The sequence below is a fragment of the Equus asinus genome, chromosome 11, assembly GCF_041296235.1.
Source record: "Equus asinus isolate D_3611 breed Donkey chromosome 11, EquAss-T2T_v2, whole genome shotgun sequence".
Taxonomy (NCBI): domain Eukaryota; kingdom Metazoa; phylum Chordata; class Mammalia; order Perissodactyla; family Equidae; genus Equus; species Equus asinus.
In genome coordinates, this window is record NC_091800.1 from 31,854,792 (window position 1) to 31,976,687 (window position 121,896).

Consider the following 121,896-nt stretch of genomic DNA (forward strand, 5'->3'; position numbering starts at 1 on the left):
GAGGCTGGGAGCAGGAGACGGGGGAGGATGCTGACGCGCCACAGACAGAGCTCGGAGTTTTTCTTGGTTAGGAACACAAAGTGTGCACACACCTCAGCCGCCAGCCCTTGAAAAGGGGCATCTGACGGAGGGGCTTAAAGGGCACGGCAAAGCCAGAAGGGTGAGGGCAGAAACCACATCTGTCCCTGTGCTGTTTTGTCCTGGCACTGAGCTGGCTCACAGCACGTAGGTGCTGAATGAATGATACACAGCTGAGTTTGTGGACTAAAAGCCAGGGAGGCTGAGGAAACGGACTGTACACTATAGCGAGACAGACAGCGGGTAGCGGTCTCCCAGCAGGAGGTGTCTAGACAGAGGAGGTAGCCATGTTCCCGTATTCTCTGTGTGTTCTTTCCTGTTTAAATGTCAGTCGTGGCTAGGACGGCTCAGTGCAGGAAGACCTCCTTGTGGTAGGAAAATTCACACTTTCTCAGCAGGTTTCCTCTAATCCCAGCCCTCCGCGCTCTGCCTGTGTCAGGACCTACGGTCTAGGGTCCCCCTAGAAGCCCAGCATTCCATGCCCTCCTTACACACCTGGAGGGCAGCTGCTGGCTAAGAAACAGTCTTCACTCACCTTTCATCCTCCTACAAAACCACTTCCTCCCCTGTCCCATCCTCCTGAGAATCCCCCATGCTTTGCCCGTCAATGACAGTTTCAATGGTTCTGTTCTGATCCATATTAGGATTTAGGAGTCCCTTCATAATATGACACACAGAAAGAAAGAACAAGATTCCAATCACAGGTCAGTCCTCCCCCTCACATCTGCTTTGCCTTATACACTCATTTCTGGGCCTTCCCCCCCTGCCACTCCTCCCACCCCACACAGCCCCACTACAGTCACATTCCCTAAGTCAGAAGCGCCACAACTTTTGCCAGGAGGTGGCAAGCTCAGAGTTTCCCTCCCCTGTCCTCCTTCTCTTGAACTTCTAGAAAGCCCACCTGTTCTGCAGAGGCTCCTAGTTACACAGACCACGTACATTGGTTTATTTATCTATGGGACATGTTCCCCTGCTGTTTGTAGAATCTTGTGCCCACTTGTGCTTTCTAACTGATGCTAACTTCTTCCCCAAGGCAGGAAGGAAGTGTGGTCTGACAAATGGGGAACTTGCCTGGTAATTGGGAGACCTGTGCTCTGAACCTGATGCACTGTGCGGCCTGGGGAAAATTACTTTGACTCTCTGCATAAGTTGACATTTCAGGAGCCTTGGGTGAGTGAACAGAAAGCAGCTCAAGTGTCGAGAGAGGGGCATGCTCGGTTGCTGGCCCTTCCTGCAGTTAGGAACACAGTAGCTCCAGTTCCTATAGCTCCTAGGATAAGCAAGTGCCCTGCTTCACGGTCTTATTCCTCCACTTCCTTCCCCCAACTTTGACTCTTTGGCTCCTCCAGCATCAGTTGATCAAAGAAAACTTAGACATCCAAAAAGTCAATGCCCGCCCATTAAGCTTCATGTACAGCTACCCTTGATGTGCCCAAGGGCCAGGCATGCATCAAAACTAGCTTGGGCCTGGGGTGGGTGAATATATACATAAAGCTTGCTGTCAAGAATTTCGATGAATGAGTCCTCACTCCTAACTCCTACACATAAGGATTAGGACATCTCCAATCTCAAGTGACAGAAATTCAACTCAAATTAGCTAAAGCCAAGAAAGAAATCCATGGGCTTACATACGAGGGTTCATTTGACTTCAGGCAAAGCTGGATATAAGGTCTCAAACAATGTCATCAGAGGCTATTATCAAAAAGATAAAAGGTAAGCGTTGGAGAGGATGTGGAGAAAAGGGAACCCTTGTATGCTGTTGGTGAGATTGTAAACTGGTCCAGCTACTATGGAAGATAGTATGGAGGTTCCCCCCAAAATTAAAAATAGAGCTACACTATGATCAGCAATCCCTCTTCTGGGTAAATACCCAAAGGAAATGAAATCAGTATCTCGAAGAGATATCTGCACCCCCACGTTGCAGCATTATTCACAATGGCCAAGATATGGAAACAACCTAAGTATACATTGACTGATGAATGGGTAAAGAAATTGTGGTATGTATATACAATGGAATACTATACAGCCTTAAAAAAAGGAGATCCTGCTATTTGTGACAATGTGGATGAACCTGGAGGACATTATGCTAAGTGAAATAAGCCAGGTACAGAAAGAAAAATAATGCATGATCTCACTTATATGTGGAATCTAAAAAATTTGAATACATAGAAGCAGAGAGTAGCATACTGGTTAGCAGGGGAAGGGAGAGGGGGGAAATGGGGAGAGGTTGGTCAAACGTTACAAAGTTGCAGTTATGTAGGAGGAATAATTCTAGAGATCTAAGATACAGCATGATGATTATAGTTAATAATATGGTATTTAATACTGGAAACTTGCTAAGAAAGTAGATTTCAGGGGCTCTCACCACACACACACACAAAATGGTAACAATGCGAGGAGATGGATATGTTAATTAGCTTGACTGTAGTAATCGGTTTACTATGTATATCAAATCATGGTGTAGTACACCTTAAATATGTACAATTTTTATTACAAATAAATCAACAATAAATTTTAAAATGTCTTCAGAGCTCCATCTCTGTCTCCACTTGCTGTACAGGTGCTCTCCAAAAGGTTGGAAGATGATTGCCAGCTCAAACCCCAGCGGAGTGAAAGTATTTTCCAATATTCCAGCAGAAATGTCCCATGAAGACTCTGCTTGGGTCATGTGTCCATTCCTAAACTATTCATGAGTCAGGTGGCCTCCTCTGTGGCAGGGTGGACCTGGCTCAGATTGTTGAATATGTTCTCCACAAAAGAAAGCCATTCAGTTTCTAGAAGGATGAAAACAGATGCTGAACAGGCAAAACATCCATGTCTCCTACACCATCATGAGCCAGCTAGGGGCCAAAATTGCAGCAAACTGGGATGCTCAATGCACCCAGGGCTCAGTCTTCCAAATCTCATACATTTCTAATAAAAGGCAAAGAAAGAGCTTAGGCCATGTTCGAGATACATAGAGCATAGCCATGTGGCACTCTATTTGCTCGTATAGTTGGATAAGGCTCTTCCAGCATGGTGAAGTTACATACAAATAGCCATAGACTTTGCTGCAATCATCAAAATATTTCCATGACTCACAAGATAAATGAGAAAAATACACAGAAGAGTCAAAGTTGCATTGAAGTTAGATTGCAATCACACTGTTGCGTTCTGACAACCCACTGACAAAATTTCCTGCTGAGAGTACATTACTGACTTATTTTTCTCCACAGAGAGTACTTGATTAGCCTAAAAGAGATTATGTCCTCTATAGATTATCTGAGATCAGCTTTTCACATAGGTTGGTACCCCATCAGCAATCAGCACAGTTCCTGCTTCTACCACTGAGTCAGCCTGCTGAGGATACACATTGACTACTGGTCCAAGAACCCAATTTGAGGCTATCAGATAGTCTGATGAGCCACAAATCAGCTTAAAGGACATCACCTTTTCTTTGAACACTGATACTGAAGGCTCTTAAGTGGATGAGGATGCTTTTCTACACTGAGAGGATCAGTACCCTCTCTAGTACTAAGGACACTCTAACACTCTGATGGTCTGCCAGGAAGTAGGGATTTCTGAAGTAGGCTTTGTCATCAGAGAACAAAGGCCTCAGATGCCCAGGGGAGTATGTAAAGCCCAGATGAACATGCAGATCTTTTCCTGACTTTTTTGTAACTTGCGTTTTCTCACCCTCAAGCCTCTGCATCTCCAACAGGCCCATGTGTCAGTAACAGCAAAACACCAAAATTCATAGAGCGCCTGCTGTGTGACAGGCATAGGAGCACAAAGAGAAATTGGAAGAGGCACTTCTACGCAAGGTGCCATTGTGAGCTCAAGTTCTACACCAAGCACAGCAAGGATATGTGGAATGTTCTTTTGTACATGTGTAAAACAAAATCACACTGAAATATTATAAATATTCCCATGCAAGAGAACACACACTAGTTAACAGGTCAAAGCCATGGCTACTTGGTCTCCTGGTCAAGAAGGTAGAGATTGCCAAAGTTTGATTCCTCTGGAGTAACAGGGAATAAAACCTTCCAGTCACAGCAGAGGACCTGAGTCAGGATCACTTGAGTCAACCTAAAGCCACAGGTGGTGCTGAACTCTCTTATTTATAAAAAGAGGTAGAAAAGCTGTAGCTGCTGGCGTAAACCTCCAGGCTTTTCATAAAAGCCAGGAAGTGCTGGGAGGAAGCAGGCACAGCCCTGGAGCCCCATTCTGAGTGAAGCCACCTGCCAGCTTAGGGGCTGCATGTATGTATCCCCAGTACATGGGAGGAAGAACTGAGCCACAAATATTCAACCTGGTTCTGGAACAGAGTCCCTGAGAGCCAGCTGGGGACAACGTCAAAACTGCTAAACAGGGAGGAAAATAACCCAGAGCTATGGAGAGGGGCAAGCCATTCAAGATGAGCATATAAACCTAAATTTTAAAGGAAATCTATCATAAGAAAGTCAGACAACCATCTCAAAAAGTGCAGAAATTTATTCCCTCAAAAATGGAACTCCCTGAACAATCTCAAAAATTCTTCAAAATAAACATGTTTAACCCCCTCAAAGAGATAAAGAAAGTTAATTGCATGCATGAAAAACAAAAACATAAACAAGTAAAAGAAGCAGATATGAATGAAGTACATACGGTTCTGAAAAATAACCAATTACAAGTCCTGAAAATAAAAAAATACAGTCATTGGAATTAAAAGTTCATAGACTGGATAAATAGTGAACACAATTGATGAGAGAATTAAACATTGGAAGACAGTACTGAGGAATTCACCCGGAATACAGCACAAGAGAGGAAAAGATGCAAGACATGAAAAGAAAGATGAGAGGCATGGAGGATAGATTGAAAGGCCTCAACAAAAGACTAATAGCAGCTCCAAAATGAAAGAATAGAGAGATCAGTGAAGGAAAAATACAAAAAGAACTAATGATTGGTAAGTTTCTAGCATTGAAGAAAACCAAAATTACAGATTTATAGCAAGCACAGGATGCCAAATACAATATATTAGACCTAGACACATTGTGGTGAAACTAAAGAACATCACTATCGAGAAAAAATCTTAAACCTACCAGGAAGAAAAGATAGGTAACCCACAAAGGAATAACAATGAGACCAACAGCAGACTTCCCATCATCAACAAGAAAAATCAGAAGACAAAGAAGTGATGTTCAAAGTCTAAGGGAAAATAACTGTCCATTATGAATTCTTTACCTAGTTAAACTACCACTCAGAAGAAGGTGAAATAAACAAGCTAAGTATCCATCAATGGATGAATGGGTAAAGAAAATGTAGTGTATATATACAGTATATACATGTCCATATATATATATATATATATATATCTCACAATGGACTATTATTCAGCCATAAAAAAGGATAAAATCTTTCCATTTGCAACATGAGTGGACCTTGAGGGCATTAGGCTAAGTGAAACAAGTCAGACAGAGAAAGACAAATACCATATGATCTCACTTATACGTGGAATCTAAAACACAAAACAGGGGCCAGCCTGGTGACATAGTGGTTAAGTTCACATGCTCTGCTTTGGTGGCCAGGAGTTTCTAGGTTCAGATCCCAAGCACAGACCTAGCACCACTCGTCAAGCCACGCTGTGGTGGCATCCCACATAAAATAGAGGAAGATTGGCACAGATGTTAGCTCAGCAACAATCTTCCTCAAGGAAAGAGGGGAAGATTGGCAACAGATGTAAGTTCGGGTCAGATCTTACTCATAAAAAATTAGTAAATAATTAAAAAATAAAAAACAAAACAAAACCAAGTCCGTAGATAGAACAGGTTGGTAGTTGCCAGAGATGAGGTGGGCAAAATGGGTGACAGGGGTCAAAAGCTACAAACTTCCAGTTATAGAACAAATAAGTCCTGGGGGTGTAATATACAGCTGGCGACTATAGTTAATAATACTGTACTGCATATTTGAAAATTGCTAAGAGAGTAAATCTCAAAAGTCTTCCTCACAAGAAAAAAATTTTTTATAATTATGTAAGGTGACGCATGTTAACTAGTCTTATTGCAGTGATCGTTTTGCAATATATACAAATATCAAATCACTATGTTGTACACCTGAAACTAATATAATGTTATATGTCCAATATACCTCAATAAAATAATTTTTTAAAAATTTTGAAAATAAAAAAGGAAGTGAAAGACATTTTTTAGACATGCAAAGTCTAAGAGCTTTTAACTCTACAGACACTCAGTAAAAGAAATATTAAATAGTTCCACAAGAGGAAAAAGGAATATATGGAAGGAGTAGAAAGCTTTTAAAAATGGTGAGCAAAGAAACTGGTAAATTATGTTGTTAATTTAACTATTAGCTCTTGAAAAATAACTGTTTGTATTTAAAATTCTAGATGACAGGGGTTGGCCCCGTGGCCGAGTGGTTAAGTTCACGCGCTCCGCTGCAGGCGCCCCAGTGTTTCATTGGTTCGAATCCTGGGCATGGACATGGCACTGCTCATCAAACCACGCTGAGGCAGCGTCCCACATGCCACAACTAGAAGGACCCACAACAAAGAATATACAACTATGTACTGGGGGGCTTTGGGGAGAAAAAGGAAAAAATAAAATCTTAAAAAAAAATTCTAGATGACAAAAACAAACAAGAGAGAAGAAGGGGGACACAGGAGAGTTGAAACGTGCTGAGGACCCTGTCTTGTTTAGGAGGAGGGGAGAGATGTCAGATAATTTTAGATGTTATTAAAATATACTTGTATACTAAAAATTTATGGATGATCTACCAAAAAGTTTAATGTACAGTTTCCAAAGCGATGGAAAGAAAGGGACAGTTTGGGAGAAATAAAAAATATATATATTTTTAAGATATTAGCAATAAGTCCAAATATGAAAATAAGCACAATAAATATCAATACATTAAACTTACATATTAAAAAACAATCTACCAGATTCTTTTAAAGTTCACATGTTTTAGAAAGTGAACTTTCTTGGAAAAGGGGTGGGGAGAACAAAACTAGATGTCAGGGCATCAGATAAGGAGCCATAGGTCTTCTAGACAACAGAGGGTGGGGCTTCGCCTAAGGCAGCCCTGGGATGGGGCTGGAGAGAAGAGGGGGTGCAAGGACATGCAAGAGGGAGAACTGAGGGCCTGCCAACCAACTGCAGCAAGCTGAGTTAGGATGACCGCCTGAAGAAGATCAACAGTTTTACGCTGGGCATCATCTACAAATAGGTGGTGGTTAAACTGATCAAATTGTCTAAAAGGATGGGAGAAAGATAAGCACCAAATCCTTGGCCACACCAACTCTTGAAGGGCACACGGAGAAAGAGAAACCAACAAGTGACTCCAAGACAGGTAAGATCAATTTCGTCATATAGCCACTGAAAAAAGAGACTTTGGAGGAAGATAGTCACCAATATCAGATACTCCCCAGAGGTCAAGTAAAGCAAGAACCAAAAAGCACATGTTGGATTTGACAATAGGGAGGTCACTGGGGAGTTTCAGCCTCATTAACCTAATAGGTCTTGATTGAAGTGCCAGATTGAACGCAAACATGAATCCTTGCTGGTCCACCCGCTGGTCTCCTCAGGTGACCTTGGGTGTTGACCAGTTTAACGCCCATAAGAAAATGCCACCTTCCAATATCCAGAATTTTCCTTGACTTCTCTCAAGGCATCTTCAAAATCCAAGAGCTTCCCAATACCCATATTTCAACCTTAAAGCAGCTGGCTCAGAGGACAGATCTTGAGTTCCATTTTCTGACTTCTCTGCCCCTTTTTCAGGATTTTCTCACTCTTTCTCTTTCAAGGAAGGAACGAGTCGTCTTTTGTTTTGGAAGGTAGAATGGATCAGCCATCCTGCTCTTATATTCAGAGTAACCAGTTTTTACCAAACAGCTTCTATGTGCCAGACACTCAGCTAGGAGCGTTCACATATGTAATTTACTCCTTACAAGTGTGTGGTGAGGCAGGCACTGTCATCCTATTTTGCAGAAGAAGAAATTCTCCTCTACAGATGCTGTCTCTTCTCAGGTAAGGGTAAACAAGAATGCTCATTCCTGGTTCAAAGAAGTTCTACTGTAGCCATGTTGAACATAAATAGCATCCCATCCAATGCCATGAGCCAAATGTTGGAAATATGAATAATTTTTTAAACATTTTGGGTATAGTGCAGTGAGTGGAACTGCTCAAGGAAGTAGACTTGGGAAGGGAAGTCTGCTAAGGCTGCTGTAACAAAATACCATAGACTGGATGGCTTATACGACAAAATTTACTTCTCCAAATCCTGGAGGCTGGATGTCTAAGATCAGGGTACCCTCAGGCCAGCATGGTCAGGTTCTAGTGAGGACCCAATCCTTGGCTTGGAAACAGCACCTCCTCACTGTATCCTCACATGGCCAAGGGAGAGCTCTGGTCTCTTCAACCTTTATACGGGCACCAATGCCATCATGGGGGCTCCACCATCCAAATCCAATTACCTACCAAAGACCCCACCTCCAAATGCCACCACATGGTGATTAGGACCTCAACTATGAACTTTGGGGTGGCACAAACATTCAGTCCATAGCAGGAGGGAAGAGTAAGAGGGAAAGAAAGAGGAGGAAAAAGGGAGTAAGAGCAAAAAGAGATTGTGGGAGCAGCGAGAAAGACTGGTGCACCAGGGACTTGGGCCAGAAAGGCACAACCACCACAGGAAATTCTCCTCAGGACCCAAACAGCCTCCCAGCCAGGAAAAGGAGACAGCTCACACCTGGCTTCAATAAAGAGCCCCTTCTGCAAACCCTGCCTCGGTCTTGCAATGGTCATGAAATACTGGGTTTTTAAAAACCCAAAAGGCAACTTGCCTGGCACTCTGCCACTTGAACTACAATCTCTGTATTTTTTGGAAGCAATGGATTTATTTATGCTCTGCTCATAAAAATGCTATTTGAGAAAAAACTATCTGCTATTTAAGATATCCAAATTGAAATGCCCTTTTCCAAAAAGGAAATGAAGGTAGAAAACCCCATTGATCATTCCTTTCTCCATGCTAGCCAATGCGTTAATTTTTCAGTGGATGTTCAAGTCAGACAAACTTAATGCCCACCCTCTTACATTCTGCTGACACAGGCACTTGGGGACAATGTTTTAACAGCATTCCTACGGCCTCCCTCCTAGCAGCTCTGTCATCAATAACATTTGAATAGTCTCCATTTTATTGTCTGGACTTGAGCAAAAGCCATTTTCAGTCTGGCCATTTATGGTTTTCTTAACTTTGTGATTAAGTTATCATCAATACCATTTAAATATTCTCTATTTCATTGTCCATTTTACTTTTATGGACTTGAGCAAAAGCCATTTTCATATTGGTCACTTAGGGTTTCCTTAACTTTGTGATTAAGCCAGAAAAATTCTGTTTGAAACTGCATTTAATTTAAGGCTTCAAGATCCAACTATGTATTTCCACTTGCCTGTGGTCCCAGTATTTCTACTTGTCTTAGAGGCTCCACGAATCAGCAGATATGACCTCCCACCGCCCCACAGCAGCAACGTAAGGAAACGGGTGAAGGATTTTTTCCACCTAAGACCACAATTTCTGAAACCACTTCCTTTCCTCACTCTCCTTGACCTCTCTTCAGTTTTTGGCCCTATTAACCATAGCCTCCTTGAAACCCTCTTTGTGTGTGTGTGCGTGTGTGTGTGTGTGTGTGTGGAGAGCAAAGATTTGGCATCAACAAACCTGGATATGAATTGCAGTCTGACACTTTCTGACTGCAAGACATTGGGGAAGTTGCTTAAAAACTCTGAGCCTCTGTTCCCACATCTATAAAAAAGGAATGATAATCCCTACTTCATGAGAGTTGTGGTAAAGACTAAATTAGCTGCTTGTAAAGTATTTAGAAAGGTTCACAGTCTCCATGAGATGACAGTAGACTGATTTTCCCCACTTCACATTTTTATCTCCTTTGCTGGCTCCTTGGCCCAAGCTGCTTCAGTCTTTAGCTGCCTGCCCACCTCTCTCTACCCTTTGCATATGTCTCCCCAACCTCCCTCCCAGACCTCACCCGGGAGCCAGAGGACGAGCCTACCAGTCTTACATTCACAAAATGACCCTTAGAGAAACGGCTTCGCTTCCAGGTCTCAAGTCTGTAAAACAAGATGCTGAGTGGATGAATGATAAGACAAGATTCCTGTTGCCCCTTCCTAAACAGAGGAAGTAATTTCCCCTGCCTCTTTCCCCATTCTTCCCTCCTCCCCTCCTTCTTCCTCCCTTCCTCTTCTCCCCCATTTCTGAGGCCTGGAATAGAACATGGATAGTTTACCAGATTACAATAGTCTAGGCTGGAAAACGCTAGTATAGGATTCTGTCTCTTAGTTCCCATCACTTAGCACAGTGATGACTTGGAGATGTGAAGTAACTTGCATACTTCCGATAGAAATAGTTTTGAGAACTTTCTTAAGAAATTTAGATCAGCTTAGTGAAGGGCATAAGATTCATGAGGATATTGAGATGCTTCCTCCCTCACTAAGCTGAGCTACATATGTTAATAAATCATTTCCATGAGCGAGTAGCTTTGTGCAGCCATTCTGGAAAGCAATTTGGCACTACTTAAACAAATTGACTACTCAGTTACACTCTGCTATCCAGAAGTTCCACTGCGGGTACAAGGGTCTTAAGCTGTATGAGAATGGTCACCGTGGCAGAGATTTGGAGGCAGTCTTGGTGTCCACTGGGTGAACAGCTGGAAAAAACAGGTGATACACACCCTGGAATACTATTCAACAAGTAGAAGCTAAGAACTAGACTTAAATACAACAGTATGAATAGATCTTTAAAACAGTACTAAACTTCTGAAAAAAGAATAAACAGAATGCAATATTTAGCACAATGCCATTTCCATACAACACACTCCCACATAATTAGTCACCATTGGAGAATGCAAGGGAATCAACTCATTCGTTTTGAAAACCGGTAAATGAAGGAAAGAATCAAGCATTTGTTCTGACATTCCTCTATGAATCATACTATGGCTGAGCAAATAACATATAAGGGGAAGTTTCTTTTATAGAAGTATCCTAGCTAATAAAAAGAAGGAATGCTAGAACTAGAATATCACCATTTTGCAACATCTATTGTGGCAGACTCTAAGATGGTCCCCAATTATCCCTGGTATTCATGCCCTTGGGTTATCCTCCCCTTGAGTATGGATAGGACCTGTGACTTGCTTCTAAACAATGGAATATGGTAAAGGTGATGGGCTTTCTCCTTCTTGATTAAGTTACATTAAGATTGCACTTCCATCTTGCTAGCAGACTCTCTCTATTGACTGTCTCTTGCTGGCTTTGATGAAGTAAGCTACTATATGGAGAGGCCTACGTGGAGAGACCCAGGGTGGCCTCTAACCCACAGTCAGCAAAGAAATGAGAACTTCTGTCAAACAACCTAAGGATCTGAATCCTGCCAACAGCCATGTAAGCTTGGAAGCAGATCCCTCGCCAGGGAAGCCTCAGATGAGACCCCAGCCCTGGACAATACCTTATTTATAGACTTCTGAAAGACCCTGAAGCTGAGGCCTCAGCTAACTCATGCATGGATTTCTGACTGTGAGATCATTAATGCATTTTGTTGCAAGCCACAAAGTTTGTGGCAATAGTGTTGCACACTGATGGATAACTAATACACTAATGAACTAACAGGATCCTAGACTTTGGTCATCACTGGCTGCTAATATCACACACAAAAAAGAGACAATCAAATATTATGTGCCTCCTGATGGAAGAACACAAGACAAATCATGAAACAGTCTTCTCAAAAAAATTAAACATGAATCTGATTAAGTCCTTAGATTCAGCTGCCAACATAAAGGAACCAACAGAGGACAGAGGAACTTGTTAATCCACACCACAGAGATGCAATCAGCAAAATCACACTGTGGTAAATTCTATGGGACGAACAACCTAGGTTTTTCAACAAATAAATCACAAGGAAAAAAAAGCAGATTCAGTGGGAAAACTGTTGGTTAAAAAAGACTTAAAGAAATATCAACCAATCACTATGTATGGGCCTTATTTGAATGCCAATTCATATACACAAATTGTGAAAAGAAATACCATTTACAAGAGAACTGGAAATTTGAGCAATGGCTATTCATGGATATTAAGGAAGTATTGTTCTTTTTAAGCTATTGATAAGGATATTGTGGTTATGTTATCTTGTAGATATAACACACTGAACTATCTGTGAATGAAATGATCCAGTGTCTGAAAGGAGGGAAGTGGATGGGGGTCTGGAGGGGGTAGGATTGGCAATGGGCTGACGGTAGTTGAAGCTGAATGATGGACACAGCGAGTTCATTATACTAGTCCATCTCTTTTTCACAAGTTCAAAATTCCCCATAATAAAAATTTTTTTAAATTATACTCAGACATTTTGTAAGAACACTTACAAACAAAAGGATACAAATATTAGAATGGTTGCATATGAAGGAAACAAGACTGAAGAAGGGGGATAAAAAAGAAATGAGTGAAGCGATCCCTCTCCGAGGGAAATATCAGAAGGAAATGAAATCGGGATTTTGAAGCGATATCTGCACCTCCATATTCACTGCACCGTTATTCACAAAAGCCAAGACACAGAAACAACCTAAGGGTCTGTTGATGGATGAATGGATAAAGATGTGGTATATTATTCAGCCAGAGAAAAGAGGAAATCCTACCATTCGTGACAACGTGGATGAACCTCAAGGGCATTATGCTAAGTGAAATAAGTCAGACAAAGAAACACAAATACTGTACATTCTCACTAAAAATTCTAAAAAAAGCCAAACTCATAGAAGCAGAGAGTAGACTGGTCGTTACCAGGAGCTGGTGAGGTGGGGGGAATGGGGAGACATTAGTCAAAGAGGACAAACTTTCAGCTATAAGATGAACAAGTTCTGGAGATCTAACATACAGCACAGTGATTATAGTTAATGATACTATATTGTACACTTGAAAGTTGCTAAGAGAGTAAATCTTAAATCTCACCACACACAAAAAAGTAACTATGTGGGGTGATGGATGTGTTAACTACCTTATTGTGGTCATCAGTGCATAACATATACCTATATCAAAGCATCATGATGTACACCTTAACCTTACACAATGTTATATGTCAATTGTACCTCAATAAAGCAGGGGTGGCAGTGGGGGGTTGGAATGATTAAATAAGTAAATGAACAAATAACATAAGTCAAGGCCCTATAAGAACCAATGATGACAGTGGGTTATAAGCAGAGGCTATGATTAACTCAATTCTCCACTCATTGAGGTCCAAAAGGAAAAAAGTTTTCCCAGGGCTTTTCCTGTCAGAAGTTTCCAATCCTGCCCTTCTCTGGAGCCTGACTCTAGGACTCTACTTCTCTGAGTCCCATCAAGCTTCCTTCAGCATCTCTCCAATCCATGGTTCCTTTCCACTGCCTGCTCCCACATCCTAGTCACCGAGCATCACCAGAGTCCTTCAAGGGTCTCCTGCCCTCTCTCCGCTCCTTTCTCCCCCTGTAATCCTCCTCGGCACTCACCACCCATCGACTATAGAGTCTTCATCAAATACAACTGCATCATTGCTCTGCTCAAAATCCACCAATGGTTTTCCAGTAACCTACAAGATACTGGTGAAATTCTCTTCCCAATATTGAAGGCCTTCAACCATCAGCTGCAACTCCTTTTCCCACCTTATCCCCCATCACTTCTCAATATGAACTCAATCCCACTTCACCTCCTAGCCTAGTACGCCCCTTCCCCAGCTCAGCCACACCAAGCCAACCAACCCACATGCGCCAAAGCACATACGGTACTTCCACCTTCACTTTGCTTCTAACCCTTTCTTTAGTGAGGACACAAACTCCCTTTGGCTCCGCCCCAAGAGGCAGAGTTGCTACTCTGATTGGGTCACATCCCCACTGCCAGTACTAGGGGGCGTGATCTAGGGCCCTGTGCCCTGTTCTCTGGTGCAGCGGCCTCGCCTTGGCCAAAGCCATAAGCAGAATACGGAGCTGCTTCCCCAGGGTACCCGCTTCAACTCGCTCGCTATCTTGGACTTGGCTCATCTCTCACCTCCGAAGCAGCGAGGGTAAACTGAGCTAGGCCTGCCCCGCCCTGGGCACACCCAACCATCTCTCCTCATCCTCTCTCCTATGTAGGGGGAGGGACAGCTTCACTTAGGCTGTGAGCCTGAGCGGCTTGTTGCTCCCGCGACCGGAGACCCCCGCAGGTAAACGAAACAGTGTGGTTTCAGCTGACGCCCAGTAGGAGTAAAGCCTAAGTCAGCACTACAGCGAAAATCTTCAATAGTCAAAATTACCCTTGAAAATTCCTGAAACTGCCCCTGGAATAGTGCCTAGAGCAAAAGGCTCTGTGCATGTAATCCTGGGTCCGTTCTCTCAGTTCTTTGTGTTGTAGGTCGGTGCCTTTCTATGACTTTCGATTAATTCTTCAATTTATTCCTCCAGGGTGCCAAGCCCTCTGTCAAACCTCAGCCAAGCCTCCTGAGCAAAGTGCTTCCCTTCTTGGTCGGTGGCTGGAAAATCATCAAAAATCGTTTACAGGAGAGAAGGGGAAACTGCAGTGGGATGGGGAGGGTCGGTGCACAGGGGAGCCCCTGAGGTTCTCGTAATGCTCTACTTCTTGACCTGGGCGGTGTTACACAGGTGTATTCACTCTCTCGTAATTCATCAAGCTGAACACTTGTGACTGGTGCATAATGTCCTATGTGCATATTATCCTTCAGGTTTTTTACAGTTTATTTTGTAAATACGCATTCTTTCCTTGGATTTTCCAGCAAATCCTGACTGTTTAGGCCTCATGCTCAGGACCCATCACATTCAGCAGAACAGGTGGAGCTTTTTCTCTCTCTGCTCCCCTCTCTCTCTCTGCCTTTCTCTCTCTGTCTTCTTTTACCCAATGGTTGAATTCTAGCCAAGTAGTTGAAGACAGGATGAGAGTCACTTAGAAAGTAGCTCCATCACTGACTTGCTGTGACTTCTAGAAAAAATTGCTTAACCTCCCTTCACATCAGTTTCTTGTCTGTAAAGTGAGGGTATTAATAGTACCTACCACATATTACTTCCCAGGGCTGTTAAAAGAGGAATCAATGGCATGTGTGTAAATTGCTTAGAAGAGTGCCTGACACATAGTTAGCACTCAGTGCATCTTAAGTTGTTTTTTTTTTTTTTTGATTTCTCATTTGTCCTTTTTCCCCAAGCATATGTTTCCATTGGGAACCTCATCAGGAGGAAGAATGCAGCATCCAAACAAGAGTCGTGACTCTGGCTCCCTTGAGCCAAGACCGTCAAATAGGACCCAAACCTTAAGAACTCTTCTAACACCCTTCTCCTATCCATGCCTCCTGGGCCTCCAGGCCCTGCTGCCATCCACCCTGTAGGAGATTTCCTAAACACTGCCCCCCTTGGGCCCTCTCCTTGGAATGCTTCCTCAATCACTTGGAACCAAACTTCTGTGGCCCACACCAGCTCTGTTGGAGAAGTCTTCGTAAATCCCTGAGGCAGCAGTGGCTCCACCTGCAGCTGCATGAACAGAAGGTCTGTGTCCTGCAGGACCCGAAGACTGTGAGTGGAAGATCTGAAATTGGCAGTGTGCCTCTGGTCCCCAGCTTCTTTCCCGAATCCCTCCTCCTCAGCTTCCCATTTCTCCCTTCCTGGTGAGGTAGGTACCCAGGGACGTTTTACTTCCTTCTCCATCTCCCTCCAACCAGACCAGCAAGATTCTGTAACCAGTCATTCACAGCTGATGATGGTCTGTTCACACCTTTACTGAAGTTTCTTCTCACTTCAGGGTATGGGTATTTATATTTGAAGCCATTGCTATTTGTAGTTGAAGTCATTTAACTCTACTTGTAGAACCATAGGTTTCTTCCCCTCTAAGAAATTTCAACCATCAGTAGACAGATGATGAATTATTTGGAAGAAGATCCTGAAAGCGATCTATTGCATGGTGGACATTCTCATCTAAAACTAAGAATTATTTTATTGAGGACTTATTATTTGCCATTCCTATGACACTGCATATGCATTAACTAACTTAATCCTCAATCAATGAGATGATTGCTATTCCAGTTTTACAGATGAGAAAACTGAGACTTGGGGAATTAGTTACAGTGACCAGGACCACCAGTTGTAGTTTGTATGTGACTGATGGATTGAGAACTCAGGGCTCTTTAACTCCTACAACTACCCTTTTCGAGTGACTTGTGAGCAGGGAAGCATAGGGCCTGTGCTTCCCATCCTACTCCTAGATATCTCCTCTCCCCCTGGAAAGCTTCCTGGGGTCCTGGAATTGGGAAACCCTGTGTCCTTTGACTTCTCCTATGGCCCGAGCAGCCCTAGCACATGGCCCAAACTTCCTCTCCAAACCCTCCTCCTGCCACTTTTCACCATTCTCCAAATGTACTGTGCCCTGTCATTTGTTTACTTATTCAATCAACATTTATTGAAAACTTTTTATGGGTCAGATGGTAGCACTGAGGACATAGTGCTTAGCCAGACAGATGTAGTTCTGGACCTCATGTTGCCCACAGTCTGGTCCTTTTCATGACTCCATGGTGTTCCCTCTGTTCATAATTCTCTGCGTTTCCTCCCCACCCCTCTCCCCAGCCAGGCAAACTCTTATTGACCCACGAGATCCAGCTCACAATCTTACCTCCTCTTCCACCTTCCCCAACTCCCCAGGGATCACGTTCAAAATATTTAGCGATCAGTTTAGCAACCATAATGGATGCCAGCTGTGAACTACCAATCTGCCATACATCCAAGCTGAATTCCTGTGCTGCCATGACCCTGGTCAGAGTTAGTCACTCTGCCCATGGGGGTTCTCAGCACCTGGTCCATACGAATATTGGAGTACTGTCCTTTATCTCTTCCTGTGAGGGATCTCCTGCCTTGTCCTCCACCAACTCTCCCCACTGCACTCACCATTACAGACACACGCAAATGTGCCTGTGAGCTTCAGGAAGGCAAGACTCTTTTCTTTATTCATCCAGGAGATGAGCACAACCCAGGTGCATAGCAGGAGCTCAGTAAATCTATACTAAATAAGTGAGTCAGGATAGGAGGTAAGTAGGCCTTCATCCTGGAGAATTTCCTAAATACCGTCCCAGTGCAGATCAACATTTCCTACTTCAAGATTCAAAAAACATTTTATTGTGTGTTGGGCCTACTTTCCTTTTTTTGTTGTTAGCATTTAAATATTTTTATTAGTGTAACAGTCCTTATGTAATACCTCGGGATACATTTCTATGCTTCTCATATTCCTACCTCTGGTTATCAAGTTATAACAAAAAGAATACTGTTATAGGCTGAATTGTGTCCCCTCCCAGATTGACATGTTGAGATCCTAACCCCCAGTACATGAGAAAGTGACTGTATTTGAAGATAGGGTCTCTAAAGAGTCATTACATTAAAATGAGGTCATTCGGTGGGCCCTTATCCAATAGGACTGGTGCCCTTATAAGAAGAGGAGAATAGGACACAGACAATTCCAGAGGGAAGACGATGTGAAGACACAAGGAAACACCAGCCATCTGCAAGGCAAAGAGAGATGCCCCCGAAGAAATTGGCCCTGCTGACACTTTGATCTAGGACTTTGAGCCTCCAAAACTGTGAGAAAATAAATATCTATTGTTTAAGCCAGCCAGGCTGTGGTACTTCGTTACAGCAGCCCTAGCAAGCTAATGTAAGCACCAATCTCCCTTGCAAGTGAACTATTGCCGTAATAAACAACGCAAGTTTTCACTGTGTATGCAGTATTTCCAAGTAAATTGGAAACTTCTTGATGTTAGTGAATATGACGTTTATTTCTTAGGATCTCTCATAAAGCATAGCACCATTTACATACACTGTAGATGCTCAGTAAAAATTTAGAACCCATTTCCCAAACTACGGAATATATGAGAATATTTCTTTGTGTTCATCTATTCCAGGACTTCTCAACCTCAGCATTATTGACATTTGGGACTGGATAATTCTTTGTTGTGGAGGCTGTCCTGTGCATTGTGGATATTTAGCAGCATCCCTGGACTCTGCCTGCTAGATGCCAGTAACACACACACCATCCCACTCTCCCCATGTTGTAACAACCAAAAATGTCTCCAGACAATGTTAAATGTCCCCTAAGATTCAGGACACTCCTGATCTATTGTGACACTATCTTTTTCTCCTCTTCTTGAGTATTTTGTTCAAGGATGACAAGAAATGGGACCAAATTTATCGACGGGAAGGGGAGTAGCTGGTGTACCTCAGAATATGATCTGGTGGAGATATTTGGTCAAATTTGGCCTGTGAGAAGAATAGTCTCTACACTAGGACAGGACCAAAGAAGAGGCTAAAATTGTCAGACAGTGGTTTCTGCTGAGTCAGAAGCCCAGGCCTCTATTCCCAAGATTTCACCTCCTGGTCACTGGTCAACAGCTAGGATCAACATAGGCAAGGAGTTATTTCTATCTCCAGTAGGATTGACTATTTTAAATGAATTTGCGGTCCCAGGCCATTTCTTAGTGGACAAATCCCCACATCACAAAAACCACCAGAGAAATTGCCACTAATTAGCATGCTCGTTAACGACCTTAGGAAAGAAGGCAGCGGCTGAAAGGGCTGGGGCCCCCGAACTGTGGTCTCCCCTCTGAAGCTGGCCTGGCATACTGGGGCTGAGGCTGGGAGCGAGCAGACCTAAACCACCTCCTTCTTGGAGAACCGACTCTGGGTCTCAAGATTGTCCTCTGGATCCCATCAGCTAGAGCCAAAGACTCTCATGGGTGTAAAAATAAAACTATGGTGGGGAAGGTCATGGGGTCAGTCTTATTTTCTAAGAATCTGAAGGAATGACGGGTCATGCTTTGGGGCCAAAAACTGCAATCTAATCTGACAGTTCCAGTACTTTCACCATCTGAGATCATGTCACGTGGAGGTGGAAGGCAAAGGCTGGAAATAAGCAGCCTGGAGCCAGGCTATGAAGGACTTCTCATGCCAAAAATAAGGAATTTGGATTATTTCTGGACTCATTGAATTTCCCGTGCTATGAAGTCATTTTCTCTGGTGTTTCTGGGGGAATCATGGATGGCAGTTAAGACACTGGCGACTTGTTAAAGCACAGGAAATCTCTGAAATCCCTGTGCTACTAGAATTCCCAGCGATACATTTATTTAAGTAACTGTAACATGAGACAATAAAAAGCTACCTGAAGAGGAGAAGGAAGGATAATACTCTCCAAACTTCTCTAGATGCACTGTTTTTGATGCAAAGCCCAACAGCAGACTCAGCAACACTTTCCGTTTCCACTTTCTGAATGACTCACTGCACTATTTACCATCCCAGATGCACTGAGGGTACCAGCGAGATGAAATATACCCATTCTTGGACTTAAAAGGAAGTCTGTGTTATCTTCTTTCTGTGGCCTGTCACACCTGCTCCCTTTCCCTCAGCTCTGCCCTGGGTGACAGATGCAAAACTCCTTCCGATTTGACTAAAGGGCACCCACGCTTCTGGTGTTTGAGTGAACACCCATAGCCTCAGACTGCATATGTCAGAGAGAGTTTCATGGGGTCCCCACAGCCTTCCCATTTCCTTTCAGCTAAGCGGCATGATGCACAGGGTTCTGCTTGTGGGATGCAGCTTGGGGACTTGATAAATGCAAGAGGATGCATCTCTTCAGAGAAGGGTAAGGTTAGCTGCCATCAGCCATAAGGCTCAATATACATCACCCCTTATTCGCATTATCACCCTTTACATTATCTTTTCTACCATTTTTTGTGGCACATTGAATTCCCCAAGCAAAAGTCATTCTTCCCATAGAGTTATTTCTTGTTGTCCTACTTATCCAGAAAAAGAGATCAATAATGGTGATTTTACTTAGAGCTTACAATAGCTTTACAACTTTTATACTAGGTTATAATAGCAGTAGCACAATCATTTTAATTTCTTTTAATAAACAACAGAAAAACTAAAATGGAAGGAAAACTGATACAAATGCTGAGGATGTCTAATTAGCTAAAAATGCCTGTAATGTGAAGTTGAACTTTGTCCACCACGTTGGAAAAGAGTGTTAGAAAAGTCATTTTTCTCTTTCTTTTTAACGTGTACTGTGTCTCACAAGCCCTTCATCCGATGGGAAATTAGCAAGTGTGGAAAATTTAGAGCACCGCTAGTAGTTAGGGCATAGCCCAAGCTGCTATGGCACGGTTAGCCCCAAACACAGTGCCTCAAGCAGAATGGAAGCCTGTCTCCTTTTGACAGAGGAGTGCGGGCGTTGTGGGCAGGGTAGGACGAGTAACTGACTCTGCTCCATGAGGTCCTTCAGGAACCCAGGCTCTTCTATATTTTTTTCTATTTTTTTGTTAAGGTCTAATTTATGTAGAGTCAGATTCATTTTTTATGTGTATCCTTCTGCCTTGTGGCTCCACTGTTCCCCAGGCTGTCCTCATCTGCATCACCTCTTCTCCACTCCACCCCACAAGAAGGGTGAAAGAGAATATGGACAACAAGCTCCTTTTTAAAGGGCAGCTCACTTCCCATTGACAAGAATTTAATCACAGACCTAGCTTCAAGGGGGCCTTAGAAATGGGGTCTGTGTGCCCAACTAGAATGTGAGAGATTCTATTACTGAAAGGGTGGAGGGAAGAATGAATACAGTTGGGGATTACACCACAACATCAAACTCTTTACGAAACTTAAAAATTGGATTATTTTCCAATGTCTTTTAACAAATGATAATATAGTACTAGAACGCAATTTGCAAATAATCAACAAAGCAAAGGTTTCATGCAGCAATATCCACCTCTGGCATCCTTTTTTGTTGTTATTTTTTGTCTATCACTTACTTCCATTTTTCCCAAAGATCTCAATTAAAAGCATGAAATTTTCTGTCAAACACAAGAGACTAATGCCACATAGTATCTTCGTTATCTTCCTTTAGCACAATTCAAAATTTACTTCCAATGACTCTGGCAATCATAAAAAAAAGAAGTCTGTGGAGCACGAACTCTTTCAGCCGAAAGCAGTTCTGCAATGCTTAGCAAATGTGTGCAGTTCAGAGTTATCTGGCAACAACAAGCAAAATATCCTGTACCATTTTCCGAATCGTGTATTTCCTGTGCTATAGGCTATGACTCCAATCTGATCTTAATTTCCCATGACAACTATGAAAACGCAAGAAGGATGAGGTTCCGTGGAACATCAGTATTCTTTTAGGTAGTCATTGCTTTTGATGAAAACATGACTAATTGTTGGCAGAGAAGACTCTTGATTGAGTGAAGGAAAATAAAAGATGCTATCAGTGTGTTGATAAAGAGACTTTTATGGTGCACCTAAAAGAAAGAGATAATGATGTCAGTTCCCAATTATCAAAACAGCAGTTGATAAGATGTTTTATCTGTTTAGAAAATGTTGATGCCTAAGAGCAGCATTGTTATAATCTATTGGCATGATGTGTCTTTCTGAGTGGATGGCCTAGCAGAGGTAGATATCCTTCCAGCCTCAACAGTAATAATAACAGTGGTGACAACATCAATAATAATAGCAGGTGTAATTTCTTTAGTTCTACTGTTTATTGGCCACTATGCTAATTACTTTTAATGTAATCTTTCTTATAATTTTCACAATAATATTGCAATGTAAATATAATGGACATTATTCTCACTGTAGGCTCAGACAATAATTACCGGAGCTCAGCTCGTGGCTGTAGTGGTGGAGGTAGTAACTAACACATATGGAGTGCTTCCTCTGTGCCAAACCATGTGCTAAGCACAGTAAAGCCAGTTCAAATCTGTGGCATCCTTGCATGGTGCCTCATAAAATGAGACCTCTGTTAACACCGAGAGAAGGCAGATTTGTCACAAGCCATAGTCTTCATCCTCATATATGCAGCTGCTCAAGTTGCCTCAGAAAGTGTAGGTTCTAAGCACACCAAGTCTAGCAGTGATGTGGGATTCTAAAATAAATCTGAACCATCGTGCACCCACCTTCTCCTGCCACACATTACACGTGGCGGAAGTGAGTGATGGCCAGGCTATAGCTGCAGAAATGCTGGGATGAAACTTGTTGCTATCAACAGTTGTGCTTTAATTCGAATCTGGCAAATCTGTCTGAAGCTGATAAATATAATGTTGATCAGAATGATATACTCTACGTCCTCAAATACTCGAAAGTGAAACAACATTTAAAGGAAGCAAATATGAACCAAGTGCCATGAGGAGAGATTCCATGTCACTTTTTTTTTTCTTTTAATTGAAGAAACATTGGTTTATAACAGTATGTAAATTTCAGGTGTACATCATTATATTTCAATTTCTGTGTAGATTACATCATGTTCACCATGCAAAGACTAATTACAATCCATCACTGTACACAAGTGCCCTTTTACTCCTTTTGCCCTCCCGTCTTCCCACTTACCCTCTGGTAACCACCAATCTAATCTCTATATCTGTGTGTTTATTTGTTGTTGTTGTTTTTATCTCCCACTTATGAGTGAAATCATATGATGTTTGCCTTTCTCCATCTGACTTATTTCATTTAGCATAATACCCTCAAGATCCATCTAAGTTGTCACAAATGGCAAGATTTCACCTTTTTTATGACTGAGTAGTATTCCATTGCGTATATATACCACATCTTTTTTTATCTATTCATCCACTGATGGGCACTTAGGTTGTTTCCAAGTCTTGTCTATTGTGAATAGTGCTGCAATGAACATAGGGGTGCAAATATCTCTTTGAATTAGTGTTTTCATGTTCTTTGGATAAATACCCAGCAGTGGAATAACTGGATCATTATGGTAGTTCTTAATTTTTTGAAGAATCTCCATACTGTTTTCCATGGTGTCTGCACCAGTTTACATTTTCACCAGCAGTATATGAGAGTTCCCATTTCTCCACATCCTCTCCAACACTTGTTCTTTCTTGTCTTGTTAATTACAGCCATTCTGATGGATGTGAAGTGATATCTCATTATAGTGTTGCTGGTTTTTTTAAAGATTGGCACCTGAGCTAACATCTGTTGCCAATCTTCTTTTATTCATTTATTTTTTCTTCTTCTTCTCCCCAAAGTCCCCCAGTACACAGTTGTATATTCTAGTTGTAGATCCTTCTGGTTGTTCTATGTGGGACACCGCCTCAGCATGGCCTGATGAGCAATGCCATGTCTGTGCCCAAGATCCTAACCAGGAAAACCCTGGACTGCCGAAGCAGAGCGCACAGACTTAACCACTTGGTCACAGGGCCAGCCCCTCATTGTAGTTTTGATTTACATTTCCCTAATAATCAGTGATGTAGAACATCTGCCATGTCACTTTTGAATCCCTTCCAGGACTTAGCACGGTGCCTTTTCTATGGTAGCACTCAATAATGCTCATTAAATAGCTGTGACTGGTTTTTAAGGAGAAAAACTCTTTTGACTAAGTTGGTCACTTAAGGGTCTTTCTTTGCTTCCTGGATTTTAAACAGTGGTATTTACGACTAGTTAACAATTAACTAGTTAATTAAGTAACAATTAACTAGTTAACTGACTAGTAGACAATTAACAGAGAGATTTGGTTGTCTGATTAAAGAACTGAGAGGATGGTGCCTAGAAAGGTTAAATGGCAGATTTCTCTGTGGTGACACTCTTCCATAAAATAGATAGAAATAAGAGCCCTCTTGCTGATACATTGTTTTTATTGCAAAAGCCTGCATTCACTCATCTAAATATAAATTTCTGTCTGTAAACCATGTTTTAATAGTTTTTAGAAAGTCACCACATGTGGCTAGGGGAAGACATAAGGATAGCCACAAATTATACTTATAGTTAATTATTTGGGGTATAACTGAATTTAAAATAAATGTGCCAAGTTGTGTGGCTGTTATTATTATAATTAGCAATAGTTGTTGTATTTACTTGAATCCTACCATTCTGTATTTTTTCTAAAACAATTTCTTTAAACCCAAAGAAGTTTTTAGTTGTTGAGATGGCTGTTAAAATTTTGTCTCCCTCCTGCAGAAGCTCACAATAACAAGTATTAATCAAATCATAGTGCTTTTGACAGCATCTAACTCTGAAAGTTTATCCTTCAACACACATTTCTCATTGTACTTGTGTCTCCCCACCCAAGCAAGGAGATTTTGGAGGGTAGGGTCTTCATCTTATAAGACAATGTACTGAATCCACTTTGCCACAGCCCCAGTAAATTCCCATAAATCTTTCTAAAAAAGAATAATCACCTTAATTTGTAAATTCCTGGAAGGGAATTTCTTTTTTTTTTTTCCAGGAATGACTGTTAAGCTTCTTCTTCAGGTAGAATGTTTGATCATTAACTTTGATGAAAAGAAACAGAAACCAAAGTGAACATGTCCATCATCACGTCAATTGATAAGCAAATTGCAGATGACTTGAAGCAATAAATACCAACAAGGCAAATAGTTAGATGTTTTACATGTTTAGTCATGGTTTGCAAGAACACATCTACTGACCTGGTGAGTCACACCTGTGTACTCAGGGTCCATTGTTGCCATGAAGGCCACAACCACAGCAGCACAGCTTCTAAAGCTGGTGAAGAAGTTCACATTGATTCTGTTCATATTTATTGAGCACCCACTAAGCCCAGCACCACCCGGGGCACTGTGAGAAATACAAAAAAGCAATGAGACTCTATGAAGAAGAGATTACTAATAATTCAACATAAAACATGTTTTAATAGTTGTGAGAAAGTCGTGACAGACAGGTCAGGGCAGGACATAATGATAATCAAAAAATATACTGCGAAGAACACACTATTGTTACAGTTTGGTACCACTTCCTAGACTGGTGCTAAAGTATGAGCAATTGTATCCACCATCAGTGAAAATGTCAACCTAGTGAAATGGGCAGATCATGTCTTTAAAGTATTATGAAGCGGTTTTTCCCTTTCAGCCCAGCTGAAAGGGTATCAGGACCCCATCCTGAAAACTGCTGAGATATGAAAAACCTACTACACCCAGCCTCATTTGAGGATTTAGAGTTTTAGCATCCCTTGACTTCATTGGCTGCACTAGTGACTATTAGCTCAAGGATACAGTGATGTATTTAATATCTCCTGATTATATAGTGATGCTTCTGTACCATTAAAATCACAGGGGTTTCTTTTGCAACTGGCCACAGCAACTATTGTTAGGTGCCAAAATAAAATAAAAATTCCGTGACCAACTCTCTTCTGTTCTTAAAGGCAAAAGCATTTCTGACCTTCTTTCTCTCAATTACTCCTGATGGATAGCTAGCAAGATGAATTAGCCTTTCTTATTTCAGCAAGCTCAGCAGAGGCAATCAAAAGAGAAGAAGAGGGTTAAAAGTCACCAACCCCACTTAATAAGATCGAAAGGTCCAGAGCCCCAGCAGTTCAGAGCTTATTTTCAAAACCTTTTATCACATATGCCTGTGTGCTTGCCACAGACTTATTTAAAAGCGAGAGTGTTAGAAAGTGGATCAGAGATTTACAGCAAAGAATGCCAGAAAGAGATTCTGACTTGGTTTTTAGCCCTGTTACCTTTTCCCTTATATTGCAAAATATACCCAATACCGTAAATAGTTTTGGACATTTTATATAGAAAAGAAAGTGCATCCTATTACCAAATATTTTCTTGCCTAGAAACAAAAGAGCTTAAGCATTCTAATTGTAAAGACAAAAGTTTGACATATATGCTAAGAGGCTTATATGAAAGGGGCCCAGAACACAGCAGGATGAGGGAGTTCATCCTTTCTGCTGCCCCTTCAGCCCAGTCTGTGTCTTCCTACACCCTGTTATGTATTTAGAAGAGCAACATGTGCTCAGAAACAAGTGGGTCAAATTAATAGACTTTATTTTTTTTAAACAGTTTTAGATTCACAGAAAAATTGAGCAGATAATGCAGATAATTCCCATATTCTCTCCCCTACCTCCCCACCCCCATGCACAGTTTCTCCTATTATAAACATCTTGCATTAGTGCAGTATTTGCATTTGTTACAATTAATGATCCAATATTGATGCATTATAATTAACTAAAGTTCATAGTTTATATTGTTTCACTCTTTGTGTCATATAGTTCTATGGGTTTTGACAAATGCATAACGTAATATATTCACCACTATATTATCATACAGAATAATTTCACCACCCTAAAAATCCTTTGTTCTTCACCTAATCATCCCCCCCACTTCGAAGATTTAAAAAATGTCTTCTTGAAAATGAAAACATGATCTATAAACAACTCTTTGCTCAAAGGGAAACTAAAACTTCAGTTATACATTATCTAAGAATTAATGACAATATGAATACTCCATAGAAAACTCAAGAAATATAGCCAGTGTCAATTTCAATAGAAAACCCATTACCTAAGATATTGTTATTAATACATAAGAAAAATTTCAATTAAATCAAAAAAGCATTCCACTTAAGAAACTTAACAAATCATAATAAACCTGAAACAGTAAAAGTAAAAAATAAATAAATATAAAATCAGAAATAAATGATTTAGAAGGAAAAAATCATCAGAGTGAATAAGATTTATCAGTGAACAGATGCAAAAAGTAACCTGTGAGAACAGAAAGCACAACTACATAAATATTGGAAAATTTTTAAAAAGAGTTTATAAACCATATGTACAGATCAGATTTTTTGTAAAGGAATACTGTGTAAAAGCCTATAATTGTTATGACTGTTTTCTAGAGAAATTGAAATCAACAGAATTTACCCCCAAAAGAAAAGTTATTTTTTTTAATTGAAAATATAGTTAAAGATTTATCCCCTGAAAGTAGATAAGACCCGATAAATTTTATAGATAAGTTACAACAAACCTTCAAGGTATAGGTAATTCCTATGATATTTATTAGCTCCAAATGAACAAAAAGTCTGGAAGATTTCCATTTCTCTAGGCTTGTGTAGCCTTGATCCCAAAACCTGACCACGACTGCAAACAGAAGTAACTGAGGAAATCTGTTTATAAAAGTGTCTTAGTCCTTTCAGGCTGCTATAACAAAACATCATAGACTGGGCAGTTTATAAACAACAGAAATGTATTTCTCACAGTTCTGGAGGCTGGCAAGTCCAAGATCAAGGTGCCAATAGATTCAGTATCTGGTGAGAGCCTGCTTCCTGGATCATAGCTGTCTTCTTGCTGTGTTCTCACACGATGGAAGAGCCAAGGGGGTTCACTGGGGTCTCTGTTATAAGGACACTGATCCCAGTCTTGAGGGCAGAGCCTCCCAAAAGCCCCACCTCCAAATACCATCACATTGTGGGTTAGGATTTCAACAAATGCATTTTGGAGGAACACAAACATTCAGTCTATAGCAAAGAGTTACCATATAAATTGGTCATGGGAGAAAAAAATATCTGAGCATCTCTATCAATTCCAAAAAGGCTTTTGGTAAATGTTCCTACTGATCAAAATACTCAGTCAAGTAGAAATAGGTGGATACTTCCTTATCATGACACTTGTTTCTGTATGTGTGTGTGCATGTAATCTACAGTCCAATATAAGACATGCTCCAAGTTAGTTAGGAACTGGAAAGATGTCCTCTATCAATATTTATACAGTCATGTGTCATGTAATGATGGGCTAACGTTCTGAGAAATGTGTCAGGTGATTTCATTGTTGTGTGAACGTCACAGAGAGCACTCAGACAAACCTTGATGGCATAGCCTACTACACACCTAGGCTAGACGGCATAGCCTACTACTTCTAGGCTACAAGCCTGTACAGCATGTTACTGTACTGAATACTGTAGACAATTGTAACACAATGCTAAGTAGTTGTGTGTCTAAACATGCAAAAGGTACAGTAAAAATACGGTATAAAAAATAAAAGATGGCACACCTGTATAGGGCACTTACCATGAATGGAGCCTCAGGACTGGAAGCTGCTCTGGGTGAGTCAGTGAGTGAGTGGTGAGTGAATGTGAGGCTAGGACATCACTGCACACTACCATAGACTTTATCAACACTGTACCCTTAGGCTACACTACATTTATAAAAAATATTTTTCTTTCTTCAATAGTAAATTAACCTTCGTTTCCTATAACTTTCCTACTTTATGAACTTTTTAGTTTTTAAAAACTTTTTGATTATTTTGTAATAACACTTAGCTTTAAACACAAACACATTGTACAACTGTGCAAAAATATTTTCTTTCTTTATATCCTTATTCTATAAGTTTTTTCTATTTTTAAAATTTTCTATTTATTTTTCCTTTCTAAACTTTTTTGTTAAAAACTAAGACACAAGCACACACATTAGCCTAGGCCTACACAGGGTCAGGATCATCAATATCCCTGTCTTCCACCTCCACATCTTGTCCCACTACGAGATCTTCAGGGGCAATAACGTGCTTAGAGCTGCCATCTCCTATGATGACAAGGCCTTCTTCTGGAACCCCTCCTGAAGGACCTGCCTGGGGCTCTTCTTGAGGAGGTGTCACTCCTTTTGGAAACATGGCCATGGTTTGATGGTATTAATACCTAGAAACACCAAATTCTGGCATACCAGTACCCTGCTCTCTCTAAAATACTAACCCCAAAGCCTGGCTTTTAAGCACATCACAAGGCTAACTTGTTCCCAAAGTCTCTGGTATAGTTGGATTACACTTGCCTTAGCAAGTTTTTATTTGCTTTGGCAAATAAGATTTATTTGATTTGCTTGGTTTTTACTGTTTTCTGGGGGAGGGTTTGTTTTTTTTGTTTTTTGCTGAGGAAGATTAGCCCTGAGCTACCATCTGTTGCCAATCTTCCTCCACTTTATATGTGGGTTGCCACCACAGAGGGCTGGCTAGTGGTGTTAGGTCCACACCCAGGATCCAGACCCATGAAGCCGAGTGTGCTAAACTTAACCAGTATGCTACAGGGCCAGCCATAGTTTCTTTTTTCAATCAAAAATTTGCTTATAGGCAGATAATGCATCGTCAACATTCCTCTCTATTTATGAAACCTTTTGGTGTGGGGGTCCATGTTTTCAAACATTTTAGGGAGGTCGTTGAGGTCTGCAAAAGCTCCTGCTAAATCCTTCGCTGTGGATTTTCTTGGGTGCTCTTCTTTTTCTTCTCTAGAAGTTTCCTTGTCTCTTGCCTCTTCAGCTATGCTTTCCTGTTCCAGTTCCAGCAACTCCTCATTAGTCAGTTCCTCAGGAGCCAGCTCTGGAAGCTCCTCAGTGTCATCCTCATCCACCCCCAAGGTAAAGTTGTCTGCCGTCTCAACCACAGCCTTGTTGATTTTTGCAATCTCCTCATCCTTGGCAAGTTCTTCGAAGTCATGGACGAACTTCTTGAGTGTCTTCTTCCAGATGCCATTCATACACTCCTTAGTGACATCACCCCAAGCCCAAGCAAGGTTCTTGATGCAGACATAGATGTTGCAATCCTTCCAGAATTGCATCAGTGTCTTCTCAGTGTCTTCCTCAATTGTAGTAATAGCTTGGGCAAAGGTCTTTCTCAGCTAGTAAGCCTTCAAAGCTTCCTTCTTGGGCTTTGGTAGTCCAGGGTTTGCCAGTTTGGATTCCAGGTGCAGACCTATGCACCACTTGTCAAGTTATGCTGTAGGCATCCCACATATAAAGTAGAGGAAGATGGGCATGGATGTTAGCTCAGGGCCAGTCTTCCACAGCAAAAAGAGGAGGATTGGCAGCAGATGTTAGCTCAGGGTTAATCTTCTTCTTCAAAAAAGCTTCTTTCTTGATCTGTTGGTTGGATCAAAGAGGTGGTGTTTGGAGAGAGAAACATTGCTTAATATTGGGATGAAGATCACCAATAAAAGGAGGATGTCTAGGAGCATTCAACAATAAACAAAATCTTGAATGGTTATGTTATTCTCCAGACAGTACTTCCACATTGTGCTGGCACAGCAATTCAGGAGGGCATCTTGGAAGAGGAGCTGGGTCATTCATGACTTCTTACTGCTCCTGTAGTGCACTGGCAGTGTGTGCTTATTGATATGCTTGAAAGCCCTGGGGTTCTCACTGTGCCAGATCACAAAGGGTTTCCATTTGTTAGCTGCAACATTGCCCCTGAGCAAGACTGTTATCCTGTCCTTAAAAGCGTTGAAACCTGGCATTGACTTGGCCTCCTTACGGATGAAAGCCCTTTCAGGCATCCATCTCCAGAAGTAGGGAGGTTTCATCCACAATGAATATTTGCTCTGACAACTAATTTTCCTCCACAGTCAGCTTATCTAAAGTTTCCAAAAATTCTTCAGCTGCCTTCCCATCAGCACTCTCAGACCCACCACTCACTTTCATATTGTGTATGAATAATGATTCTTGAATTGTTTAAACTTACCAGAGCTAAGAGTAAATTCAACAGTGTAGTCAGGTCCAGCCTTTTCTTTAAACGTCACTAACTTTTTGCCTTGGTTATGATCATCCTGGTGCTGAGAGGGATGTGCTTCTGTGTCTGGTCTTCAATCTATGTCATTACAAGTTACTCCACGTCTGACATAGGCCCTTCTAGAATTTTTCTTAGTCTCATTGCCTTCAATGAAGCAGATCCTTTAACAACTTCCGTCACTTTGTTCTTGTTCTACAAGATCGTAGCTATGGTGGAACAGGACGTTCCTGACTGGCAAGCAATAACCATCACTGATTTTCAAACTTCATAGTCCTTAATCACTTTTAGTTTCATTTCCAGGTCAATCACTTGACATGGCATTTTAGTGGCAACACTAACAGTGGATTTTGTATGCCTAGGTGTCGTGATGAACAAAACAACATGAGATTAAATCAAGCACAAGAGAAAATGGTGAAATCAAGAGACACAGTGAACACAAGAAGTATGAGGCGGCTGCCAGCGTAATATGGCATACTGTTTTACAGTAAACTTTTTTCTTATAAGTATTAAGAACACACTCTAAGGTAATGATAAAAAGTATAGTATAGTAAATACAGAAATCAGTAATCTAGTTGTTTATTATCATTATCAAGTATCACGTACTGTACATAATTTATAATTGTATGTGCCATACTTTTATACAACTGGCGGCATAGCAGGTTTGTTTACACCAGCATCACCACAAACACCTGAGTAATGTGATGCAATGCGCTATGACATTACAACAGCCATGACATCACTAGGCGATAGAAATTTTTCAGCTCCATTATAATCTTGAGGAACCATCATTGCACATGTAGTCCATCATTGACTGAAATGTCCATTACATGGCACATGACTGTATTAAATATTGGCCATCTCCTTAACACTTCTCATACCAGCAAGGCTGTAACTTCGGTTGTAAAACTCAGGTCCTGCTACTTGATTAAATGATCCTGTTCTTCCCAACTCTTCTATGAATGATGAAAGCAGTGTAAGATTGGGGTCCCTCTCCTGGCGCTCAAACCCCGGTGCATCCTGTTCTTGCCTGCCTGTCTGTGCATCCTGCTGGCCCTGAGTCTGAAGCTTTCCTCACAGATCTGTGTGAGCCTGTCGCTTTGTAGCTTTCCCCACTCTTTGTGTACCAGTTAGGGTTTGATCAGGGAAGCAGAACTACTATGAGTATTCAGGAATGAGGAATTTATTATTGGAATTAGACCTTGGATAATTGTGAGAGCAATTAGGAAAGTAAAGTTCTGGAAAGGATCATAGAAAAGTCACTAACTAGCCCTGGGGTGGGTTAAATGAGTCAGCACTTGTAGGAAGTTAGCCACATCCAGCTGCAGGAGAGGAACTAAGAAGGGGCCTGGTGTAGAAGTCCATGGGAGGTTGGTGGCTCCTCATAGCTGCCACCTGTGTGAATTGTAGCAAAGAATCTGGTAGTGCATTGGAGTCACTGTTAGTCAGTCAGCAGTGAGAAAGAATATGTGGTGTTGGGAATGGCAAGGACAAACCGCAACCCACCAGCACCTCGGCATCCATCCTCACCATCTCTGACCAAAGATGATCTTCGGAGCACAATAGCTGCTCATTCATTTCTGATTCTCAAATCTCTTGCAAATTTCTCCCGGGGCCAGTCTTAGCCTGGGTCGACAGGGGAAAGAATTGTGGGAAACATCGATCCCGATTAGTTACCTTGACAAAGAACAAAACATCACCCTCTGCTGAATAAATAGAAATAAACTTCATCAGCAATACATAGGATTATTATGGAAAAAATGATAAAACATAAAACATTACTGAAAAATATAAAAGAGAAAATGAATAAGTAAGAAAAGTATTGATGGATAAAAAGAATCAATATTATGGAGATATCAATTTTCCTAAATTAATCTATAAATTTGGTGCAGTCCAAATCAAAATTACAGACAATCAAGGGTGCTTTTAAAAGATTGCTGGCAGAAAAACACAAAAAAGTACCCAATCTGAAAAATAAGAGAAATTGGAGGTATGGTTGGCAATAGGGAGCTTGCTGCATGAGATATTTAAAAAGACATAACAATAGTAAGTTCATAAATGAGTCACTAATCCAGGAATGGGTCAATGATAAACAGAATAGAAACAAGAAACAATCTCATAATAAGGCCAAATATGTATAGAAAATAAAGATCACTTTAAAAATCAGTAGAGAAAATATGATCTATTTAAGAAAGATATTAGAAAACTAGATAACTATTTGGAATGGGGAGAGAAATACAGCAGGATTCCTGCCTCTTCTCTTACATTAAAATAAATTCCAGATGTCTCAAAGACTTGAAGATTTGAAAAGTGAAATTATATGAAGTACTATAAAATAATTTGGTGGAATATTTCTATACCTGTGGGAAGAAAAGGAAGTAATTCACACACAAAAAAACAGAAATAAAAAGACTGATAAATTTAAATTTATAAGATTTGAAACGTATTTTTAAAACACACTATTAAAAGGATTGAAAAAATATTAGCCTAGAGAAAAATATTTGCATTACATACAAAAGACAATAGGGAATTTATATCCCCCACTAGGGTGTGGGAGACAGGCACTGAGCTGCCTTGCCAGACAGACCTGTGGGTGGAAAATCCTACAGAAATAGATTTTCTGATATGTGGCCTAACTCCCTCTTTCGGGGCTTTGTCCTGAGTCTGGATATCATATTACATGTGTGGGAGGATGGGGGTGGGGGGTTGCCTAAAATCAAAGAGCTTCAGTAAGGAGGACACTTGCTCCACTTGGGCAACAGTCACATCGCATTTGGAGGATGGAAGTACAAAACACTGCAAGGTTCCTTTCTGTTTTGGTAAACATTTGCATTAAGAGAGAGGAGATCGGACTAAGGGGGAAGTATTAACCGGTACTGGCTACTTCCCTGGAAATTAAGCAAGAACTCCCTAGACAATCGAAATGTCTAAGGCAAGGATAATTTGCTGTCTTTGAAGAGATGAAAGAAAGGGAATGAAAAGCCTGAAATGGCAGCAGGAAGCAAAATACGTGGAACATTTACTATGTGCTCCCTGTTTTACAGGTGCTTTCAGACCCTCAGAGATGTATCTACAACACTCCTGTGAGATCATTTTATTATCCTTGTTTTACAGAGAGAAATATGAGGCTCAGAGAGCTGAAAAAACATGTCCTGAGGTCCCACAGCTGGGATGGTCTAAAAGTTTCCAAAGATTGGGACAAACCAATGTGTACAACTCCCCCCAGGCTGATTATTTAATTTCATTTGTATGAATCACCCGATTTGTACAGACGAATTTGGGTGAAAAGGACATTGAGAGAAACTAGTTTTTTGATTTTTTTATAGGGCAGTGCAGTTTAATTCAATTCAACATATTATTTATTGTCTGCCTCTATGTACAGGGCAATGTGCTTAATAATCTTGGAAGGAATAAAACTGAACACAGTTTTAAAATACACATCAGAATATTGTGATGAACTAAATTACCACAGTTGAAGTCACCTAAGAATAGCATTTTTGAAGTCCAATTTTTATAAAGACTTTTAATCTACTTATCAGGTTTTAAAAAACAATTTTCTTGGCTTGTGTCTTGTGACTAAAAGAACTTCTGTGGTCTTATATTTGCTATCTCATCTGCTTTTCTATACTCATTTGCTAATCCATTTATGTTTTCCTGATTGACCAGCTGAACACATTCTGTTAACACGCCCCCCTCCAATATGACAGATTTCCTTTCTCATCGATATTAACCAACCCAAGGCAGCTGGGAGGAGAGCAATGCCATCCATCATAACAGAAGGAGAGGCAGGCTTGACAGGAATTTCTCATTCCTAAAGACAATGTCTTTGATTTTGTAATTATCACAGTTAATTGTGATGGCGGCAGCAGACCACGATGGACCCAGCACTGACGTGGGTCCTGATTTTGGCACAAGAGGTCACGGGAGTTTAGAGAAGCCATTTTGACTTTTCTTCCTTTATAGATAAGGAAACAGAGATGTGGAGAGCTAAGATGTCCAAGATCCCTTCCAGCTCTAAGGTGGCACTATTTTGGTCATAGCTATCAGTAGGCGCTCAATAAATCTTTGTTGAATAAATGAACAGCAAATTAATGAATCGCTGTAGCAGCTTCAGGCAGCACGTCCATATTCAAAGCAGAGGAAGGGGACGGGGTGTTCTTGTAGTGTTTGTGCTCGCGTCAGTTGCCAGGCCCCCTGACTTCCACTTACCTCCCTTTGGCCAGAACCTGATCATGTGGTCGCCTCTGGCAACAACCCCAAAGAGGAGAAGTTTGGCTAGCAAAGCAAATATTTAGCTTTCTCCAGCTATATAACCGAGGCACTCAAGGGAGAAGGGTTAAGAATGGGCATTGGATTAGCCGAAACTCAGTGTTGCCACAAGAAACACTAATTGAAACAAACACAAAAATGATCGCTAGGTATTTAAAAGAGATAAATTCCCTAAAAACACCTAAACTGTCTACAAGGTCTAAATTACATACAAATCTATTTTTTCCAAAGCTGTCCAGGGCTGGTAAACTATAAATTAAGCTAGTGGGCCAGATGATCTAAACCATTTTTCGATTCCTTTGAGGATATATATTTGCCAATTAAAACAGAGGTCAATAAGATAAGTAGGCTGAAGACAGATGTGGGGGAATTTAGGGAGCATGTGGCCAAAATTCTCGTTTTCTAGCTGAGGAAACAGAGGCCAAATGGTTAAGCAACTTACTCAAAGCCAGCCAACTAAATTAGTTGCATGTTAAAAAATGAAAAAGTCTAAATGGTACTCCAAGAGCATAGGTGGGTGTGTTGGTTTCCTATCGCCCCGTAACAAATGACTACAAACTTGGTGCCTTAAAACGAATTTCTTCTCTCACACTTCAGGAAGCCAAAAGTTCAAAATCAGTTTCGCTGGGTCAAGATGAAGCTGTCAGTAGAGCCACGCTCCCTCCAGAGGCACTAGTGTCTCTTCCAGGTTCTGGCAGCTGCCAGCATTCCTTGGCTTTTGGCCACACCACTCTGATCCCTGCCCTCATGGTCACATTGCCTCTTCCTCTTCTGTATGAAATATCCCTCTGCCTGCCTTTTATAAGATCATATGTGATTGCATTTAGGGCTCACATGGCTAATTCAGGATCTTCATTTCAAAATCCTTAATTAATCACATCTGCAAAGACCCTTTTTTTTGCCATATTAGGTAACACTCACAGGTTCCAGGGACTAGGAGGTGGGTGTCTTTTGTAGGGCCATTTTTCAGCCTACCACAGAGGGCATGGAGAGAATAACTGAGTTTCACTACTGCGTGCTACCGCTAAAGTTAGAGGCAGAGCTGGGACTAGAACATTTGGCTCCAAACCCCCCGTTCAGCGCTCCTGTAGCCTCTCCACAAAGCTTCCTATCTAACTGAGGAGGAAGAGACACACGTGTGAAATGTTTACAGTAATTATGAAACAATATACCTTCAAGGACTCCCAGAAGTTTAGAGATCTTCAAGTCTATGCTAGCAATTTATGTGCATTTTTTTGCTTAGCAAATGTTCTCAAGGTTACACTAGGATGGCCAAGGCTGGAGCTCCTGTGAATTTAGATGTGTGCAGCTCTGTCTGAGGGCCAGTGGGGCAGGACCCAAATGGGTTCATTTGCATGAGGGCCAATGAACCTCTTGGGAATGACAACAAGGAGACCCACTGGGGATGATGACTTCAGTCTCCTGAAGAAAAGCCCTTATGGATGTCTCCAGCTTCCTACCTAACTACTGGCAGTTCGTCTACCAAACCACACCAACGCAGTTCCTGTATACACACATACACACACACACATCACTTTTTACACAGCTAACTGTAGTTCTCAGTGTGTTTAAGGAATGAGTGCACCCTGACTTTTTTTTTTTAATTGTCCTTTTCAAAGCGTGTTTGTGACCGTCTCGCATCCAAAGAGTTTAACTCAAATGCTTACTGTTTTAAATTGAAATAATTTTGTGTTTTTTAACTCATACTTCAAAACTTGACTAAGGTGTCACCTTTCTTTGGATTAGGTGTGCCTGCTGGATACCCAATATACTGTATTATAATTTCTTTTATCTAAATCGTTGGAGGCTAAGACCTTATCTTTTCATTCTGTATCTCTCTGTAGATATTAGAAGCTGTATCTCCAGCTTCTAATACTATGAATGAGCACCTGATAAATGATAAATGGGGGCCGGCCGGGTGGCAAAGTGGTTGAGTTCACACACTCTGCTTCAGGGGCCCAGGTTTCACACGTTCAGATCCCGGGAGTGGACCTACACACTGCTCATTGAACCATGTTGTGGCAGCGACCCATATACAACATAGATGAAGATTGGCACAAATGTTAGCTCAGCAACAGTCTTCCTGAAGCAAAAAGAGGAAGACTGGCAACAGAGGTTAGCTCAGGGCCAATCTTTCTCACCAAAATAAATAAATAAATAAATGATAAATGGATGGATGGTTGAATGGATGGATGGATAGATGTATGGATGAATCAAAGAAAAGAAATTGTACGTAAGGAGTGAAAGTGAGAAGGTATAACTCTTACACCAAAGATAATGGCTCAGAATAGGAAGTAGTATCAGTTAACTTTTGCTGTGCAACAAACAGCTCCAAAACTTAATGACCAAAACAACCATTATTTAGCTCATGGTTCTTCAGGGCACAATTAGGGCTGGACTGAGCTGGGTCATTTTTCTGGTCTGAAATGGGTTCAGCTGATTTTGACTGAGCTTGTTTATGCATCTGCTGACAGCTGGTGAGTTGACTGAGGCTGGCTGGTTTATGATAGCCTTGCTAGGCCAGTTGGGAAAACTGGGGCCTCTCTCCACACGTTATTTTTATCCCCCAACAGGCTGCCCAGGCGTGCTCACGTAGTGGTTTCAGGAATCCCAGCAATAACAGCAGAAGCTGCATGGCCTTTTGAGACCCAGGGTCAGAACTTCCCCAAAGAAATACAATCCAAGAAAGTCACAAGAGGAAATACAAAGGATGAAAAAATAGACTCGCTTCTTAACAAGAAGAGTTGCAGAGTACTGTGGCCATTTTGGAAATCGGCCTTAGAAGCGATGAAAGGAATAACTGAGTTTCACTATTCCATGCTGCACTCAGATTATCCCTTTAATTTTTATGTGTCTTTTTATCCCCAATCCCCACTTTCATTTCCCTCCCCATGCCCATACACAACCCTTCTGATTTGTTCAATGTGCATCTTTTTGTTTGTCTCTGTTCCTGCAAAGTGTACACTGGTGTTTTGTGTGCATGTGCTTTTATTTTGTGTGAAAGGTATTTTGTGTGTATCTCATTCTGTTTCTTAATTTACTCAGCTTAATGCCTTTAAGGTGTATCCGTGATGCTATGATCCACCTAATGTCATCATTGTGTTTATGGATCTACCCCCACTTGATCATGATGTGTTTATAAAACCATTGTTGGATTCAGTTAGCTAATGTTTTATTTGAGGATGATGCATTTACATTCAACAGTGAAATGGGCCCATATTGTTTTATAATTGTAGAATATCGACAATATAATACTCACCCTTTGGTATTTAGGGCAGCTTCCTTTATGTCTTAATAAATGGTCTATTTTCTTTTCTCTCTCTCTCTCTCTTTTTTTTTTTTGCTGAGGAAGATTCACCCTGAGATAACATCTATTGCCAATCTTCCTCTTTTTGTATGTGAGCTGCCACCACATCGTGGCCACTGACAGACGAGTGGTGTAGGTCCACCCCTGGGAACCAAACCCAGGCTGCTGAAGCAAAGCACACCAAAATTAACCACTAGGCCACCAGGGTTGGCCCGTAAATAGTCTATTTTCTTTGTCAAGCTCCTCCTGTGTCCTCCCTACAATGTGTCTCTGTGTAGGGTTCTCCATATCTCAGTATGGGTCTTTTAATCTGTTCTTTCATCTAAAATTCTAGGAAGTTAATCATGATTTCTTCAAACGTTTCGTCTTTTCTTTTTTTGTATGTTTCTCTTTCTGGGATTCCTACCGGATGAATAATGGCATGTCTGCTCCTATCTTCTGGGTCCTTGGCTTTGGCTTTCCTTTTAAATTTTCTCTTTTGACCCTTTTCTGCATCCTTCTGGGAGAGTCCTGCAATCTGATATTCTAACTCACAAGCTTAGTCTTAGCTGCATTCTTCCAAGCGTTTATCCCTTCTCTGTGTTATTTATCTCAGTTATTAAATTTTCATACGTGCTTCCGTTTGCTCTTTTATACTTCCTGGTCTTGTTTTGTAGCACTAATAGTGTCCCTTATCTCTCTAGGTATATGTAATCATGTGGCAATTTGTCAGTGACGGTTTGGGATGGCTAACGCTGTCTGACTTGTCTTTAAGGCCGTTATTGTGATTCAGGAGCTTATTTCCCCTGGGGGTGTTAGGTCCTTTTTCTGGGAATGTGTTTTGGGGAAGAGCCAATAGCCCTGGTTTGTGTCACTGTGGATGATTTTAAGGGGGAAGATGAGCCCAAGTGGGGACCCCAGGCACCACAGAAGCATTGCTGGTTGATCTCATTCGCTGCTTCCTCCCCAAGCAACTATTCCAGCCAGAATTTTACATTTAACTCTTAGGGATGCACAAAGCTGGGAAGATCTAGTCTCCCCAGCTCAGGACCTGGAAGGAGAGAGAGGGCTGGAAGTCAGCAGGTCAGTCTGCACCTGTTTCCTGACTCCGCCAGCCAGCAGGACTTTTCCACTGCCCTGAGGTCACCCAGAACTCTGGTAGCAGGCACACCACTGTATAGTTTCTTATTGCTGCTGTAACAAATCACCACAAAGTTTGTGGCTTAAAACAATAGCAATTCATCGTCTCATAGTTCTGGAGGTCAGAAATCCAAAATCAGTTTCACTAGGCTAGGATCAAGATGTCAGTAGGGCTGGTTCCTTCTGGAGGCTACAGATGAGAATCCATTTTCTTGCTTTTTTCAGCTTCTGGTGGCCACCTCTATTCCTTGGCTTGTGGCCCCTGCCTCTGTCTTCCAAGTGCATCACTCTGACCTCTGCTTCCATGGTCACATCACCTTCTCCTCTGACCGTCTCTTCCTGTGTCCCCCTTATAAGGACGGTTGTGATTCTATCAGGCCCCCAGATAATCCAGGATAACCTCATCTCAAGATCCTAAACTCGATCACATCTGCAAAGTCCTTTTGCCATATAAAGGTAATGTTTACAGGTTCCAGAAGGACATAAACGTACTTAGGAGCCATTATTCTGCCTACCACAACCATTCAGGTTCATATGGACTGAGGAAACTAAGATTACACAAACATTTTTGCAACACCTACCATGTACAGAGTATCACGCTGGGTGAGGGGAGAGGAGTGGGGGGGCGGATATTGGGAAGCACAACAGAGTTTATAACTATAAGTGAGATTATATCTTTTCCTATAAATTTATAGTATAGGTGTAGTATAGAAGACAGACCCGTAGATTAATAGGATGTGGGCTATATAAGAAATTAACCAGATTCAAGTTTCAAAGTTGGCCTATTTCAACTCTGTCCTGGTAGCCTGGCTGCTCTAGAAGGGCCTTCAGATTCTGGAGTATGGACACCCCCATGGACTTGACATGGGGCAGGGAGGTGCTCTTCTTTGCGCTGTCAATCTTCATTATAGGGCAGGTTCTGTGCTGGGCATTTGGGGTAAAGATGGGTAAAGCCCAGCTCCTGTCTTTTAAAGGAGTTCAGTCTAGTGGGAGAGACAGACACACAAACAGTGGTGGAGAATAACACGGTGGGCTGGAGCAGGGTATGCACCAAGGACCAGGGAGGTCTGGCTAACCACCAGCCCCCAACACCAGTGAAAGCTTCCCCGGTTCCCCAGGTAATGAAGGAGATAAGGGCAGCCCAGGTTGAGAGAACCACAGCTGCACAGAGGCTTGAGGGAGCCTGACACATCCTGGAAATAGCGAGCAGCTTGGTGCACTGGGCCAGTTTAGCGCCTCTCTCTTCCTTCTGAGCTCTTAAGAGGAGATCAGCATCGAAGCCCTCCCTTTCCCTCCCCCTCCAACCTTCCTTCGTCCCCTCCTTTCTTCTCTCCATTTCCCTGGTCGGGGAATGAGGCAGGAGATGTTACAGGAGATCACAGTACCTTGTTGCCCCTCAACTCAAGTCCTTACATTACAACAAACTGAATGCCGAGGGCTTGAAGAGAGAGAGAGGAAAATCAGTTGCACTGATGTTGTCAGCCCTCAAAGGGCCTCCTGACCATCATTTCATCTCCGGAAACTTTTATCTCATGTTCTTACAGCACCTGCCTTCAAAGGCCTAAGAGCCTCACAGACACTATCCCACCCCTTGAACGTAGGCAGCGGCTTGGCCTTCAGATCTTCCCTTCACAGCTGAGGACCGGAGCCAACAGGACCTCAGATCTCCTGTGCAGGTCTTTCAGGAAGCTGCAGAGAACTCTGACCCAGAAACATGCCTGACTCCAGGCATGGGGTCCTGACGGATGACAGAGTACACCTAAACTACAGCTTTGTTGCTACAAGGCAGAATCTGAAAATAGTAAGGATTCTCCAAGCTGACTTGGCCAAGGCCTTTTTTTGTACCCCACACCCTGTTGCTTGAAGAGAAAGACAGACTTAAAAAGCATCACCTCCTTTCATCTTTCTCCATAGTATTGATTTCCACAGTGTCAGAGAGAACGCATTAAAATTACCAGAGCATGGAAAATGAAAAACGACTCTTGTATGATACAAATTGGACCAGATACCTCACCAGATATCTTAGACCATTAACAGTGTGTCTCCTTCATAAACATTGAATCAGGAAATCCACAAAGACCAAACTGACGTTGTGGTTCCTTTCTGGCTAATGATGACTCCTTAACTAGACAGAAGTAAACAGCACCAAACTCCTGGTGCTAAGCCCATGTGCACACACCCTTGCTGAAAGGACCCTAGGAGACTGACCACATGGACTGGTTTATAGATTGCTTACTTTGCGCACTGCATCAAGGGTGAGGCAAGCATCTGCTGTACCCCCGCCTTGACCCCATGTGCAGTATTCGTTGTGGGGGATGTGCTGATGCTGAGCAGTCTGCCTTTGATCTGCGCATGTTCTCTGGGCGTCAGCTGGACCAGGGTCCACACAGATTACCATAAACAATGCAGTCAGGTCAAGGAGTGACAGCACATTGGCTGTAATTCAAGCTCAGTTCAGAAGGATGGCTACTGAGACGAGGGGACTCTGGCAGATCTCCCATTATGGACTGCCTGGTGGCATTCAGAAAACCACCATCACAAAGCCATTATGGTCATTTTACTCACAATTTCCATGGCTTGCTTGAATGGGTTATTTTTGCTCCATGAGTAACACTAAATGCACCACCACGTTTTTACACCAGATATGGAATAAAATCATCCTACCCCTTCAGTTATCTAGTTCCTAGGCTTAAAAACAATAAGTTGGTTGTATCTCATAAGATAAGCTTGGGCTTCCAAGGAGTCTGTAATTCTTAAGCATTTGATCCGTGTGCATTTGTAGCATCCAACGTAAGACCTGAACCAGATAATGTGAGAATCTCTAAGAGCATTAATGCTCTTTTGAAGCATATTTTGCAAATTATAAGAGAAAAAATTCAATGATTTTCAGTCTATGAACTTATAATAAATTAAAAAATTAGGATAAAAACTAATCTGTACCCTCTGTGAGGACAGGGAACCATTCCTAACGTCATCAATTCCCTTGTATCTCTTAATGTACCTAACACAGTAGGAGCAAAGTCAATGTTGCTGCCATTCCTTCATTCAAAAATATTTTTTGAACACTTACTATGAGCCAGCCACTCTTCCAGGCACTGAAGATACAATAAGGAACAAAACAGACAAAAAATCCCTTACCTTGTAGATCTTATATTTTAATACTTTCCAAATCATCACCAACAGGACAGAGATGAAGGACAGTAACTGAGATCAGAGACCCTGTGCCTTCTTTGCTATCACAACTCTCCCAGTAATGGTCGGGGGAGGAGGTTGGGTGGAATGGAACATAGCAGGGAAGCAATTGACCTACTGGGACCTGGATTTATTGCAGCCGTTTACAAGGCTGTTGGAAATAGGTTATTGCTTACATTGCCTAATCTTCTTTCAGGAATCTCTGAATAATTTCTTTTTCTCTGCACAGTGCGAATATAAATTTTTAAAAATCTTATTTCAAATAATGCACAGTAGCTTTGCTAGTTGTATGAAGGAAACTCGATTAGTCAAGTGAAAGAATCCAAACACAAAATATTTAGGGGAAAAAGGACAACTTATTTGTTCACATGATTGGGACCTCAAAGAGGTCATGCTGGCACTAAGCACATCAGATCTCAGAAGTTCACAAGCTGTCTTTAGATGCCTGATCTTTTTCACAGTCTCTCAGCTCTGCCTTCCTCCCTGTTGGCTTCATTCTTGGCAAGCTCACTCCACATGGTGGCAAAGGGGGCCTCCTACAAGCCTAGCTCTTTGTGACCCTTTACCCTTGTGATCTCAGGGATAAAAATGGCTTTAGGGACTCCAAAAATGTCATCAGGTCACTCTCTCTCTCTGTACCCACCCTCGCCAATCTGAGCCCTGCTTCAGTCTATACGGCAACTCTATTCTCCCTGCTATTGATGCACTTCCCCCAGGCAGAGGGATAAGGGGAGCACTGGGTCACAGATAGCTCCAGGCTTGCATAACCGCAGCCCAGCAACCCCGGGGAAAAGAGAGAGCTTGCTGTCTCTGTGTTCATGTAAAATCCCTGGAGAGGGCCCTGATTGCTCTGGCTTGGGTACTAGACCATCAGACCAGTTACCATGGCCTTGGGGGTAGTGTACCATGATTGGCCAAGGCTGAGTCATGTGCACATCACTGTAGCTGGAGCAAGGGAGGGTTAATCTCAGTTGGCAGCCCATCAAATTCAAGTGCATTCCTCTACCACACTCCCAATGGATTTGCATTGCTCCTAGGAAAATGACCCAGATCTCTCACAGTCCCACCTCAGTTGCTCTAGCCCAAGTGCAACTTTCAAGTGTTCAGTAGCCACCTATAGCTCTGGCTACCATATTGGATGGTGCAGCTCTAGACCCCTGGCCTTCTCTCTCTTCTTTTAACTCTAGGGAGCGCAAAGCATTTGTTTAAACAAGAAGGTACTATATTAGTTTACTATTGCTGTTATATAAATTACCATAAACTTAATGCCTTAAAATAACAGAAACTTCTTATCTTACAATTCTGGAGGCCGGAAGTCCAAAATGCATTTCACTGGGCATAAACCAAGGTGCAGGCAGGGCCACCTCCTCTCACCAGAGGAGAATCTGTTCCTTTGCCTTTTCCAGCTTCTAGAGCCCCATTCCTTGTCCATGGCACCTTCCTCCACCTTCAAAGCCAGATCATAGCACCTTCAAATCTCTCTCTGCTTCCATCATCACATTGTCTTCTGCCTCTGTGTCAAGTTTCTCTCTGCTTCCCTCTAGTTATTACAGTTAGGGCTCAACCAGGGTAATCTAGGATAATCTCCCCATTTCAGAATCCTTAACTGTATCTGCAAAATCTGCAAAATGATGTAAGGTAATATTCATAGGTTTCAGGGATTTGGACCTGGATATCTTTGGGGGCCATTATTCAGCCTACCACAAGGGGGTTGGGGATAGAATGAGCATTCCAAATGGAAGAAACAGCCTATGTTAAGATTCGGTTGTGGAATGGAGGAGGAAAGTCCGTCGAACTTCAAAGCCAGTGAGACTAAAGTGTAGAGAGGGAAAGGGTGGAAGAGATGAAGCCAGAAGAGTGGGCAAGAACCAGACCAGTCAGAACCTGTGCCATGAAAAAGATCTGGGTCTTTTCTTAAGAGCAATGTACACCCATTAGGAATGAGGGAGAGGAATGCTTTTGCTTTTTTAAAAACATCACTTTGTTTGTAGTATGGAAAAGGGACTGGAGTAGGAGGGCCAGAGAGGATGGAGGAAGACCAAGTTAGGAAGCTAATTCAACAGTCTCGGTGAGCAGTGGTGGTGGCAGCGGAAATGGACACAATGAGACCGACATGAGCACTAATTAGTGGAAACACTGTTAGGAATTGGTAATGAATCCAGAGGAAAGGTGAAGGAGAGGGCAGTTGGAAGGATGACTCCTGGGTCTCTGGCTTGTATAAATGATGGCATTCAGAAAAACTAGAAGAAAACTAGAAGGGGGCATTAGGAACAGAGTGGACAGCATGAGTTTAGTTTTGGACCTAAATTTGTGATGCCCTGGTGATGTCTAGTAGGCATAGTGGCCTGGAGCTCAGAGATACGAATTTAGAAATCATCAGTATAGAAGTAGCCACTGAAGCCCTTGTCTTAGATGGTAATGCACTAGAAGAAAGAAGGAATAAAAAGAGGAGAGGGTCTGGCCATAAAGAAAGACTGTGTTACAAAAGCTAAGGGAAGAATGTGTTTCAAGGAGGAAGTGGTCAACAGAGTCAAATGGTAGTCAGAGATTAGATAAGATGAGGACTAAAAGCTACCCACTGGATATGACTGCAGCATCTAAGTATTGTATTTTTGCAACTCTCATCACCACCAATAACATACATACATACAGCACCTTGCACATGGTATGTACTCACAAAATATTGATATATCACTTTAACAATATACACTGCATAGTAAGAGGCAGTGTGGTATAGTGGAAAGAGCATGAGCTTTGAATGCCAGACCATCCACTTGCTAACCGTAGTGTTTTGAACGTCATCTCTATGTCTTGATTTCCTCAGTAGTAAAATGGTGATGGTAATGATGGATTTAGCATCGGATCAAGAAATGGTGACTATTAATGTTAACAGCCCTTTATTCTTCAAGATATTCTCTCGTGCACCATATTATTTGATCCTTATCACAACTTAATGATTTTGGCAAGCTACAGGTTAAGCAAGGTGTCCAGGGGCCCAGAGCTGGTTAGTTGCTGGACCAGGGTCTCTTGACTACCAGTCTAGTGCTTTGATAAGGAAAAAGACTCTCAGGATCTCAGATATAGATGGCTATTCAACAGTCATTCCTGGGTACCTGCTGTGAGGGATTCTGAGTGTGTGGCTGGAGATATAAAGATGAGTGAGACACAGTTCCTGCCCTCTAGGGGGTCATGATCTCATAGAGGAGACAGATACTGTAAATAGATAATTATAATATCACATGACAAACTCTCCAATGGGGAGCCTTTAAGAACAAAGCACTGTGGGGCCAGCCCCATGGCCAAGTATTTAAGTTCGTGCGCTCCGCTTCAGAGGTCCAGGGTTTCAGCAGTTCAGATCCTGGGCACAGCTGTGGCACCGCTAATCAGGCCACGGTGAGGTGGTATCTCACATAGCACAACCAGAAGGACTTACAACTACAATATACAACTATGTACTTGGGGGCTTCGGGGAAAAGGAGGAAAAAAAAGAAAAGATTGGCAACAGATGTTAGCTCAGGTGCTAATCTTTAAATAATAATAATAATAATAATAAAGAACAAAGCACTGTGGAAACATAGTGGAAGGAATTGTGAACTCTGGAACACGGGGGAGGGAAAAGAGAGATCTGGAAAGTCTTGTTAAGTGAGAACATGGCTTAAAAATGCATCCTAACTGGAGCTATGATTTTCTTTTTCTTCCATTAGAATCATAGAATTTCAGAGCCAGAAAAACCCTTTTAAAATTATCACCCTCTTATATAAAAAATGGTGGAATTGAAGATCAGAGAGGTGAGGTAACAGCCCAAGGTCAAGAGTTGGAAAAAAATCCAATGGTTCCAATGCCCAGACCAACGTTCTCTAAGCTCAGCTTTGTCTAAGTCAGGAATGTAGTCACCTAGCTCAGAGGGCTCTGCTAGGAGATCAGATGGGCTGGCCTGTCAGTTCAGGCACAAAGGGACTGCTCTATTCTGAAAGGCTTCAATAGCCCTGGAGGAGCCACTCGAATCATGAGGGCCAGAGCCTGGAGGCGTTGTTGGACATCCACTGGAAGGTTGTAAGAAACGTGTCATCATAGTTCTACGAGAGACAAACAGTGGTAACATCTCTTGAGTAGCTAACGGACCTGGTATGTATCTAGTGTTAGAAAAACAAGGGAAAGTGGCCGGGGGTTGCAGGGAGAGGCATAGCAGAACCTGCATTAACACTGGGCATAAGGACAGATGGAGAACAGGGACAAAATGGCTACTCACTCTGTAGAGAGCAAAGTATGAACCAAGGCAACAAAATCTCCGTGTGAAAATAAAAGATTGAAATCCAAGCCCCATAATTTCAAGAATATGCAATACTATAAGTTTACAAGATGGGGTATTGAAACAGGGTATTAACCTCAGTAATCCAGACCCATTTAAGAAATGACAGAGGGTTAGGAAGAAAATCTGACTCTTCAAAAAATAAAAAAAACTATCATTTCAAGTAGACTAATAGACTGTTGTCAAGTAAAGCCCTTGGAAGTTAAATAAAAAGATTAAGTAGATCTGTAATATCATATACCACACACCGTTTGTTTGTGAACAGACACTCAGAACAAAACTTGATGGTATTTAAGAAGATTGCTTCCTGGAAGTCATCTGCTTTGTAAACCCTATCTTTACAGATGGTAAAAACACTAGCTCCTATCAGCCCCTTTCTGAATTGCAAATTCCAAGTGGAATTCAAATAAATTAATTTGGAAAGTCCCTTGAATTCTTTGGAAAGGAATTAGACCTGTGGGTCGTTTTTCCAAGTCCTGCCATGGACGCCATCGATATTTTATAGTGACACTTTCTTAAACAACTGGAACAAAGAGGGAGTAGTATAATCAAAGATAGTTAACCAAGTAATAAACAAGCAGATCTGTCTGAAGATAGCGTTTTTAAAAGGAACAGTATACTTTTAAGAAGACTAAATAGAGTCAGGCCTCATTTATCCACCATTGTTAAGTAATGAGGTTCTCTATACAAGCGTGTTTTCCAGATAACAGATGATTTCCCCTTTTAATGACAACACTTCAAAAATTATCTTGACGAAGATTATTTTAACACGTAAGATACACTTCCTCGATAGCTTACTTGAGCCAATCGATTATGTCTTTGCTAAGCCTTCTTTTTCAATGACTCAAGATCCCCAAATATTAATATTTATTGTGACAGCAGAAGTACACTGTGTCCACAGGGGTGACTGGAGCTCCTCAGGTTTCACCTGTAGACCCAACTGCTATGCTTTCTTAATTTTTGCGTCCCTCTTCACTGTTTGTCCCTTTTTCACACAATTGTCCGGATACCCTCCTCCAGCAGATTTTTTTTCTCCTTTTAATTGGATACTTTAAAAAGTGTGTCTTATTATTTTCTGTTTTCCATTATGAAACAACACATGCTTATCCGATAAAACTTGGAAAATATATGGAAAATTTTTTAAACTCATGGAAAACTTTAGAATATTCACCTACTCAGACACAGATGTTTCTTCCTTTTTTTTTTTAAGTCATGGATTTGTTTTAAAGTACGTTAAGAAAGCAACAGATGCAGTAATAACAGATAAAAATGTGTATTCTGCTTTTGTGCTGCATATAACAAAATTTTTTCGAAGGCAAAATTTTAAGGGTAATAATACTCCACCAGAGAGATTTTCTTCACTAAAAAATTCTCTGTGTACCTCCCACATGGGTAACCTCCAGTTTTTCTCCACCACTTTAAAGCTGAATACATTTGACACTACATCCCCCACAGTAAATCCACCTCACAAGGCATGAGTGAAAAATGTAGATTGCACTGAAGAGTTTATGGAAAAACAAAATTCACTTCATAATTTACAATTTTAATATCCATCAAAATGAAAATGTATTAAAATGATCACTGGAATGTTGTTTGTAACACAAAGACTGGAAGCAATTTTAATATTCCATTTATAAGGGCCTGGGTTTATATATATTAAATGAAATACTTTGTTGTCATCATTTAAAAGAATTATATAGGGCCGTATTGCAGATGGCTAAAATATGTTATAATATGAAAATGGTAGGTGCAAAATGATACCTACAAGTACACATACACATAGACATGTATATCTCAGGTTCTGAGACTTGGAGGCACACACAATATGCTCTAGAAACTCAGACTGATTCTGGAAGGATCCACGAGAGAGACAGAGCAGTGACTGCCTCAGGCTGGGAGGCGGTGGGAGGCACAGTGGGGGAGTCTCATTTATTATTCACCCTCTGAGACTAATAGAGGGTTGTTGTTGTGGTTGTTGCTTCCCCATGTGTATGTAGTACTCTCTCAGTTCTTTCAACACCGATATGAATAATTCATTTGGTTGTTAAAAGGAGAATAACAATAGCGAACACTTATTGTTTACTCTGTGTCAGGCAGTAAGAGCTTTCACATATATAATTTCATTTAATCCTCACAATAACCCTGAAAGGTACATACTATTATTATCTCCACTCTGCAGATAAAGAAACTAAGAAGCAGGGAGGTAAGGAATTGGCCCGTCCTCGCCCCTCTGGGAAGCAGCAGAGCTGAGATTTATACCCAGGCAGACTGGCCCCGAGCCTGCATTCTTAAGCCCCCAAATGTACAGGCTACAAGCACAAAACAAAAAGAAAAGGCATAAAGCCATTTACAAAGTCAAAACAGACTTCACCCAATAAAACAAATTATTCATTTTCAGTAAAGAAAAATTCCACACAGGTAAAAGGATACTGGTGAATTTTTTCCCACATCTTCTAAAAGCTCAAAACTGGAAGTGACCATATAGTGGTGAGTGACAGCTGCCTTCCCCCTGCAAAGAATTATACCAGATATTTTTAATGTACATATGAAGTACTTTTTATATTGTTAACACTGGGATAACTGGAAAGACACTCCTCTATTGTGGAAGTCCTCAACAGCATCATTCAACGTCCTTTCCCATTCCTTTTCCCCACATCTCCCCACAAGTACCACACTAGTCATATGAGTAGTCACATGGGCCCACTCAGGGTCCCTAAGGACAAGCCCTGACACGTCAAACTCCTGTGCTCTGCTATGCATGAACCACTCTTTCAACTGTATATTTCTGCCAGTCCCAGTCCTAGACATCCTTCAGGGTCATGACCAAATGCCATCTCTCAGAAGAAAACTCTCCTGATCATCCACATCAAAGCTCACCTCTCCTCTGGAGCTTTCTTAACGCTCTAGTCAACAGAAATCCAAACACAAATAAATAATGCAAAGGAAAATGTAAATTATGAAAAGGTCTATCCACCAAGCTACCTCTCCCTTGCAATGTGGGTCTCAGGAAAACAAGAACAAAGTCTTTCCATTATTTGCATCACCACCCTCACACCGTCTGGCACAATATTTGAATAACTCTTTGATGAAGGTTTGAAAGAAATGGAATATAGGAAATGGCATGAATCATCAAGAAAACCTGGGGCAGATAGACACATGGGAAGTATGAGCAGTCACCGCTGGGCTCTGGGATGTTAGTCATCTTTGCTCTGCTCCGGGGAGATGGAGGTGCCCCTCACATGAGAGCAGGAATTTGCTGCCAAAGAAAATGAGCATTTTGAAAGAAACAGAGGTGAAAGGCACACGTATCCTGCTTCAGGGGGCCCTAGATAACACTGGTGCCAAAACTAGATCGACCTGAGAATCCTCAAGGCTACTGGAGAATCGCTACTGGCTTAAGATGAACTTCTATTCACCCAACCCCTCTCAACCTCAGCCCTGGCTTGTGTGCTGGGTGTGTTCAGGGAGGCAAGGTCTTGGCATAATACATATCAACTTGGCTATTAGCAAGAGGAGGTTTGTGTTGTTGTTTTATCTTATGGGTACTTGGCTCTGAAGAACATTGAGGATCCAGAGTTAACAGTTTGTCCACATCTGAACAAGAAGAGAAGCTGTCATCCCTGCAGGGTGAAGCAGAACCATGAGGGGGAGAGAGAGACAGGGAAAGTGGGCAAGACGTCAAGAGGAAAGGGGACTTCTGGGAGCCTATGCAAGTGGGCTTCCATTGTCCAAAGGATATCTTAGAGGAGCTCCCAAAGAAATGCCTGCACTACCCTCCGCCTCCAGGTGTATTCCTGATTAGCCACGGGAAAGAAGGGACCCTTCTGATGACGGACCAAGCCAGCCTGTGAGCCTTGGCAACCATCGCAGAGTAGGACCCAAGAGCCAGGCTGCAGCATTTTAATACTTACAAAGTCAGGCTTTGCTGAACCCTAGAACCTGCCTTAATAGTTGGGTAGCAGTCTAGATGCTCTCTGGCAGTTTGGAAAGAAGAAACGGGTGAGGGGTTAGCACAGAATCTCACTGAGAATTCCAAGAGGGAGGGAATAAAAGAGGTGACTTCAAGGTCAGTGCTGAGTGGCTGGAAGCCCAGAGGAGTTTCCTTTGGGGAACAGACAGGAAAGTACCTCCTCCGTGGGGGGTAGGCCTGGAGAGGAACTGGCAAGCAGAAGCACAGAGCTGCCCTGAGGCCAGAAGAGAGGGCCCAGGAGAAACAGGAGAGGAGGCAGATCCTGGGCAAGAAACTTGGGTCATCACCCTAGAGGCAAGACCCTTAGCGCTTTGTTCAAATCCACAAAGATAAACGAAGTTCTTTCTTCCTTATTTGTGTCTCCATCCATTTGACACTAGCCCTTTTGTAATTCGGTTGTTTGGTTTATTTACCTAGCTTCTGTAGTCAAATAATCATTGTACATCTTTAGGAGTCTTATGAGTTTGAAGGAGAAAAAAAAAAACCTTCAACGTTAGTTTCCTCAGCTGTGAAATGAGAGTGGTATATCTACCTCATAAAGTTATTGTGCAAACTGAACTATGTGAAAGGATTTCTATCAACTAGACAGCATTCAACAAATGTAAGTTACTTTATTGCTTTGTTAACGTTACCTTTGTCATCATTACTACAGACCTTGAGTGGAAACTCAGAGGAAGTCTTCCTACTGACAGAGCCTTTCTAGACGTAGATAACCACACAAATGGTTGGAATTGCTGTTCTGGTGTTGTTGGCACAAACTGGCATTAGATTATTTCAGATGTGGTTCTTTTTCCTCTTTACTTTAGGAATGAAATGACAAATTCCTCCCAGGCGGCAGCAAGAGAATTAAAAGTAGGGCCCATATGCACGCTTGCCTCAAATGGGAAAAAAAGACAGCAATCCCATTTCAAATGAATCTCTGCCATAAACTCAAGCCCAGCAACAGATGGGAAAAAGCCTTGTGAGACAAAACACAACCCCCCAATACCCAATAAAAATAATCAATAGTGGTTAAAGCACTAAAAAGCACAAGTGCCTCCAGAATGCCGTAGAGTGTGCCAAGAAACATACCTGGAGGCCAGCTGCTGCTGATGGTGTAGCCTGCCAGGGGAAGATTACCTGGAGGTCCTTACATGTCCTCTGCAGAGCTGAGGAGGGAGGATGCGGGCAGGGGAGGGACCCGGGGTAGAGAGGAGCAGGAATGATCAAAATGGATAAGATAGGGTGTACATAGTAATAAGTGACAAGCAATTCCTGGCCATGAGACCAGACATTCAGCAGTTTTAAAATGCCAGAATGTGAAGGAGTCGATGTAATTTGCTGTTATCACCAATTAGAAACACTCCCAGATGCATTCTGAAGAGGTAAACAGATGTTCAGCAGTGGCAGAGGAGCCAATGCAAATATGGAAACCAAGGAAGAGCCAAGAAAAGCAAGAGCCGGTTACCTCCGTGCTCTTGTGGTTCTGTGCGCTGTGGCTGCATTTTCTTCATCACCATATAGTGTTCAACAAGAATCTGAAGTGAGAATTAGATGTACCTTTACGGATTCAATGTGTCAACACAGCATGCACATTCTCCAGCAACAGGCTCTCAACCTGATCCGGTTGTAAAGGGTAGATGGCAGTGATTGGGGAAGATGGAAGAAATGTTTCCCCGTGTGCAAGTCTGAGCGGACACGCAGACACGCACTCCATACCCTATGCAAACACGGAGTCGTTTACTTCCCACTCCTGTAGCACAGGCTCACCCACAACCCTGGCCTTTCCCACATAACCCCCCCGGAATGACACCCAGCCCCACTCCACAGCCAGCCCTCAGGTTTGCTGTCCACTTTTCTGACCCTCCCTCTCAAGGAAGTCACCAGAAGTTCCCAAGAAAGCAACTGATGTGGTTCAAGATCCTCTTTGATAGGGACTGGGTGAACTCCGAACAACCACGGCCCTCGCCCAGAGCTGTGCGTGCGGCACAGAAGCCCTGCCGCTCCCAGGAAAACGAGTCATTGATGAATCTCCCCATGGAGGATTCTCCTCAGATGAGTCCTGGTCTCTTGATTGGATCTGAATAACTGCCTCTCTGTACATGCCTTGGCTGTAGATGTTACAGAATAAACTTAGAAATTTTTGATAAAAATTATTCTCTGAGTCTTTTTTTTAAACTATTTTGTGTCCCACTTTCATCAATAAGCAGGCCATTTGGAAATTTCTGGTTTCTATGATGAAAATGATAAATCTTGCATTTTAGAGTGTGCTGAAGCCTGTTAAAAATGTGGATTCTTGGAGCATCTTTTAGTGGCAGAAAGTCCCAGACGCATACCCCAAAAGCCACAACAATGGGAATATATCAAAGGAATACAGGAGCCAGTTCAAAGAGCTGCCAGTGGACAAAGGTGGAGTAATTTTTGCATGATAATCCAATATTCACGAATCCATACTGATATAAATAAATGATTAAATAGATAAATAAATGGAGGAGAATAGACAAATCTCCCGTACAGAAGAATTCCAAATAGTTTATGTAGCTACTCCCTCTCTCAAGGAAGTGCACTATAAGGCCCTGCTCCTTCAGTGTGGCTACCCACAGTGAATTCCTTGCAAAGAGTATAGTGTAAAAAGTAGGAAAAAAGAATAAATTTATACTGAAGAAACTTGTCAAAACTGTCTCAGATCAGGTGATCAAGGGTTAACATCAAAAGTGACTCACCTGTGTGTGGTGATGGATGGTAATTAGTCTTTGGGTGGTGGACGTGATGTAATCTACACAGAAATCGAAATATATAAGGACGTACACCTGAAATTTATATAATGTTAATAATTATATAATGTTATAAACCAATGTTACCACAATACAAAATATATAAATACATAAATAAATAAATAAATGGTGAGTCATGTTGATAGTACATACCCCTGAGGCGATGTGACAACAAGGACACTTGACCTCTGTGCCTTTAAACTCAACCAAAAATCCATAACCCTGGTCTAACCATGAGGAAAACATTAAGCAAATTCCAGTTATTCTATAAAATACTCTCCAGTACTCCTCAAAACTCTCAAAGGTCATCAAAAACAAGGAAAGTCTGAGAAACTGTCACAGCCAAGAGAAGCCTAAGGAGGTATTTACATGACAATTTAATGTAATGTGGTATCCTGGATAGGATCCTGTAATAGAAAAAGCACATAATGTGAATAAAGTATGGACTTTAGTTAATAATAACGTATCAATATTGGTTCATTAACTGTAACAAATGGACCATACTAATGTGGGATATTAATAAAGAAAATTAGGTGTAGCATAAATGGGAACTCTCTGTATTATCTTTGCAATCTTTCTGTAACTGTAAAACTATTCTAAGATTAAAGGTTTATGTAAAGAAATTGGGATTCCTGGGTACCCCATCCCCAGAGGCTGCGATTCAGTAGGTTTGATGTGAGACTCATCAACCTGCAGGTCGAGACAGCTAAGCAGGTGTTTCCATAGCAGGCACCTGTGCAGTCTTTTAAAAGGCTACAATCCAGATGTATTTGTTTAAGCAGAAAAACAAATGGCCGATGAAATGTCTATCTCCCTCTACACTAGAGTGCCAGTGGCTCCGAGGATAAAAATGACTGCCCTGCCTGGCCCATGAGTAGCATTCTCAGGGCTGGGCCACTCTGAAAATGTTCTCATGTTATTCCATGGCCATTCACCAAAGGCCATATTTCCTCCAGTTTTGACAACCCTCAAGTATAATCACATTCACAAAGATAAGCTTTAAATAGTGATGATGATAACCTATGGCCTCCAGCTCTGAGAGCTAGCAAAATAAAGAAAATGAAAGGGGAATAAAAGGCATTGCTTGCCAGCGGCCCTCACACTGAACATTACGTGAACTGAACGTTACATGAACAAAAGCTATTCATTCACTAGGAAGGGAGCAAGGGAGGGGGTGTAACATGCGCACCTTCAAAGCTTAATCCAACTGCACTTAGTCATACTTGGTCTAATGATATTCTCCAAAACCCTAAGATATTTACTCTGTATCTGGTCAATTAAAATAAACATAATTTTAACTAATGAGTGGTCTTCAAATTTAAATAAGAACCTTGGGACTATCAAAATAGGTTAGTTGAAGAGGATAAACATATATGGTTATTACAAATCTTACCCATATCATTAGAATAGTTTGCTATAGACTGTTATGGAACATTTGGATTGTGTCTCTATTATTTTCTCTGTGGGTAGTTAATGGCTTGATCTCTTCATTTATATAGCCTGTTTTTGGTGGGCATGTTATTCATTTCCTGTGGCTATGACATTTTCATGGTGACAGGATGGTCAGTTACTCCCAGGCCATCTCATTTGTCTTCACTTACAGATTGTCTTGAAGCATCAGGAAAAACATAACTCTGTGTGTGCGTGTGTGTGCGTGCATATTTAACCAAACCAGCCATACTGTTTGCTAAAGACAGCACTGAGACTAGAGGCTATGAATATGAGCACATGCTGTCTTCAACTGTCAGGCCATCAGCACTTCCTCACTGGTCACCCATACCATGCCCCAGCAAGGGAGTCAGACTAATGAGCTCGGCCTGTGTACCAGGCAACAGTCTCCAGTGACAACATTTTCATGACTAATTTGCCTTCTCACTCCTGAGAATAAATTGTAACACTCTCTATCTTGACTAAAATGCAATGAATTCGGAGCCTAAGCATCCTCAGAGGAAGGGCTGACTGTCACATCCGACAGGCTAGCCATCTTTCAGAAGGCCGATGAGGAGATTGCTTTTGGAAAACAGCCTGGAGTTGGAGATTTTTGGTCTGAAGTAGAGAACCATGGAAAAAAATTTATTGAAGAAATCTAACCCAAATCCACATTGCCAACCTCAAATGATTAGTTTCCATATAGAAAACAAAAATAAAGACAAGGACAAGATAAAGTTTATTCCCCAGACTCCTCTACTACATGAATCATCTCAACCAAGTAACCAGGATATTTCCGTCCGCAATACCTCAAAACAGACTCAAATGGCATTGAAATCAATTGTATTTCCCCATTTTTAACGGCACAAAGTTCATTTGAGTTAAGCAAATGACATCATACAGGGGAAAAAAAACCAGCAACATTTAGTTGTATATAACCATGGCAGACACTTTCAAATACGATATTTTGGACCTATAACAGCTGTGAACCACAGTAGAGTTCTCAGATGTCAAAGGCAGTGTCATAGCGAAGCAATTGATCAGAATCCCAATTCCTGTGCCAGGATAATTTGTTTCTGAGGCAAATTGTTCCTGATATTTAAAAAATACTTCTAATTAGAGTCACTAATTAATCCTCACAGCTCTCGGTACTGATAAATATAAACAGGTGCCTCTTTGCGCAGGCATGATGAAGGGAACGAGAGGGAAGTTGACTTCATCATGGAACAAATCAGAGGAGAAGCAAAATTTTAAATGAAGAGTTTGTCTCCTGATTCTAAGCTCAAGCCATTTTTCTCTGCATTACTGAAAAAAATGCTGCAGAGATAAAATAGGCCAAACAGAAATCACTACAGGGAATGCTTCTCGGTATTTGGGCTCAGATATCTGAGGCTGCCCTTTGGTTTCTAAGTCCTTTGACGTCTTTCTTTCCTGGAAATGCTAACTGACCCTGTCCAGGAGGGGTAAGGTAGGGCGACAAATACCGGTCACAAGGGAAAAGACCTAGTTGTTGCATCCTGTTTTCTGTTACACCACAGTTTCTAGTTCCTTCAGGACAATTGTTCAAGACAAATTTACCATCTTGTTGTGCCTTGTCAGAGCACCTTCTAGGGTCAGCAACATCAAATGCATGCTCTGCAAACAGATGCTGAGTATGTGTCAGCTACTATGTGAGGTGCTGAGGATAGAAAGATTCATGTGACACTTTCTCTTACGGTCCAGTACAAGATGACACAAGAAAGCCTGACCCTTCTTGTTGGAAACCTCTCCTTGAATACTCTCACCACAGCTCACCAATGGTTAGAGAATTGTCTGCCATTGAAATGACCACCTCCTATCCATCAGTGATGCTCTGCAGCAGCACTGGCCAATAGAAACATAATGCAGGCCACGAATGAAAGCCATGTGTGTAGTTTAAATGCCTTAAACAGTCACATTTTTACTAAGTTAAAAAAAGGTGAAATAAATTTTAATAATATATTTCATCTAAATCAATATCCAAGAGTATCACTTCAACATGTAATCAGTAAGAATAAATGATTAATGAGATTTTTTTCATACTAAATCTTTGAAATCTATATGTATTCCTCACGTAGAGCACATCTCAACTTGAACTGGTCTCATTTCAAATGCTCAGTAGCTACACGTGGCTAGTGGCTATCACACTAGATGGCACAGCTCTAGATTCCTAGCCCAGCCTCTCTTCTTTTATCTGGGGAGCTCAAAGCATTTGTTCAAACAAGGAGGTGATATATTAGTTTTCTATCGCTGCTGTAACAAATTACCGTAAATTTAGTGGCTCAACACCACACAAAGTTATTATCTTACAGTTCTGTAGATCGGAAGTCTGATATGAGTCTCACTGGGTTAAAATCTGTGTCATCAAGGCTGCATTCCTTTTGTAGGCTCCAAGGGAGAAGCCATCTCCTTGCCTTCTCCAGCTTCTAGAGGCTGCCTGTACTCGTTGGCTCTTGTCCTCTTCCCCCAACTTCAGAGCCTGCAGTGTGGCAACTCTCAACTCTTCCTCTCTAATCATATCTTCCTCTGATTACAGCTGGGAAAGACTCTCTGGGTTTAAGAAGATTAAATTGGGCCGACCTGGATAATCCAAGCTATTCTCATCTCAGGGTCTTTAACTTTATCACACTGCACAGTCCCTTTGCCATGCAAGGTAACAGATTCACAGGTTCTGGGGATCAGGACCTGGACACATTTGGAGGTAAAATTCTGTCTACCGCAGCTGTCAAGTTTTGGGGAGTTTTTTCATAATAAGGAGAGAAGAACAAACATTTAAAATTGGAGACTTGGAGAATCCGTCAGGTTATACAGAAAAGGCACTGCCTTTTGCCCCTAAGCGCATTTGGATTTCCTCCTGTGGATAACAAAGACAGAACCACTCCCCTATGGTTCTACCCATAACTCAGGTTGTGAGTTGTTCTCTCACATGCCACTGACCATTCATTCAAAAACCAATTTAAGGTTTTCTAGACACTAGACATGTACCAGTCCTGCAAACAACCACAACCTAATAGCAAGAGGAAAATCATGGCATAAATTGCAAGTTCTTTTTCAAAGGCAAGGGGTTTTTAATCATTATTATTTTGTTTTGAAACCTATTTACTATGTTGGAAGCACACTAAGAGGACGACATCTTTCCCAAAATAATGTTACTAATTTTCCAAAATGAGGATTCTGTAGGTGTGTCTGCTATAGAATATTTTCAACTCTTTGTATAATTATAAATTACTAATGAGAAGAAATAACTGAGGAAAACCCTAAATGAAAAACAATAATTTTTTTTTAAAAAACCTTTATTTTTCAGAAAAATCAGAATTATTAATACATGGAGCCATAGGTCAAAATGGAAATATAAGTAAAGACCAATTCATAGAGGATTTTCTTAGGAAAATGACTTTTTAAAGACTCAAAGATTATGAAGCAATTAGGTGTTTGTTTAGCCACATGTATAAATACATCTTATGATGCTAGGCTATTATTTGCAACAGTTTCCTGCCAAGAATGCGTGTTGTCTGTCACCTGGCTTAAGGCCTTGGCCCCTTTAGGAAGTACTGTCACAAAACCAAAAACTGTCAGGGCAGGAAGGAACTTCAGATCACAGAGTCCAGCCACCTCATTAGGAAACAGGCTACACTGCAAGATCAAATGACTTACTCAAAGTCCACAAGTGACTAATGGCTCAACTGGAGCCAGAACCCTAAACTCCAAATTCCCAGTGCACTGCTTTTCCCACTAGGCTGTTGGGGAGGAGTGAAACTCTCCATCCATCCATCCATCCATCCATCCACCATCTGTCCATCTACCCGTCCATCCATTCATTCAACAAACATGCGCCAAGTGCCCACTATACACCAGACGTTATTCTAGTGCTGAGGACACAACAGAGAACAAAACCAGCGAAGTCCCAGCTCTCCGGGAGCTTACGCTCTAGGGGATGAAGAGATAACAAGTATATGCTTATCTCAGGTGGAAAAGGGGCCAAGAAGGAAAATAAAGCAATGTCAGGGGATAAAGAGTGCTGGAAGGTAGTTGCTATTTCACACACATAGTCCAGGAAGACTATATTGGTAGAGCGATATTTTGAGCAGAGACTGAATTTGGAGTTAAATTCGGAGTACACTCAGAATTAGAGCTAATGATGAGTGGCATGGACATGACGAAATGCTAATAGAAAATTTCAAAAAAGCTGCTGAGGATGTATGCAGAGGAGAGGTAGATGGGAATGGGTAAAATAAGGAAGGAGGTGGTTTGGACGCATGAGGAATGCTGGTGGTGACAGTCTGCAGTCTGCTCACCTGAGCAGGCTGTGACTGTCGGTGGAGACCCTTGACTTATCTTTCCTGTGTGCCTGGCACCGTCCAGGTGGTGCCTGTGAGGACAGGTCCCCTGACCACAGAGCAGCAGCTCTGACCTGAAACTGAGTGTGAGCCTGAGCAGAAGTGACCAAAGAAGTGAGAAAATGTCCCAGATGCAGTCTGGGGATGAAAGTGGATAGACAAGCGAGAAAAGACCCTAAGAGTCAGGCTAGATGAGGAGCCAGCCAGTTTGAAACAAGGAATGCCTGCAAGAGACTGAGAAATGGTTCAAGCAGTCAGGCATTTTGCAAAGTTTAATTTAGGCTTTCTGTAAGCCATAGACTGTGCTGCTGTACCACCTTGAGGCTCAAAGTAACACTGCAGCTTTAAGAGAGCAGAGTGGATTGTCCATGTTTCTGGACCAGGAGTCTGGCTTCTGTGGTCCCTTCCCAAAGACTGCCTCTCATTGTGATAAAACGCTCTATGCCCCTGGGTTGGTTACGAGCTCTATCTAGTGTGAACCCCCTGGAGAGGCGTCAGGAGTATCAGGGGAAGAGCAGTGCGTCCAGTCCTGCAGCTCTATGACCAGTCCAGCCTGGCTGTGGGGTGCATGGGTACCACTTTCAAGAGAAAGCTGCCAAGATGACCACCTCAGCGCACCCAGAGCTCAAGCATCTCAGTTCCTGTTTCTTCATGCTGAATCACAAGGCAGCTTCCCAGGAGATTAGCATTTCCCCACTCCTGCTGATGACTGCACTGGCCATGCTACAGCTTTGTCCTTCTTCTACATCCCCTGGCCAAATGGTGTCCTTCTGTCTCCTGGCATTTACGCCTGCAAAGGGCTCTGGCTTAAAGCCTCCTCCTCCTGCATCTCCTTCCCTCCTCTGCCCTACCTCCCTCCATCCCTTTCTCTGACCCAGTCCTTTTGCGGGCAACAGGCACTTCTTGTTACAACATCAGGGGGAGAGTGGATAACCAAGCTTCTGTCAGAAACTAGGGTGGGAATCAGGATATAGGAGTATGGACCAGGAGATTTAAGACAGACATAGGAATACGACAGGCCAGGGCAACAGCCTCTCTTTGTCCGCTGCCTTTGTGGACAGCAGTCTCCTCCCCTACCCCCACCCACCTTGACTTGAAGAGGCTGACAAACAGAAAACCCAGGTAATGTGTACCTTTTCCAGGGAACAATTCAGGAAACAGAGAAGTTTTCAGACTGGTTTTTTCCTTAATCTTCAGTTGTGCTTAAACATCATTTTTTTAAAAGTTGTTTTTGCAAACATTTCAGAAAACACCTAATGAATGCACCCTACACCTCCTTTGAACAAATTTTACTGAGTAATGTGTTTTAAATGAATTTTTTCATTGTGAAATCTAGCATACATTAAAAATATTATACAAAGAATGTGTATAATTTGAAGAAACATAATAAACTGAACATCCAGAAATCTGCTCATAAATAGAACGTCAGTGGTACCTCAGAAGCCGCTATCGCCTCCTCTTCCCTTCCCCGATCTCCACAGGTAAGTCACTATCCTGAATTTTGTATTAGTTACTTCCTTATACTTTTTATAGTCCTATATGTATACATACCTATGACTCTAAAGAGATGTGTGTGTATAGTATATGTGTATATGTATATATAACAACGTAGCATATAGTTTCGCCTCTTTTTGAACTTTATCTGAATGGACTCACTTTTTTGTATTCTCCTGTGCCTTGCCTCTTTTGCTATTATGTTTTTGCAGTGCATCCATGTTGATGCATGTTGCTATCATTTTTTTTTCAATGTTGTATAAAATTCCATTGGGTGAATATGTCACAATTTATTTTTCTAGTGTATATAAGCAAGGTCTTCTCTGGAATTTATATCTAATAGTAGAATTGTTGTGTCAAAGGGCACACACCAGTCCAACTTAACTAGATAATACTCAATCGTTTTCCAAAGCGGTTGTACCAGTTTCACAGATCAGGCTGCCCTGGAGACAGACTCCAATTTCCTGTGCATGGAGTTTATGGGGGTGCTCCCGGGAACACCTGTGAAGGATAAGGGAATCAGGATTTATATCTACCATCTTATTTTGTGCTTTCTATATTTTGCCCCAGTTCTGTTTCTTTTCTACCCTTTCTTGACTTCTAAATTTTTTTCTCTACTAGTTTTGAATTTATACAATTTATTATATTCTCTTATTGATCACTCTAGGAGTTTAACTTGCTTATTGAATAATCCAGGAAAGTAGACAAATACACGTATAGCTTTTCCTAGAAAATTTAATAATCATTCTGTTTTTGCTTGAGAGTATTGTGTTTCTCGAATCTGTGGATGGTTCTTGCATCATTTCTGGACTATTCCCAGCAATTATCTTTTCAAATATTAATTCTGCCCACTCTCTCCCTCTTCTCCTTCTGTAATTATTAGACATGTATTAGTTCTCCTTTCTGTCAATGTCACTTAACTCTTCTCTCATTCATCCCATCTTGTCTTTCTACACTAGATTTTGGATAATTTTTTTACGGTTCAATAATTCTCTCTCAGCTATGTCTAATCTGCTGTTAAATTCAATCATTGACCTTTTCATTTCAATTATATTTGTTTTCATTTTTAGAAGTTTCTATTTGTTTTTTAAAAATATTTTCCTGTTCTTTTCTCATATTTTTATGATTTATTGAGATATAATTTCCATAGCACATTCACCCTTTTAAAATGTACAATTCACTGGTTTTTACTATATTCAGAGAGTTGTACAACCATTACCTATATATGATTCCAGAACATTTTCATCACCCCAAAAGAAACCCTGTGTCCACTAACACTCTCCATTCCCCTCTTCCTCCAGCCCCTGGAAACCACTAACCTACTTTCTGTCACTGTGGATTTGCTTATTGTGGACATTATACATAAATTGCATCATACAATATGTGGCCTCTTGTGTCTGCCTTCTTACGCTTAGCATAATGTTTTCAAGGTTCATCCATGTTGTAGCATGGATCACTACTTCGTTCCTTTTAATGGCTGAATAACATTCCATTGTATGATGAACCATGTTTTGTTTGTCTTTTCATCAGTTGATTGACATGTGGGTTGTTTCCACTTTGGGACTATTATGAATAATGCTATGAACATGCAACTACAAGTTTTTGTGGAGACATAAACATTTTCATTTTTCTTGAGTATATGCCTAGGAGTGAAATTGGTGAATCATATAGCAACTCTAGGTTTTACCTTTTGAGGAACTGTCAAACTGTTTTCAGTGACTGCATCATTTTAAATTCTCACCAGGAATGTATGAGCCTCCCAATTTCTTCACATCCTTAACACTTGTTATTATCCATCTTTTTTTCTTTTAGCCATCCTAGTGGGTGAGAAGAACTTCTCTGTTCATATTTAAGTTTCCCTTTATGTCTTAAAAAATACCTAATACAGCTACTTTATAATCTGGGTCTGCCAATCCCAACATATGAAGTCTTTGAGCTGTTTTTCACTCTGTCATTTCTGCTGGCTCGTGTTCATGATTTTGTAATTTTTTTTAATCTAAGCCTCATTTTTCTTGGGACTTTAACTTTGGGAATAGTCAAAGCCCAGGATGAACATGGGCTCTGCAGGAAGATTTGTTCGTCTCTGACAGGTGCTTAGGAGCATTAACTGAAAAATGTTAAACTAAATTCTCAGCTTAAACTTTCTTAGACCACCCAGGTAGGGTGAATTTAGACCACATAAACTCACATGAGAGTTCGCTTACCAACTCTCAGGGCAGAATTTTTCTCCCTTCATCCACTGCCAAAGTTTTGGACAGGAAAATTTTCTTCCAATCTCCAGGGTGAAAGGGTTGGTTTCCCCCTCCCCTTTCAACTTCACTTTTATACTGTGGGCATAATTCTTTGGGGTCTTCATTTTGGCCAGACCCAAAAACTCAGTGAGATGGTTAACTTTATGCGTCAACTTGGCTTAGGCCACAGTACCAGATATTTGCTCAAACGCATCTGGATGTTGCTATAAAAGTATTTTTTAGATGAGAGTAAGATTTAAATCAGTAGACTTTGAGTAAAGCAGATTACCCTCCATAATGTGGGTGGGCCCCATCCAATCAGTTGAAGGCCTTAAGAGAAAATAAACTGAGGTTCTCCAAGGAAGAGGGAATTCTTCCAGCAGACTGCTTTTTGGACTCGAGCTGCAACATTGGCTCTTCCCTGGGTCTCCAGCCTGCTGCCTGCCCTGCAGATTTTGGACTTGCCAGCCTTCACAACCATGTGAGCCAATTCTTTAAATCTTTCTCAACAGGTAGATAGAAAGATAGGTATATATATATGTATATATATATATACATATATATATATGAAAGCAATATATAGATATATAAATGCAGTGTATACACACACACACACACACACACACACACACACTCAAGTTCACTGGGTGCAGCAAATGCCTTCAAAACCAAAGTTGACTTTAGTGCCTGCTTACAGCTCTACATTTCTGTCTTCATCAGGTTTTTGGCCTATACATCCCTTGCCTTCATGCCAGCCTATCAATGCATTTAGGAAAATTTTTAATATTTTATCCAGAACGTTTGTTTTCAATGGAAGGGTTGGTCATCGGCCATACAAGCCAAAACGGAAGTCAGTAAACAAGCTAATTTATTATGCTTTTCTTTAACTTATAGACTATTTAATCATGAAATGTGGCTCATCTCCTGGTGACTGCTGTCATCTGGTATTACTACTGAGTCATCTTCCTTTTGCCAGATTTGGTATATTGTATCAAATAAATAATAATAGTGATTATAACTACACATGACTGATTCAAAATCATTGAGGAGCAAGGAAGGCCTTTACTGAATGTCTCTGATGGCTGTGGAGTGTGGGGTTAGATCACATCACATCACAAACTTTCCTAAACATCTTTCAACATTTCACTTTCTTTCCCCGTTCTGTTGCACAGAGGACTGTTTGTTTTCCCTGACACCTACCATTTCTCCTTCCTCCTGGAGAGAAGAGTCAGGGTGGAGAAGAAGTCAAAGGTGACTAAGAGATTACTCAAAGCTGTTCAACCTGAATGGCTAGATCAAGGTATGGTAGCATACACAGGAGGAGGCACATGTTTGCTGGGGCAAGATGAGCTCGATTTTAGATATACTGGATTAGAAATGATGAGAGGGCAAAGGGAAAGCCACTAGACAATTAGATAAAGGTGCCTAGAGGTTGGAAAGGACCTTTGTTCATTCTGTAACCTTCTTCTCACCGTGTTCTCAGGGACACGGAAACCATGGATGAAACAGCCTCAACTGCCATCAGTTTTGACGGGTAGAACAAGATTGAAGACAGGGAAAGAGGAAAATCAAATAGTCAATCTGAGATAAATACTCTTGCCTGCTTTCTGGAAGCCACCAGACCCAGTTTGCATATTGTCCTTCTCAAAAGATCTACTTAAAATACTTACATTGTAAAGACTGTCAGCTCAAAGCAACACCACATAATAGAAACACAAAGAAAATACAATTATTTATCAGTCAGACCAAAGAGCTCTGGCTAAGGTATTTCCAGCCAAGAGAGTGGCAAGACTCATTGACTACCAAACTTGAAAAGCTCAAAGGTGAGTGTGGAGTTTTTAAAAACATTTTTGACAAATATTTATGAAATAAGGGAAATCCAAGTTGTATAAAATATATGTACGGAGGAAAAAAAAAACTGGAAGGAAATACACCAACATGTAAATAGTTGTTGTCTCTAGGTGTTATAACAGGTGATTTTAATTGTCATCTTTTTGTATTTTGGTGTTTAAACATGGCGACAGTGTAGTGTGGTGAGCACTTGGGCTTTGGAGCCTGACAGACGTGGACATTACCACTACGCCCGTTGTGTGAGAAACTGAACCCCTCAGAGCCTGAGTTTTCCTACATGAAAGATAGGAATAATAACGACAAGGCTGATAACCAGATTCAATGATACCAAGTGCTGGCCATAGTCAACAGGCATAGATGCACACATTCTGCATTTGGGTGGTTGTGCCTTCTCTCTTTCATTTTCTACTTTAATTATTATTTATTTTTTTGCTGAGGAAGATTTGCCCTGAGCTAACATCTGTTGCCAGTCGTCTTCTTTTTTTTGCTTGAGGAAGGTCAGCCCTGAGCTAACATCTGTGCCAATTTTCCTCTGTTTTGTATGTGGGATGCCTCCACAGCATGGCTGATGAGTGGAGTATGCCCGTACCCAGCATCTGAACCTGCAAACCTGGGCTACCAAAGCAGAACACATAGAACTTTGACTACTTGGCTGGCATCTTTCATTATTATTTTAAACATCACTCCTTCACTATTTCTTTAGAACTCAGTTTCCTTCTTAAAAAAGCAACATACACTCCAGTCGTTTTTCCTCTCAGCACAGTCTCTTTCAGTCTATTAGAAATTACCCTAATTTTATGTTCACTCTTGAAAAATACTTTAGAAGGATATGAATTTCTAAATACGACTTCTTTTAACCTAGCACTTTGAAGATATTGTATTATCTTTTGACTTCTATCACAATTGTTGAATGGATTGCTGTGAATCAAACTATTGTTTCACAGGTAATCCATCTGTTCTCTCTGGTTGTTTTGAAAATGATAAGGTTGTTGGGGTTTGGTTTATAATATAAATTTCAGGTGTACATCATTATATTTCGACTTCTGTATAGACTACATCATCACGTTCACCACCAAAAGTCTAGCTGCCATCTTTCACTATACATGTGTCCCCCTTTACCCCTTACCACCTCCCCACATCCCCTTCCCCTCTGGTGACCACCAATCTGTTCTCTGTAACTATGTGTTTGTTTATCTTCTACGTATGTGTGAAATCATATGGTAATTATCTTTCTCTGTCTGACTTATTTCACTTAGCATAATACCCTAAAGGTCCATCCATGTCGTCACAAATGGCAAGATTGTCTTTTTTTTTTAACAGCTGAGTAGTATTCCATTGTGTATATATATCTCATCTTCTTTATCCATTCATCCAGCACTTACGTTGCTTCCAAGTCTTGGCGATTGTGGATAATGCTGCAAAGAACATAGGGTTGCAAACATCTTTTCAAATTAGTGTTTTCATGTTCTTTGGGTACATACCCAGAAGAGGCATAGCTGGATTGTATGGTAGTTCTATTTTTAATTTTTTGAGGAATCTCCATACTGTTTTCCATAGTGGTGACACCAATTTACATTCCCACTAGCAGGGTACAAGGGTTCCCTTTTCCCACATCCTCTCCAACACTTATTTCTTGTCTTTTTAATAACAGCCATTCTAACAGGTGTAAGGTATATCTCATTGTAGTTTTGATTTGCATTTCCCTGATCATTAGTGATGGTGACTATCTTTTCATGTGCCTGTTGGCCATCAGCATATCTTCTTTGGAAAAATGTCCGTCCAGATCCTCCACCTATTTTTTGATTGGGTTGTTTGTTGTTTTGTTGTAGAGTTGTATGAGTTAAGCTAACGAATTTTGCAGTTGGTTTTTTAAACATCGTGTGTGTGTGTGTGCATGCACGTGTGCAGACATACATGTTATGAGAAATATATACACAGAATGGCACAAAATCTATATGGGCAGTTTAACCACCATCCAAGTCAAGAAACAGTATTTTGTTGTCACATTAGCCTCCTGTATATCCCTCTGCCCCAGAAGCAACCACTAACCTGACTTTTATAGTAATCATTGCTGGTTTTTGACACTTTCACATTAACATCCAACGTTAAGTTACAGCAGCCAATCCAAGCTTTGAAATGTCCTATATAGCACAATTCCTATGTACCAGAAACCGGTAACGTGGCTGTTTCCATGAGGTGTGTGTGGTGGCTGCAGAGTGGTGAGAAGGAACTCATCACTGTGCATTCTTATAACTTTTGGAATTTAATATATGCATTTATAACCCTTTCAAAAAGATAAATTAAAAATACAGACAAAAATAAAGGGGATATCAATGGTAAAGGACGTGGAAAAAGTAAAAAAAAATTTAAGTAACAGACTTTAATATAAATTAAAATATTATGAGTGGTTACCTGAGAGGGCAAGTTGGATAAAACATTAAAACATCTTGAAAGCAGCAAAAAACATGATATTGAGAAATCAAGAGGTCAAAATCTAGCAAAAGCAAAAATGCTGAGAGATAAACCCACAACGCAATACCACTTTTTGTCCTAAGAATATTTGCCAAACCTGAAGAAAAGACTGAGATGCACAGTACTATTTTGGCAGCCTCATAGGGCTGGAAAGGCAAAAGTCAATTCTCTCCACCCCACTCAACAAAGGGTTTCTCATAAAACATCTCCCTCTTTGGGTTGGAACCCTGAGGGGCCACACCCTTTATACATAGGCCCTGGCCTGGACTGACATGCTGCACAACTTCAAGCCACCTGAGAGATCCAAAAACCCTCAAGGCTTGAATTTAAATTAAGGAGCTCCAAGACAAGTTGCGCCCCCTGGCACCTGTCAGAAGCAAATGAAAAGCCCCCCCCACCCCCCTCCCGGAAAGGGATCCTAGGCCTTTGTTCCAGATCCTACAGATAGGTCCCAAGTGGCAGAGCTGCAATTTTAAATCAAGTTCTTTTGACCCCAGAGCCCATGTTTGTAACTTTATCAAACTGCCATGGAAAAAATAAAGTAGCGTACGGGAAAAGATGTCACCTAACCCAGAGATATGGGCTGTTTGGACTTCTTATCAACACTTGCAGATGTGATCAGCCAGCATTGCAGACACATCTCCAAGGGCAAGTACCTTTTCATGAAGAGGATCTAGTCCATTTCTGCAGAGTGAGCTGAAACCTGCTGCTCTGGTCCTTATCTGATCCTCTAGGGTCTCAAGTTTCAGTTTCTCTCCACCGAAAGCCCTTAGCTCCTTAAAGAGGTCTTGGGGTCACTCCTGCACCTTTCCTTTTCCAGGCCACACAGCCCTTTGTCTTTCAGTGAAAATTCAATTGATACATTTTTAGCTCCTTCACATTAGACAGTCATGGATGTGTTTGGTTCACTTTCTCTCTGTCCTTTGTAAAACAGTATCCAGGACTAAACACAATCCTCCAGGCAGGTCTGAAGAGCACAGGGTCAAGCCAGACTGTCATCTACCATGCCCTGGACTGAACACCAACTCCTGCAGTACAAAAAACTGCATTGTACTGTAGTATAGAAAACTATACTTCCTTTAAGCATCTGAGTGAGGGCAACTGAAGATGTCCAAGTATTTTTCCAGATGTGTCATAACTCCTCACGCTGTAGCCAAACTGGTTTTTGGTTCTTCAAGTAAGTCACAAGCCTTCTCTCCTCAGGGCCTTTGCTTGCTCCACTGGAAAAGCTCTGTCCCTTCCCCCACCACCCCCACCCCCTTCCCAGGGCCTATTTGGTTCCTATGAAGCTGAAATCTAGCTTAAGCCTCAGCATCACATCTTTAGGGAAGCCCTAAGTTAGGTTCCTCTGTTTTAGGCTCCCACCACTCTTAAAATGGTAGTTAAATAATTATATAGTTACTCATTTAATGACTCTTCTTCACTAAACAATAAGCTCTATAAAGGCGGGGACTAATGGTGGGTGTTAATAAATACTGTATTCTTTTTTCCATTCAAACATATTCCCACTCCCAACAGGGCACGAGGACTGGCATGCTTTCTGTCTCTGCGGCCTCTTGGGACTCTCATACAAGCCTTGAGGGTGTCTCATCTCCTATTACTCAGTACTTTTATGCAGGACCAGTATTTGCCTCCCACCTGATTAGAGCACTCAGCCATCTGGGCCTATTGAGGCCTCATGGGATCTGATTGTCATTTGACATATTGACTGTATCTCACCCGGTTTGTATCAAGTACATACTCTGCCGCTTAACCAAGGACCCTTCCTTCTGGAAACCATGGCATTTTAGGGTTCAAGGGCAGTGAAGAGGTCAACTAGCCTGCCCAAACTTAGCAACTTAAGTGACCTCCCAACATTTGCCACAGGCTTCTAAAGTTGACTCAAAGACATATATTTTTAGGTTGGAAAGCTACTGTAACATTTTGATCTCCCCGGCATCCAGGCCCTCCTGTCCAACAAGAACCCACATCCAGCTATAAACAGAAACGAGATGAAGCTGATTTCAGATATAAGCAATTCTGGGAGCGTCTTTTTTTTTCTGACAGCCTTGTTCTCACTCTGCAGAAGTCCACAGCATTTGAAGCCCTTATAGGACCTCTAAGCATCAATTCCTAGGTTCATAGACGTTATGTAACAAGGCAGAGAACTAAGGTTATATCAAGAAAGCCATAAAAATAACAGTATTTGGAGGAAAATATTCAAACCCATAGTTGTAAAAGGCTACTGTATAAACATGGAACCTTCCCAACTTTGGAGGAAAACGTCAAATCATGGTTCAGTCACAAGGACAAAGGGAAAAGAGAGACTCAAAGGTCCCCTGTCTGCTCCCCTAGTTTATTTCTTTATTATCCCTTGATATGATTACTGCGGAATGCTCAGTAATGCTCTTTGACACCGCTGACCAGCATATTCCAACACAATCTTCACGCAAGGCAATATAAAAAGGCTATATGTGAAATGGCCGATGGCACATAATAGTGCTAACCTTCCAGGTAGACACTAATTTATTAACTCCAAGTCTTTGGGAACACATTCTCAAAGTCAGGAAGCCACAGTTATTCATTCCTTTTCTCCATATAAAATGCCTCATTAAAATACAGATATGTCTCTAGTATTCTAACATGCCAGTGGAATAATTCTACTGAAAAAGGAAATGTAAATCTGACAGAATCTGCACTTGGTAAACTTGTGCTGACTCTCCCTTCTTTCTTCTCTATATACTTAAAAAACTATGCTTTTAATAATGATTTGTTTTCTGCTCAGGAGCAATAAACTCACCAAGTCTCAATTTCTAGAATCTTCCTCCCCTATTTGAGCAATCCTAGAGAAAGAGTTGCAAGAACATCATACAGATTTTCCTAAGCACGTGAATTACCTCATCTGCTTCAAGTCAGAGGTTACATCTCAAACACCTGTAGGGTCACAGGGGGCAAAAGAAATGGGTGAAGTGCAACAGGTCATGCCAGAAGCAAAAAGAAATGTACGCTTGGACTAAAGGGGCAATCATTATTCAGCTCCTGCCAAACTACTGCCTCACAGGAGTCCAGTCAGTGTTCCAGAGCTTCTGATTTTTCAAGAAAAGCTGAAACACAAAACATATTTAAATGTGAAAATCTCCTTATTTTTAAGTGTTGGTAATTATTTTAAAAAGATCTCATATTGGGCCAGAGCATATCAGCAGGCAGAATTCAGCACACAGGAATCCAGTTTTGATCCCTTGCTCTAAGATAAGAAATCTATTTAGGTGTCTATTTAAAAGAAGAGGTGAGGGGAGAGTGAGAGTAGAACTAAAAAGTAAAATTTGGGGTTTCCATCCTCTCTGGAAAATGTTTCTTTTTATCTCTTTCCAATCTAAAATATTACCCAGCTTGCCCTAGAGCACAAAAGTAAAATGAGAATGAGGCGATTACAAAACTAGGAAGGATGGAGGAAAAAACGCAAGGATCACTCCCAAGGAGTAAACCTTCATGCATTCACTCTGCTGTTCCTGCTGTAAACACAAAGCTGCAGAAGCTCCTAGATCTTCCCTCTGACCCTTTCTCCATAAGAGCACGAAGTAGATTTATCCTCGGATATGTGACTTCTCCGTCATTCACACTTTTTCAAACCTGAGGTTATTCTTCAAGCCCCGCCCCTCACCCTCCTCTCTCTCCCAGTTAAGACACAGATCACAAATGATCCCAGCGTGCAAAACTGTTCAAGTGTTTGTCACAGCTTCTCATTCCTTTGGAGCCCTTTTTCCTTTTTGGAATTACAGTCTGAGGAATCTTGCTTACTTTTTCTCAGCATTTTGAATTGTTTTCTTGGTGACTGGGATGCACTCACACCCAAGACATTGTCTGCTATGATTATTTCCTAGCATTTTGAAACATTCATGAATAGCTAGAAAATCATTCCCTCATTTCTCGGCTTAAAATACGTAAGACAATGTCACATTCCATTAGTAATAAACCACCAGCACCTAATTTTTAAATGCCCGAGGCTACACGGCATGACAGAGGTTTGATCTCTGCACCCTATGGAGAGCTCAGGCCAGGCCAGAAGAATTTTCTAACACGCTTGTATTCAAGGTAACCCTAATATTTGGCTTTGCATTAAAGTCCAAAAGAGATTGGGCAAACAGCCCTTCAAGTCACTTATGTCAGCACTCAGAGGCACCTGAATAAGTAGCTAGAACCCAGTGTCCAATTAAAAATATTCTTAACTTCTCTTATTCTCGAAAACCATGGAAGCAGCACTGAGACCATTCGGTGTGTCTTCCATCACAGCAGCTCCTCTCACGTGCCTCTGCTTTTAGTTCAGAACGGACTAGTTCACAAGGGATTACAGAACAAAAACCAAGGCCGGGCATCTCATAAGTTTATTGGAGAATTCTTAGTTGGAGAGGAAAGATCACAGACGTCAACAATGGATAAAAGATAAAAGAACAATTAATTGCAAATTATTACAAAAGTAATTTCTGAAATGTTTATTTGGAGTCACTGCTAAAACAAAATTTTAGTGCATCATGAAGCTCATATTTTGGTAAATGAACATATTAAATTACTGAAAAGCAAAAAAAATTACTGTTACACAAGATCTTAATGTAGTGATTCAGCACAGTCAAATAAACAGCTACAATTATGCAAAGCTGCTTCTGCTGTATATCTGGAACATTAAACAAAAATGTGAATTACTTTTAACACTGCACAAGTAACCAAAGGTAGCAAATCCAGCAATATTAAAACCTGATATTAAATAGTATTCGAACATTACAACAAAAACAAAACAATGAAGTTACAGAACTACAATTCTACCTATGTGAAAGGAATGTACACGGTGGTAAAAAAAAATAAATAAATAAAGTGACAAGAGTGACTAACACTGCCTCTGCATTTTTAGAGCAGGAACACAGTGAGTAAATGTGTGCAGGGTCTTTTGCTAAAAATGAGGAAAAAATGCATTTCACTTTACAATTTTATAATTCCCACTGAAGCTCAAATTCTCTTGTGCTAGTGACCCGCGGACAGGGTTTTAAATGCAAAGTATTTTCCCTACACCTTGAGTATGGATGCACTATTTTTTAAAACAACTGTGGAAAGTCTCCCTTAAAAAATGTAAAATTTAAAGCAATATATTGATGGGAAATTGATAATATTAATTGTGGAAGAATAATATTAGATAAATAATTAACTAAGAAGACATCTGAGTTTGGACTCTGATGATGAGTCAAGGTTAAACTCTGCATTTGGGGAACATGCACTGATAAAGTCACGTGGGTAACCTATCGCTCATTTTACACATGGTGCATTTAAAAGTAATTAAATTCTCCTACTGGCAACATAAAACCCTTACTTAAGCAAAATGAAAGTATTATGAATTGAATTAATTCACATCAAATACGTGAAAGGGTAAGTGGAACATTTTCCAAAGTATAAAGATGTTATCACATATATTCACTGACTGTATACTCTCAAAAGTTTTATTATTCCATAAATTGTATCAAACCATCCAATAGATATTGTAATTTTCTTCCATGATTTATAAATGAATCACTCCTTTTGTATAAATCAGGAAATATTTTCAAAATCAACATTAATACTACTCAAAATATAAATGTAATTTAAACTTGGCTTGAGAGAAGAATATGAAAGAACTGCCATATTTCAGTCTGAAATAATGTTCTAAAAACTCCCTATCAGAGGCCTCATTCACTTTCTTTCCACAGATCCTTTGATGGTTCTGAAATTGGTAAACAGAGAATTCAACTCAATGCACATCACAACTTTAACAGTTCCGAATAAGACATGAGATTTTATAAGGGACAAAATGTACAGAATGGTAATATTACAATGTTATAATATAAATATGTCAAGTAGATTTGTAATAAAATAAGACAGAGTTGTCCTCAACACACAGAGTTGTTCTGAAGATTGAGCAACCAAACATATAAAGAATGTCTTTGGAAAAATCACAAAGTGCCTTTAAAGAACATAAGTTTAGACCGTACTTGATTAAAAGATGCTGCTCTACAATCAAATGTTTTCTTTCTACATAAGGAAGCTTAACTCACGCTTCTTTTCACATCTGCCAATACTTAATATTTTTCTCTACGCCCCTGCACTGAACTGATACAAGCGTGGAGTTCCATTATGATTATGACTATGCGTGCTAATACTTAATGGCTGGTCTGTCATTAGGTAGTGAGCTAAATAAGGGAACTCTGAATCCAGCACAGCTCCAGAAAAACGCAAGAGAAACAAGGATATGAGGAAAATCTTACCTCAAAATGATTATTACCATAAAAGAAAGAAACATAAATATTTTCAAGCACAGAAAATTTTACAAAACTAATATATTGTCACTTTAATTTAAAAGAAATTCAGAAGTCAGTTTTGCTGTTAATCAAACCCGTACATACAGCAGAGTTACTAAACACAACTTAAGAGTTATATACTTGTAAAAATTCAAACTAAACTTAATAATCAATCAATCCACATTACAATCAACAACCTGGTTCCCAACATGTAAAAGCTCAGTCCAGTGCTGCTGCATCTCAAGTTCCGAGAAGCTAAAGACAGAAGCAATGCTGGTTATACACATTTCCTGCATTTCTCTACCTTAAACAATATTTGAAGAAACTTTAGGAAAACTTACTTTTAAGGCTTGCTCTATTTCTTTATCTTAAATTGAGAAAAACCAAAACTTATAATGTAGCCTCAAAATATTTAAATAGCTTTTGGCATTTTTCTTAAAAGGAAAATTTGACTCTTCCGTTATAAAATACTTTTCTCTACCATAATTATTAATTCAAATTAATGTAAGTGCTCTTATTCCTTGCCCCCTGGCAGGTACTATGTCTTCTATACTTTGTGCAGCTTCCAGAACAGTCAGTCAGTCCTCAGGAAAAAAGAAAATGTAATGGAGGAAAACCAAAGCCCCCAAAGATTTACTCTAGATCACAAAATCTGCTAATGAAGAACCAAAAATGCACACACACACCCTCACGTATGAAACCAAGACACAAGCCTGGTCCACCAGTCAAGTCAACTTGTGGTTTCTAAAGACAAAGTTGTAGGAAATGTAGAGCCCAGAAAAATCATGTCAGAGGACTTTACAAAATAGTGCAGATGCACTTTATCAGGGATGGGGGAGGGATCCCATTTTTTTCTAGAAAAAGCTTATCCTTGCTAAAGAGGAGAGGTTTTCCAAAAATACAACAATGAAAATCATTATTGGGCTTCTCTAAATGCATTGCCATATTAACAATAGTTTTGAAAATTTCAGCATATTTTGCACCTTTATTTTCATTTATAGGATAAGTCAGGGACCCAAAATAGTCAAAAAGAAATAAAAATTCTTACTGCACAATCTTTACAGACATTTTATTTTAAAGCACCTTTTTGGTGTTAACAGTGGGTTTCTAACCAAGAAAACAGTAAAATAAAAGAGGGCACAAACCACTAGCAAGGCTAAAGCACTCCTTTACACGCACACATATTCACTTTCATGTCAGAACGATTGGCAACATTAGCAAATAATGTCTTTTGACAAAAGGCTGGGGTAACTATCATTTTGGTATTTACAGAAACCTAAAATACTAATATTTCTAAGAAATTAAATAGCTTGGGGGATTCAAAAAGCTACCAATAGCTGAGCTATGCAAATAAAATTGACTTTTAAAAATAGGACAAAAACTTTATCAGAAAAAAAATTAGCCTCAATGTTATTTTTTGATGTCAGATTAGTTATTAATAGGATAATATTTGTTTTCAAAGGAGAAAAATTCTAACTCTCCAACCCTGGAACCTATCCTCAGCCACCTCAGTGCAGTTTCTAGCAGCACAATTTGGATGCAAAAAGAATGTCATCAGTCAACGTCCCTGAAAATCTTATGTTTAGACCTTCCTTCACGTACGTGTTCTTAGGGTCTTAACATACTACACACGTGTATAGAAGAATAAGTGAAGATAATATTCAACAGAGAATACAAAAGTATGAACTATATACACTGTGTGATGACACAATGCGCTTAAAAAGCTGTAATTTACTTTCCTCCCAATTCACCTAAAATGTTAATATTCCCTATTCAAATTTTACCCTACACATCTTTATCTGTTTCTTCCTCTCCCAAAACAAATAATAAAATATACTGGTTTGGAGTTTGTTCTATGCGTTTTCCAAGAGCCAGTCAAACAGCGGTTCGCACCCCTCCTCACTGGAACTCTTCTCCATCGCTTCATAGTATTTAAGCACAGCCTGCAGGAGGTCCCCCACCTTCCACCCTTTTTCTTGTAACCGTTTTGAAAGCTAAGAAGAAAGACAGACATGTCAGACATCAACCAAAAACTATTTTATAACAGTAAAGTTTTCAGTTTTAACATCAGATAAAACTAAGAATCCTGCTGTTTGCAGTAAAATATTGTTTTCCAGTTTTAACATGGCCTTCTCCCCAAACCGCCACCCCTTTACACAAATTAGACATTTTCCCTTCCTGCCCTTTATAAATATGTCTCCTCCACGAAATGACATTTTGGGATTGCTGGAGACAGAACTCCACAAACCTCATCCAGTGGACAGTCTTGTGTGGGAGTACAGAGGGCACATTTCTACAGGAAACTCGTAAGTTAACTAAATACATCTGCCACACCCTCAATTAGGAACATAAAATAATAAAGACAACGTCAAGCTTAATAAAAGGATGTGGATTTTCCTTCCACAACATATAGTGTGGTTTTTTTTCTGGAATACACACTCTAGCCTCAACGGAAGCATGGCTTTCTAAGTTAAGAAATGTTAACGTTTCAACAAAAAACAACCAAAAGAGTAAATAAATATTGTGGCAATCATTTCGCAATATATACAAATATCAAATCATCATGTTGCACACCTGAAACTAATACAATGTATTATGTCAATTATATTTCAATTTAAAAAAGCAAATAAATACAGGTTTATCATCTCCAATCAGAACATCTTCATTCATTTTTTTTCTATTTAGTTCTGTAAAAACTACTTTAAATTTTTGTAATAGAAATATGCTTAACCTTTTTAAACATAGCTTTATTAAGATATTAATTCACATATCATCCAATCCACCCATTCAAAGTGTACCAGTCAACGGTTTTTAGTATATTCACTGAGTTGAATGCAACCATCACCACAACCAACACTGGAACACTTTTATCACACCGAAAGGAAAGCCCCACCTATTAGTCATCACTCCCCATTTCTTCCAACCCCCTCAACTCTAGGCAATCACTAATCTACTTTCAGTCTCCATAGATTCACCTATTTTGGCAATTTCATAAAATGGAATCATAAAACATATGGTCTTTTGTGACCAGCTTCTCTCACTTAGCATAACGATTTCAAGGTTCCCCCACGGGGCAGCATGGATTTGCAGTCACATGTTCTTTAACGATGGGAATACGGTCTGAGAAACGTATCGTCAGGCAATTCCGTCATTGTGTGAACAACACACAGTGCACTTAGACAAACCTAGATAACATAGCCTACTACACACCTAGGCTGTGTGGTACTAATATACAGTGCTAATCTTATCAGACTACCATCATTGACGGAAACGTCATTACGCAACACATGACTATACTACATTCTCTTTCACTGGCAGATAATATTCCACTGCATAGATATACCACATTTCATTTATCCATTCATCAGTTAATGGACATTCAGGATGTCTCCACTTTTGGCCTACTTTTAGCTTGTTATGAATAATGTTGCCAGGGACCTATGTTTTCACTCCTCTTGGGTATATACTTAGGAGTGGAATTGCTGGGTTATATGATAAAGCTATGCTTAACTTTTTTGAGAAACTACTAGAATATTTTCTTAGGTTACACGCAGACGAGATCCCTTACCCAAGCGCCATCATGCTCAGCTCTGCCTAACGCTTTCCTTAGCCGTCAACTTATCCAAGACTAAACAACTTGAAAACGTTTGCCTCCCTGAGGTCAGTTCTAACACTTTCCCTACCCATTCTCTCTCCCTCACAATTCATTTCCTGAGCATCTCTGTCTTACTTCCTCCTTCTGCCTAAAAACAGAAACCTAAACTGAAAAAATCCAAAAAGTCTAAGTGAAACAAATACAAAAAATTATTTTTACGTAGTATCTTTTTCATGTACTTTTTTCAACAGTATCTTTGTAAACTATGAACCAGGAATCAAGATTAACTGGACTGCTCCTTTTTTGTTATTGTTGATTAATTTACCTTGGTTATTCATTAGACTATTCTATACCCTATAATAAGATTAAACCAAAGTTCTGGTAAGGAAAATTCTGGGACAAAAAACTTAAGACTGTAAATTGAAAATCTTGACTAACAAGGTGCTTGGAACACAGTAAGTTCTCAATAAAAATATCCTATTCATGCATCAGATCTGAATGTTTTATTATTAGAACTCTATTTAATACTCAAAGTAGCCCACTGTCCCTTATTGGATGTTTAAACTTTCACTGGCTTTTGATTATGCTAGCTTCTCATACTAATGAAACTGGATTAACAGGGAAAGAGATACACTAATTGCTAGGCCCAATTATGAATCAATTAAATACAAAGAATAACTCAGTCCTTCCACATGAACACGTGAAATGTTTATTAATGGCACCTAACTTTGAGAACCTAGGATGTACCAGGTACTAGATTAAGCATTTTTTTTTACAGTATTATATTTAATCCTCACAAACCTCTGTAAGGTAAAGTCTATACTCATCTCCACAGTACAGATAAGGAAACTGAGACTGGTGAACTTGCCCCAGGTTACACTGCTACAGAGTGGCAGAGTTGATATCGGAACCCAACTATTAGACTCTTGCCTAAGCATTTACCCATTCTGCTATCACCAGGCATCTTATTAGGTCAACCACGTGACACAGAACATCATATACTGTTAACTGTATCCTCACACCCACTCTATAAGGCAGGTACTTACTTGTATAAACTCCCTCTTTGCAGAGTCATGAAAATAAAGTTCTGCAACTTCAGCCTCAGAGGCAATGAGCCACTGAAGAATAATCCTTAGCTGGGGGTCTACTGTGCACGGCTCCATGTCAATATTTGTAATTAGCAGAGTCTTTCCATCTTGCTCAAAACCTAATATTTAAATTTAAACAATACGAAGTGAAACATCAACTCAACTCTCAATACTCTGGTTTCCAAGGATATATAAATATATTCCATTTCTTAAGATTCCAATGAACACTGGAAAAAAATCCATCTTTTCTTACCTACACCGTAACATCAACTAAAACATTTCCTTGAAAGGGCAAAATAACACTAAAACAAAGGAATAACTTTGATCATCTACTGATGGCACAGAAGCAAAACTTGAGGCAGTGAATTCAAGTACTATAAATGCTACAATTTGTGTCAAAATATGACCCATAGGTAAAGGGAGACAAAATAAAACCATAAAGCTACAATTATAACCAAAATACAAATGAAACACAAATAAAAACCCCAAATAAATACATTAAAGGGACTTTAAGACAGCTTTCTGAACTAAGAGAAACAGCAGCAGCAGCAAACACTTGTATAGCACATACCACATTATTTAAGCCTTGTTCTAAGCTCTTTAGATATACACACTCCTTTAATACTCACAACCACCCTGTGAGGTAGGAACTATCATCACCTCTATTTTACAAGTGAGGGATCTGGGGCAGAGAGAGATCCAGAGTCTTACAGCAGGTAAGTGGCTGAGCCAGGATATGAACCAGGCAGTCTGGCTCCATGCTCTTAATCATTTCATTCTTTAGGCAAAATAGGAAAAAAAGGTCATATGCAACCACTTACATCTCAAAAGCCTGACATGGGAATTTTCTGGTACACTCCTATTATAGATAAAATGTTGCTCTCAAGTCTCTTTCTTTCTTTTTAAATTAAAATTATGTTTTCAACATAAAGGAGAATCCCTGTTGACTGTAAAACTCATGACCTGTGGACGAATATCATGTGGTGAACACTCCTACTTAATGACAGCCGAGCAAAGCAGTGCTGAGACACGGGCCCTCCCACATGAGAGGTGAGCAGCAGGGCATGCTGGCAGACACCATGCCCATTTGTGCCAGGAATGAAAACTTGGTGAATGTCCCTGATTCTTCTTTATAGTTTGTGGGGCATTCTAGACCACTATTAATCATTTTTAGGATTTATACTGGCCCCTAATTTTTCATTTAAAAAGTTGGTCCACATTATTCCCTTAAACAAATCTTTTCTTTTCCTTCCTCTGTCCTTACTGACTCTCAATCAAAAATGGGTCTGGTGTCGTCCTATGATACCAGACACGCTCTCTGGGTCATTCTATAAATCCTGCAGAGGTCATGGGGTTGGACACTAAGTCATCTCAAGGCTTTTTGGTACTACTGGCTTTCTCATTTTAGGGCTCCTGGTTGCCTGGCCTCAGAGAGAGCTCTCTCTTTAGAGAGGGTACCAAACTAGTGAAAAGGGATGGGAATGACATCCTCCAACTACAAACAACAACAAAAAAATGAGGTTTGCTGCCTTAGGATTTCCATAATTTTGGATCTTTCTATAAAACCACATCAATCTATCTCCTAATTTACCAATTTCTAATTTAACAAATTTGAGGGGCCCGCCGGGTGGCACAGCGGTTACGTGCACACGTTCCGCTTTGGCAGCCTGGGGTCCACTGGTTCGGATCCTGGGTGCAGACACGGCACCGTTCATCAAGCCATGCTGTGGTAGGTGTCCCACATATGAAAAAAAGTAGAGGAAGATGGGCACGGATGTTAGCTCAGGGCTAGTCTTCCTCAGCAAAAAGAGGAGGATTGGCAGATGTTAGCTCAGGGTTGATCTTCCTCAAAAAAAGAAAAACAACAAATTTGAAAGTTGGCTGTAGTTTTCTACATAATGAGAGATGACTATAATCTCAAAAGCTGAGTAGTGACATATATCTATATATAATTAATCTCCTGACATCTACCTACTCACGAAATCCTGAACAACCTGGTTAATGCCAAAAGTAAAATTTTTTTAAATGAATTTCATAGTTATATTAACTTATATCTTCTTTTCTCTTAACCATTCCTCAGTAAAGTTAGTTAAGTAATAATTAGTTCATTAGAGAAAATACTCACCACCTGCATTTATACCATGTAGAGCCTTTGGGACAACTTTGGTCACAGGTATTACTTGGGAAAAAGTACACAACTTCTCTAGACAAAGTCAACACTTTCTTAGTCAACAAAAATACAGCAAATAACTACCTAGCCCATGCACAACTCTAAAACTACTGCCCTAACCCTACTTTATATCTGATAAGAAAAACTTACCTCTAGAGGCCCTACTTAGCAGAGGCACTTAGAACTAAAAAATAAGAATAATCTTAAGTCTGAGGATTTTAGTTCAAAAATTGGTACATGACTTCCCTAAACAAGGAAAGTACAGTTGGCCATAAAACTGGAAACTCAGGTGTTACAAAGTACATTTTAAGAAATGTGTTTTGGCAATCTTCTGAGTTTGCCCACTTCTAAAACAATGATTGAAAAAAAAATCACTCGTTCAAAAAAAAAAATCTCAAACAGAATGAACATTTTGTGTGCCACTCTACAGAAGACATTATTGGAATTTTCATAATTAAGGAAAAATAAGATTTTTGGAAAAAAATTTAACCATCACCTAAATACAATGAAAACAGCTTCAACTTGAAAAGCTTCCAGAATCACTTTGACATTCTAATATGTTTGAATTAAGGATTACAAATTATGGTCCAAAACTCTGTGGCCAATGGTACCTAATATTTACATATTTGGAATTATGTTCATCAAAGGAAGAATTGAAAATTTTCTTCAAATATGTGTACGTGTGAGTGTAGGACTGAAGTTGAGGGAGAGGAGAATTTATTTTAAAATATCTTTTTATTTTTACTTACTGATTTTTGTAGGATTGACATTAAACACTAATTCTAGAAGTTACTGGTTTGGAATAAAAAATGAACATATGGCATAATTATGATAAATTATATCTTATAATATGAGTAAGGATTTTATATTTTGAAAAAGGTAACTATATAGAGAGATTATCATAAACTTCCCTCTCAAATAATTGAATAATTCTTTTAAAGTAGTTCAGTCTCGGGGCTGGCCCCGTGGCCGAGTGGTTAAGTTTGCGCGCTCCGCTGCAGGCGGCCCAGTGTTTCGTCGGTTCGAATCCTGGGCGCGGACATGGCACTGCTCATCAGACCACGCTGAGGCAGCGTCCCACATGCCACAACTAGAAGAACCCACAACGAAGAATACACAACTATGTACCGGGGGGCTTTGGGGAGAAAAAAGGAAAAAATAAAATCTTTAAAAAAAAATAAATAAATAAAGTAGTTCAGTCTCTACATCCACAAGTACTTCATTAGTTTACCAATCAAATAATACAAACTGCTGATAAAGGACCTGACTGGATAAATTAGTTCAAGAATACCCTGATTTGTGATGTAAATACCCTGATTTGTAACAACCTGGAACCTAACTGATGAAAACGCACAAATATAAACATGAAAGACTCTTCTAGGGAAACTTATACAAAAAATACGAAATACTTTGAAAAACAAATTGTCAATTACCTTCTGCATCATTCTCATGCTCTTCATCTTCATCATCTGGTCCATCACTTTTCAAATAAAAGAGCAGAAGCAGTTAAAAAAAAAAAGCTTTAATTATTAATGGTATTAAAATCAATTCTTAAAATGTGGTAAAGAAGGAATATTATAACATGATGTATGACATTTAAAAAGGGGAGAGAGGACAATAAAAAAGGAAGCTTTGCTTCTCACACCATTTCATGTTAAAATCTGAATTGTAAATGATGCCTGGATAAGTTATCAATAACCAAGAAGTTCTACCTGAGGAGGATATGTACAGCGCCAATAAATTTCATAACAAAATTTAGTTTAATATAATTTAAAGATGAAATATTCTACTAATTTGGTTTTAGATAACAAAGTATCTGAATATCATAGAATGCCATGAATAATTATTAATGCTTCTGTTGATGCCATTTATATATTTTTGAACACAGTAAAAAACACATTTTTCCTACACTTTTCTTATATATGAAATAAAACTACATACAAAAACAAAACAAAACAAAACAACAGAAATCCTGTAGGAAGCAAGCTCTTTTTAATGAAATAATAATTGGTAGAATGAAAAATAGCAAGCAGAGCAACACATGCATAAAAGTAACACATTTTGCAATTAGATGTCAGTCGTACCTTAGCATCGTCCAATTTTTTCATTAGATGTAAATTTATCAAGCAGAATCATGTCAAAGTATAGGAGAAAAGCAGGTTGATGTATATTGGCACTGTAACCCAAATTCTTTTAAGAATATGACATCATGCATTAGTGGTGAAAGACTCATCAGTTTTTAAGTTTTTGGACTGGACCAACCTGTCTGATGTTGGAAAGGATAAATTGTCCTCATACAAATCTCCTTCTAAACCAAGACTGCTCCAGCTACTGCTGTTACCATTACTGCCAGAGGAAGAAAAGAACAGAGCTGAACTAGAAAATGAAGAGCAAAGATGACCTTGGGTTTCCTCGGAACAGCTTCTGCCAGTGATGACTGCAGATGTTCGGAAGCTGCCACAGTGGAGTGGAGCATCCATGGAGGTGGAGAGAGACCATCACTGCTACCATAAAAGGCACCTGACAGCTTCAGAGATGTGGGAGTTTTCTTACTTGTCCTCAATGGATCGTGAAAATTATTTTACGTCTGTATTTATTTTACAGATTAAGACAACAGAAGGACTTTTAGGACAGCAAATGAATGCACGAAGTAAGAAGTTTCACGATGAAATTAATGTCTACGGCAAGTCTTGGAATGTAATTTGTAAAAAGCCAATACATTTCAGTTTTGATAAATTTTAAACAGAAAAAAATCACAGGCTGACATTCTCCCACAGGTCTTTAGATAGTGCAAACAGTGATGGACTTGGGGGGCTGAGGGGGTATGGGGGGTGATGGGATGGCAGGCACCAAAACATAGTCCCAAAGAGACCTTTTCTAAGTAGTTGGAGAAAAGATGTTTCTGATTTTAAAATACTCTTATGGTGTCAATTACTTTCATTTCATACATTATGCATAATTCAGTAGGCAGCAAATAACATACATTTTCCTCAGATATTGAATAACCAAGGCTTAATCAACATTACACTCATCTGGTCGGCCAATCACTAATGCCCCACAGGTAACTTCTTACACTACTACCTAATCAAAAGAAGAAAGCAACTACATTCTAAAACTGCAGCAAAGCAACAAAAACAAAAAGTAACTGTTCAGAAACAAAACTAAGTTCAATTTTCAGATTAAAACCTAAACATGCAATTTTTTAAAATTCTAATCATTAAGATAATTAGTAAGCACATTAGTTTGCAGTGATAAGCAGCTATATTTCCCCATATTAGGCTAAGCAATTATAAAAATTAATATTTACACAAACCAAAATTTTGGTTCTAAAAAATGAACATAAAATCATTTTATGTGCATCAGTAAATGTTGACAAGGTTACCAAAAAAGGGGATGATTACTCAAAACTTCTAAATAGTTTTCAAGCAATCTCAAACAATTTATATATCCACACTCACTCTAGCACTATCAAATTGTCACAAACCATAATGCATTGGAGAATAAAAGTTAAAACTGAGTGGTATCTTTTCAACGTATGTTTAAACAAATATAGATCTACTATAAAACCTTTAAAAGAACCAGAGTTTTTGCCCATGTAGTCTGCTGTCAAACCAAAAATGAGAAAATAGGAAAATACAGAATGGACAGTTACGAGTCAGAGAAAGAGAACATTAATGATCTCAAACACTGCATTTACTTCTACTAACAGGATGGTTATCTAAAAAAAGAAAAAAAATTACAAAATGAAAATTCTTACCCATATCTTACTAATGATTCCTCCATCTAATTAATAATAAAAATCCATTACCTAAATATTAAGTGAACATGAAAAGAAATAAACAGCTAAAAAATGTAAAGACTAAAAGTTGAAATTCTATCCAACCTCATTCCCTCTCCCCTTTTGCCCCTCAAAATAGGTCAGATTTGAAATCAGTTATTCATAAAATGCCACTTCTAACTAAAGTGACCATATAATTTTTCATCTAACCAGGACACTTCTGAAAATGAAAAGTCACCATCAATAATTACCCCAGAACAGCACAAGTAAACCAGGACTGTTCTGAGCAAACCAGGAGGAGTGATCATCCTACACGAACCCAACATAAAACAACTGAATTTCCTCTCTTAACAGTCTTCCTATTTCATTCTTGAACAGTGACCTGCTTCCATCACTTTCTTTTATGTCTTTTCCTATTTCCTATGTCCACAACAGGTATACCTCAAACCAGTGGTGGTCAAGGACTAAAATTCTTTATTGTGGCTTTCAGCCACATGAAGACTACTGTCAATTCTGAAACATCACAGAAATTATCCCAAAAATTCTGCAATTTCGGTCCCATCTTACCAAATCTACTACATAACTTGTAAAAAATTCACAAACTGTTGAAACACTTAACAGATTCACATACACAGCCTAGTTCTCTTCTGATCAAATAATTATACGTTCCTTCTAAACACTTGTGAAAATCTGAAATTATCATTTCTTTTTTAACTGTTGCCTTCTTCTGAACCTCCTACTTAGAGTGAAAGTGCAAGGTGTGTTCAAACCAGTGAAGTCTCTTATCTCCTCCCTTGATCTCTTTACCAGAAAATAACAGCTCCTACAGCAGATCTCATCGGAAGATGAAACATGTGAAGCCATATGTCTTAAGTGTGGTTTCTGAACCACTTATGAAAATCATCTGAGATGCTTACCCAGCATGCAGCCCTTGGGACCCTCCAACGACCTAATGAATCTTAATCACTGGGAGGTGAGGCCCTGGAAATTGTATGTTCAACGAGCACAGCACCAACCCTGGATGAGTCCCACTTTGTCTTTGTGCCTGACCCTTAACACTACATAGCGTAATAGTTCTTATGAAGACTGTGGTCAATTAAATCACAGTTGTTTTTCTGACAAAATGCCATCAAGCCAGGTTTTCCCCAGCCTGAAATCAAAGAATTAATTTTCTGAACCTAAATGCACTTGCCAACATTAAACCTAATTATTTTAGCCTCAGCCTGATTTGGTCTTTCTGAACTAGCTTCTGATCCTACTTCTCCCATTTCAACACCAGGATTTCCTAAACAACAATGTAAACCCTCACTGAAATTCCAGAAGCCTGGGTTTCTCAAAGGTGAGAGGAGAATTTAAGTGTTAATATTCTATTCCAGATAAAATTATGGCAAAGGGCCCAGTGATGATTTGTGATATTACCCCCACTTCCCACTACCAGTAAAGACTACCTTTTTTGAATCTAGATTTTAAGAAATATTGGTGGTTTACATCTCATTTTAAGAAACTATTACAAAAATAGGTAATTTATAAAAATATTAATACTTATTGGTTAATCGAAGCATCAAACAAAATACTCTGAGATGCTATGTTCTAATAAGTGAAAAGCCATTTCCTTTCCTTATGCTTCCTCATCCTCTCCTCCAACAGTCTTCCTACCTTCCCCTTCTGGTAAGCCAATTCCAATGGGTCTGTTCAACTGAAGCCTCACAGGGTCCTGTCCACATATGCCCAAAGCTGGAAGTATGTGCGCTGAGAATATTTCTCTCTCCCTGGACTCAGCTATGGACGGTATTTATTATTTCCAATTATCAGTTAATGTAGATAAAGATTTTATAGAATTTTATAGGTTAGTCAGGAACACCTTTATAGAGTTAGGAATATAAGAAACAACTGTACCATAATTAATCAAATATTCCAAAGACTGTTATTATGAACAAAGTTAATTAAGAAAAATTATATATAAGGTAGGTGCCTTCTGCTGTACAAAACCATATATAATGAGTTTATGTGTTTTCAGTCATTCAAGTATAAATGCTCCAGGTCATTTTGTTCCTGAATAGCAGGACAAGTAAGGAATCCTTCCCAAAAAAGATACCACTTAAACTAATATCAAGAAAATTACAGGGCCATTTTGATGCTTTTTACAGATAACTGTCCTTTTTCCTATCTCTAAAGAAAAAAAAGTATCCTCTTTGAGAAAGAAAAATTGTTTCTTCAAAAGACTCACGGGAAAGTCCAGATAAAGCTTAAAGTGTATAAAATCAAAAGTATGCAATATTTTTCAAAGCAACTATTAGCACATCCAAAGAAAATTAGCTCGGCTAATTACTATACTTAATAAATGTCAACTGTTAAAAATATATTGTGAATAATAAAATACATTTTGAAAATTAAGACATATTTTCAAATTCAGAACTTTACAATAATACTCAAGGCAAATCTATAGCTCACTTCTGAGTTCTAAGGACCTAAACTATGCAATTACATGCAAAATTTTAGTTACCTCTCACTTAGATGATGAAAACTGCTGCTTTCATCCTGGTGTTCATCTTCAAAACTTAAATTGGTCCAGCTACCAGTGCTGTCATCACCAATACTGAGATTCATCTGCTGGCTAACAAAAGACTCAGCTGCCTGAAAGTCTTCTATTTCTTTTGGACTACAAAAGGAAAAGAAAAAGAGAAGAAAAAAATTCAATCCAAAAGATCCAAAAGCATTAGATTCTGAATTAGAAGACTATCCATTTGATAATAAAAATGACAAAAACAAGAAATGATATTCAGAGCCAGACCAGTGGTCTATCTAACCCTTTGTGTCTGCTAATAAAGAGACTGCAGGAGAGCATATTAATTTCAAAGTTAACTGAGGTACCTACCAACATCCCTAATTTACTGTGTTAATCTATTATGGATCCATCCTAGTGCATCATTTATCTAAATCCTCTTTAAGGCAGTTCATATTTTCAACTGGGACCACTATGGAGGAGCACAAGTTCCTAAGTTTATCATCTGCTTTGTGAGACAGTACTTTTACTTGTACTAAAAAAAATCCTCCTTCTGGCTTTTAGAAAAAAAGTAGTTAAAGGAATTCTAGTATTGTCAGTCAAGCCTACAGTCAAACTAGCCAAATCTCTTCAAGATTTTGAGCACGGATCATAACCTTTCTCATTTTTTTTTCAATAAAGAGACACTTATAGTTTTATTCAATCTTCACAAGAAAGTCCATTCACTGTTGGATTACCGTAATTGCCCCCTCTATATTTTATTCTCAACATAGAAGTTTAAAGTCGTATTTTTAAACATAAAGAGGGAAAATGTTAGACTACTGATCAAAACCTTCTAGTAGCTTCTCACCCATCAGAATAAGAGTGCAAGTCCTTATAGCATTCTGTCCGGTATGGTAACTCTCACGACCTCCACCTTCTCTCCTCCCACTCTCCCTGGCTCACTGCGTCAGCCACGCACACCTCTCTGCTGTTTCTCCCACATGTAGTCCCACCCCTTTGGCTGGGACCCTCTCTGATTCCCATGTGACTTGTTCTCTTTTCACCTTTGGCTCTTGGCCCAAATGTTACTTTGTCAGAGTTGCTTCCCCTGTTACTTGTTCAAAACTGCAAACCATGTCCCCTGCCGTGGCCCACCGCCACCCCCAGCACTAATCCCTTCCTCGCTTTAGTTTTCCTCCAAGGCACTTATCCCCATACTACATACTTTACTTGTTTTTCTATCTGTCTTACTCCACTCTGACACAAGCTCCAAGAGAACACATAGTTTTGCCGGTTTCACTTACTTCTGTATCCCCAGTGCCTAGAATAGGTTCTGAACTTCCCTCCTCTTTGGGACTATTCTCAATTTGTATTTAAGGTAAAGCAACCAGAATTAGGCATTCCAGGGACGGGCACACTATAGTTTTGAATCATAATAGAGCACTACTTTGTTCTCTTTTTATTTTGATACTTTTCATGGTATGTGCTACAATCTAATGGTTTTTTGGCTGAAATGACCCACCAGATGGGTCCAGAGGACTTTTTAATGACTGCTAGGTTATTGTGGCTGAGAAATAATAGCTCAGAATATAGTTTAGATGCTTGGCTCTTCCAAAAATGCCCTATCGCATAATTCCCCATTTGACACTCACGTACCACCACTTTGTACATTTCAGCTTTGTGAAATATTTATGGTTATTTTCATGAATCAAAGGGACACTAGTGAAATAATCCAAATAATACCTCCAGAAATAATCCATTTGAATGAATCCCTCTTAAAGCTTGAAAGATAAATCATTTTAACTGTAAAAATAGAAAATGCAAAAGAGTACATGGTACACACCACTTAACTTTTAATAGTCAGCACTTCTAGAACCCTAGCACAATTATTAAGGAAGAAAGAGAAAGAGAAAAAGAAACAGCAAGTATTATTCTACGAGCGTGGCTAAAAGTTGGAATTAGCACGGGCTTATAGGAAGAACTCCAGGGGCCTCTCTACTCACCCAACTCCAAGAAGAAAAAGTGAAAATACTGAGGAATCGATAGAAAGGCATTTGCTAGGCCCTGGGAGGGATGTCTTAGAGAGATTCTAATCTAGAGGATTATCTAGAGGCCAGTCTCTTCCTCCCACCAGGCTGGGATTGGGGGGGGGGGGGGGGGCATTAAAATTGCCTGCAGCCTGTCGTCACTTTTGTTAGAAAAAAGTTGTTTCAACTACTGAAAGGCCTAGCTTACTACTATTTATCCGTTTGTAAGCTTATTAACCACTTATCAGATGTCCATCATCATATTAGGAAGTAATATGTTTTCATGAACAAAGAAAATACGGGTCCAGGACAAAAGTTTGCAAACTTTTTCTATAAAGGGCTAGATAATAAACACTTAAGGCATTGTCAGCCATAGGTCTCTGTTACAACTACTCAACCCTGCCATTAGGGCATAAAACCAGCCACAGACAATGCATAAATGAATGACTATGGCTGTGTTCCAGTCAAACTTTTTTATGAACAATGAAATTAGAATTTCATATAATTTTCACGTCACAAAATAGTACGTATTCCTCTTTTGATTTTTTTCCAACCACTTAAAAACTGTAAAAACCATTCTTAGCTCACAGACCATACAAAAACAAGCAGTGGGCCAGATCTGGCCCATGAGTTGTAGTTTGCTAAACTCTGGTCTAGGAGAAAGGAGGCTGACTAGTTACGACAAACAGAGACCTCCCCTAGCTCACCAGAAACCTACAGCATCTCTCAGCTCAAGAGGATACCAGGGAACAACTGGATTCAAGGATCCTGGCCAAACTGTATCTTCCTATTTTAAGATGACTAAGAAAAGAGGCAGTTCTTGTCATGGCTTTGACAAAAGCTACTAAAAACTCTGGGTATCATGCGATTCAATTAAATTCCACCTCAACTTGAAGCATTTTCCCTTTCCAGAAGGACTAACAAATATAATCCTACAAACTAACAACACAAGTTGGTCCTGATGTTTTCCCAAGGAAAAAGAAGGTTAAAAGTGAAAATCTTAACTGAGGTATTAGAAACACTGAGCACAAGACACAGCTGCTGAAGAACAGGGCACTGTAGGCCTATCAGAAAGAACTGTCTCCTTAGCAAGGGTGGCAGTGGTAGAAGCATTTGGAGAATTTCTGCTTTCTTCCTCACAGCACTTTGGTTAAATTATGCTCTTTATAAAAAAAACTTACCTTTGTGAACAGAAAATGCTGTATAAAAATTTAATCTCGCAGTAGTAAATTAACATACGAATAGTCTGTATTTGCTGTATAAAATTCTCCAGCTGTTCCTCTGATTCAACTTTACCTACTTCATAGCCTTGTGAACCTCAGCACAGAGGTTATCCCCTCTAAGCCTCATCTTCCAGCTCGGTTGAGGGTTGATCCCGCCCCTCAAAGAGCTGTTGTGGATTTTTGTGAATTAGGGTTAAAAATAATCGTACCTTTCTGAACAGGATCCAAGACGTATATGATCAAGTTTAACTTTTCATTTTATCGTAAGACCCAAAAGAAATTTGAAACTTACCTGCTAACAATAGGTGCAACATTCGTCATCACTGATGTCATTATTTCTGTGGTAAGGCTTTCCGCAAAGCTAATGCCATCTTGTCCAATTCCACTATCGGCTGCCAAACTGGCATTGCTCAGTTCTCTCTCTGCTTTTTCAATAGCTTCAGCAACTATCTTCTCAGCAAGCACTGTCTTCTTATCAAGATCAACATGAATTTGGGGGACATCGAGGTGAAAAACTCTAGATTTCTGATAGATGTTACTATATTTTGAATTAGAAACTGGCTTACTACTAGCATGTGAATCCTGTCTGAGAAAGGGTTGAGGTGCATTTCCAGTGCAATCGTGGAATTCATTACGGTCACAGTATCTGCAAGCTTGACTTATAAGAGGTGACAACTTTTCTGCATAAGTGATCCTATCCGCTGCTTTTGTGGTCTCAGACAGGTGGAAAACTGCAGATCCTAAACTTAGCTCTAAAGTGTCATCCGCTACTTTTTTAGCATACTCTTCTATAGCTTGAACAACAGTCTCTCCATAACCACACCCATTTAAGCTGCCTGTACTGTGGTAAAACCTGTGATTTGGGGAGGAAGGCTGAAAAGACTTAGGAAATTCTGGCTCAGCGTAAGCCTCGGTATCTTCATCACATTCAGATTTTTCATAAAGGCAAGAATCTGTTAAGGATTTTGGCAAGCCAACCGCGGATGCTGTCAGCTCTTTTTTAACATCTCTTGTTATGCTGTGAGCAAGAGAGGCTGAAAAACTATACAGTTCGGAGCACTCATTTCTATATGTATCCCGTGTCCATTCGCAAGTTTGATTTTTACAAAGGTACCCTCCATTTCTTTTACTTTGTCTTTTTTTATCTTCTTGGTGGTGCTCTTTATTTAAGAACATCAACAGTTCGTTGTTGGTTTTCACCTGCGAGCTCTGCACGGGGAACATTTTTGAGTTGCACTTCATTCCGGCTGTCTTAGCTGCTTCTTGTAACCCTGATTTAACAGATCGATAAGCAAGTCTATTGGCATACTGGTCCATTATTAACTCACTATTACCACCTTCCTGTTTTAGGATTTGGATAATGTGACCCGCATATTCGTCTGTCACACTCTCACAGCTGGGATACCTGTATGTCAGACCTGACATACAAGAACTTGGTGGTAATGAAAGAATACACGGCTCTACTTCTCTTGGGTGTGCCACCCCCTCTATATCCAACTTCTCTTCTAATCTATAATCTCGGTCACCATCAACATGACAACTGTTCTTCTTTTGCCTGAAAAACAAACAACTCCTAACTTTTGCTATCTTCTCAGCTTCCGTAATGACTTCTGCTGCCATATCACCTGCAAAATTGCATAATGTTTGTAAATTTTCATCTGAGCAATTTAAAACAGTAGGTGATACACTTCTTTGGCTTTGCACACTTAAGCAAGGGCTTTTAACCTTGGGTTCTTGAATTATTTTATTATCTAAATGGGATGCTGCCATTTCAGTTGCAAGAGAAATGATGTGCGTAGCCAACGCTTCTGCAAACTGAACTTTCTTCCCTGAGTGCTCTGACTTCATATCCACTTCTGGATGCTCTTCACCTTCACTGCTTTCAACTTCTTCTGAAAGAGATCGCATGAGTTTCAACATGAACTCTTCTTTTTCTATGGTATTTTGTTCATTTTCAGACAAACTACCACTGGATGAGTTGTGAGGTGTAGAAGGCGGTGTGGCAGGTGCAAATTCTTTTGCTAATTCCCCCTTGAGCTTTTTGGTTAACTTCTTGATATCCCATTCGGAACCAGCCTGCGATGGTAGTAAAGGAGTTGACGGAGGAGTACCAGGGATTACATTTCCGTCTCGGATTTTCTGTTTATCTTCCACAGGAAAACCATCTACACATGTAAGCGCTGTGGATGAGAAAGTATGTGAATGGGAAAAAGGGTTTTCCTGCCCAAAAGACAAGGGCTCAAGTGCTGTATTATTCAAATGACACTTTTTCACTGATTTGTCCTTAGCAGCTTCCTTCAAATCTGGTTTTTGGCCTGCCATAGTTAGACAAGGTGACAGTGTCTCTAAATAAAATCCATGAGCCACAGAACCTCCATGTTCTGAAACACAATCCTTTCCGACCAAAAGTGAACTGTGAGTTAAGTGATCTCGAGTGTCAAGAAATTTGGGGAACTTTTCCAGGGTCAGCTGTGACTCTTCCCCAGGAACAGGTACACCTTCCTTGTGTACCACATTTTTATCTACATTCAGGATCACTGATTTGCTTTTATCTATTGATTGTTTAATAACAGACTTAGACAACTGATCAGCAAACATGTCCTTATTGCTAGCTTCACTCAGTGGCAGTGCTGCTTGATCACAGAGAAAAGGAGGCGTGTTTCCCTTTACTGCTTTAGTTAAACAATCTGTGTGTTCAGCTGTTTTCGTAACTTTGAATGACGTCATTGACTCTAAAGTTTCATTTACTATTGTATGCACCATTGCTGCAGAAAAGTTGTTAATAGTCACAGGATCACCCGTTAATTTTGAAGAGCTCTGCATTTCGATATCATTATTCACTGATTTAAAATCATTCTGGTTACTTGGATTGTGTTCTGAAGGTAAACAAATATTTCTGAGACAAGCTACTTTCTCTTCTTTGTTTTTTGTGGTAACACGTGCTTGAGTAGAATCACCATTTGAATTATTATCATCAGACGACAGATGAGACTTTGCCTGATGGATATTAGATGAAGTACCATATGGGAGAAGGGCACTTCCTGCCAAGGGCACAGGTATAGAAGTAATAATGCCAGAAGTACAAAACAAGGCCTGCTGTACTGTGTATTCCTTTTTGTATTCCTGTATTGGTTTTGTCACCATAATTGTTTGATTGTTAAAAGCAGGGGAAAACGTGGAGGTCTGTGTCGATGGCACAATATTTTCTGCACTCACATTCCTTACGTTATCTGTGGAAACACTAACTGCTGCCCTTGTTGTGAAGGTCACATCAACTTGTGACAGCTCAATGAACGCTTCCTGTAGTACAGATTCAGACAAATCTTTTGCATACGACTTCACTACTTTGTCTTCATAGTCAAATGACCGACGCTGTGGAGATGCAGGTGTTGGAGGATATGAAAACTGACACACTTCCATGATGCCTTCAAAAACAAGCTCTTCAGCAAGATCTGCAGCAAACCTAGCAACGGTGTTTGTAAATATCTGCTTCTTTACATACTGTAAATCTCTTAAAGCATTTGATAAAGCTTCACTCACCAAAAAATTAGCCAGACCACTAATGGCACGTTCTTTCAGTGAAAACGCACGCTGCTTTCTCAGTTCATTGAATGCCATCTGAAAAACGGATGATGTCAATTTGATGGCGAAGTGGCACAATGCATTGGTACACGAAGAGACTCCTTTCTGTAAATCTTTAAATGCGCTGCCAAAACTTTTTTCCACAAGATCTGCTGCAAATTTCTGAATGCTATTTTTAATCATTAATGATTTATTTTTAGATTTAGTTTTTTGATCAAGGCTTCCACGCTTAAGAGCTACGGTTTTATTCTCTCCCTTTTTAATACTATTAATGTTTGATGTAGCATTAGTATCTTGGGTATGAAGAACCGAGTCCAGCACTTCACAGGAAACGCTATTCGCATAATCTTCATAGGTGTAATAGACAGAATCATGATTTTCATGAATCCTATATCCACCAGCATCTGTTTGGCAAAAACATTCAGCAGGAGTACAGCCGCCAAGAGGACTAAAAGCAGAGGATCGAATAGGGCTAAACAAGCCACTGTCTTCCCCAGATGCCTTGACTGGGCGAGGAGAATCTGGAGCATCGCACAGGTTACTGTAAGGGGATTCCGGCTTACGAGGGGTTGGCTTTCTAACATTAGCTGGGAGAGCTGGACGGTCAAACTTGAATTTTTGAGGATTCATGGTTGTGGTTACAGAACAAGGTTTTTCATGTTTTTGCCCTTTCTTTTGCGATGGCTTCCCTACAACAGGATCTTTCAGAAATGGACAAGAAGTGTCTGAAGTTTGTTCTAGTTCATCAAACTGATCAAAACTATCAAAAAATTCACTTACTTCTGAGTCTGAATCCTCTATATCATCTTTCATCACAGGAATTTTAGGTAACTCAAGTTTTGCTTTTAAACTTTTTTGATATCCCTCTTCATCCAAGAAAATAACAGGACTTGGACTAGAGCATTCTGATTCAGATGAGTAAGCAGGAGAAGATGAAAGCAACATCTTCTGTGTATCACTACCCTTGTCTGAAGCATTAGATGACCTATAAAAACTCCTTTGGATCCAAGGCTCAGAAATTGACGTCGTAACTGAAGTTTTCGCAGAAGTTAGGTCTTTCTGTCCCAGAATATTCATTACGGAAGGTGATGGTTTGGCCAATGACTTCTGCCGCCCAGAGCAAACCAGAATCCTTGAATCATGAGTTTCTAAATGGTGACCAGAAATAGTCTGTGAAGCAGCATCACACTGGCTCCTTAGTGCAGTAATGTTTATTCCTATGGGGAAAGAATTAAATCATCAAATTAGTCCTGAACAGAATTTTTAAAAAATTAATTTAAATCAATGGGACTAAGTAGACTTTAAGCATGAAATATTTATTTGTAATATAAGTGCCTTCTAAACTATGTTAACAGATCATCCTAGGTCACACTTAAAAGCAAACACATATTTTACTAAGATAATTACATTTTACCCCATATCTAGGATATTTGGACTATGGAATGCTTAGTGCACTGTTGCATGTGTTAGAAACACTAATATGGTGACTCTGCCAGCTAACTATTCTCCAACTTGAACCAAGGCATGTTCCAAACACTCAAGGTAAAAAGGGAAAGAGCTTGAAGAGTACTACTAACTAAGAAGAGAAATAGCAAAACTAAAAACCAGGTAACAATGAACTTAAAAATCACAAGAAAATTAATTCCTCAGACAACGAGAAAAAAAAGGTTAAAATGTTTAAATTGAATCAAATTTCAAAATAAATTTCAATTGAACAAGTCTGCCTTAAAACTTTTAAAACTGAACTTTAAACTTTAATCCCCCATTTCAAGAAAAAGTCTAGTAAAGAACAAACCATCATTATACGGCTTTGACGTCTCTTCTTCCTCTAAGTGCTCAAAAGCAGTGACAAAGTCATCCTCAATGGAGGACACAGACTGGTCAGTATCGTCATCATCTTCATCAGCGGTCTCAAGTTGACGCTTCTGATGCAAGTATGTGTCCAGGGTATATCTTATTCCAGTGGCATATTTACTTAGGAGACTAAAGATAAAATCAATTCTGAGTCTTGGTAATGTAGGTGACACTCTCATGACACAAAGCATTCCAGAATGATGACTCTTGGGAAAGATGATAAAAATAATTTTAATTTCAAAACATATTATACACAAAAACATATTATCTGAAAGTGAAGCCTAGAAATAACACAATCTCAGAAAAAAAAAAAAAAAGAAACACATATATCATGAAAGGCTCCCTGATTTTGTGATGTTTCATTCTTTTCTTCATTTTTTGTCTACGACGTTTCTCACTACCCAATCTCTTTTTCTCCCATCTTTCTCTTATCCAAGTATTCAAATCCTCCCTATTCTATCTCCTTAAATGTTACAGAACTTACTCTCCATTCCTTTGGGAATCGTATTCTCCTGTATTACTGAACAGCCCTGGGGTTTTTCTCATTTAATCAGTCACCTAGCTCACCAACTAGAGTGTAAACCGCATGAGGGCAGGAACCCGGTTCTCTTCTTTCTTTATATCCTGTTTTCCTGTAGCTTCAACATGATATCACCTTCTCTCCTATTGTGAAAGAACCGTCCTCTCCTTCTACCTCAATTTCCCCAGTATTACAATTTACAATAATGTTTATAGCTTTGATTAAGAATATGTCATCAGATTTTTTCCACATGTTATCTAAAAAATGCAAATACTGACAAATGATTTATTCAAAAAACCAGAAACCAAATATGATAGCTAATTATCTCTTGTATCCTAGCAAATAAAACAAAGTAAATATAAATGAAGAATATAATTAAGGAAATGAGGCAGGCAGTACTACTTTTATCCGTAGACCTCACAATGAACTCATTATGGATACTTGGAATAAGTAATCCAGATTTTAAACCTACTAATTCAATTTTTAGGATGTAAAACATGCAAAACATTTTTCTTTGATGGATTATCAACAAAATAATACTTAATAAAGAACTAAAAGTTGAATGCTATAAAACTAACCACCTGTCTGAAATGATAACATTTTTGTTTATAAATAAAGAACAAATCTTCAGATGCCCATTTTACATTGAGTTTTTTAAACCAGAAAATGATTTAAAGTATGTTCTCCAAAATATATAGCATAATATTTATATAAATTTGAATTAGTCATACAGGGGAAAAAAATTCCCATAGCTTATAGAAAGGTAGAGAAGTTCAAGAAATCCAGAAATAATGAATTTTTAGAAAAAAATTAATATGTACTTGCATACCATTTATGGAACTTCACACATGAAAAATCTAATTTAAAGCTATGATCAAAATTATTCTGTCCTCCAGTAATTTCAAAGCTTCATGAGTTCGGTTTATTACAAATCATATTTCCTTGAGATAGCATTAAAAAAAAGAAACTTCATCCAAGCATTTAAAAGTTTAATACTCTTAATCCAATGTCACTGTAAAATTTGCCCTGAAAAATTCATTAGCAATAATGTATAAAAGTTACCTGATTTAGAGGACCATTGTTTGTATCTGTTGATTTATTTATATCCTTCATACAAATAATTTCATTTTCATTTAGACTGCAGAAGTGCAGGGAATTTAGAAGATCTGGAAGTTCCAAAGAAACTGCAGCTAAATCCTAATTTAAAACAATAACACAATAAATAACACTATAGAATAACATCCTGTTAAGGTTCCTATAATGTGACCCCTATCCAAAAATTATAAGGTCTACTGGTTAATAAATGTTCCGGTTCATAATAGTTAACATATGTAGTCAACTTATGTAGTTAAAATATGTTATGTTAACATAATAGTTAACAGGTTAGCATCCACAATCAATTTTTTAAAAACTCAAAAATAAAACATACTAAAATATTTTAATGCCTGCTATTTCTGTAGCCTTCTAAACGTATTGATACCAAGCTATAAAAAATTTTACATGGCACCTCACACATCCATGCCAATTAGGCATTTAATAGTTTTTAGCTGCAAATGTCAACCTACAGTCCTCAGGTTTAATCATGGAATTTTCATACAGGATTCTTGCCTAGACAATGTACTTCTTTGGAGCTTAAGTTTTATATTTGTAAAATACAAGTCTATTTTTCTGCCTTTCCTCTCCAAGTTATTGTATTAGACTTTAACCAAAAATATTATGAAGATGTAAAGGAAAATAGCTTTTATTTTTTCTTCTCATTTGCCCTTTATATGTAAATATTTTACTCTGTTAAAGGAATATTAACGTCTTTGACCCCTCAGGGTACTTTCATTTATAAACAAAGCTTTATTAGTAAGTCTTAAAGAGGAAGCAGAGTATGAGAGAAACACTTTGGAACACTTCTCTTTTCAACCTTACATTCTCAGGAGTATGTCCTCTCTTGTGCCTTCTGTCTAAACTATTTCCTTCTGGAAAGGGCACAATCAAGACACACAGCAGAGATTTCATTCACTATCACCTGATAGGCATTATTCATAAAGAACTGAATAGTGTTAACTCTTCTATTAGGAGACACTTTACTGCCACAAAAGGAAACATATGCAATCACAAATTTTTAAGAAGCAGCACCAGGTTAAAAAGAAAAAAGTAGGCCGACCACATCTGCGTGAGCTTCAACCACTCTTCATGTAACTCTGAAGCCTGTATTTGCTGATCCATATCTCAAATATCAGTCCCTCTGTAAACCCCGGCCTAAGTCAAACAGGCTAAAATTTTCGCATTGGTTAATCATTACTTTTTACAATTTTTACCTTTTAAATTTAACTCAATCTCAATTAAAAAGATAAGAATCTCACTGTTAAAGTCAGACTACAAAAACCATCAAAATAAAAAAACAAGTCTTCATTCTACATTATGCAGAGAATAGAGAAGTTAGCCTGTGGTTTGCAGCCTTCTCAGATAAATGACTTTTGTGGTCTCCTAACCTAAAACTGCTTTCTGTAATAAGAACATTCAGTGAAAATGCTAAACGTGAAAATGTCCAAAGCACACTCAAAAGTTTATCTCAAAATGTCATCTTTTAACTTTAAACAGGAATGATACCAGAAGAATTTTAGTGTAAACTTTGGGCTAATAAGGCAAATGGTCTCAAAATTTGTTCCAAATAATCTTTCACAGTCCTTTCCAGTTCAATAAATCAACCATACCTGTATACGAGCAGCATCTGTTTCTTCATTAAAACCTAGAAATGTGACCTGAATAAAAAAGGAACAAAGCTTCATTCATTCGAGTTTTTAAGTCTTGTTTCAATTAGATTGTTGACAGAGCTGAGAAACAGAAAAAGCACATAAAACATTAAAATGCTACTAGGATGATTAATTTTTTTCAAAGATAATCACAAAAGTTTTTCACCAAAGATTTGGCTCCATAACATAGTTCCTGAACTTCCCCCATATCCACTTCATAAACAAGTTCAGACAATTCTACTCCCAAAAGGCATCTCACATACATCCACTCCCCTCCATTCTCCCAGCCACCACTTCTCCCCTGCACGGCCACAATCCTCTCCCACCTGGTCCCAGGAATTATCATATCACTTCCCTGTCAAAACCCTTGCATGCTTCCCAGCACAAGGTCCTAACCGAGGCCTCAAGGCTCTGGGTTAGCTGGTGCCCTCAACTTCCCTCACTTTCACTCATACAAACGGGCCCCCTTTCTGGGTCTAGAACATGCCCAATATGTTTCTGCCTAAGGGATTCAAGGAGTGCCCCTTCAACCTGGATCTCTATTCTTTGGATGTTTACATGCCTAGCTTCTCATTCTTCAAGTTCCAACTTAAATATCACCTCCTCAGAGAGGCTTTCGTTAGGTAGACCCCCAAGGCTACCTCCTTACTGACTCTCTGTGATATCATCATTTATTTCCTTCAATGCCCTTATACAGAGATTACTCTAGAGAAGTCTACATAAATCAGATTTCTAAAAAATATCTAACAGCATGAGGAAATGCTACATTATTAAGTGAAAAGGACAAGTCACAGAAAAACTATATAAACACAATTTCAACCGTATTTTTAAAAATATATGCATGGAAAACAATGCTGGAAGGCAATACACTGAACTATAAGCAGTGATTAACTCTAATGATGGCATCATAGGTCGTCTCATTTTTTCTACTTATTTTCCCTGTGGTTTTTTTCTCCCCCCTAATTCATAGGATTAATGACAGTCATTTTCTTTTTTTATGCTTTCAGTATTTCTCATTTTTCTAGAAGGAAGGTGTACTACTTTTATAACCTGGAGAAACCATTATTTTTAAAATTTATATTCCCTTTATGTCTTTGACATCACAGGAATAAATTTTTCCCATTTGAAAACAGAATAGTAAACTGTACTAAGCAAATGCTGTGACTAAAAATACGAAATGTTTAAATGATATCACATGGAAAATCAATTCTCAAGAATTAAGGGAAAATAGCATAGTCAAAATGCAAAGCAACACTCAATATACTTTTGATCTCTTTCTGATGATTCAGAAGCAAGTCCGAATCTTAAGTTACCCCAGATATTTATTCTAATTAGTTACGGTTATTACTTCACAGAAGTGTTACAGTTCATTTCCAGGCGTCCAGGTAAGTTATGAACCTCTGGAGCCTATCGCTTCACCTAAAAAATTGAGGGCAACACAACTCCTCTTGCACAGTTTGAGGGTTAACAAGATAACAAAGAGGAAAGTGCCAGCACATCACAGGCCCTCAATAACAAAGAGACACTCAAACAACAAACTTCCTTCCTTTTTTCGAAAAGATACTCTGAGATCCGCACACCCTCAAGTGAGAGAAATTCCTTCTATTCTTTCAAGTTTCCTTTTATTGAATACAAAGGAGAAAATAAGCTGACATGGGGTTCTGAAGATGCCAGCAGAGTTTTATATTTCCCATTGATCAAGGAAGGCCTCACCAAGGAATGTGGGCCGGGAAAGGCCCTACTTAAGCAGCTGGAGAGACACGGGCTGGAAACTGTTTGAGGGCAGAAGGACACGGGAGACTTGTCACACTTGGCAACAACTGAGCAGATTAAGAGGGGCTCAGCTTTACTAAAATAAAGGAAAAAGTGGTAACAAAGAAGACAATAGTCAAGGGCCACAGAAATTGAGCTAACACAAAAGAGGCTCAGGTCAGAGAACACTACAGGCCTAAAAGGTGTGCTTATCATCCTACGGACCCACTTCACATTTAGTTTCTCAAGGAATATGGAAGAAAATCATTCCCAAAACTAAGAATAAGATTTTTTATTAAAACCTTCAATTCAAAACAAGATTTTTTGAATTAACATATTTATCAGTTTTGAGCTACAACAACTTAATACCTTCTCTCTCTTACTTGGTAACATAAATGTGTTGATGGACTACAGTTATATTGTAAAAAGAAAATTTACTCCTTTTTATAGTAATAAATTCAAACAAAAATTGGAAACACTAACGTAGCAGAGAAATAGATGAGCAAGTAGTACATCTTATCCTCAAGTAGTGGAGTAAATATCTTAATTTCAAAATAAATTTATCATTGCTTTTTCATTTTGAATCAAAGCACTGAATTTAAACAATCAAGAAAACTAAACACCAAACAAATGAATGTAAGAAATAAGCATATATCTACTGTTTCAGAATAAAATATTTTAGTATTGAAGTACCAATTACTGAATACAGTAGGAATCACCTAATACAGCGCTGTATGTCTGATGAGTGGTCAATAATGCGTATGAAGTGAATTAAATGTGCTCATTACAATGCATTAAGACAATTATGTTAGCTGATATTTAAAACAGATACTTCTCATGTATGTATTAATATGTAGAGATTTACACATTGTAAAAATAATCATGAAATTCTATAAAAATGGAGGAAAATACATTGTGCTTTATTAGAAAAAGGTATCGAAAGTAACATGTCAAACCTCAGTCAAACCGGCATGTTCATCCTGCTTCACACAGTCCTCTGCTGACACACTGCACAGTTCCTTCTCACTCTGTAATAAAGACTTCACAGACTGGAACACATCTTCACTGAAGCTCTGAAAATAAGACACTCTTAATTTATTTAACTCTCAGACAAAGTAAAAGATCCCAGAAGTATTCTAGTTTTAAATGGAGAGTTACTAACTCTCAATTAACATTCATTTGGCACCTTTTGAAGTCAATTCAGCTGAGAGAAAGAAAGAACAAAAGGCTTAAGTAGTTTCACATGCTAAGAAGACACACCTTAGCCCTCGCACTCAACCTGCTGGAAGACCACCAGATCCTCACACCGGCTTCCGGTACTCTCGCCTTAAGAGTAGCAGACTACATTCGTGATTTCCAAGTCATTGGCAGAACAGAAGCAACAATTTATATAAGGAGTAAGGTGATGTGGAAGCTATAGTAAGGCATGCTGACAATACTGATTACTCCCATAACAAAGTTGGATGAAAAAAAGAGATAATAACCCAAAATAAGGCTTTTCAGGGGTCTAAAGCAGGTGTATGATGAAAATGAGGGAAAGCATTCCAGATACGGCAGGGGGGAATGACAGGAGTGCAAAGGAACAGAGGGAGGAAAAAGTTACATAAAGAAAGGTCATAGAAGCAATGAGCCTCAGTAGGAATGAGGATACCCAGCACCAAGATTTTGGTTTCTAAATACCGTTCACCAACAAAAAGAACTCGAGCTCCTTGGCAAAATGGTGGTCCCAGGTCTGAGACAGAGAAAGTACAAAGTGTGGCCAGAATATCCTATTTCAACAGAATGCAACCAAGTGCCCAGAGACTATCTAGGTCATTTCAAAAGAACACAGAAGCCATGCTGAATTTCCACTGGCCAAATCTGGGACAATTTGGGCATCAAAAAGAATAAAAATGGTATCAGATTATAACAACTGAATTTTTTTAAAAGTCTATATGAGTCCATTAAAAGAGAGAGATAAAAGGGTGGAGTAGGGGGAGAGCATCTCTTTACATAAGAATACTGGCTGGCAAATATGGACAGAATGACAAAATTAGAAAATCCCATTTGTAACTCCCAATGTAATTACTGATTTAGGAAAGGATCATCAACGGATCCTAATCCACTGGGTTAAAAGCTATTGGGGAACAGGATACTCATGCTGTCTTGCAGCATCACTGTACAGATTACTTATTAATTGTATTAATTATAAAGGGACTATGTGTCTCTGTATTAGAAATACCTGTTGGTTACAACCTTAACCACCTGGTCCAGCCTGGCATTAACAGTATGTACCTCCTGATCTGATAAGAGTGGAATGAACATAACATCACCTTTGAGGTATTCCTGCTGAACCTAATTACAGGGAAAGACAGGCAAACTCACAATAGGGGGATATTCTACAAGACAACTGGTCCCGACTCTTCCAAAGATTTGCTGTCATGAGACAAGAATGCAGACCTCCAAAATGGACTAGAATGGGAGAGACCAAAGAGATACAACAGCCAAATGCAGAGTGTGAACCTTGACTGGATTCTAGACAAGGGACAAGGGAAAACTAACAAGAATATTTGAGACAATTAGGGAAATTTGAATATGGATTGCATGTTAGAAGATGTTACCAAATTAATGATTTTCTTAGGGGTGGTATGATGCTGATGTTCTTAAGGGATACATGCTGACAAATTCAGAAGAGAAGTAAAATAATGTGTGAAGCCTACTTTCAAAAGAAGAGTGTGTGCGTGTTTGTGTGCATACACACACAGAGATAGAACAGGTATGGCAAAGTGTCAACAGAGGGTGAATCTAAGTGCAGTGTTCATTGCACTGGGTTTTTTTCCAACTTTTCTGTGGGCTTGAAAATACTCGAAATTTATCAGATTGTTTTCATTAATGAGCAGAGCTTTTCAGGCTAAGATACAAATATGAACTCAAAAAAGGAAAAAATATGAAATATGAAGTTGAACTACCAATATAAACTCATGACTCTGAAGGAGCAATGGGCACTCCTAGTACCCAGACCTTGGTTTTACTACTCAGGGTTCTTTGAAGAAATGGCCAATTCTGGGTCTAAGGAAGAGAAAGTACAAGGTGAAACTGGGTTAATCTGTTGTACTAGAAAGCAAGGACGCAATCAAAGAATTATGAGCCTGAGAGAGAGGGACATAGGTATCAGCTTGCATGGCCTACCAGGGACCAAGTTTGGGACAATTAGAGCAACTTAAAAAAATGAATGAATGATTGTAAATAAATAAAAGATTGCAAAATACAGAATTTTTAAAATCCATGAGTCCAGAGCAATACAAATAAATGAATGAATGAAAGAGGTGAAATAAACTCACTAGCCACCGTTGGAGGTAATCATTAATCTGAAAATTGGTAATTAAAGGGCATTTATCCTGCCTTTATAGATTTGTAGTTCATCTAAGGCTGAAGAGGGAAAGTTCTTTAAAAAGAATACCAACTAATAAATGTAAAAGGAATGATAAAATTAAGGAAACCACCATTTTGCAACTTCCAGGAAATAACAGATTTAGGAAAAGGGTCACCAATGGGTGCCAAAAATATTAGATGAAAGGTTGTTGGAAAAAAACAAGATATTTGCACAGGGCCAAGTATCATCCCACAGGTTATTTGCTAACTAAAATACAGGACAATAAACTTTTAAAATGGAGAGCTCTGGGAGAGTTACTACCTTAATCAATTGACCAATTTTTGCATCACTGATCATATGAAGACCTGAAATTCTATCCTCACATCACCCTATAAAGCATTCTTGCCAAAAATGTTTCACCTGAATCCAACTAAGCCTTTCCATCTAACTTCTGGTTTATAGGAAATACAGAAAAGAGAGGAATAAGTTAAACAGCACTGTGAGAAAACAACCAAACAAACCCAGAATGTGGAACACTGTACAACAAACTGGCCTAGCCTGTTTAAGAAGTCAGTCTTGAATTTTTTTTTTTAAAAAAAGGAGGAACTCTTTCAGACCAAACTAAATGTAAACAAGTCACAACCATCAAATACGACTTAGAGCCTAGGAGCCTAGACTGACTCCAAAAAGGGGCTGAGGGGGAGACTAGAAAACACATTTTAGGATTGACAAAGGAAATTTGAGTGTGTCTGGGTATTAGATATAAGGGAATTATATTTAATTTTCTTGGAATGTCATAAGAGTATTACTGTTATGGGGGAGGATGCTGTTATTCCTGGGAGAAGCATGTGAAAGTGTTCAGGGATGAAGAGACAGTAAGACCATAACTTTCAAACAGTTCTGCCAAAAAGTAAATAAACACACACACAGAGCAAATAAGACAAAAAACTAATAACTGTTGAATAGTGGTGGTTGGTGTGTAGGTTTATGTGCGAGTATACCATGCTTTTTACTTTTCTATATGCTTGAAACTTTTCATAATGAAATATTAGAAACAAATAAATAGGGTAGAAAGTATAGCTTTCTGATTTTCACAATACTTGATTCCCAATAAATATTCAATGCATCTCTATTTTTAACCAAAGTGAAGTGAAATCTAGAGAATTCAAGTACACCTTTCTATTTCCACTTAGCCAATAGGCAAGTTTTTGTCACTCAGCTATACCAAGTAAAGGTATCAAAAGTGGTCTAAGTGCGTGCATAACACACATACATATCAACAGTATACAATATTGAGACTCACACGCTTTTATGTAAAAGGGTTTCCAAGTATTCAAGTGAATTCAAATCAAATCTTTATTCCATACCTAGTACGGATAATGCGTTGAATCACAAAAGACATTGAAATGATTCCTGTATGAAATTTCAGATGCAGCCCAATTCCATAACTTCAGGAATACATTGGTAAACTCAAGTCAAACAGGTATGCAGTATTATTCTGGAAGAACGTGGTCACTACCTCACTATTTTGCATATATATTTCCCTAGTTATAATTATTAATTTAAAGCAAGCAGTACAATTTAGTTTTAATTTAAAGTTATGGGTCCAATTGCTAATCTGAAAAAAGTATAATACACTACAGTTAACAAAAAGTAGAAACAGAAAAAACAGCTTTTGTTTTACTTTTTTCAAGTTAAAAAGTGGACGATTAAGTTCAAAGGTAATTTACCTGAAAACATATGGAGAATATTACTTAAAAATGTAATTACCATACTGTTTAAAAATAAGTTTACTTTCTGTTCTCCAACTCTGCAGGCACCCTGTAGAGTTGAGACACATTCTCTTACAGTTAACAGTCAAACTCAAACACTTCTTAGCTCTCTGAAGAAAAGAGTAACTAGATGAAGAACCAGGCCTGGAAACTTATGAGAACACTAACAATTAGAAGTTGGACAGAAGGTAAGCAAAGGAGACAAGAGTTATCATAAGAGAAGGCAAGCAAGAAAAATGTTGTAACGAAATAACTCAAAGCCCGTCTTAACCAGTAAGGACGGCTCAACAGTGTCATATAATACACAAGATGAAGCCTAGAAAAAGGGGTAACAAAGACTGCTCACCATCCTCCAGTATCTGTTCTCTCCTCCTTCCTTTAAGCAATGCCTCCAAAGTTTTAGCAAAGACAAAATATTTCAAGAAATGGAAGGGTAACCAAATTGTCTTAAGAGAGGAAGAAAAGGGGTTCTTCCTCAGACTAGAAGAAGAAAGGACCAGGAATCATATTTACTTTGCTCCCTACTGATCATCCAATACCTAGCATAAGACCTGGCATACAATAAGCACTCAAATTTATATTTGCTAAATGAATGAATGGTAATATCTTGGGGTAAAGCTAAAGCTATACAGGAAAATTTATACCTGATGCTTATATTGCTAAAAAGAAGATGGAAAACTATCTGCTAAGAAGCAATTGAGGAGGCAATTGTGTTCTTTAGGAAATAACGTTCATTGTCTTCATGATTTCATATCATTATTTTCGTAGACACCAAACTTTGCAGTATATTTTAATGTTACTAATTTCAATAATGAGATTCATTTTAAAACAAGAAAATCATAGCTACTTAACAAAAAAAAAATCAGTATTTTTATTAAAACTATCACTAAAAGGAACCTAATACAGTGAACTTACTTTTCTGACAGATGCTCTAGTCTTCATGTGACTGTTTCTGAAAGCCTGGAAAGTCGCCATAACTATACTGCTGTTGTATGTAATCAACGAAGAGTTAATCCATAGAACACCTAAAGAAAACATATTAAAAGAAAATAACTGATTTATTGATCTTAGTGATTCAGGCAAGTATCCTGTCCTAAAATAATTCCTTTAAAAAAATGAAAACATGAACAAAAATTGTGAGCCACAAAAATTTACTTGGCAATCCAACATGAATATTTGAAAAATATATGAATATTGGTACCTTAATGAGATACCAAATTATTACAAAAATCTTATTTTCAGGTTCAAAATTATAAAGTAGTTTACCTTTATTTATTCATCTCACTATCCTTTTTTATTACAAATAAGAAAATATTTGAAAGCCTCAACAAGAAGTATTTAGAAAACCTTTTTAAATCTAAAATAGAAAATATCACAAAAAGAATCCCAGCCTTCTTGCCTCCCAAAAGTCACTCCATCCCTGTAGCAACAGCGAATGCTCTAGATATTCTTCTTTCTTGGGCAGAAAGTTTTGATAATATACAAATGAGAATATGAAATCTGTACATATCAAATTAGATCAGATGAAGAAAACCCAATTCCTTACATAGGAATCTTAACAGCATACCAATGACTAGAATTCAAAAAACATCCAAGTTAAATAATTAATAGTACTTAAAACACATGTACACAAATGCATATGCATGCGCACGCACACACACACACATAGGAGAAATTCTACAACTAAGTCAACTTTTTAATGACGCTTTAATAAAATACCTTTGAGAGCTTAAATCAACTTGGGCATTAACCACTCGATATTCACATTGGACTACAGTAATTTGTCCATTCATTCAAAATCTATGTGAACTGGATGCCATGAATACAGGGGAGAACAAGGCAGATATGGCTCTCTTGGGTTCAGAGCCTTGCAGGGAAAATGTTTTATTATAATGAAGGGTGGGAGTAGGAACTGAATTCTAATATATAACAAAAAAATTTGAATCAATAAAGATTTAAGAAATGGTTAATTAGTTTCAATCACACTGGCTTTGTCACAAATTATCCAGTTGAGGTTTTCAAAATATTTGGTTAATATAAATTTATACTATGAAGAGATTATTATGCAAAACCAAACTTCAACCTAGTCCCCATTAGAACTGCAAAAAGAACCCTTAATTTTATTGGAGTTCTAATTTTACATTCTTTCACTATAGAGATAAAACTGTGTGCACGTACACATGCACTTCTCTTTAGAGATTTCTGGAATCTAATTTTTAGACAAAGAACTATGATGGATTTCTATTCTGAACTAAGATAAATCCTAGTGGTCTCTTTCACAATAAAATTTTATTAATGACTGGAATTGAAGCAGGACTGGGAGAAAGGCAAGGGAGCTCCCAACAGCACAAGATAAAGAGCGATACACCAGGACTGAGAAGAGTCCCCTTCGGGTCCCTGTTCTCTCTCTCATTAGCTTCATCTCGTCTAAGTAAATTGCAGTATCTCTGGATGTTACCTCGATGTATATATTACTCTACTTACCAGACAAGTTTATTGTAAGAACCAAATGGAAAATAAATTTACAGGAAGCACTCTGGAAACTATAAAACAGGTAAAAGAAAAAATATTTACTTATGGACCAAAATTCTCAAAAAGAAAAGGTGTAAATATAAATATAAATATGTGGCCAAAGCAAGAAAATAATCCTTTTATTTGTCCCAGGCCAATTCACTCTCCTTTTTCCCCACAGAGCTGTTTTCAACTGCCAGAAACCCTCAGAGGCAAATGGACTTGCCTCAAACTTCGCATAAAACATACAAAATATAGAGGTCAACACAAGAGTTCCAGAAAAGTGAATCTCAAACGCAGCTCCTGAGTAAACTGGCACCACCCTTTTGGAGGGCAATTTTGTAAAGCATGTCAAAACCCTTAAAATATCCCTACTCTATGACACAATTCTACTTCTGGGAATTCATCAAAGGAAACAATGATCTTGGAGCATCTAGGGCTCTAACAAGAGCTCAAAATGCACCAAGTGCTTTACTAAGAGATTTACATTAACAGCTCATTTAATCCTTAGGACTGGCAGAGCAGTACTCCACTTTCACAATGAGAAAAACCGGGGCTAGGGGAAGTTAAGCAATTCGCCCAGACCCACACAGCAAGTAGTAGAGCTAGGATTCAAATCCAAATCTTCAAACTCTAGCACACAGGCGCTTAACCCCTCCTCTATAGTGTATAAAGGTTTGAAAAGCTGTTCACCACACTTTATAATAGAGAGAAATAAGAAGCACTCTGGAAGCCAGAAATGGGAGAATGACTGAATAACCTAGACTGCATTCCCGGGATGATGCAATTGCAGCCACTAAAAACAATGCTGAAGGACAGAGGAACCGCACACAAAGCATCTTTGCTTTCTCTGACTCCTGAACGGGCGGAGGTGGGGAAGGAGATGGGAAACAGCAATTATCTTTGCAGCTGCTGACTAGAGTCAATATGAGCAAAGACCAAACACTAACTCATTGGAGGCTTCACCAGGAAAGAAACTGACCAATTATCCAGATGAGCTGCTCACCGGAAGGTGCGACACGGTATGCGCGAGACAGAAGAAACAGGTACAAGGCGGTTGGGGGAAAGCCAGGGTGCTCTGAGACATCCCAATTTGACACCTCCAGCCACCTCAGTTCACTTTACCCACAATATTCCTGAATAGCAGGCCGAGGCAGAACACTCTTTTCAAAGTTGAGTAGTAAAGCAAACAGAATCCAACATGGACCCATGAAAGAATGTAAAAACAAACAAAAAACACATAAGAAGAAATACACTAAAGAAAGAAAAAAAACCAGACAAATATAATCATGCCACCCAAACACATTATCTATTTTCAGAACAGTACCTCAGAATTTGTACAATAAAAAAGAAACTAAATTTAATTCCACATTTACACTCTGCTTCACTCACTGAAGAAAAACACATTTATTCTACCCTCGTCCATCACTTTGTGTGTAACTCAAAACATAAGCAAAATATTCTCTCACAAAGAAAAAAGTCTATCAGAGAATATCTATGCAATGGTCCACAAAAGCGAATCCAACATAAGATGACATGACTCATACTTCTGGTACAGCAAAGAAAGACAATCATCTTTCGAAATGATGCAAAGACAGATGGGGGGCAGAAAGGTGACAGAGGAAGTTTCTTCACCATCTCATATAATTAGAGAGAATGCAGTCTCAGGCAGATTTCATAAAAGGAGCAAAAATACAGTATTTTCCCCTAGAACACCGTTGTGTTATGGTAAACCTTTCACTTAATTTTTTTTTTTTTTTTTTGCTTTGTGCCCTATTCTGGCAAATAAACAGGAGTCCTAAGCAGAGAATAACTGTGTTTCTCTATAGGCAAAGAAATTAACGCTAACCTCGATCATTTTCCAAAAAGCAGATCAAAGAAAGTCTAAATGGACAAGGCAAACACCTGAACAGTAAGCTGCCAGTGCTCAGAAAATAAAAACAATCCCATAAAATAAATGAGATTTCCTTAGAAGCAGCAAAAAAGCAGAAGAGACACTGCTAAAAACACGGGCGCACCAAGAAAATTTTAACAGATACAGAACTCAAAGAGAATAAATGAAAGCAATCAAAGGAACAAGTATAAAGAGTACGCAAAACACAGATAGAGGACACTTTGAATAACTTACACCTATCCTTTGATCCTGTGATTTCACTCCTTAAAATTCATCCTTCATATATACTTGCACAAAATTCACGAAATGTGAAAGAATATTCACTAAAATAAGATAAAAAACTAAAAATAATCTAGAAGCCCATCAATTCAAATAAATTATAATACATTCATATGACTGATTATTGCCCAGATGTTGGAAAGAGTCAGATTAATACACAGTGACATGACAGCATGTCCACAAAATACTAAGGGGAAAAGCAAGTTCCGGAACAGCACAAACAATGTGCTCTCTACTTGTGATTTAAAAAAACATTATTTACAGAACGCTGACAGGTGTATGTGTGTGTTTGTACACGGTTAGGAAACATTATGACAGATAGAGACTAAACTCATGATAGTGGTCACTCACGACAACTGGGATTTTTTTTTTTTAATGTTATAAAATGTTATATACCTATAATATGGGAAGACGACAGATTATTAAGTAAAAGAAGGTGGCTTCCAGCATGTACACATTACATCATTTTGTGTAAAATCTGTATCACTACAAGTATGTATGTACATATGTGATATAAAAGAGAATATATACTAGATGGGTATAAATATTGGTTTCATCTGGGTAGATGCAATTGTGTGTGTTTATTTTTCTGGATGTGCGTAAATTCTCTTATGATAAGAAAAAAAAAATCTCTCTCAAGTCTTTCCTGCTCTCCTCTGGCCTAAGGAATGTTCTAATCGGCATCATCTATTTCCTGACCTTTACATAGCATGAGCTAACCTAGCCAAGGAGTCTCTGAAACACTTGCCTAGTCTTCTATTAACAATATCGTTCTATCTTGACTCTCTTCCCCACTGCACCGGTGTTCAAACTTCAGTACACACACACACCCAGAAGCTCCAGGTTCAGGAGATCTACATAGAACCCAGAAACGTGTATTTTTAACTAGTGCCCTATGTGATTTCTGATTGAGAAACACTTGTCTATCTGTCCAGCCATTAGATTAGTCTCCTTCCCTAAATTCTTTCACAATTTGTGACTCAAATACTAATATTTTCTAACCTTCATCCTTGTCCTCCTTGGCACTCATTCTATTTAGTTTTCCAAGGATTTTATATCTATGGTTTTAACTATGCAAACAACTCCCTAATGTGTATCTTCAGTTCAGTTTTTGCACCTGAATTTCAGTTCCTTATATCTAATTTTCTACTAGATACTTCTAATGAAATTACCCAGTCACTCCAAAATTAGTATATTCAAAAACTCAACAAAACTTTCTCTCTTAACAATCTCCTGCTGTATTCTCTATATCAGTAAGAGCCAGTAAACCAGTAGGTCAAGCATGAAATTGGTCTTTCCCTCAGTCCCTACAGACCACCCCCCCCCATCTAGAAAACCTCCAAGCCCTGACCCTTCATCCTCCTAAATTTCCCTCAAATCTACCCTCTCTGGCATCAGCTGAACTGCTATTTACTCTTCCTGCACCAGTTCAAGGACCTCCCTCCTTGAGGAAGGCTTGGCTCGTCTCCTTTATCCCTCCTTGCCCAAACAGTAACCACCTCCTTTATGCTCCCAAAGAGGTTTGTCCTTTATTCTTTTGGTGCCATGGTCTACATACTCAGCTCCTATTTTGAGTTCCTTGAGGACAAAAGTGTTTTACCGTATTTGTATTCTAACATAGTAGGCATCTAAACATCTGCCGAATTAATAAATAAAAAGTAACCCTTTTTATAGAGCAAAGTATGCCTTTAAATGTTTAAATGGATACCACTACTTTTAATGAATTATATGTGAAAATAAAATTAGGATTTTCCAATAATTCCTCATTTTATAATATTTGGGAACATATTAATAATAAATGCTTGGAATATATATTTTGGCCAAATTCCAAATGGCAAAGTGTTAAAAGTTAATATTCTCTTGAATATAACTACAACAAAATGGGACAAAATATAAGAAACATTGGTTTTCAAATGTTAGACAACAGGCAACACAGGACTATGATCCCCAAGAGAAGGGAAACACTGGCTGCCAGCTACTTCCAGGTGCTAACACACAGAGAGGAAAGCCAAGCAGTCTGGCAGCCTCTCCCAGCTGTAGAGACAGAGATCGGTTTGGGAAGGGCAAGGTGGCTAGAATTTGCAGGGCAGAGGACTGGAGGGAGAGCTCAGAACGGGTGAGAGCTTCAGAGATGTGCAGACGGGTTCCCCCAGAGTCCCTGGCCAAATGCTGATCTGCACCGAGTATCTGAGGCTCAGGAAATAGCTACTAAAGAGCAGCAGGCCAACAACACCTGGAGCCAGACAAGGCTTGGAACAGTTTCCGCTCCCGCCAATCAGGGTGGGAAAACCTCGTAACATATCAGACAGTAGATGGACTCCTCAGAAGGAAATCACCTTAGTTGGGGGACTAAGTTAGCACGACACTGAAGGTCATTCTGGATTCACCCTAACAAAGCTTAAAGGCGAGCCTGAAAACAACCCAGCAGATTCCAAATAACCTAACTGTGCATCCCAACTAAACCCCACACTCTTAGGGAATAAAACAAAATCAAACAAACAACAGCATAAAACTCAATGGCTGGCATACAATAAAAAATTAGTAGGTCTGCAAAGGTGGAGAAAAATATAACCCATAACCAGGAGGAAAAAAAACATTAAGTGCAGACCCAGGAATGATAGAGATGATGGAATGAACAGAGAGTCTTAAAACTATACTATAAATATGTTTCATACATTCAAGAAGAGAAAGGAAAATATGATCATGGTAAAAAGAAAAATAAAAGATATGAGAGACTAAAAACAAATTCTAGACATGAAAATAAAATATATCTAAATAAAAAACATACTAGATGCAATTAACATCAGATTAGACACTGCAGGAGAGAAGTTCATGAACTGGAAGACACATCAATAAAAACTATCCAAAATGAAGCACAGAGAGAAGAAACTTAAAAACAAACAAACAATAACAACAACAAACAGCATCAGTGACTTACTCTAAAAAGTGACTAAGTGGATTCCCAAAAAGTGTGCGTGTGTGGGGTGGGCAATATATGCAGACAAAATGACCCAGACTTCCTCAAATTTGACAAAAACCATCAGCTAACAGATCCTAGGAAGAACAACAAACCCTAAGAAGAATAAACACAGAGAAAACCACACCAAGGCACATCATAACCAAATTGCTGAAAACCAGTGATAAAGAAGAAAATCTTAAAAGCAACCAGAGAAAAAAGTACACGTCATATACAGAGAAATAAGGACAGACAGTGGACTTGTTGTCAGAAACTATGCAAGCCATAAAATAAGACAACGGAACAACATGTTTAAAGTACTGAAAGGGAAAAAAATGTCAACTCAGATATCCATACCCAATGACAATATCTTTCAAAATTAAGGCAAAACAAGTTTATTCAAATTTTAAAATGCTGTGAGAATTCATCACCAGCCAACCATCACTAGTATAAGTGTTAAAGGAAATTCTTCAGGCAAAAGGAAAACAACACCAGATGGAAATCTGGAACTAAAAAAAGGAAGAGAGTACCTGAAATGGTAAATATTAGGATAAAATAAAAGCTATTGTCTCCTTTTTTATTTATTTTTTTGCTGAGGAAGATTGTCCCTGAGCTAACATCTGTGCCAGTCTTCCTCTATTTTGTATGTGGGTCGCCGTTTCAGCATGGCCACTGACAAGCAGTGTAGGTCCACGCCTAGGAACCCAACCTGGACCACCCAAGCAGAGCATGCCAAATTTAACCACTAGGCCACAGGGCTGGCCCCTATTTTCTCCTTTTTAAAATCCTTTTAAAAAATAACCACTTAGGGGCTGGCCCCATGGCCGAGTGGTTAAGTTCACGCGCTCCACTGCAGGCGGCCCAGTCTTTCGTTGGTTCGAATCCTGGGTGCAGACATGGCACTGCTCATCAAACCACGCTGAGGCAGCGTCCCACATGCCACAACTAGAAGGACCCACAACAAAGAATATACAACTATGTACCGGGGAGCTTTGGGGAGAAAAAGGAAAAAATAAAATCTTTAAAAAAAAAAAAGTAATAACCACTTAAACTAAAAATAACAATGTATTACAGAGTTCACAACATACATAGAAGTAAAATGTGCGACAAAATAACACAAAGGATGTGGTGGGTGGAAAATGAAAAAATACTGGTGTAAGCTTCCTACATTATAAGAGAAGTGATACTGAAAAATAAAGTTACCTTGTAAACCCGAGTACAACCACCAACAACATAAAACAGAATAATACCTAATTAGCAAACAGAAGGTGATGCTATCCCTTTTTACAGAAGAGGAAGCTAAAGTTCACCTTCACAGGATTGCTATAAGGATGCAACGAAATAATATATGTAAAAACAGAACCTAACACAACAGGAACTCAAATGCTAGCTCCTTCCTTGGGTATAGACCTGCTGTTTGACTCATAAAATCTAAATATACCCCATCTAATGGTTACTATTTTGTTTTGTCTTTCAAAACAATAATGAATCATATTAAAAATATCTGAGTATCACCTAATTATCTATTGACATATCTGCTTCTCCATAGTTTCTGCCCTTTTACTTTTTCCTGAATCAACCACACTCCTGCATTCAAAATATACATTTTGTCTGCACCTCTACAGGGTTTCTCAACCTCAGCATTATTGACATTTTGGGTCAGATACTTAAGTCTTGGTTGTAGGGGCGGTCCTGTGCATTGCTGGACATTCAGCAGCATCCCCAGCCTCTACTCAGTAGATGCTAGTAGCACCAAAAATGTCTCCAAACGTTGCCAAATATCCCCAGGGTGGGGGGTCCAAATTGCCATTGCTCTATTTTAAGACTTGAGACTAAAGTGCCTACCTAACAGTTAAATTTATACAAATCAAGGCCCTGTGATGGACTGTAAGTACTAACGACATTCAACTCATACTCACCAAGTGTCGAAGTAACAGTGAAAAGTCCCTGCTCTCACAGAGCTCCCATTCTAGGGCCATGCCTTCCCCAAGGGCCTCGCCCGTAACGACAACCACGTATTTATTAAATTGAATACACTGTAAGGTGAAGGGAAACTTCATCAAGGATATGAATTTCAGACGAGCATTTCGCAGGAAGAGCGATTTAAATAGAAAATAGTTGTGGCCACCTACCTAAGGACTTTCTGAAACATTAATTCAGGGGTATTTGTTCTGCCACCTTTGTTTTCTCAAGCATTCAGGGAGAAAAACCACTGGTATTCCTACTGCATTCCGGGTTGGTATTTTCTTCTTCTAAACTATGTTTGAACCTTGCCAGTCATTGATATGTCAAAGAATATGAGCCTAACTGACAAAGTACACACAATGCAGCATGAGCTGCTAGGACTCCAAAACTCCCCGTATACCAACAATAAACACAACTTTAAAAAAAATAACCTAAAATCTTGAGGCTGTGCTTTCGATGGGAATATGCTGCCTAGAAGTTGAACTATTCTTAATCCTCTACATAACCCCCATCTACAAGATTATTTTTAACCAAAAATATGTTCAGAATGTTAACCCAGGAACACGTTTCTCTTTATCAGTGACATTTGCAACTCCATGACTTTAAGAGCATATTGCTGAAAAGGCATCTAAGCAGCTCTTGCAAATAGTAACAAGGCTCTACCCTAAGCTGCCAGTAACAGGAATGAATGAACGGATCTGCTTTGCAGATGGTCCATAGGAGGCATCCTGTAAGCCTGTGCAGAACCTATTAACTAACAGGATATATAAGGGAGGAAAAAAAAAAAAGTGTGAAAGATAATTTTAAGGTTTCAAGCTTGGGGAGTTGGAAGAAATGTGGCGCTTTTGCCAGTTATAGGGTAACTGGAAGATAACGTTTTATGTCAATATAATATCCAAAAGGCACCAAAAAAAATACACATTTAGTTGAGGTGGTCAGAGCTATAGATGCTGCTCTAGGAATCAAGTGCATATACAGAGCTTGAAAGCTGATCCATGATGGTGTTAAACAAAGAACCACAAACAAATAGCAGGCTGAAGAGCAGGCGAGGTAGAGCTTTAGAAGAATTTGGTGCCACTGAAGTCAAGACACAGTTTTAAGTATGGAGTGGTCAGCACTAGAATTCTAAACTCCTCAGAGCAGGGATGACATTTTCATCTCTAAAGGCTGTAGGTGTCTGTATCACAGTAACTGCACACAGGATTCACTCAGTAACAATAAGACCACATCCTGACATTGTGCCAGTCAGGCACTGCTTACTTGCTGTTAAGCAGAACTCACATTTCTCACAACAGAAGTTGCTGTTATACCTATTTTACATATAAGGAAACTGAGGCACAAAACGTTTACGTAATTTGCCCTAACTCACACACCTAGGAGAATCTGTTTTGAAAAAGACTGTTGCTGAGGGCAAGTTCAATGTAATGCTAGGGGAAAAACTCAAACTGCAGGATGTTAAAGTACACCAGAGATACCCACCATTTCTTCCCTGTCCACACCTCATTTTATTAGAGAACTTGCAGTACTCAGTCTAAAAAAAGTATAAACTCTGAGACATACCTAAGTCTCTTCCCCATCCATTTTCCCACTCCCATCTTCCCCCACCCACAGCCAACTGGACTAAAGTAGATACCTGACCAATTGGATTATCTCTCCAGAAACTCAAAATTAAGATATGGAGATATTTGTTGAGGACTGTACTGCAAACCCAAGTGAGTCTGGTGTTCGCACCAGAGCAAACCAAAGTTTCATGCAAACCAAAGTTATGGGGAAGCAGAAACCAAGAGCTTTAAAGAGAGAGGCAATTTGAAAGAAACTGGAACAGACATAACAGGGTACAGAGTAGCAGAGACTAAGACCATGTGCTCCCAGAGAAAAACTAAGAGTAACTGCCTGAAGATTCTCTGGTTCCCAGGATGGTGAGCTGGACTCCATGCAATGGACTTCAGAGGTAGTCCTCCAACTGTACAAAAAATGTCATTTTTAAGTCAGTCAGTTCAAACGGGTTTTTATTCCTTGCAACCAAATCACCCTCAAGCCATTAAAAGAGGTCAAAGAAAAAACACTGAGTAAGCAGCTACCATGTACTTCACCATAACTTTCTGAGGTATTTTAACTCTCATGTCAGGAATGAGGAAAAAGAGGCTCAGTGACATTAACAGATCTGCCTGATTCCAAAACCCAAACTCTTTTCACTATACCTCATTTTCCCTCAAGTAACACCCAATCTCTTCCAGCCCACTATGCCATTTATCTTACTTTATCCCATGAAACATTCTCAGATTAATCCAAAAATGTTTTCTCCTTTTATCCTGTCCAGTCTGTAATCTATACACTTCAAATGTCTTTAGTAGGTATTTAAAAATGAACTTTTATATATGAAGATAAGTAGCAGAATGAAGACATTTGAATCTGTTTGGTCTGGTTTTTCTGTTTTTTGGGTTTTTTCCCTGAGGAAGATTAGCCCTGAGCTAACATATGTTGCCAATCTTCCTCTTTTTTTGCCTGAGGAAGATTAGCCCCAGGCTAACATCTGTGCCAACCTACCTCTACTTTATATGTGGGTCACCATGACAGCATGGCTGACCAGTGGTGTAGGTCCGTGCCTGGTAGCCACACCTACGAACCCAGGCTGCAGAAGTGGAGCACACCAAACTTAACCAGTAAGTCACAGGGCTGGCCCCTATTTGGTCTGTTTTTAAACTGATAAATTATTTTTCTTTCCTTTCCCTACTTTACCAGTTTATACACCCTTAACTAAAGCCCAGGCTAAGCTTAGATCTTTTCCTAGCCTGCCTCAACCCTCATTCCCTCCAAGCGGTTGATTTTATTATTAAAATGGAGATCACCTGACAGAAAAAGAACAAATTCAGTTTACCTAAATAATTATCCTACCCAAAGTTACTTCAATTACTTCTCAAAAGCAAGACAAAACAACAAATATCTACATCCTAAAAGCTTGAAACCCCTGTCAAAAGGTTATAAAGACCAGCAAAAAAATACTATTTTTCTCTCTCTGAAAATCAATTTGCCAAGATGCAATGGGATGAAATTCTTAAAATCTAGACTGGTCCCTTTTGCCCATTCTCAAAAAGACATTTCTTATGTTTTTCACATTTTCCCCAAGTACAGACAGAACTCTACTGCCTATTTATAACTGGAAATTTCCCTAAAAATGACCTATAATGTATCATCTGATTTGATTTCCTTTTCCAGACAGTAAGTTCCTGAACTTAAAAAAAAGAAAAAAACATTAAACGTGCAATCCTTCTTCCAACCTCTTAAAGGCAAAGGAAGACTTCAGCTTCTAGACTTATCCCAGAAATTGAGAAGCTAGGGAATTTCTCATTGTGGTTCAGCGTAAGGCCCATATCCTCAACAACTAGGATATATCACAGCCTGGGCCCTTATCAATAGTGCAGTTATGTGGGTACACACACTAATCACTAGTTACCAGTTCAGCTTGAGAACCCATTTGTTCCGACTGCCTTATATTCTCTGATCTCTCATAAACTGCTCTGTTACTCACAGCTACAAACAGTGAAATTCACTGTCAACCCCTGGGTCAGTTCTGCCAGAAGGAACATACAAGTATAACCAGAGTACTACTTGAATAGCACTACTTGTACAAATACAACTTGACTGTGTATTTAAAAAGATTCATTGAAATGCATTAACACACTAATCTTGCCAGCAACTCTGCTGGCATTTACCCTAAAATCATAAACAAACATTAAAATTATCTTTGCAGGACTGAGTACCCTATATTTTCTGAGTACTCTGAATTTTCTGGATATTTCCAGAAGTATCAAAATCAGTATCAATCAATATTATATCCCTAACAAGTCGGGAAGAAGCTAAGGAAAGCTTACATGTTTTGCAAGGGACTGAATAATTACAAAGCTGAAAAGAGAACAGGAATTTTTAACGCTGGTTTGCAGGAAGGCCATTAGATGTGTGTCTCAGCAATACTGCTCACGCTAAAATCTCCTTAACATCTTAACCTAACCACTTCCAGTTTAATAAGGTTTTACAGATGAAAAGCAGAAGAAAAGAACTGTCACCGAGTCATACCACCGTGATGGTTTAGATTCTACTGCCATTGTCATTCTGCCAACGTTTTAAATACTTTGGTCTTCCCTACATATTTTTGTATAAAGCAGCTTAGGTGCATGGAATAATAGAAGTGGTATACCCAATCAATTCGGAATATGGATGGCCAGTATTGAAGCTATTAACAGCCTTGGGGAAAATCTGACAGCAAATCCAAATATCATTACTCCGAGGAGCTGCTTGACGCCTTCCGTTTCTGTCACAAGATTTGGGCTGCGCCTGGTTCCAGGGCTCAGGGGTTCTTACAGTGAAGGATGCTTTTCGGGGACAAAGTGCAACGCCCTCCTCCTCCTGCATATGCTCCTGTGCGCGCAGCACGAACACAAACTAAGCACACGCACCACCACTCACCGAGGGGAGCTGGCTCTGAAGACCACTCTGGGGATGGAAACTGAGCTTGTCATTCAAAGGGGCTGCAGCCCCACCGCTTCGGACCCCAGGAAGACCCATCTCCAGCCCGAGGACACTCCCCTCCCCCAGGCCCAGTGTCTTGGGCTTCTTCCCTCCGCCCGGCTCCGCCTGCCCTCCTCCCACCGCCGTGCGAAGGCGCAGCATTGAGCAGCCCCGAAGTCAGAGCAGGGACTGCAGGCACGCAGAGGGGCAAGGGCACCCGAGCTGGGCCGCCCCATCCATCGCGGCCCCACGCCCCGCCGCCACCCCAGCCAACGCGCTGCTTACGCCGCGGGCCGATCCGCGTCCAGCTCACCTGGGGGCCGCAGCCTCCGCGACTCACAGGCACCTAACCGGCCCGCAACGACCAGCCGCGCGAGCTGCAGAGCAGGCGGGCGCCCCCTCCAGCACCGGCCCCCAGCCCTCCCCCCTCCCCGCCCCGCGGCCCGCCCCCGCCCTGCCCACCCCCGGCTTCCGCCGCCGCAGCTCCAGCCCGCTACACCACCTAGTCCCTACGCCTCCCACTCACTCTCGCGAGAGGAGAGCGCGCCTCTCGCGAGAAGAACTCTGTAACCAAGCCCGCGCAAAAGTGGGTGGGCTTTTTAAAAAGGAAAGAAGGAACAGGAAAAACGTTCCCACGTGCTCCGGGGCTGCTAGCGGATCGGCTCTGTGCGTCACGTGACGTCGAGGCAGCCTCTCCATTGGCCAGAATCCGCTCAGCCGTGGGAACTTTAAACTCGAGGCTGACCTACGAACCTGCGGCGGACGTCTTGCGCGCTTCCTGGTCCGTTACCTTGGAAACAGTTTAACCCTTTCTTTTGGCAAAATACCTAAGCCATGGCTCGCTCTGCAGGTTTGGTTTCAAGGCCTGCCTCTTTTCCTTCGACGCGTTGGTCTTACCGCCTGGGGTCAGCTGGGTTCCTTCTTCGCCACAGGCTAGCTTTGCTGTCTTCTGATTCCCGGGGCCCTTCCCAAAGTGGCAGCCCCACCAGATCTGACGGCCCAAGTAAGGCTCATCCTTTCGGGGTGGCTCCGCCCCTTCTCCCCAACATCTCTAGGGAGGACCACTCACGGCGCACCAGGCCAGCAACCCTATCCAAACCTCAATATTTAGCATCGAGGGATCTCAGGGCCCTAGTGCTCACCCTTAGGTCTCTACGCGGAATCGGCATCGGAAGTAAAGCGTTGGTCACGGAGAAACCAAGCCGTAGATGAAAAGCTAACATATGACTATCTACAGTTAGAATAGGAAGGACTAGTACAGTCAAGTTGCACAGTCTCCTCAAGGACGTCTATTTCTCAAGGGTGGAAATACCTGATACATGACAAAGACATTTTTCAGCATATCCTCCTGAGTTCTGTCCTGTTTGGGAGAGAGGGGTAGGCAAGAAAGGGTGCGTTCATATGTTCTTCATTCAGTAAATTTTTGTTAAGCTCCTACACATGTTAGGCACTACTCAAAGCTGTCGATTGAGCAGCGATGAAGACAAATCTAGGTGCTAGAGCGCTTATGGGGGAGGAGGAGAGAGAGAGAGGAAAGAAAACATCTGTTAGTGTTAAGCTGTATGCAAAGAAAATACAGCAAATGATGTGATGGTGATCGTGATTGGGTGGCTACTTGAGGGGCGGCCCTTTCGAGGAGGAGACGTTTAAGCAGTGTTTTGCATAACGGTCATGCAAAACACAGAGGAAAGAGCATTCCAGGCAAAGGAAACAGCTAATTCAAAGGCCCTAAATTAGGTTTGAGGGGGAAAATACAAGAAAGTAAGACGAAATAAGCTTGGAGAACTAAACAAACATGGGCCAGATCCTGTAGGGCTTTGTAAGCCAAGAAAGGAATTGGGACTTTATTCTAAGTGCAGTGGAAAGCGTTGGAGAGCTTTTTAAATAGGGGAGAGACAGCTATGGTTCACTTTTTCTTTTCTGTAAAGCTTTCCCCCCCGCAGAGAATAGATCTTAAGGAGGCTACGGAGGAAGCTGGGACATTAGGAGACTTGTAGTCCACGAGGGAAACAATCCTGAAAGAATTTCCGACTACCTTGACGTTCCTCTTCTAAAATCCATTAGGTCATAGCCCTGGTGCTGTTTTGGGCCCTTTGTTAAAAATATCTAGATACATCTTCAGTTATTGCTATTTAATTACAATAGGAGAAATAAATGAGAATTTTTTTTGTTACTTGAAAAAACAAATGGCCCAAAAGGAACGTCCCCTTTGATTTTTCTTCCCCTCCATTTACACCTCACAGATAACCACCTCTTCTGTCTATGCTTAAAGTCAGTGCTAAGAAAAAGCAACATAAAGTGATGTTCAATGCGGATATTTATTCCTAACGATAAGAGTTGAAAAGATAGAAGTTGAAGGCTGGAAAATGAAGGTGTTTCCCTAAAAGAAACAGAAATCAGGAGACTTGAGTTCCAACTTGAAGAACTCTCATTAA

At 39.7% G+C, this 121,896-nt stretch overlaps 1 protein-coding gene across 9 annotated transcripts; it reads right to left on the reverse strand.

Moving 5' to 3' along the window:
* Positions 1-71,454: 71,454 nt before the first annotated feature.
* On the reverse strand, positions 71,455-120,631 carry AKAP11 (A-kinase anchoring protein 11). Of its 9 annotated transcripts, none has more exons than XM_044779927.2 (13): positions 119,775-119,892; positions 107,835-107,893; positions 106,266-106,375; positions 101,183-101,299; positions 98,436-98,483; positions 96,793-96,927; positions 95,152-95,416; positions 90,067-94,573; positions 86,543-86,698; positions 82,524-82,607; positions 81,695-81,741; positions 78,050-78,210; positions 71,455-75,402 (listed from the first exon to the last, which is right to left on the reverse strand). In XM_044779927.2, the coding sequence occupies exons 3-13, from the start codon at positions 106,323-106,325 to the stop codon at positions 75,262-75,264; spliced, it is 5,721 nt and encodes a 1,906-aa protein (XP_044635862.1). In that variant the 5' UTR covers positions 106,326-106,375; positions 107,835-107,893; positions 119,775-119,892; the 3' UTR covers positions 71,455-75,261. The 9 variants fall into 9 exon arrangements, with proteins under 9 accessions (XP_044635862.1, XP_014722357.1, XP_014722359.1 ...); XM_014866871.3 differs by lacking the exon at positions 107,835-107,893 and adding an exon at positions 119,420-119,446 and having other exon boundaries at positions 119,775-119,854; XM_014866873.3 differs by lacking the exons at positions 107,835-107,893; positions 119,775-119,892 and adding an exon at positions 120,359-120,631.
* Positions 120,632-121,896: the final 1,265 nt, after the last annotated feature.

Excerpts from the sequence above, each read along its gene's own strand:
- AKAP11 (XM_014866873.3), bottom strand. The coding sequence starts at position 106,325 with ATGGCGACTTTCCAGGCTTTCAGAAACAGTCACATGAAGACTAGAGCA. Across the intron at positions 101,300-106,265 it reads CTAGAGCATCTGTCAGAAAA|AGCTTCAGTGAAGATGTGTT; the intron begins GTAAGTTCACTG and ends TCTTATTTTCAG. Across the intron at positions 78,211-81,694 it reads GCATGAGAATGATGCAGAAG|GTTTTGAGCAAGATGGAAAG; the intron begins GTAATTGACAAT and ends TTTAAATATTAG.